Source organism: Lissotriton vulgaris, chromosome 12, assembly GCF_964263255.1.
Source record: "Lissotriton vulgaris chromosome 12, aLisVul1.2, whole genome shotgun sequence".
NCBI classification, from domain to species: domain Eukaryota; kingdom Metazoa; phylum Chordata; class Amphibia; order Caudata; family Salamandridae; genus Lissotriton; species Lissotriton vulgaris.
Window position 1 is genome coordinate 371,705,828 of NC_141700.1, and position 144,179 is coordinate 371,850,006.

Consider the following 144,179-nt stretch of genomic DNA (forward strand, 5'->3'; position numbering starts at 1 on the left):
GTACCTTTGGGTATTACTATTTTCTTTGCACCGCTTTCTTCCCCCTTTTTGTCTGGGACTTTTGGTTGATTTAATAACATGTTAAAACATGTGTTCTCTGAAATAGAATAGTTGTTGACTAGTATTGTTAATATTATAAAGTATTGTTTATATACTTTTATATATTCGATTTCCATTTTGCTTGTAGCCCTGAAGAAGCCATTGGGAGACTGTTCCCGTGACGAAACACGTGTTGGCTTTGTTTTTGGCTACGCTCATTGTACATTACAGTACTTATGAAATATGGAATGATGAATTTCTGATTACTTGAAGAAGAGAAAAAAGAAAAAGAAAATAAAAGAGACTGTTAAATAATTTGAAAGTGAAGATTTGGATTTGGTTTTTCTTCTTTTTTCTTTACAATATACTGTTACTTGTGGAATTGTGCTCGGGGACAATAGCTATTTTCTTGTATTCTCTGTTTACAGAGAAACCGTGGGGACGTTAGTGGCCGTTTTTCCCTTGTTCCCTAGAGCCACTGATTTAAGGCAAGATAAAAGTAAGTGGTGTTGCGCAATATCAACCCAGCCACCAATCTATAACTGTTCTGTTAAAAATTGGGTTAGTGTAGCAGGCCGCTTAGAATTCAATTAGAATTTAAATAATTACATATAAGTACAAACTGTAGAATGAGTTCCAGACAAGATCGAGAGAAGGGTGCTGAGGATCTTTTTAAAAATCTAACTGCGGGATTAACTGTCAATAAAGCGGTTACCCAGGGAGTGCCCAAGCCTAATGAAGGTTTAAAAATGAAATTTGTTCGATTAGAAAGATTGCGAACATTTGAAATCTCTAAAGGGTGGGATGGTGCTACGCTTAAAAAATATATAAAACTCAATAGAGTACCAAGGGGTTTGCGGGCACAAATCTTTCCCACCTATGATGACTTGGAAGAAGATTTGCTTCTAGCCTGGGAAAAGGAATTAAGTGACAACAGCTTCAGATTGATGGGCATCTTAATTGAGAATGCCGATCGCAAAGTGACTAAAACAGCCTTAGAGGTTGACCAATTGGAAAAAGAAATTAGTGATCTAAATTTACCAGAGCCGACTAAAAAGAACTTTACCATCCTTGAAGAAATATTGGGGAGATAGGAGGATGATATAAAACAACGTAAGGCACGAAAATTAAGGCGTGATGAGATAGATTATGCCAATGGCAGAATCTTTACTTTTGCAAAAAGATTTGATGAGATTGTCAAAAAAGTTCAATCCAGGCAAAATTCCCAAAACTCCACATCGAGCTGTGCTAGCTTGGGTTCCTTGAGTAACCTTTCGAGGAGCGGTGACGAGAGTACTAATGGTAATGTTCCTGCTGCACTACCGGATAATGCTTTTTTACAGGACGTGCAGAGAATAAGAATAGGGAACAAGGGTGGCGAAAAAAGAACGAACCCGGTACCTCAGGCAAAACAAGGAGAGGAAAGAGGGGAGGGAGGAAAAACAAGAGAGGGGGTACAAACCCGCTCATACAACAAAACCAAGAATTAAATACTAATGACCCAAGAGAAATACAGGTGGTAAATTTGTCTAGCAAGAGCCTGTCAGATGATCTAACTACTGCCTTGAAAAAGGGAATGAATTTTTGTCCAACTACAATGTATGATGTAACAGATGCTAAAATTGATTTGTATAAATTTGTACGTCATTTAAAATTAAAAAAGTTTTTTGCAAATAACCCAAATTTGTCTGTACCAAAACTACTTGAACCTCCACTTGGGGATATGTCAATTGATGTTTTACACAGTACTGTATTACTAATGTCACTAAATGATGATGACGATACTACAAATAACATGCTTGAAATTGCTGCAGATTTAGATATGTGTACTAACATGAGTGTAGATAGTGGTTTAAAGAGAAAATCATGGTGGACTCCACAGCTTACCAGTGGTAATAATATTGACTTGTTCCATAAAACTGTGGTTATGGAAATAGACAAATGGGATACACGGATGATTGAATGTAACTTTACACCAAAGACATGGAATTTGGCAATGAAAGAACGAAAAGCTCTCACTAATTTGGCCAATGATTGTGACTTAATAGTGAGGAAAGCGGACAAAGGTAGAAATATGGTATTAATGGATAGGGCAAAGTATGATGATGAAATACTATCACAACTTGCAAATCAATCTTGCTATAGAAAACTAAACAATAATCCCATGTTCGCTATTGTCAAATTAATTAATGCTGAATTAACAAGGTGGCAGGACCGTGGTTTGCTAACTAGGGATGAATATATGTTTTTAAAGACAGACAAACCACGTTATCCGTGTTTATACACGTTACCCAAATTATATAAAAATTCTGTTAATCCCCCCGGTAGACCAATTATATCGGGTATTGGGGGCCCGACTGAAAACATTTCTGAATTTGTTGATGGGTTTTTGCAGACATATGTGATAAACCTGCCATCCTACATAAGAGATGGCAAACATGTACTTAACCTATTACATGATCTAACATGGGAACAAGGTATGAAATTTGTGACAATGGACGTCTGTTTGTTATATACTAACATCCTACCTGAACAAGGACTCGAAGCCCTTAAAAAAATTCTATTCAGACGCCCAGTTGAATTTCTCGAACACTCAGAAATGTTGATTGAAATGTCCAATCTCATCCTTAAAAATAATGCCTTTTTGTTTAATGATGATTGGTACTTACAAACTTGTGGAACTGCGATGGGTTCCAGATTTGCTCCGTCTTTTGCCTGTCTCTTTATGGGATTGTTTGAGGCGGGGCATATCTTGGGCCCATCGGGAGCAAAGTGGCAGGAATTTATCTTGTATTATGGTCGTTATATAGACGATTGCCTGCTCATTTGGACAGGTTCAGATGAAGATCTATCTGAATTCTTCTTCAATATGAATAATAATACCCTGTTTAATGCCTACATGGAACCCCTAGACAGGATAGTCCATCCCTTCGGTGTGCGTATCGTCACCTACGCGGACGATACCCAACTGGTGGTCTCTCTAGACCACTCTGAGGGATCGTCCCACACCTTAGGCCCCTGTCTGGAGGCTGTTGCCAGATGGATGCAATCTTCCTGCCTAAAACTTAATGGGGAGAAGACAGACGTCATCCTATTGGGCAATCCTTCTCCCTCTGTTCTTGCATCCATCTGGCCACCATGTTTGGGCCTGCCCCCCGTCCCCAAGTCCCAAATAAAAAGCCTCGGGATCTGGTTCGATAAAGCTTTGGACTTTTCAGTCCAAGCAACAAAGACCGCCACCACCTGCTTTGGGCTTATGAGGATGTTGCGGAAGGTGCTCCCTCTGCTCCCATTCCAGGCAAGGAGGATCCTGGTCCAGGCCCTCATACTCTCCCAACTGGATTACGGGAATGCCCTCTACATGGGAGCTCCGACCTTTGCCACCCAGAAGCTCCAAGTCACACAAAATAGTGCGGCCCGCCTACTCTATAACCTCCCTCGCTGGCAGTCAGCAAGGAATGCCCTAAGGGAGCTTCACTGGCTCCTATAGTGGCAAGAGTACAATTTAAGGCTATGTGTATCCTACACAAAGCCTTTCACCGCACAGGTCCCGCCATTCTGCATCCCTTGGCTACTCCCTACGTTCCGTCCCGTTCCCTCTGCTCCTGCACCCTCCGGCTGGCCACTTCCGCTAGAGTCAGGAAAGCTCGATGGGGAGGCCGCTCTTTCTCCCATACTGGGGCCAAACTCTGGAACACCCTCCCTCTATCCCTTCGAGGCAACAGTAACCACCTGTCCTTCAGGAAAGCCTTGAAAACACACTTGTATGCCAAATTCTGCTGACCTGCCCTGAGCCTGCGTTAAGCAAATTCAGTCACAAGCGCTACGAGGCTTCCGGGTAGTTTAGCGCTATACAAGTGCAATTTTCATTCATTCATTCATAATGTCTGTAATATGACCTTTACAATGACATCTGATGACAATAGCATTGTGTTTCTTGACTTAGAACTCTTTCATCACGAGGGCAGAATACAGAGTAAAATGTATTGCAAAACAACTGCATGCAATGCTATATTGCATGCAGATAGTGCACACCCTAAGAGTCAGAAGAATGCAATCCCCTATGGCGAGATGCTAAGAGCACGGAGAAATTGTAGCTTGGATGAGGATTTTTTAACTAACATGACTGATCTAGAAAAAAGATTTCAGAATAGGGGTTACTCTGAAACAATAATCACTAAATCTAAGTTGAGAGCAACTAAACTGAAGCATGAGGATACCCTGAAAACAAAAAAGAGGTCAGAATCAAAAAACAGTAAGAAAATCCGATTAGTGACAAATTACCATCCATGGTCACATAAGTTATTTATGATCCTTAAAAAGAATTGGCCACTTTTGGTGGCAGATAAGACCCTGTTGGATTATATCTCTAGTTCACCTGGCATCACTTACAGAAGGGGTAAGACCATCCAAAGTATTATTAGCCCTAGCTACCCGAAACAATTGGGAACTCGGAAGAATTGGTTGAGAGAACTGAATATTGGTTCCTTTGCATGTGGTAATTGCAGTATGTGCCGGATGGCACTGAAGGGTGTTAAAGAATTTGCATATAATGACTCTCGTAAGTATAAGATCCGGCAACACATAGACTGTACAACGACATATGTAGTCTATGCAATTGTCTGTAGATGTAAGAAAATCTATGTGGGAAGTACTATTCGCCCACTTAAAGAGAGAATGATAGAACATTTCCGTGCCCTTAAAAATATGGATAAAAGGTATCCGATTGGCTGCCATGCAGCAATATGTGTTGAACAACAAAAAACCCTGGGATTCCAATTTCATGGAATTGAAGCCATATTTAGTAATCCAAGGGGAGGAGATAAGGAGCAGAATCTCAGACAATGCGAAGCAAGATGGATCCTTAAACTTCGGGCTGTGGACTGTGGAATTAATGTCGATCAGGAACTGCATTATTTCTCTTAGGATACAATTGTATGATGAGAAAAATTCAAATGATCTGAATGTAACTTATGTACATATCCTTTGTTGTGGTTTGAAATAGTTGCATTCAATAAGAAATGTTTGTATAACTGTGAATTGAGGCTTTGACTCACATAGCTGGGTGAATTTGTACATGTGCTTACTGTGCCCTTGTGAAAATTCTTGATATGATAATCTCCTTCCCTATGATTCTATTTACTGCTATTATCTTTTTTGTTCTAACTATCACTCTCCTTTCCTTTACCTGTCTAAATTACTTATTCTGTCTGATTTACTATTTCAGTAGTGAACCTCGGGTGATCCATAAGATAAATTACTGTTATATCTGATAATCACTTAGGCAGCTTACCCTGTAATTTGTATTGTTTTTCAGTACCAATTATATATATATGATTAATTGAATTTAGATACCAGAAACTCGCCACTGATACTGTGGATCACTTATGTGAAACAACAATGCGCCTCAAATGCGCCTTTTATTATTACAGACACACTATTACTGATCCGAATTTGAAAAATAATAATAAAAATTTTTTTTAGGGTGCATTAGCGCTTTAATATTGTGAATGAGAAAATAGATTGATATTGTGAATCCCAAAAAAATGAATATCTTCTTTTTCCTTTACCTGTGGGAAACCGGAACGTTAACTGTTTTAAGTGTATTTGACTAGTCTAATATGGCGGCTCTAAATAAGTGCGACACTGATAATGTCCTTCTTTTATGTCTGACTATTGGAACGTTAGTTTCCACGCGTGTATTTAAATGCCGAACCATGGCGTGTAAGACTGTTTACACCGGACAAATTTTGACGTAAAGACGATGGGAGTACTCTCCCGGTAAGTGTGGATAATGGTGGGTTAGCACTTGTGAATCACGCAAGTGGGTCGAGTCTGATGGGCTGATACCGTCTAGAATTATATGTAATTTGTTTAGAAGTGCTAATATATGAGTAAACTATTTGGGGTCATGTGCTTCTAGTTTCGAATTTGGGATATATGCTTTGTAAAGATATATATTAGGCCCGCAATGATGAATGCTTTTTAAAGGGTTGAGCACAAAACTCAGTCCGTAAAGATGGGTGATACTCTGAAGCGGTTTAAGCCACGCTGAAGGTGACTATTCTAGCTAAAATATGCCGGTTTCCTGTAGCGACCTAAGTATGCCAGGTTACTATCATTTTGTGTCAAAATTTATAAATAATAAAGAGGCTTATAAAGCGCTTGGTGACGCCGTCCCGGCGTGTCCCCGCGCTAAGGAGATGGAGACAGAGAGTGGCAGAGACAAATCTACAAAGTGAACAGATGTGTTTTTAACAGCTTCCTGAAAATAGTTTCGGTCCTGGCCAGTCTGATTGCTATGGGAAGGGCATTCCATTGATTGGCTGCTAACACTCGGAAGGAGCGGCCACCCATTCTGGCCCTCTTTATACGAGGTACTTTCAGAAGACCCACGCCCAAGGAGCGGAGTGCTCTATTGGGCATATAAGGGATGGCTAGGTCCTTCAGATAGTCAGGGGCTTTCTGAGAGATTATCCTATAGCAAATAAGCAGAGCTTTGAATAGGATTCTCTTCCTAATAGGAAGCCAGTGAAGGGCCAGTAGAGTGGGTTTAGATGCCGTTCTTTTAGGAAGTCTGAGAACCAATCGTGCTGCCGTGTTCTGCAACACCTGGAGTCGCCTTATGTTTTTCTCAGTTGTTCCTAGTAGCAGTACGTTCGCATAATCTATGTGAGAGGTGACTAGCGCTTGGGTCATAGTACGCCTGGCCTCCAAGGGCAGAAGGTCCAGAGTGCGATTTAAGGTCTTCATTATCCCAAAGCATTTCCCTGCTACTTTGTTGACATGGTTCTCAAAAGAGAGTCTGGGATCCACCCAAACCCCCAGATTTTTTGCTTCCTTGCCCGGGATGGGAGTAGGGCCAAGGCACGAAGGCCACCAGTCCTGAGTCCAACTGGTATCCTTTCCCCCTATCACTATTACCTCTGTTTTTGAGCCATTGAGCTTCAGGCAGTGTTGGTTCATCCAGCCTGAAAGCTCCTGCATACATGCTTTAAAATTGGCCGCTGCTAATGTGGGTGTCTGTGATAGGGAGATGAGCAGCTGAGTATCATCGGCATAGGATACTAGTTCTATGCCGTATGATTGAACCACGTCTGCCAGGGGAGCCATGTACAGGTTGAACAGGGTGGGGCTCAGGGCAGAGCCCTGAGGCACCCCCTGTTCTAAGGCTATGCTGTCAGAAAGACACATGCCCCTCTGCACCTGAAAGCTGCGTTCAGATAGGAAGGCCCTAAGCCAGCCCAAAGCCGCCTTAGTGACCCAAGCACTGCTCAGACACCGTAGCACCGTATCAAGTGGTTCTGTTATTTGTCTTAGCCTCGAATAAATTGGAATGACGACCTTTCATATGTGGCTTAGAACGTGAAGATGTGTTTTACGTTAATATATGGCTTACTCTCTGAGGTGGGCTTTGAATAATTCTGAAGCTGAATGTTACAGCCAAATATGCAGAATTTTGTTGTGACTTACATCTGCTGGATTGCTATCATCTGGTGTTATACATTTATGATTTACTATTTCCTGTGTTTTTCTTAAAAATAGAGGTCGTAATATTTATCCAGATTCTCTAGCTTCGAAATATACTGGAGCGTGACCTTTTAGGTTATGTTTTTAAGCGCTCTTGTAATATTATTAAGATGTCTTAGCTTCGGATAAACTGGAGCGTGCTTTTTAGTACATTAGCTGTTTTTATATTTGGGGTACTGATTTCTTGCCCCCCCTCGTTTATAATGACTACATATAAACTTAGGTAACAATTTGAACTTGTACATGGGGTTTTACGCAATTGTGTTTTTCCCCCTATGGGTGTTATGAACTGGAATATATTTTCTCTTAGATGAATCAGACAGTAGTATATAAATGTTCTTAAACTAAATTTGTTCTTCTTTTCAGATACAATAATAATTTATTTCTTCTGTGAATCCTGTGATTTATGGAGCCTTTCTTGAGGTAAATTAATAGAGGATCATATAGACCTTTTATTTAACTCAGGGGAAATACAGTGCCCTATCATATTTTCTCAGAAGTGATTTACCTCTACATTTACTTAAATTATGACCTAACATGAGGATTGGAAAGTGATATATAGGGTCAATACTTTGGCTCCAGACATAACTAAAATTTATCAAAACTTATTTATTTTTTGATTGCAGTATTTTAAATATCCTATGAAGATTGACAATATACTGGATTGCTATTGATATATTTGTGACAGAATCGTTTCTATTGGTGAGTGTTGGTCGTATGATTAAGTTCCTTTTAATCGTATACTTTAGAAAACTTAATAAAAATCTTAGAAATTAGGCTCCTTTTAAACATTAGTGAAGCTTATTTCTTGATCTGTTTTCTTCTTTGCACTTGGTGGTTGGTACCTTTGGGTATTACTATTTTCTATGCACCGCTTTCTTCCCCCTTTTTGTCTGGGACTTTTGGTTGATTTAATAACATGTTAAAACATGTGTTCTCTGAAATAGAATAGTTGTTGACTAGTATTGTTAAAATTATAAAGTATTGTTTATATATCTATATACTGTTTATATACCTATATACTATTATTTATTCAATTTCCATTTTCCTTGTAGCCCTGAAGAAGTCATTGGGAGACTGTTCCCGTGTCGAAACACGTGTTGGCTTTGTTTTTGGCTACGCTCGTTGTACATTACAGTACTTATGAAATATGGAATGATGAATTTCTGATTACTTGAAGAAGAAGAGAAAAAAGAAAAAGAAAATAAAAAAGACTGTTAAAGAATTTGAAAGTGAAGATTTGGATTTCGGGGACAATAGCTATTTTCTTGTATTCTCTTTTTACAGAGAAACCGTGGGGACGTTAGTGGCCATTTTTCCCTTGTTCCCTAGAGCCACTGATTTGAGGCAAGAAAAAGTAAGTGGTGTTGCGCAAAATCAACCCAGCCACTAATCTATAACTGTTCTGCTTACATAATAATGTATTCTTTTTCAACAAAACCATCTATAAACAACGCTGTGGAACTGCGATGGGAGTTTCCTTCTCTCCAAGCTACGCAAATCTCATGATGGGGTGGTGGGAGAGAAGCGTGGCTTGGAGAGAAGAAAACGACCATCACATGGCCAAAGTGGCCCTTTGGCTACGATTCATTGACATTCCACATCCTGTGGAGAGGCACGGAATCAGAGTTCTATACATTCTTTGCTGTCCTAAATGATAATAAAGTGGGTCTAAAATTTACATGTTCCATCAGCACGAAGGAGATAGAATTCTTGGACACAAAAGTATATATTGCTAATGACAGGATACAAACTACTGTCCAGAGAAAAAAGACAGCCACAAACAGTCTTCTTCATGGTCTGAGCTTTCACCCACAGAAATTAAAACAGAGCATACCATATGGAGAACTATTACGGATGAGAAGAAACTTCTCAGAAGATACGGAAATGGAGAACAAATTCAAAGAAACCAAAGAACGCTTCAAACAGCGAGGATACAAAACATCTGACCTCAATATATGTGAAACAAAAGCAAGAACCAAAACCAGGGCGGAGACTCTCTTGAATAAAGAGGACAATAGAAACCAAGCCAAAGCAGGAACTCAGCAAATAACAGAAGAAAAGGAGGAACAGCCACGAATGATAATGACTTTTAGCAAAGAAAGCTACAAAATACAGAAAGTACTAATGAAATACTGGCATGTGCTGCTCAAAGATCCAGATATAGGAGTTAGCTTGGGTGACCATCCATTGATCGCATATAGAAGAGCGCCAAATCTTTCTGATAATTTGATTAGAAGTCATTTTGAAGTCAAGAAACCGGAATCTTGGCTGGACACGAGGAAACGTGGCTTCACCAAATGCACAACATGCAAGGCATGTAGGATAGGTCGAAATATCAAAAACCTAAAGGACCCAGAAGGTAAGAACGTCATGATAAGAACAAGTATTACATGTGAATCAACATTTGTCGTCTATATGCTGCAATGTTTTTGTGGCAAGTCCTACATTGGCAGCACGACATGCTCCCGCAAAACAAGAATCCTACAACACATTCGTGCTGTTCAAAATGGTGACCAGTCATACGCCATTGCGAAACATATGGCCAGCCATGACACCAAGACTTGGCTGGATATAAAATATTTTGGACTGGCAAACATCCAACAGCATGAAAGAGGAGGGAATCGAACACAAAAACTGAGATGACTAGAATCGAAATTAATCATAAGATTCTGGACTAGACAGCCGGCAGGCCTGAACGGAGATGAAGAACTTTATGTTCATTTATGACACTGGACAATTTGTTAACTAAATATGTTTCAATATTTGCACCATAAGACCGCTGTCACTTTGTATAACAATATGGTGGTCGGTAACTGACTGTTTCAAATGCTAGACCCAATTTGTAAAAAATGTGAACCAACAGCTACGAACTTGGATTGCGCAATGTGGGCTGTGACACACAGTGGGGACATAGGGCACTCAACCCTTAATTGCTGTATGACATGGAGTCTAAAGTTACACACTATGATCAACGATCAGGTACACTGATTCATGATCAATTTCGCTCGTGCATGTCACGATTGCGAATAGAAAGCGGCAGTGTCCTATAACTCAAGGAACGCTTTCAGTGTGGTAACAAATTAACACCCTGCTGACATGCACAGCCCCCAGCGCGCGGTTTAATTTGAGCTATAAAACTTGCGATAACTACAAGTTCCAGCATGCCCCAGGTAATGAAAGCGGTGTGCATCAGTATAAATATAGAAATCGAAATGGGACTATTCACAATTACTACCGTGAACAGGAACTATGGTTCGAAACGCGTAGGAGCGTTGTGGCACGTTTGAATAAAACAACTGCGTGAACATCCAAGAAGTATGCAGCGACTCCATTCTTTTGTATTGAATTTAAAAAAAAAAAAAAAAATATATATATATATATATATATATATATATATATATAATAGTACAGAGTACAGTACAGAGTACAGTATAGAGTACGGTACTTTGTACCCCGCGATCTTTTAAAAAAGAAAAAATAATTGGGACTTGAGGGTCCTTGTGGGACCCCCTGAGCAGGCCTAGGGGGACAGGGTGTTTCTACCCTTTTTTTATTTATTTTATTTCTTTACTGGCTTGTATAGCGCTGGTATCGACTCCCATGGGAGCATCTCCGCGCTTTTGACATCTGCCACAGTGCGATCGGGAGAACGTGAGCTGTCTAGGAGCTGAAAAGGAGGGTCTTTAGCATCTTCCTGAAAGGAAGGTATTCTGTGCAAAGCCTTAGGGAATTGGGAAGGCTATTCCAAAGAGACGGTCCAGCTATTGAGAGAGCTTTACTGCCCTGTCTTGCCTTCCTTGCCCTAGGCACTACTAGAAGGCCTTGTTCGCTCGAGCGAAGAGGGCGGGAGGGCTTGTAGGGGACAAATTTGGTGGCCAGGTATGCCGGACCCATACCATTGAGACTCTTATGTATGGTACAGCATACCTTGAATTTAGCCCTCTGTCTGATAGGTAGCCAATGAAGCTTTTCCAGTAGGGGTTTAGAAGGGGAGCGAGGGGGCGCATTTAGGACTAGACGGGCAGCCGTATTCTGGACTACCTGCAGTCTTGCCATGACTCCCTCATTGGCAGCTAGCAACAGGCCGTTACAATAGTCAAGACGGCTTATGACTAGTGCCTGTACCAATGTTCTTCTGCTGGCATCTGGCAGGAGGGGGAAGATTTTGTGTAGCATACCAATTATGTGGAGGCAGGATCCCACCACCTGGTTGGCGTGTTGCTTGAGGGAAAGTTCCTGGTCCAGCCGGACCCCCAAGTTTTTTACAGATGGTTTCGGCTCTGGTACTGGGCCAAGGTCTTGTGGCCACCAGTCCGGAGTCCAGAGTTGTCTTACCCCCCCAAACAACATGACTTCCGTCTTTCCAACATTGCATTGTAAAAAGTTGGAAGACATCCAGTGTGCTACCGCTTTCATTCCCAAGGAGAAGGAGTTCCTAACTTCGGGTGTTAAGGTTTTAAAGGGAAAGAGGAGTTGAGTGTCGTCAGCATAGGATATAGGAACAAATCCATATGCTCTCAAGATGTTGGCCAGGGGTGCCACATATATGTTGAAAAGAGTTGGGCTCAAGCATGAGCCCTGTGGCACCCCCTTGGTGATCTCAACTTCCTCTGACCGAAAATTGCCCATGATTACCTGTTGGGTCCGATTGGTTAGGAAACTCCTTACCCATTCGAGGGCTTCATCTTTTAGGCCGATGTTCTCCAGCCTGGTCATGAGAATGGGGTGAGATACGGTGTCAAACGCCGCAGACAGATCTAGTAGTACCAGGATGACGGAAAACCCCCCATCCTGGTACATATGCAAATCGTCTGCGACTGACATTAAAGCGGTCTCCGTACTGCCCCCTTTTCGTGTTTTGCACGTTTGTTTCACTCCTTTCTTGTGCCTCGGTTCTACCGAGGCACAAGATGGTTGCCAACACTTCCTGGTTTGGAGTGTTGACAAACAGTTGGCAGCCAATGACCATGCATCTCATGCTCGAGAAGGTACAGAGTACAGTACAGAGTACGGTACTTCGTCTCTAGATATCACTATGATTTTACTTTTTCTTTTCTCAGGAACTACTGAACGGATTTAGACCATTTAACAAAAAGCACAATCTGCGAACCGAACTCTACCTCTCTGCCAAATTTGGTGTAATTCCGTTCAGCCGTTCGTGGTGTAGCCCTGGCTAAAGGTTCCTATGGAAAATTACATGGAGAAAACACGTTTTGGGACTCCCCTTTTTTTTCAGCCCCCACTTAACGAATCACCCCCAAACTTTCAGGGAAGGAGCGGAGCATGCCATTTTCTTGGAGAAATTCACGAAGATTTGTCCACCAGCGCCAAAGTTATTCCAAATAGAATGTTGTGGATTTCCTATGGAAACTAGGTCCTAACTATATCTACCTACTGGCGACCGCCAGTAGGATATATATATATATATATATATATATATATATATATATATATATATATATATATATATATATATATATATATATATATATATATATATATATATTCAATGAAAAAACCATAGGTTATAGACCATATATAGTTAGGGATTTGCATTTACAAAACCTTATTTTACTCGCATAAAACCATTGAAATTCCATATATAGTTAGTTGCGCTAACTATATATCGCGCACCCGCAATCCACTGCTGATGATGTCACATATTACATCATTCATGACATGGTCAGTGACATCACTGATGACATCACTGATGACAACTCAAATGACGTCACTGATGACATCACTGATGACATCTCAAATGACATCACTGATGACATCTCAAATGACATCACTGATGACATCTCATTTGATATTACTGATCACATCACTGATGATATCATTCATATGATAATACGATGAACCTCTTCAGACTCTAATATAACCTTAGATACAATCAGTGTAAACAGACACTCACAGACTGTCACTCATCCATGGAGTTACTCACACACCTAGCCAGTCATGCAAAGAATCAATCACACCTCCATTTCCTCAACTATACAGTTATACAAACGTTGCTTATTCAAACATATACTAACACATATTTACTCTCTTATACAATCCCTGATACAAGTTCACAATGATCCATACAGCCACTCACACATTCACTGGCTCTTATGCACAGTTATTTATATATGTCAACTCTCACATGTACTGTGTTTTACATATGTACTTACTTTGACATGTAGCACTGAGATATCCATTCACTCACCAGTACACTCATGCACACAGTCAACCGCCCATACAGCTGTTTCCACATGCACTTTTGAAACCATACATCTAGTGAATCAACTGCTCACACATCTATGCACAGAGTCATACACCTCCCAGCCACCCACACACACACTCAGTCTCCCATACAAATACCTGGGCTACCAATCAATAACCCATATAGTTACTCATATAGCTACTTATCAACACATGCAGCAGTTTACAGAACAACAGACATAATAATGCACAAATTAAGACAGTTTAGTCACTAACCCATGCACTCAGTGAGACATATTTAATCACTCACTCATACAGTCAGTCATGCACCTACTAAATCCTTCATCCAAACACTTATACATCCACTCATTCTTCAATATGTAAGACATATTTACACTTTACAGAAACATACAGTCACTGGATGTTGTCATCAGTGATGTCATCAGTGATGTCACTGACCATGTCATGAATGATGTAATATGTGACATCATCAGCAGTGGATTGCGGGTGCGCGATATATAGTTAGCGCAACTAACTATATATGGAATTTCAATGGTTTTATGCGAGTAAAATAAGGTTTTGTAAATGCAAATCCCTAACTATATATGGTCTATAACCTATGGTTTTTTCATTGAATTTCAATGGTTTTTTAAATGCAAATTTCTAACTATATATGGTCTATAACCTATGGTTTTTTCTGTGAATTTCATTGGTTTTTTAAAAGCTAACATCTGTAGCTGTAAAATGTATTCTTCTTTAAATCCCAAAATATATTTTAGATGTTTATTGATAATTTTTTTTAAAATATTTTTTTTCTTCGCTTCTAGTTCGCGAACCGGGAAGCTTTCCGTTAGCTCATCTTGATGCCGCGATCTAGTCCGCGAACCGGTCAACGTTACGTTAGCGGAACTGTGACGCGTCGCGGAAGCGCGACGTATCACGTTATCGCGTAATGCGTCTAATGACGCGCCGCGTTAGCGCTCCCGGAAGTGCTCGGGACCGCGAACCGGAAGCGATCTGGGACGCGGCGCGCGCCGCGTAACGTAAGCGGAACAGGTCATGTGACTTGTTTATCAAACTTTTCATTGGTTCATTTCACTTTTGGTTTCCAAATGATGTATGACTAGGTCATGTGACCTAAAAATAACACTTTTCATTGGTTCAGAACTTTTGCTTTCCCCAAATCATGTAAACCCCTCCTTATTTCCTCACTCTGACTTTCATCTTGGTGAGAGAAAGACCATTTAGCTAGAATTGAACAATGGCTTCTGTACTTGCTGCAGCTGGTGGAACCCCACCACCACCTCCACCTCCTCATAAGAAGAGAGGACCACCTAGTCAATTCATCACTAACAGAGAGGAGGAAGAGGAGGAAGAAGAAGAAGAGGACAGAGAGGAACAACAATTTGTCGATGAGTTGCCCCGGGTTTCAAAGCGAAAAACCAGTTTCATCTGGCAGTTTTTCTCCATCCCTCCTGGATCAAAGAAGGTGAATGCTAAATATGCCACCTGCCTCATCTGTGATTACAGATTGTCGAGAGGCACAGATAAGAAATACAGTATGGGCAACTATACGATGCATCGACACATGAGCAGGTGGCATCCCTTAAACTACAGCCGGGCTGAGTTAAGGGATCTTCAAGATAATCCCACGACAACTCCTGTGGCCAGATCGACCTCCACAATGTCATTGACGGGAAGAGAGGCACAAGAAACTGTGCCAAACATTCAACCCAACTTCCAGCATATGAAGTTAAGTTGTATATACTGTGGTGCTATGCTGTCATATGGCAACATGAGCGTCAACCTGATGAACATGGCGTACGAAAATCATAAATGCCCTAATGCACCCAAGAAATAATTTTTTTTTTTGCTCCAGTTGAGCCGTTTTCAATGCCTGTTTTTTGTTGTCTCCCCTCCATAAAAAACACAAAAAAAACATAAAACAGTTCTAAAAATACAAAAAAATCAAAAAATGTTCAAAAAATAAAAAAAAATATAAAACAACAAAAACAAAAAAAAACAGTTCTTTTCAGAACTACCTCCCCTTTCAATCAAAATTGCTAGAATGTTTATCACTCTGGCAAGCTCTATTTCTTTTGGTTCTCTTCAAGTTCGCTGACCGGTTCGCGAACTTTAAGCGAACTAAAAAAATATTTTTTTAAAAAAAAGAAGAGTTACTATAAGGGAAGTAAACAGAGAATAATCTAAAAAGAAAGACAGCTATAGAGAGTAAATGAGAGATACTGTCAATGACATCATCAGCAGTGCATTGCGGGTAAAAAGAGTAGAAAGCATTTACCTTATAATTCTTGTTACCTTTTTTTAAATATTTTTTCATACTTTCAATCTGTAAAAAAAAGAACAAACATTTCCAAAAATATTAAAACATGTATTTAAAAATTAGAAAAGACAAGGGAAAAGGTTCAAAAACAAACAGTTTTTCAACAACTTTGACATTTACAGAAGTCTCTGCTTCTCTACGTCCCCTACACAATCCTAAAGATATATATTCTAAAGAAACTGTATCTTGATGTTGATGAACTGAGCCCTATTTTGGAACATGATGTTTTTCTTGCACTGCTAATGTCTCACAATAGTGATGCAATAGCAGCGCAAAAAAGATGTAAAGCCATCATAAAATTGTGTCTAACATTGTAAATGCTTGATTTAGGATGCAAATAAGATGTGTGCTTTCAAGAGCTTTCTTTGAGGTGAGGCCTCTTTTCTTTTTTTAAAAAAAACACTACCCAGAAGTACAGCACTGAAAGCATTAAAATTGATATTTACAGAACTCAGCTTACCCATATGTACCTCACATTTCTAAATGTATATCATAAGGACAAAAAGCATAACATTAATTATACATGTTAAATGGTTTCTTTTTGCTGTTCTCAGAATGTATCAAATTTCACTTAAATCAGTGACTTGAAGGTATTCATCATGCAACAGCGGGGAAAAAAAAACACAATCAAAATGACTGTGTTTAAAAAACCCATACAACCTTCGAAATCTGATTTCAAAACTCCTTAAAATTAACTTACTTTCAATGACGTCGAACGATCTCCTATGAACAGCATCCACTCTGTTGTGCTACAAATATTTTCAGCCCGCCACTTTCTGAAAGAAAACCTCCATCGATACGTAAAATATGTTACATAGAAAAAAAGACTTCTCTCATTATATCACATGTTTCCACTAGGCCAAATCATGTTGCCGCGATTCGCAAGTCTTGTTATTCTTCCAATCAAATCCCGACATTTTCTATTTTCGCAACTTTCAAAAATAAAATATTTGAGATTATTTTCACAATCCTGGACTACTAATAACTTACTCTTCTTTGTCACTCATGTTCTCCTTTTCCTATGACACTGATACTGCTTACTATGAAGCAGACTTACTTGCATTAAGTTTATATAGTTGGATTTTTAATCTAGACAGCATTGCAGACTTACATTCCCTCTACTTAAAATTTTGGTTTTAAAAACACCAGGTAAGAATTTTTAAGGTCAAACGGCAATTTTTTTTTGAACGTTACAACGGAATCATTACAGAATGACCAGCCGTTTCCAGACTTTAAGTAAGCTGTATAATGTCCTGATGTTGTTGATGGACCATCGTGATAGATAATTGCTACAGTAACAAAAGTCCTCCCTGATATTGACAGCTGAGAAGCCACAAATTTTTTTATTAAAGTTGACAATTTTGATCCATCAGGCCTACAACGTTGGATCATTAAAATGACATACTGGCCATATCTACGTATAAATAATGTTGACATCATATCACATTTACATTGGCTACACTCCATGTTGTGATCCGCTGCATTTACTAGCTTATTAAAGGAGACTGATTTACTGTCTGGCAAAGTTAAATATATAAATCTTTCTGAGTCTACACTAGTAGTACTTGATACCATACAGTTCTCGCAGTCATGCTGCCATTGATAAGAAAGCCCAAACAGGTGATCTACATCTACACCCTCAACTTGCAATATATCAAGCATATACATTAAAAACTCCTGACAATCTTGCTGATTATTTTCAGAGAAGTCTGTTTGACCTGAACATTCATCTAACAGATAACGAACTTCAGACACACTTTCTACTTTTGTTCGATCAGTGCTACATTTCTCGAAAACAGAATTCAACAAACAGCATAAAATTTGTTCAGAATTCAACAGAATCTGTTCTTTTAAACTCTCTAGTGAAAAGAGAACATTAACCACTACATTTGCATAGCAGTTGACACCAGAACTGTTATCAAATTGAAAACCGACAACATCTTCAACAGAATCCACTTTCTTTCTGCTAACAATTTTCGGTTCATTGACTTTTAGTCTTTTTGCAACAACCTCCCTACTATTACTGCTATTTCTACGTTTGCGGCCTACCACACGTTTCTCAAACAAAGGATATTGAGGCAAATGTGGCGCATACTCTCTTCTTAACCTATTGTATTCCTTAACACAATCTAGATCCGCACAAATGTTTGTGACATCACAGTCAATCAAGTACAATCCCGATAAAGTTCTAACTCGTGACAATGCCACATATGCCATACCCTCCTTGAACACAGAACTGCCAATATTCACCAATGCACAGTCTACACTTAAACCTTGCGATTTATGGATTGTCACCGCATATGCCAAGCAAACAGGAAACTGTTTACGGCGAACATATAAATCTTTAACAAGCAAAAACCTAGCAGAACAACGACCAATTTGCTGTACTTCCTCAATGCCATCAAATTTAATTCTTAAAAATTCTATTCCATCTCTATTTCTGTATTTCTCAAAATCAACAACATTACCCATTGATCCATTTACCAGACCTCTTTCTACATGTAAATTCCTTCTCAAAATAATTCGGCAATTTAAACACACATTCAAAGTCTTTTCAAAACCCGCTGTTTTAGATATAGTCTTCTCTAATGAATCCAATTTTGATTTCAAATTGTCTGACAAAATAATTGTTGATCCCATATGCTCTAATTTGTCGATAGCTTCAAGTTTCACAATCTCTTGCTTTTCTAAATTCAACATTTTGTTGTTGAAGATGGCACATTCTGCAAGAGTTGGCATGAGACATATCCCGGATTTCTTCTCAGTAATTTTCTGAAAAATATTCTCAGGCACAATCTCTTGTTTGGGATATAAATTTGACAGTAATCGTGCATTTAAAGCTTCTTTCCCATGCTCGGTCACTTTTCCAATTCTAATATCTTGTAGAATATTCTTGTAATCTTCATCCTTTGCCTGACGCATATTTTGATGCAGTTCTGCATAATTGAAGTTTAACCATATATTGACGTTGCCAATGCTCCCTAGGCACTTCCTGCTATCTTCATGCGTGAGTATTTTGAACACAGGATGACCTTTTACTGGTGTCAGCTGCAGAAGATCTCCGAAAACAATGATGTGTTTCCCACCAAATAACACATCATATTCAGTTTTAAGTACTTCTTGCATTCTCAAATGCACAAAGGCAAGCATGACATTGGAAACCATGCTTACTTCGTCAATGATAAGTAGTTTCATTTTCCTCAAGACTCTTGAAACTTCACAGCAAGCATCTCCAGATAACTTGTTGTATTGTAATTTGTTGTCATGCTCCACCGGCAGCATCAGTAGACGATGCAAAGTAATACCTTTAATGTTATGTGCTGCCAGTCCAGTAGGAGCGGTGACAACACAAGACAGCGATGACTCAGTCCTTTCCTGCAAATAACAAGAGATTGCTTTAATGAGGAAACTTTTTCCAGTTCCCGCTTCTCCACTCACGTACAGTCGGACAGGCTTCAACGATGTACATGAGCACTTGTTCTTCTCATGACTTAATCCGTGCTCAATTTCCGTGGTAACTTCATCATATATTTTCCTCTGCTCAACGTTGAGTTGTTTTTCCAAGTCTTCTAAGTTAACTGAATCCTCCTGAGCATGTGCCATGGCTCTTTCCACTTCATTCATAGCAGTGGCAGCTTCATTTTCGATAATAGGTCCTCCAAGTGGATCTTGACTCAATGAAACAGAACTCTGACTGTCCTGAGAACTGTCTCTGGCAATCTCGGCTGCAATCGTTGCTTCCTGCTCAATTTCCAAAGTTAGCATTTCTTGATATTTAGAAAAAGCAGGACATTCTATGGACTCCTTGGCTGCATTGAAAGAGTCTTCGTAACAGAGGAAATCTCCAAGCAGTTCCTCTTCTGCACGCCAAGGCTTGAAAAGTTGCAAAAGTGCTAAATAAAAAAACTCCTTTTTTTCTGGAGATTCACCACTCAATTTTCGATGGTTTACTAATTGGCATTTTCTTTGCTTGACCAGGCATCCCTCACTTCCAATTACAGCATACACTCCTTTCTCAATATCTTCTTTGATGTTCCTCTTGAATATATAATTTTGGAGAACCTCATATAGACAAACATTCTCAAGGTGACTGCTTCGATTTGGATAATATGTATCCAACATGTTGGTCTTCAAAATGTCGGTACTGTTTGGTTCCTTTTCTGCCAAATACTCAATTTCCCGGACAGGTTTTAGAACTCGATTTCGCGTTGCAGCAAGACCAAGACTCGCTCAAACGAGACTCCTGGATTTGGCATAGAGACTTGCTGAAGACAACCGGTCAGAACATTCGTAAGCTCCGATTTCTCGATGCGACAACATCTTCAAACTGAAACTGTACAACTTCTTGCTGAGGCTCTTTTCATGAGAAATGTCCTCCCACATATCCTTCAGTTCGGTCTTTTCTTTTTTGGTGATGTAAGATGTCACATACCGAGCCACAGCCATACAGTTGTCAGCCACAAACTGTATATCCATGTTAGCATTCCACATGGACAAAATCACTGGGTTGTAGTCATTGATGTACTTGGACTCTTCGTTCCTTTTCAAATTGTATGTATTCTTGGGTGATTTCCTCGTCACATTATGTCGCAGCGAAGACATCAAACTGTTCACTCTTCCTTTAGAAATCACCGGTCGTGGAAAGTTGAAACGACATTTGGTGTAGAACTTGTCCTTGTTTCTGAATTTACGACGACAGTACTTTCCACAACGATGGCTTTGGAAACGTAGAACTTGTTCTCTTAGACTTTTCTTCTCCGTTGCGTTTGGAACAGCACACGTAGAATACTGTTCGATGAAATTCATCACTAAGTCATCCGGATCTGTTCCAAATTTAGGTGCATCCTTGATCCACAACAACATATGTATATGAGGAGCACCTCTTGCTTGGTACTCCTTTCTCCAGAAGAAATCCAACACCTCTCCAAGAGGTGGATTCTTTTTATTTGTGATGAAAGACATCATAGCTTCAAATCTATGATTGAAGTACCTGCATACATTCACTGGATCCAAAGAACACAGTTCTCCAGGTGTCTTGAATTCAATGTTTTCAATATTTCCATTTGCCTCTCGTAGAAATTCAAGTAAGTCTTCCCAGCCATACTCGGCACAGCTCAGAGTGAGGAACCATGTTGGAGTTCCTAAGTTCCTCAGCATACATTTTAAATCACCATGACGACGGTACCAGTACTCATTAGTACCACGCTGACACGCCATGAGATTAATTAAGTGAGAATCCAAAATACTGTCTTGGACATTGACTTTATGCATAAAGTCACTTGCCGAGATGTTTCTGAGGAAATATAAATTTTTGATCAAGTAATGTTCCCCAGCGAGTACCCCACCGTCTCCATGTACTAGCTTGCAGTGCATGTTATTTCCCTCCTGTGCCAGCTACGAAGACGCAAATACATTTGCGTCCATCTTTAACTTGTCCTCTTTCAGATCCGCCATGAACGGATTGAATATTCAGTTCCTATATATGTCATGCCACCGTCTTTTTGTGGTACACTTTACACGTTTTTCAGCTCTGGCGAAGTAGGCCCAGAATATGCCATTGAGCTTTTTTTCGAGTTCTCTCCTGCTTTCTGACTCCGAGGGCCTCAGCCCAGGCCACCTCTGTGCCAGTGGCCCCCACCTTACTTCCTTGCGCGGCTCCGGCGCATAGCCTAACCTCTGCCTGCCAAGACCGTCTTCAACCTTCGAATTATCTGCTCCACTCCTCGAAAACACATTCCTGTCTCGTAGTTCAAGTAAACATCCTCCCAGCTGCAGGAGCAGAGGGCCCGGTTCTTCTGTCTCCGTGCAAGTAATTCATAGACTCCGTTGCCATGGTAGGCCCATGCCCCCTCACCCCGCATGCCAACACGTAGACGCATACATGCAGACAGTATAGAGTAGTCTCTGCCCGAGAGACCTTTTCCCTTCCAGACACTACTGTTCCTTAAACATACGATACCAGATACGATTTGGGATTAGGTTGATCTGACATCCCAGACTTATGTCTACACTTATGTCTACACTTATGTCTACACTTGTAGTGCTAAATGTCAAGTCCTTTCACCTTCTGGTTATACGTCAGACACACGTCAAGCTGCTGCGCGCGCATCTCTGCCTTATATTTCTGCTGACATTGCAAGATTCTCTTATGTATCCACCCATTTTGTGACCTCATGATCAATGACGTTTCTAGTACACGCCTTCATGCACGCCTATTATACCGCCTTTTTAATGACGTTTAATGACGTTTCCATGTTTTATCTCTTCTTTTCCAGCTGTTACGCCTACTACATGCTCATACATTGTAATGCATTGACTATATATATGTATTTCTGTAAACAATATGTTGTCTGTCTTCCCTTCCTGAACCCTGTGTGGTGATGGAATGGTTATGCCACCTTGGCTCGAGCCAATAACCCAATTCCTTTTACAGGAATAAAACCCTTTTGAGTTTACCTCAATATCCCGGATTTTGCCTCTTATTTTTCTGAGTTATTCTTATTGATTATTGATAGCAAATTAAGTATAGGTAATCGATTTTACCACAGTTCTGGCGCCCGAACAGGGACCCCTCCCCCACCCCACGCGCCGGCGGTGCGTTGCAGGCCTAGCCCCCTGCCACAGCCGGACGGACAACTACGCGTATCCGCAGGATTTCCTGTATCTCCCTCAGGCCAACGGAGGTGACTGAGGCTGCGATCGACACCCAGACGAGGCGGTGAGGAGTGCGGAGGATCCCAACCCGAGCCTAGCTGAGAGAGCAAGATCCGTGGTATACCGAGGCCCACCAGATTCCGAAGTTTCCGAAGTATCTGCGTCGAGTCCGAGTCCGAATCCAGTCCGCGTCGAGTCCAGTCCAGAGTTTCCGAGGCCTTCTGTTTCCGTGCTTCCTGGTGAGTACCGTTGCTAGGGACGCATCCTGACGTGCGCATTAGTTTGTGCCGGTCAAGACAGGTTCGGGTGCACGAGCCTGGTCTGCACTGTTTAGCAGTGTATCTGTACTGTATAGCAGTATATCTAGTCTGCACCTGTATAAAGGTGTATCTGTGCCGTTTAGCGGTACATCCTGTTACACGTCATTGTACTCAATTAATGTAGTTCGTTCTTGAAATGTTTTAATGTGTCATTCAAATGTCGTGGTATGAGTGAATGTTCGATTTTCATTGTTGTGCTTAGACGTGTCTTATGTATAGTGTGTTCATATCTGATTAAGAATTTAAGAATCAAGTAGCCAGATTTCAGAATGCCGTTGTTTTCCAAACTAAGACAAATAAAAACCCGCAAAGGGGTTCTAGAAGAAGCCGTTCCCATTCCACCTAGGGACACTCCAGGGTACTTTATGTACCATAAGCACGGCCTAGATGCCGTTTTGTTTCTCGATTTATGGGTGGATTATACTAAAGAACTGTCCGAGAATCAGAGATGGCCCGCTGCTGGGACATGGGATGCAGATTGCATCATGAGAGTAGAAGAAGCATTATGGAAAAAGAAAGCCAGACAGTCACAGAAAGATGCCATCGAGTTATGGCGTAAGGAGTCGCATAGACGCACAGAAAAAGCTCACAGACTAGAAGAAAAGAGTAAGGAAGAACCCGACAAGGTCCGAGAAAACGCATTAGTTGAGGAAGGTATCAGAGTAAAATTAGAACAAGTAGACAGACAGCGTAATACGCTTATGAATGGCATGTTCCCCATCCTGTCAAAAGGCCTGCCTAAGGCCTCTCCAGAAATACCGAAGGACCTACCACCCCCATTGCTCCCGACTAAAACGCACCCGAGGACAGCAAAGGACGTTTTCCTTTCTTCCTACTTAGATGATGCAGCTCCCACCTATGTTAATACCCCATTACCTGCCCCCTTGCCGGCGCCAGTGCCTGCGCCTAACGGTCTGAACCCTTATGCTCTTCCTCCCCCACAAGCTACTCCTCCCCAGAATCCTCCTCCTACTTCCCTTGATACAGATCCGACTAACCCTTTCGGAACCGGTGCCTCAGGAGGCGCGTCCGGGGGGGCTGGTTACCAGACTCCGCCACCAAACCATCGCCTGAGTCTTAGAGAAATAGCGCAACAGCGTACACCTAGAACAGATATTACATTTTATGGAGATCGCCTTGCGGATTGTAGATATGATCCTGTACCTGGTAAAAAGAATGATGTAGACATGTTACTTGCATCAGTACGTTTACGACGAGTCACGAACTTCCTAATGTCACTACCTGAAATGACAGAACATATGGATCGAATATATAAGTTTGTACAGACAGGAGTAGGGCCTGAAAGCATTAAAGAGGCCATGGATCATCAGAAAGTGGATACTAAAGCCAAGCTATTACGGTTTCTTATAAACTGTTTTATTCGAGAAGCAGATAGGCCGGGTGCGAACCCGGAAGATTTGAAAGCACTCCACAAGTGGGGCCGACATATAGCCGATGGTCAGCATGACAAAGAAGCTTGTATAGATAACATGTACCGAAGAATCAGAACTTCAATAATTAAGATGCACGAGAAAAGACAGGCTGCACTAGAAGCAGATGCAGATAAACATGAATCCACAGAGGAGGAGCCAGAGGAAGAACCAGAGACACTAGCACAAGCACAGTTGCCAGTCAGAGAAATGGTCGCGTATGTAGGTAAAGGTAGACCGTTTAATAATTCGATGCGCCCAGTGCGCCCGGAATGTAAAAGAATATATCAGGAAGCCATGTGTAATCCTAAGACACCCGAACACTTATTCCAAGCCACCGACCGAGTACTTCAAGAGCGCATGGGGTATCATGCACTTGACTCTATGGATGAACAAGAATTAGCCAGGTCAGCCGTGCAATGGGCTGACAACTCTGAGAAATATGGTGATGACGTGTTAGCGCATACGTTCCTGAACTTGACACCGAGTGAGCAGCGTTTAGCTGGTATGTACATGATACAGCATCTGCTCTTGTTATATAAAAGCCAGCATTCCGATCCAGGTCCCCTGCGTGATATACTAATAGAACTGGTCACGAACAGATGGAAAGGTCTAAGTACTGACCTGATTAAAGCAATTTTAGAACACCGCCACAAGTATAGTACATTCTTATGTCCACAGATTAACGCAGCACCTGTTATGGAACGAAAGACCATGTATTACATGGATAGACAGAATCCGTTGCGAGAAGTTCACCCCGTACAGAACGCAGACCACACGCTTAGACGCGTGTTTGTGTATACTCCTGTAACTAAAATGGAATTATTGGAAATGAAGAAATTAGTACCCAGTCACGATAAAGACCCTGCAGGTTTTCACCGCGAAATAAAGGATATGTTATTAATGGGCGATTACACTTATCCCGACCTCATGAAAATACTGAAAGTGTTACTACCTCCAGGCATATACGAGAAACTCAGAGAAAAAGAGTGGGAGGTGGGTGAGGCAAAGATTGATTGGGCTGCAATACAAGATGAAGAAAATACTCGAGTGCCAGGCCTAGGGCTTGGAGACAAAGTTAAAGCGTTACCAGGTTTCCAGTACATTAGACCCAGTCGCACAAGCCCTTCCAGCATGTTTGAAATCAGTTGCAGCTACAGCTTTAGCAATCAGACAGAGTGATTCTATTGTGTTAGGACATCCATTGACAGTACAGGTTCCACATTCTGTAGAAGTCCTCTTGAATCGAACTCAGACCCAACACCTAACCATAGCAAGACTGACAGGTTATGAATTGACATTGTTTCAGCCACACATTGAAATCAGACGCTGCAGCACATTAAATCCTGCCACGTTATTGCCAGTGAATGGAGTAGATCCATTGGCACATGATTGTATTGAAGTTATTACTATCACAACAAAACCCAGACAAGACTTGACAGATGTCCCGTTACCAGATCCAGACCTGACACTTTATGTGGATGGTTCATGTATGAGAACAAAGACAGGTGAATTAGTGGCAGCTTACGCCGTCACGACAGACACGGAAGTCATTGAAACCAATTGTATTGACATTTTGTCAGCCCAAGCAGCAGAGCTTATTGCTCTGACACAAGCATGTATACAAGCTAGGAATAAGAGAGTTAACATATATACTGATTCACGTTATGCATTCGGAGTCGTTCACGACTTTGGAGTCCTCTGGCGAGAGAGAGGTTACTTAACTTCTCACGGTGCCAACATCCAGCATGGTCCCCTCATTCAAGCTCTGTTAGATGCAATACATCTACCTACTGCAATCTCTATCATGAAATGCAAGGCACACACTAAGATTACTGATGTCATTTCCCAGGGTAACGACCTGGCAGACCGAACAGCAAAGCATACTGCTCAGAACCGAACTCATGTAACTGATCAGACACAAATAGAGGTACCAGCACACTGCATGACAGTTAGGGATCCCGCACATGATGTGATCGACATACAGTCACATGCAACACCAGATGAAATTAAGGAATGGACTAGACTAGGAGGGGTCCAAACAGACCAGGGATGGATGACGAAGGGAAAATCTACATGGTTTCTCCCCGATTCTATGGTACAAGTCATCATTAATACAATACATAGTCCTGCACACCTTGGTGAGAAAGCAATGCTAGACAGTATTCAACACATATGGTCCAATAAAAACTTACGGGCAGCAGCCAAACAGAAAGTACGTACTTGCATGATTTGTGGTCAGTTCAATCCAGGTAAAAGCATCCCCGTAGAACAAGGTGGATTTCAGCCTCCCGATCACCCTTTTGAAGTCCTCCAGATGGATTATATCCAGATGGAACGGTGTCGAGGATTCAAGTATGTTCTCGTAGTCGTGTGTGCTCTTTCCCGATGGATAGAGGCATACCCAGTTCCCGACTACACTGCTCCGACCACTGCCAAGCAGTTGGTTCGTGAATACTTCCCGCGGTATGGTTTGCCCCGTATCGTGTACTCAGATAATGGTCAGCCATTCTCATCCGAACTTGTGAAACACATTACACTTCTGTTAGGTTACCAGTGGAAGTTCCATTGTGTCCGGCATCCCGAGGCAGCAGGTCTCGTGGAGCGTCATAATCAAACATTGAAAATCCGACTTTCCAAGATCTGTAGAGATAAAGGTATAGACTGGATAGTTGCCTTGCCGGTCGCCCTCTTCTATATGAGGATGGTGGCCCATTCCCGTTCTGGACTATCCCCGTATGAAGTGGTCTTCGGTAGGCCACCGAATATGTGGGGGACGCCCATCCCGCGTAAAATAACTGATGTTGATTGTCTTATGCTGACAGATTACCTTGCCTCCTTGATGTCTGCACTACAATCTTGTCGTTCACAGGTAGCTGCAGCCTTCCCCGACAATACTGAGACGAAGCCCCATGAAGTGGTGCCTGGCGATTTCGTATACGTGAGGAATTTTGATCGGAAGAGTCCACTGGAGCCCCGCTGGCAATCGCCGAAGTTGGTTTTGCTGACAACGAGGACCGCGGTTAAGATAGAGGGCAGGAAGGGATGGCTGCATTCCAGCCATATTAAAAAATACTTTGGACTTCCTTCGGACTTGGACACTAAGCCCTGCCCTCCTCCACAAACTGATACGAAACTCCCTTTGGTTGAGAAAACTGCTTCAGAAATTTACAGACAAAAGTTACGATCTAGCAAGTCAGACAATTTAATTGTTTAAGTCCTCCCCTAGGTGAATCGGTTAAATTAGTTTCTGACATGTATCCCCTAGATCAAGATAGAGAGACAGATAGACAAAGACAACATAAGAAAAAGGCGTATTGCAAATCACTTCGTAGTCGCTGTATAGTGACACTACTTGTTATGTTTTTTCTATGTTTGCTGATTATCGCTGCCGGTATTCTACTGCATATATACTACCCTATATTCAAGCGTGCTACTTATAATGCTACTACTGAACATTCTTTTAGTGACTTACCGCCTCATGAATTATCATATAGACTTGCGCTGCGCAACAACACTTTCATTAGTATGTTACATCACTCCCATCAGGCTACCAATGCTACTAATTGCTGGATATGTGGTCGACTCCCTCCTTACCAAGAAAACAAGGGTGTTTTGCCCCTTTTCCCGTACCCGTTCACTCACAATGGCACATGTGGTGCATGGTTTAAAATGCTCAATTCCCTAGTTTCTACTGCTGCTATTTATGAAGGTAACTGGGTTTGGGGTGACCTGAACTTAGTCCTGCTTAAGGTATGCTACCCTGACAAGGAGGGACTCCCCGTTGATACTGGAACTGATCTAGAAAACGAAGTATATGGGTTAGGAAATTACACAGTCACTTTCATGATTTTATCTGTCGAATCCGAAGCTGCTCCTGTTCTACCTGCTATGGCAGTCTTGCCTGTTACTGGTGAACTATGTGTTCGCAAGAATGGTTCTGTACACGTAGGTCATAGTAAATGTACCACTGTAGTTGAATTTACTGATCATGGTAGATCCACGTTTAGGGCTCTACGTCATTCCTATTTTGTTTGTGGTCATACCGCATATGTCCGTTTGCCTTTAGACTGGGATGGCACTTGTTATATTGCATTCCTTCTGCCACCTGTTTTCCTAGCCCCTCCCGACTATCATAGAAACACCAATTTGGTTAAGCATAGATACAAGAGAGATCTCCCGCTTGTCAATTATAAAGAAACTACATGGGAACAATATACAGATTTTAATAAAGGTTTCTTCCCCTACCTAGGTACTGTTTCAAATAGTAAACTAATCCGTAGATTGACCAGAACCCTCGAAGCAGTGGTACTTGAGACTGCTTCAGCTCTAGGTAACTTAACGGAGGAGCAGTCCGCTATGCGGGTTGTTGTTCTTCAAAATCGTCTTGTTATTGACGTCATCTTGGCAGATAGGGGTGGAGCTTGTAAGGTCATCGGGTCAAGCTGCTGTATTTTCATCCCTAATAACGCGCCAACCGTGTACAAAGCTATTACACGTCTCCATAAGATTGCAAGTTTAATTCATCAGACTCCAGGCACCTGGACTTGGTCCGGTTGGTTCTGGACAACGTTGTCAGCCTGGGGGTGGAAGATCCTATCCCTCCTAGGTATTGGTTTTCTTGTAGTATTCAGTTGTTGCCTGTGTATCCAATGTGGACCGGCAATTTGCGGCCTGTGTGCCACTTCATGTGTTCCACGTTCAAGTTCTCATTCAAAGCGCCTAAAGAAAGAAGAGCAAATGATGTTAAGTGAACAAGTCGATCAATTAATGAGAATCGATGTATCATGAAGGGTCCGTGGGGAACAAGGAGGGAATGAGGAAATATAAATTTTTGATCAAGTAATGTTCCCCAGCGAGTACCCCACCGTCTCCATGTACTAGCTTGCAGTGCATGTTATTTCCCTCCTGTGCCAGCTACGAAGACGCAAATACATTTGCGTCCATCTTTAACTTGTCCTCTTTCAGATCCGCCATGAACGGATTGAATATTCAGTTCCTATATATGTCATGCCACCGTCTTTTTGTGGTACACTTTACACGTTTTTCAGCTCTGGCGAAGTAGGCCCAGAATATGCCATTGAGCTTTTTTTCGAGTTCTCTCCTGCTTTCTGACTCCGAGGGCCTCAGCCCAGGCCACCTCTGTGCCAGTGGCCCCCACCTTACTTCCTTGCGCGGCTCCGGCGCATAGCCTAACCTCTGCCTGCCAAGACCGTCTTCAACCTTCGAATTATCTGCTCCACTCCTCGAAAACACATTCCTGTCTCGTAGTTCAAGTAAACATCCTCCCAGCTGCAGGAGCAGAGGGCCCCGTTCTTCTGTCTCCGTGCAAGTAATTCATAGACTCCGTTGCCATGGTAGGCCCATGCCCCCTCACCCCGCATGCCAACACGTAGACGCATACATGCAGACAGTATAGAGTAGTCTCTGCCCGAGAGACCTTTTCCCTTCCAGACACTACTGTTCCTTAAACATACGATACCAGATACGATTTGGGATTAGGTTGATCTGACATCCCAGACTTATGTCTACACTTATGTCTACACTTATGTCTACACTTGTAGTGCTAAATGTCAAGTCCTTTCACCTTCTGGTTATACGTCAGACACACGTCAAGCTGCTGCGCGCGCATCTCTGCCTTATATTTCTGCTGACATTGCAAGATTCTCTTATGTATCCACCCATTTTGTGACCTCATGATCAATGACGTTTCTAGTACACGCCTTCATGCACGCCTATTATACCGCCTTTTTAATGACGTTTAATGACGTTTCCATGTTTTATCTCTTCTTTTCCAGCTGTTACGCCTACTACATGCTCATACATTGTAATGCATTGACTATATATATGTATTTCTGTAAACAATATGTTGTCTGTCTTCCCTTCCTGAACCCTGTGTGGTGATGGAATGGTTATGCCACCTTGGCTCGAGCCAATAACCCAATTCCTTTTACAGGAATAAAACCCTTTTGAGTTTACCTCAATATCCCGGATTTTGCCTCTTATTTTTCTGAGTTATTCTTATTGATTATTGATAGCAAATTAAGTATAGGTAATCGATTTTACCACATTTCGCATCTGTATACCACTTTTTAAGATGTGGTTCACTGCATATGACAGTCCAGACAGATCGCTTTCAAACAGGAGATGAAACAAATAGGGAATGCATTGCCGAAACCTAGGATCTGCTGCATACAATCGTAAAGTCCGGTATTCAGACGCAGGAATTTGATGAGGTCGCTCATCATATCTTCCTCCTTGACCTGTGGGAAATAGCTGTGGGAAACACAGAGCTTCCAAACTTTCCTCCCAAACACTAATGGGACTCCCTTTGGCTTGTTTCATTTGAAACAACTCAATAGCATTCCCCATGACTTCCTTGGAATGCAAAGGATGAACACTATAATGTTCATATATTTCTTCACTTTTAGAGGCCTCTACTTTCTCAATTTGGCCAGCACACAAATCGCTATCCTCTTCATCACTTACTTCCTCTTCTGCAACATATACATTCTTATAGTACTTATTATTTTTCTTCAAATACACTGTTGCCTTTTTGACTTTCCTAACATCCACTAAATCTTGCCATATTTTCTTATTCTTTGTTGGAACCCCATTAACCAAGATAACCAGAGGTTCCTCTTCCACTTTTTCTATTCCAATTGTGTTAATGTTTTTCTTCAAATCTAGAGGCAAATAAACAACTCTTCCCTTTAATCCTCTCTGTAAATCTGCTGGAGGCAACTTCCCTGTCTTTGGCTCCATTCTTACAATAGCCTGAAAGGGATGGATACTTTGAATCAAAATAGATTCATAAGTATTTAAATCCTTCAATTCAGAAGGAATCTCAACCAATTCCAGATTATTATGAACTGCCCTAGCAGGCATCTGGTTTTGGTTTAATTTATTACAACAATAAGTACACACACGTTGATCCGATCCCAAATCAAAATAATTTTCTACCATCAAGTATGTGGCAAAATCCTTCCATTCACTATTATTTTCCCTTTCACTTTTTGCATATAAATCCACTACCTTAGTCTGATTCTTATAATAAGTGCGTCGACAACATACACAAGTGAAATTAGGCCTCTCACTTGATTTCATCTGAAACGTGGCAATTTCCTTCTGAAAATTATCTGTACTGGAAACCTGTACATTATCTTCCACATTACCCTCTACTTCAGGGTCAATTTGAACATTCTCATCTTTACTACCAAAGTAACAAAACTCAATTTCTTCACAAATATTCTTCACATCTATTTCAGAACCATGCAAAAGAGCAGCACATAATTGTTTAAGCATAATTGCTGGACTCTTAGCATAATACAACATTCTCACTAATTTTCTCACTTTATTATGATGCACTGCTAGCATCCTGAAATGATGAAAAACACTCTGGCATACTCTCCTGGAAAGACAAGCCAGTGAATGACCACGCAAACCTGTCATTTGTCTCACTCTGCAAGGATCTAAATCTTGCAACAACTTCATTTTCTGCTTCAAACTTTTCTTATTAAATGTCCGTATAAAATCACAAAGCAAATTGATGGAAACCTGTCGCACACTGCAAATAGAACTACACTTCCAAATGTACACAGGACCCTTAGGACGTCTTCCTAAAACCTCATCACTTAGCGCCTCTTCTGTCTCTGTTGTCACAAGTTGTTCTTTTTCAACTGGACAACCATCCTTCACTTCATAAGCTCGACCACTGATGTCAACTGCATGCACCAAATCATTATCCTGAAAATAAGTCTCCTCATTAAAAAATGCCTCAGAACTTGAACTATGCATCCATTCTCCGGAAAAAACTTCACAAAAGTTAGTACGATTTACTACTCTCTTCCATCTACTTTTTGTTTTGAAATCAGAAATTACCTTGCTTAGTTTCCTAATTCTATTGATTACCAAAATAAACAACTTTCGCTTAATTTCAAAAGCATGATCAATAATTTTCTCTACATTTTTCTTCTTCTTATAAAATGCCGCTTTCTGTTGGCCTTTCTTTTTAATACTTTTCAATAAATTAACTAATATCCTATTACGGAACATTCGATTTCGAATGTCCCTAAACTGTTGTTTCCTTCTACTATCATGCACAGAGTTATCTCTTCCTCTACCAGTAACATTTGTGATGGGTCTCTCCTTTCCATTTAAATTACTTTTCTTTTTGTGAACTGAAACATTTTTTTGAGCAAAACTTTTTTTACTACAAATATTTCTTAAGAATGATTTCGTGCTCTTACCCGGACCTTTCTTGGTGTTTTGACAAGTATTTGGGGAAGAGGACTGCTGCAATACAACATCATCCTGCTGTCTTTGACGTTTTCTAGCCTTTCGTATTCGACTTTTGGAAGGCATTTTCCAAACTATGAAAGAATCTGCAGTTGAATCTGTAGAAAAATATAATATAAAATGTTATTAACCACTATTACCAAACAGTAAATAAATAACAGTCATCTAAAACTTAATGCCGTACTAATTATTTAACATAGCAAATGTTTTCCACCAGCACTGCATCACAAAAATGACACTCAATGGTACAAAAAAGGCATACAACACTCATAAATCACTCCCTAATATTTTAAATCATTAATTCAGGATGACGATAAGATGTAGCCTATCTAAAGATTTGTTTAGGCCCTGATCTTTAGACTGGGGTAAATGTGTGTCATTGATCCACATTCAGTCCATCACCTGTTTTGTTTATTTGAGGTGAGGCCAACACATGGTTGCAGATAAGATTTTCACTGAAAAATATCAAAATAAAAAAACATGTGAAGGCCTACCAATGAAGTAAATCATTAAATGAAAACCAATACATTTCTGGAAATATGCACTACTAGTGCTTCATAAGATGTTTTGGGTCATATTTATAAGGCATTTGAGTATCTAGTATGCTATTTTACGTTCTTCCTGGTGCAAATTTATTGTAAATATGCTCCCACCTGCGGTTGGCAAATTTAGATTTAGAAAAACGACTAGAGACACTCTCACCAAATATAGATTAGCTCATACTACATAACAATCCCTTCCATTCTCACAAATTTCATTGAAATTCCATTTAGCCATTTAGCCTGTAGACCTCTCCAAATACCGTGAGGTAAATTACTTCACAAAACACATCTGAATTGTTGGAATTGACAACCAATGAAAATGTTACTTTCCTTTTCTACTTTTATTACCTGACATTTGATTGGTTATATACCTGTATATATATAAAGGGAGAGAAGGAAACACAGCCATTTTGACTACTGCTTGTTGTTGTATATATCATTTAGAATATCACTAATAACATCAACTTGTTTCTAAAGGTAAGTTGTTATTTTTAAAACTGAAGTATATTGTGCACTATAAGTAAATATGGTAAACTTTTTCAGATAGTTATATACTATCCCTCTGTAAGAGTTAGACATTGAGAAAGGCTTCTTTATTATAATTATGGACTGATTTAGGTTTCTGTGGTATAATTATGAATTTACTTAGGCTTCTTCACAGGCACTTTTTAATAGTACTACTTCACGCCTGAAACCATACAGTGCCCATAGATTACTTCTCTGTTATAAACTCACAAGTGCCTGTCTGAACTTAAACCCAACAGTGCCCTATCTCTACTGATATATTTATTTTTTATGCAAATTACAGCAATAAAATGGAAGGTGAGCAGAATGTTTCCTTCGAAATTGTTCTGGAGACCAACACAGAAAAAGTTATTGCGGACAATGATGACTCAGATTTCATGGATGAATCACGGGACCATGAATTAGTTCAATGTGTAGAATCAGTGGATCATTTACTTCATTATGATGACGGTCAAATGTTTGAACTTATGTTCACTGAACAAGAACACATATCAGACAGTGAAATGCTAGACGTTGTATTAAATTTCGAAAAACAATCCGAAAAATAAAATTGTATGTAATATTAAAAAATTGTTTGAGTCTTTAATCATTTTTATATGTAATTCATAAACTAGTTAAATGTTAGAAATGTTATTAAATTTTGAAACACAATCACAACAATAAAAAATTGCTTACAAAATAAAAAAATTTAAAAATAATCAACAAAACCAACAAATAATTAACATACAGTATTAGAAAAGTCTTTCATTCTTTTATCCATAAAGTTCGCTGCCCAGAACGCTTTCCGGTTCGCGAACTTGGCGCTTACCACGCAAAAAAAAAATTTTTTTTTTTTTTTTTTGGACCCTCCTAGGCCCTTTTAAAACCTCCACACAAAACCTAGGGGGTCAACGAGGATCTACTATGCCCCCTTATGGTAATTTCCCCCTTTGTTTTGGCCTCCTCTTGTCTCTCGATCCTACCGAGAGACAAGATGGCGGCCGCTCCGGACTGTTTAGAATGTTGACAGACACCGGAGGGCCAATCAGCTTCGCATCGCAAAGTTCCGATACGCGAAAGGTTCGCTAACCGGATCGCTGCCCGGAGCGCTGTTACAGATATATATCTTGATTTAAACGTTAATTTCTCAAAATCCACTGAAGCACATATATTGAGACCTAGCAAAGGCACATCGGGCTAACAGTCCCTACAATTTTGCCAAGTTTCGTGAAAATCCATTCAGCAGTTCGGGCTAAAAGTGAGTCCAACCGCCCTATGGAAAACTCAATGCAAAAAACGCGTTTTGGGACCCCCCTTTTTTCTTATATATATTTACTTATAGTGCACAATATACTTCAGTTTTAAAAATAACAACTTACCTTTAGAAACAAGTTGATGTTATTAGTGATATTCTAAATGATATATACAACAACAAGCAGTAGTCAAAATGGCTGTGTTTCCTTCTCTCCCTTTATATATATACAGGTATATAACCAATCAAATGTCAGGTAATAAAAGTAGAAAAGGAAAGTAACATTTTCATTGGTTGTCAATTCCAACAATTCAGATGTGTTTTGTGAAGTAATTTACCTCACGGTATTTGGAGAGGTCTACAGGCTAAATGGCTAAATGGAATTTCAATGAAATTTGTGAGAATGGAAGGGATTGTTATGTAGTATGAGCTAATCTATATTTGGTGAGAGTGTCTCTAGTCGTTTTTCTGTAAATTACTTTCCCGCCTTTTTTTAGGACCGCTTTCCGGGAAGCGGCCCGGTTAGCGAACCTTAAGCGTCACGGGAGTCCACCATTTTGTGTTTCGGTCGCATTAAGATACAAGATGGAGGGCAAATAATGTTTAGAATGGGTAGAAGGGGTCATGGTAGACTTATCTTGACCCCCTAGGTTTTCTGAGCGTGGCTGAGGAGGCTTATATGTGCGGGAAAAAAAACTTTTTTTTAAAAAATTCCGCGAGGTTAGCTTTCGGTTAGCGAACCGGGTAGCGCTCCGGGGAGCGAATTTTGTGGAAAATTAGTGAAAAAAGTTAGAGAAAAATAATAATTGTGAGTGATCAGATGTAGGGTAGCTCTGAGAAGAGCTTTTGGGTTTATGGTACATTTAGGTACTTATAAGTAGGTACCAATGCACAGTCTTAAATTCAGAATGAAAATTCTGTTGCCCTCATCTGAGAAGTGAACTCCATCTCCTCTGTAGATATCTTGCATGTAGTAACGCAAGTTATTGTTGTACAGAGAGCCCATTCCATGGTCTCTCATGTAAGCTGAAACAGATTTGTTTACATGCTTCCTCGCTTTCTCAATTTGTGGACAAATTTGGTTGGACCACCTCCATTTCTGTCTTTGGCATATATTGGAATATACCAAGGCAGTTTGAGGAAAAAGTGCCATTAATTGCTCAAAGGTGTCCTTTAAAAGCATTTCCAGACCTACCCCTGTCAAAGTGCCCAAATCATTACCTCCACAGTGCACTATTAACAGGTCAGGTTTTGGCAAATGCATAAAGGTTTTCACCAATGGTATCAATTGGTGACATTTTAATCCTCTTTGGCCCAACCACTTAATTTCCACATCTTGTAAATTGAGGTTGTGTAAATTTCTGCTCTCAGCATACCTTTGAGCCCAGTGGATGTAACTATGTCCAACAATCCAGACGTTAAACATGGTGGAAGAAGGTTGTTCTGCAGTCAGATGAAGTGTGGTAATGAAAGGGCAGTTGAAACAGTAGGAGTTTCTAAAGAAAAAAAACTGTGGATTTACAATGCTAATGATTCATTAGCAGTGATTGGTGCATTTCCATTTCTGAAAACAGAAAGTTAGGGTGCATGGATGTGTTCTTTGAAAGATGTAATTTGAATGGTCAAGGAAGAAACATTTAATGAAAGATTGCACTGGATACGCAGGTGCACTGAGAGTTCAGAGTTCAATTGAAACATTGTTGTGTGAATTTGCAAACATGAGAGGTCTTCCAGGAGGTGGTTGCTATGGAAACAAGGCAGACAGGGCAGAGGGGGGAAGGGTTTTGATTTGAAAAAAGTGAGGGAAGAGGTATGATTGGCTAATATGAGAGATATGTGAAAAGAATATCTGTATTTCTGTGCTTTCAATAGCTGCAGCCTTTGGAGTGCATCCTTTTTCTTCTGCTGAAGACAATTTGGTGTATTTCTTAGACTGTTTTCAAAACTCAAAAAATATTTGCTAAGGTGAGAAAAGATTTATTTAATTTAGATAGAGAATAGTATGATTTAAGGAGAAAATGATGAAGAAAGCTGTGTTTTTAAAATGTGGTTTTGTCTCTAGTGATATACTAATAGAATTAGTTTCATAGAGAAATTGTAATTGCATATTTGGTGTAACATTCTGGCATGCAGTAACACAAGTTATTGTGGTACATGGAGCCCATTTTATGGTCTGTTATGTAAGCTGAAACAGAGATGTTGCTTTTAAAAACGATTTAAGAAATCAATTTCATTTCTGGATATGTACTGCTAGAGCTTCATAGGTTGTTTTGAGCCATATTTATAAGGTATTTGAGTGTCTAAGATGTTATGTTTTCCTTTTAAAATGTAAAGTGTTCCTCATGGGGCAAGTGTCTTGTAAATACGCTCCCACTTGTGCTTGGCAAATTTAGATTTTGATTATGGGAGTTACCTAGCCATGTTAATAGTGTCCCAAAAATGGTGCTAGTGAATTGCAGAAAACACTTTCATGTGTCTCAAGGACATTTTTAGTCATTTCTTCATGAATGCAGGTATACAATTGATTTATATGCTGTGTTTAAAAACGAATTTTGAAATCAATTACATTTCAGGATATGTTCTGTTAGAGCTTCATAGGTTGTTTGGGGTCATATTTAGAAGGCATTTTAGTGTCTTTGATGTTATTTTTCCCTTTTTAAATGGAAAGCGTTCCTCATGGGGCCCTGAGCAGTTCTTAGCCATGTTATTTAATAGGAAGTGGATAACATGGCTAAGAGCATTTGCTGGAAAGTGCATGAATATTGCTGACTTTTCTGCGATGTTATTTTTCCCTTTTTAAATGGAAAGTGTTCCTCTTGGGGCAAGTGTCTTGTAAATACGCTCCCACTTGCGCTTGGCAAATTTAGATTTTGATTATGGGAGTTACGTAGCCATGTTAATAGTGTCCCAGAAATGGTGCTAGGGCATTCCAGAAAACACTTTCATGTGTCTCAAGGACATTTTTAGTCATTTCTCCATGAATGCAGGTATACAATTGATTTATATGCTGTGTTTAAAAACGAATTTTGAAATCAATTACATTTCAGGATATGTACTGTTAGAGCTTCATAGGTTGTTTGGGGTCATATTTAGAAGGCATTTTAGTGTCTTTGATGTTATTTTTCCCTTTTTAAATGGAAAGCGTTCCTCATGGGGCCCTGAGCAGTTCTTAGCCATGTTATTTAATAGGAAGTGGATTACATGGCTAAGAGCATGTGCTGGAAAATGCATGAATATCGCTGACTTTTCTGCGATATTCATGCATTGCGGCCGTTTTTTTTCACATTTGCAAGCACTTCTTAGCCATGTTATCCAATGGGAGGTGGATAACATGGCTAAGAGCATTTGCTTCAAAGGTTGTTTGGGGTTATACACCATTTTTGGGAAATTAGTAACATGCCTATCTAACTCCCATAATCAAAATCTAAATTTGCCAACCGCAGGTGGGAGCATATTTACAATAAATTTGCACCAGGAAGAACGTAAAATAGCATACTAGATACTCAAATGCCTTATAAATATGACCCAAAACATCTTATGAAGCACTAGTAGTGCATATTTCCAGAAATGTATTGGTTTTCATTTAATGATTTACTTCATTGGTAGGCCTTCACATGTTTTTTTATTTTGATATTTTTCAGTGAAAATCTTATCTGCAACCATGTGTTGGCCTCACCTCAAATAAACAAAACAGGTGATGGACTGAATGTGGATCAATGACACACATTTACCCCAGTCTAAAGATCAGGGCCTAAACAAATCTTTAGATAGGCTACATCTTATCGTCATCCTGAATTAATGATTTAAAATATTAGGGAGTGATTTATGAGTGTTGTATGCCTTTTTTGTACCATTGAGTGTCATTTTTGTGATGCAGTGCTGGTGGAAAACATTTGCTATGTTAAATAATTAGTACGGCATTAAGTTTTAGATGACTGTTATTTATTTACTGTTTGGTAATAGTGGTTAATAACATTTTATATTATATTTTTCTACAGATTCAACTGCAGATTCTTTCATAGTTTGGAAAATGCCTTCCAAAAGTCGAATACGAAAGGCTAGAAAACGTCAAAGACAGCAGGATGATGTTGTATTGCAGCAGTCCTCTTCCCCAAATACTTGTCAAAACACCAAGAAAGGTCCGGGTAAGAGCACGAAATCATTCTTAAGAAATATTTGTAGTAAAAAAAGTTTTGCTCAAAAAAATGTTTCAGTTCACAAAAAGAAAAGTAATTTAAATGGAAAGGAGAGACCCATCACAAATGTTACTGGTAGAGGAAGAGATAACTCTGTGCATGATAGTAGAAGGAAACAACAGTTTAGGGACATTCGAAATCGAATGTTCCGTAATAGGATATTAGTTAATTTATTGAAAAGTATTAAAAAGAAAGGCCAACAGAAAGCGGCATTTTATAAGAAGAAGAAAAATGTAGAGAAAATTATTGATCATGCTTTTGAAATTAAGCGAAAGTTGTTTATTTTGGTAATCAATAGAATTAGGAAACTAAGCAAGGTAATTTCTGATTTCAAAACAAAAAGTAGATGGAAGAGAGTAGTAAATCGTACTAACTTTTGTGAAGTTTTTTCCGGAGAATGGATGCATAGTTCAAGTTCTGAGGCATTTTTTAATGAGGAGACTTATTTTCAGGATAATGATTTGGTGCATGCAGTTGACATCAGTGGTCGAGATTATGAAGTGAAGGATGGTTGTCTAGTTGAAAAAGAACAACTTGTGACAACAGAGACAGAAGAGGCGCTAAGTGATGAGGTTTTAGGAAGACGTCCTAAGGGTCCTGTGTACATTTGGAAGTGTAGTTCTATTTGCAGTGTGCGACAGGTTTCCATCAATTTGCTTTGTGATTTTATACGGACATTTAATAAGAAAAGTTTGAAGCAGAAAATGAAGTTGTTGCAAGATTTAGATCCTTGCAGAGTGAGACAAATGACAGGTTTGCGTGGTCATTCACTGGCTTGTCTTTCCAGGAGAGTATGCCAGAGTGTTTTTCATCATTTCAGGATGCTAGCAGTGCATCATAATAAAGTGAGAAAATTAGTGAGAATGTTGTATTATGCTAAGAGTCCAGCAATTATGCTTAAACAATTATGTGCTGCTCTTTTGCATGGTTCTGAAATAGATGTGAAGAATATTTGTGAAGAAATTGAGTTTTGTTACTTTGGTAGTAAAGATGAGAATGTTCAAATTGACCCTGAAGTAGAGGGTAATGTGGAAGATAATGTACAGGTTTCCAGTACAGATAATTTTCAGAAGGAAATTGCCACGTTTCAGATGAAATCAAGTGAGAGGCCTAATTTCACTTGTGTATGTTGTCGACGCACTTATTATAAGAATCAGACTAAGGTAGTGGATTTATATGCAAAAAGTGAAAGGGAAAATAATAGTGAATGGAAGGATTTTGCCACATACTTGATGGTAGAAAATTATTTTGATTTGGGATCGGATCAACGTGTGTGTACTTATTGTTGTAATAAATTAAACCAAAACCAGATGCCTGCTAGGGCAGTTCATAATAATCTGGAATTTGTTGAGATTCCTTCTGAATTGAAGGATTTAAATACTTATGAATCTATTTTGATTCAAAGTATCCATCCCTTTTAGGCTATTGTAAGAATGGAGCCAAAGACAGGGAAGTTGCCTCCAGCAGATTTACAGAGAGGATTAAAGGGAAGAGTTGTTTATTTGCCTCTAGATTTGAAGAAAAACATTAACACAATTGGAATAGAAAAAGTGGAAGAGGAACCTCTGGTTATCTTGGTTAATGGGGTTCCGACAAAGAATAAGAAAATATGGCAAGATTTAGTGGATGTTAGGAAAGTCAAAAAGGCAACAGTGTATTTGAAGAAAAATAATAAGTACTATAAGAATGTATATGTTGCAGAAGAGGAAGTAAGTGATGAAGAGGATAGCGATTTGTGTGCTGGCCAAATTGAGAAAGTAGAGGCCTCTAAAAGTGAAGAAATATATGAACATTATAGTGTTCATCCTTTGCATTCCAAGGAAGTCATGGGGAATGCTATTGAGTTGTTTCAAATGAAACAAGCCAAAGGGAGTCCCATTAGTGTTTGGGAGGAAAGTTTGGAAGCTCTGTGTTTCCCACAGCTATTTCCCACAGGTCAAGGAGGAAGATATGATGAGCGACCTCATCAAATTCCTGCGTCTGAATACCGGACTTTACGATTGTATGCAGCAGATCCTAGGTTTCGGCAATGCATTCCCTATTTGTTTCATCTCCTGTTTGAAAGCGATCTGTCTGGACTGTCATATGCAGTGAACCACATCTTAAAAAGTGGTATACAGATGCGAAACATCTCGGCAAGTGACTTTATGCATAAAGTCAATGTCCAAGACAGTATTTTGGATTCTCACTTAATTAATCTCATGGCGTGTCAGCGTGGTACTAATGAGTACTGGTACCGTCGTCATGGTGATTTAAAATGTATGCTGAGGAACTTAGGAACTCCAACATGGTTCCTCACTCTGAGCTGTGCCGAGTATGGCTGGGAAGACTTACTTGAATTTCTACGAGAGGCAAATGGAAATATTGAAAACATTGAATTCAAGACACCTGGAGAACTGTGTTCTTTGGATCCAGTGAATGTATGCAGGTACTTCAATCATAGATTTGAAGCTATGATGTCTTTCATCACAAATAAAAAGAATCCACCTCTTGGAGAGGTGTTGGATTTCTTCTGGAGAAAGGAGTACCAAGCAAGAGGTGCTCCTCATATACATATGTTGTTGTGGATCAAGGATGCACCTAAATTTGGAACAGATCCGGATGACTTAGTGATGAATTTCATCGAACAGTATTCTACGTGTGCTGTTCCAAACGCAACGGAGAAGAAAAGTCTAAGAGAACAAGTTCTACGTTTCCAAAGCCATCGTTGTGGAAAGTACTGTCGTCGTAAATTCAGAAACAAGGACAAGTTCTACACCAAATGTCGTTTCAACTTTCCACGACCGGTGATTTCTAAAGGAAGAGTGAACAGTTTGATGTCTTCGCTGCGACATAATGTGACGAGGAAATCACCCAAGAATACATACAATTTGAAAAGGAACGAAGAGTCCAAGTACATCAATGACTACAACCCAGTGATTTTGTCCATGTGGAATGCTAACATGGATATACAGTTTGTGGCTGACAACTGTATGGCTGTGGCTCGGTATGTGACATCTTACATCACCAAAAAAGAAAAGACCGAACTGAAGGATATGTGGGAGGACATTTCTCATGAAAAGAGCCTCAGCAAGAAGTTGTACAGTTTCAGTCTGAAGATGTTGTCGCATCGAGAAATCGGAGCTTACGAATGTTCTGACCGGTTGTCTTCAGCAAGTCTCTATGCCAAATCCAGGAGTCTCGTTTGGGCGAGTCTTGGTCTTGCTGCAACGCGAAATCGAGTTCTAAAACCTGTCCGGGAAATTGAGTATTTGGCAGAAAAGGAACCAAACAGTACCGACATTTTGAAGACCAACATGTTGGATACATATTATCCAAATCGAAGCAGTCACCTTGAGAATGTTTGTCTATATGAGGTTCTCCAAAATTATATATTCAAGAGGAACATCAAAGAAGATATTGAGAAAGGAGTGTATGCTGTAATTGGAAGTGAGGGATGCCTGGTCAAGCAAAGAAAATGCCAATTAGTAAACCATCGAAAATTGAGTGGTGAATCTCCAGAAAAAAAGGAGTTTTTTTATTTAGCACTTTTGCAACTTTTCAAGCCTTGGCGTGCAGAAGAGGAACTGCTTGGAGATTTCCTCTGTTACGAAGACTCTTTCAATGCAGCCAAGGAGTCCATAGAATGTCCTGCTTTTTCTAAATATCAAGAAATGCTAACTTTGGAAATTGAGCAGGAAGCAACGATTGCAGCCGAGATTGCCAGAGACAGTTCTCAGGACAGTCAGAGTTCTGTTTCATTGAGTCAAGATCCACTTGGAGGACCTATTATCGAAAATGAAGCTGCCACTGCTATGAATGAAGTGGAAAGAGCCATGGCACATGCTCAGGAGGATTCAGTTAACTTAGAAGACTTGGAAAAACAACTCAACGTTGAGCAGAGGAAAATATATGATGAAGTTACCACGGAAATTGAGCACGGATTAAGTCATGAGAAGAACAAGTGCTCATGTACATCGTTGAAGCCTGTCCGACTGTACGTGAGTGGAGAAGCGGGAACTGGAAAAAGTTTCCTCATTAAAGCAATCTCTTGTTATTTGCAGGAAAGGACTGAGTCATCGCTGTCTTGTGTTGTCACCGCTCCTACTGGACTGGCAGCACATAACATTAAAGGTATTACTTTGCATCGTCTACTGATGCTGCCGGTGGAGCATGACAACAAATTACAATACAACAAGTTATCTGGAGATGCTTGCTGTGAAGTTTCAAGAGTCTTGAGGAAAATGAAACTACTTATCATTGACGAAGTAAGCATGGTTTCCAATGTCATGCTTGCCTTTGTGCATTTGAGAATGCAAGAAGTACTTAAAACTGAATATGATGTGTTATTTGGTGGGAAACACATCATTGTTTTCGGAGATCTTCTGCAGCTGACACCAGTAAAAGGTCAACCTGTGTTCAAAATACTCACGCATGAAGATAGCAGGAAGTGCCTAGGGAGCATTGGCAACGTCAATATATGGTTAAACTTCAATTATGCAGAACTGCATCAAAATATGCGTCAGGCAAAGGATGAAGATTACAAGAATATTCTACAAGATATTAGAATTGGAAAAGTGACCGAGCATGGGAAAGAAGCTTTAAATGCACGATTACTGTCAAATTTATATCCCAAACAAGAGATTGTGCCTGAGAATATTTTTCAGAAAATTACTGAGAAGAAATCCGGGATATGTCTCATGCCAACCCTTGCAGAATGTGCCATCTTCAACAACAAAATGTTGAATTTAGAAAAGCAAGAGATTGTGAAACTTGAAGCTATCGACAAATTAGAGCATATGGGATCAACAATTATTTTGTCAGACAATTTGAAATCAAAATTGGATTCATTAGAGAAGACTATATCTAAAACAGCGGGTTTTGAAAAGACTTTGAATGTGTGTTTAAATTGCCGAATTATTTTGAGAAGGAATTTACATGTAGAAAGAGGTCTGGTAAATGGATCAATGGGTAATGTTGTTGATTTTGAGAAATACAGAAATAGAGATGGAATAGAATTTTTAAGAATTAAATTTGATGGCATTGAGGAAGTACAGCAAATTGGTCGTTGTTCTGCTAGGTTTTTGCTTGTTAAAGATTTATATGTTCGCCGTAAACAGTTTCCTGTTTGCTTGGCATATGCGGTGACAATCCATAAATCGCAAGGTTTAAGTGTAGACTGTGCATTGGTGAATATTGGCAGTTCTGTGTTCAAGGAGGGTATGGCATATGTGGCATTGTCACGAGTTAGAACTTTATCGGGATTGTACTTGATTGACTGTGATGTCACAAACATTTGTGCGGATCTAGATTGTGTTAAGGAATACAATAGGTTAAGAAGAGAGTATGCGCCACATTTGCCTCAATATCCTTTGTTTGAGAAACGTGTGGTAGGCCGCAAACGTAGAAATAGCAGTAATAGTAGGGAGGTTGTTGCAAAAAGACTAAAAGTCAATGAACCGAAAATTGTTAGCAGAAAGAAAGTGGATTCTGTTGAAGATGTTGTCGGTTTTCAATTTGATAACAGTTCTGGTGTCAACTGCTATGCAAATGTAGTGGTTAATGTTCTCTTTTCACTAGAGAGTTTAAAAGAACAGATTCTGTTGAATTCTGAACAAATTTTATGCTGTTTGTTGAATTCTGTTTTCGAGAAATGTAGCACTGATCGAACAAAAGTAGAAAGTGTGTCTGAAGTTCGTTATCTGTTAGATGAATGTTCAGGTCAAACAGACTTCTCTGAAAATAATCAGCAAGATTGTCAGGAGTTTTTAATGTATATGCTTGATATATTGCAAGTTGAGGGTGTAGATGTAGATCACCTGTTTGGGCTTTCTTATCAATGGCAGCATGACTGCGAGAACTGTATGGTATCAAGTACTACTAGTGTAGACTCAGAAAGATTTATATATTTAACTTTGCCAGACAGTAAATCAGTCTCCTTTAATAAGCTAGTAAATGCAGCGGATCACAACATGGAGTGTAGCCAATGTAAATGTGATATGATGTCAACATTATTTATACGTAGATATGGCCAGTATGTCATTTTAATGATCCAACGTTGTAGGCCTGATGGATCAAAATTGTCAACTTTAATAAAAAATTTTGTGGCTTCTCATCTGTCAATATCAGGGAGGACTTTTGTTACTGTAGCAATTATCTATCACGATGGTCCATCAACAACATCAGGACATTATACAGCTTACTTAAAGTCTGGAAACGGCTGGTCATTCTGTAATGATTCCGTTGTAACGTTCAAAAAAAAATTGCCGTTTGACCTTAAAAATTCTTACCTGGTGTTTTTAAAACCAAAATTTTAAGTAGAGGGAATGTAAGTCTGCAATGCTGTCTAGATTAAAAATCCAACTATATAAACTTAATGCAAGTAAGTCTGCTTCATAGTAAGCAGTATCAGTGTCATAGGAAAAGGAGAACATGAGTGACAAAGAAGAGTAAGTTATTAGTAGTCCAGGATTGTGAAAATAATCTCAAATATTTTATTTTTGAAAGTTGCGAAAATAGAAAATGTCGGGATTTGATTGGAAGAATAACAAGACTTGCGAATCGCGGCAACATGATTTGGCCTAGTGGAAACATGTGATATAATGAGAGAAGTCTTTTTTTCTATGTAACATATTTTACGTATCGATGGAGGTTTTCTTTCAGAAAGTGGCGGGCTGAAAATATTTGTAGCACAACAGAGTGGATGCTGTTCATAGGAGATCGTTCGACGTCATTGAAAGTAAGTTAATTTTAAGGAGTTTTGAAATCAGATTTCGAAGGTTGTATGGGTTTTTTAAACACAGTCATTTTGATTGTGTTTTTTTTTCCCCGCTGTTGCATGATGAATACCTTCAAGTCACTGATTTAAGTGAAATTTGATACATTCTGAGAACAGCAAAAAGAAACCATTTAACATGTATAATTAATGTTATGCTTTTTGTCCTTATGATATACATTTAGAAATGTGAGGTACATATGGGTAAGCTGAGTTCTGTAAATATCAATTTTAATGCTTTCAGTGCTGTACTTCTGGGTAGTGTTTTTTTTAAAAAAAGAAAAGAGGCCTCACCTCAAAGAAAGCTCTTGAAAGCACACATCTTATTTGCATCCTAAATCAAGCATTTACAATGTTAGACACAATTTTATGATGGCTTTACATCTTTTTTGCGCTGCTATTGCATCATTATTGTGAGACATTAGCAGTGCAAGAAAAACATCATGTTCCAAAATAGGGCTCAGTTCATCAACATCAAGATACAGTTTCTTTAGAATATATATCTTTAGGATTGTGTAGGGGACGTAGAGAAGCAGAGACTTCTGTAAATGTCAAAGTTGTTGAAAAACTGTTTGTTTTTGAACCTTTTCCCTTGTCTTTTCTAATTTTTAAATACATGTTTTAATATTTTTGGAAATGTTTGTTCTTTTTTTTACAGATTGAAAGTATGAAAAAATATTTAAAAAAAGGTAACAAGAATTATAAGGTAAATGCTTTCTACTCTTTTTACCCGCAATGCACTGCTGATGATGTCATTGACAGTATCTCTCATTTACTCTCTATAGCTGTCTTTCTTTTTACATTATTCTCTGTTTACTTCCCTTATAGTAACTCTTCTTTTTTTAAAAAAAATATTTTTTTAGTTCGCTTAAAGTTCGCGAACCGGTCAGCGAACTTGAAGCGAACCAAAAGAAATAGAGCTTGCCAGAGTGATAAACATTCTAGCAATTTTGATTGAAAGGGGAGGTAGTTCTGAAAAGAACTGTTTTTTTTTGTTTTTGTTGTTTTATTTTATTTTTATTTTTTTTTGAACATTTTTTTATTTTTTTGTATTTTTAGAACTGTTTTATGTTTTTTTTGTGTTTTTTATGGAGGGGAGACAACAAAAAACAGGCATTGAAAACGGCTCAACTGGAGCAAAAAAAAAATTATTTCTTGGGTGCATTAGGGCATTTATGATTTTCGTACGCCATGTTCATCAGGTTGACGCTCATGTTGCCATATGACAGCATAGCACCACAGTATATACAACTTAACTTCATATGCTGGAAGTTGGGTTGAATGTTTGGCACAGTTTCTTGTGCCTCTCTTCCCGTCAATGACATTGTGGAGGTCGATCTGGCCACAGGAGTTGTCGTGGGATTGTCTTGAAGATCCCTTAACTCAGCCCGGCTGTAGTTTAAGGGATGCCACCTGCTCATGTGTCGATGCATCGTATAGTTGCCCATACTGTATTTCTTATCTGTGCCTCTCGACAATCTGTAATCACAGATGAGGCAGGTGGCATATTTAGCATTCACCTTCTTTGATCCAGGAGGGATGGAGAAAAACTGCCAGATGAAACTGGTTTTTCGCTTTGAAACCCGGGGCAACTCATCGACAAATTGTTGTTCCTCTCTGTCCTCTTCTTCTTCTTCCTCCTCTTCCTCCTCTCTGTTAGTGATGAATTGACTAGGTGGTCCTCTCTTCTTATGAGGAGGTGGAGGTGGTGGTGGGGTTCCACCAGCTGCAGCAAGTACAGAAGCCATTGTTCAATTCTAGCTAAATGGTCTTTCTCTCACCAAGATGAAAGTCAGAGTGAGGAAATAAGGAGGGGTTTACATGATTTGGGGAAAGCAAAAGTTCTGAACCAATGAAAAGTGTTATTTTTAGGTCACATGACCTAGTCATACATCATTTGGAAACCAAAAGTGAAATGAACCAATGAAAAGTTTGATAAACAAGTCACATGACCTGTTCCGCTTACGATACGCGGCGCGCGCCGCGTCCCAGATCGCTTCCGGTTCGCGGTCCCGAGCACTTCCGGGAGCGCTAACGCGGCGCGTCATTAGACGCATTACGCGATAACGTGATACGTCGCGCTTCCGCGACGCGTCACAGTTCCGCTAACGTAACGTTGACCGGTTTGCGGACTAGATCGCGGCATCAAGATGAGCTAACGGAAAGCTTCCCGGTTCGCGAACTAGAAGCGAAGAAAAAAAATATTTTAAAAAAAATTATCAATAAACATCTAAAATATATTTTGGGATTTAAAGAAGAATACATTTTACAGCTACAGATGTTAGCTTTTAAAAAACCAATGAAATTCACAGAAAAAACCATAGGTTATAGACCATATATAGTTAGAAATTTGCATTTAAAAAACCATTGAAATTCAATGAAAAAACCATAGGTTATAGACCATATATAGTTAGGGATTTGCATTTACAAAACCTTATTTTACTCGCATAAAACCATTGAAATTCCATATATAGTTAGTTGCGCTAACTATATATCGCGCACCCGCAATCCACTGCTGATGATGTCACATATTACATCATTCATGACATGGTCAGTGACATCACTGATGACATCACTGATGACAACATCCAGTGACTGTATGTTTCTGTAAAGTGTAAATATGTCTTACATATTGAAGAATGAGTGGATGTATAAGTGTTTGGATGAAGGATTTAGTAGGTGCATGACTGACTGTATGAGTGAGTGATTAAATATGTCTTACTGAGTGCATGGGTTAGTGACTAAACTGTCTTAATTTGTGCATTATTATGTCTGTTGTTCTGTAAACTGCTGCATGTGTTGATAAGTAGCTATATGAGTAACTATATGGGTTATTGATTGGTAGCCCAGGTATTTGTATGGGAGACTGAGTGTGTGTGTGGGTGGCTGGGAGGTGTATGACTCTGTGCATAGATGTGTGAGCAGTTGATTCACTAGATGTATGGTTTCAAAAGTGCATGTGGAAACAGCTGTATGGGCGGTTGACTGTGTGCATGAGTGTACTGGTGAGTGAATGGATATCTCAGTGCTACATGTCAAAGTAAGTACATATGTAAAACACAGTACATGTGAGAGTTGACATATATAAATAACTGTGCATAAGAGCCAGTGAATGTGTGAGTGGCTGTATGGATCATTGTGAACTTGTATCAGGGATTGTATAAGAGAGTAAATATGTGTTAGTATATGTTTGAATAAGCAACGTTTGTATAACTGTATAGTTGAGGAAATGGAGGTGTGATTGATTCTTTGCATGACTGGCTAGGTGTGTGAGTAACTCCATGGATGAGTGACAGTCTGTGAGTGTCTGTTTACACTGATTGTATCTAAGGTTATATTAGAGTCTGAAGAGGTTCATCGTATTATCACATGAATGATATCATCAGTGATGTGATCAGTAATATCAAATGAGATGTCATCAGTGATGTCATTTGAGATGTCATCAGTGATGTCATTTGAGATGTCATCAGTGATGTCATCAGTGACGTCATTTGAGTTGTCATCAGTGATGTCATCAGTGATGTCACTGACCATGTCATGAATGATGTAATATGTGACATCATCAGCAGTGGATTGCGGGTGCGCGATATATAGTTAGCGCAACTAACTATATATGGAATTTCAATGGTTTTATGCGAGTAAAATAAGGTTTTGTAAATGCAAATCCCTAACTATATATGGTCTATAACCTATGGTTTTTTCATTGAATATATATATATATATTACCTACTGGCGGTCGCCAGTAGGTATATATAGTTAGGATTTTTTCCCTATGGGATTTCTGAAAATTCTATGTCTAATAACTTTGGCGTTTGTGGACGGAATCGGCTGAAATTTTCAGGAAAATGGCACATTTTGTTTCTGAGCAGCTCCTGGAAATTTGGGGGGGGTTCGTCAAGGGGGGGCCGAGAAAAAAGGGGGTCCCAAAACGCGTTTTTCCCATGTTAATTTCCATAGGGCGGTTGGACTCACTTTTAGCCCGAACGGCTGAATGGATTTCCACGAAACTTGGCAAAATTGTAGGGACTGTTAGCCCGATGTGCCTTTGCTAGGTCTCAATATATGTGCTTTAGTGGATTTTGAGAAATTAACGTTTAAATCAAGATATATATCTGTAACAGCGCTCCGGGCAGCGATCCGGTTAGCGAACTTTTCGCGTTCGGAACTTTGCGAAGCGAAGCTGATTGGCTCTCCGGTGTCTGTCAACATTCTAAACAGTCCGGAGCGGCCGCCATCTTGTCTCTCGGTAGGATCGAGAGACAAGAGGAGACCAAAACAAAGGAGGAAATAAAGGAAAGGGGGCAAGGTAGACCCCTTCTGACCCCCTAGGATTGATGAGGGGGATATTACAGAGCCACGCGGGCCCCCCAAAAAAAAAAAAAAATATCCGAATTTTTTCGCCGTAGAGACGCGTCTTGGTAAGCGAACCGGGCAGCTAACCGGGAAGCTAACCGGCAGTGTAACGGGAGTCTGAGGAGTAGCTGATTGGCTGTCAACATTGTAAACAGTCCGGAGCGGCCGCCATCTTTTCTCTCGGTAGGATCGAGAGACAAGAGGAGACCAAAACAAAGGGGGAAATGAAGGAAAGAGGGCAAGGTAGACCCCTTCTGACCCCATAGGATTGATGAGGGGGATATTATAAAGCCACGCGGGGCCAAAAAAAAATTAAAAAAAAATCCGATTTTTTCGCCGTAGAGACGCGTCTTGGTACGCGAACCGGGCAGCTAACCGGACAGCTAACCGGGAAGCTAAGCGGCAGTGTAACGGGAGTCTGAGGAGTAGCTGATTGGCTGTCAACATTGTAAACAGTCCGGAGCGGCCGCCATCTTGTCTCTCTGTAGGATCGAGAGACAAGAGGTGGAAAAAAAAAGGTGTAAATGAATGAAAGGGGTAAGGCAGACCCCTCCTGAACCCCTAGGATTGATGAGGGGGCTATTAAAGTTCCCTGCGGGGCAAAAGAAAAAAAAAATTGCGAATTTTCGCGGTAAAAGTGCTTCCTGGTACGTTAACCGGGCAGCTAACCGGCAGCGTAACGGGAGTCCGACATATTGTGTTTTTTGAACGTTTGTGATATGTGCACGTGTGGATTTTGTCTAATTAAGGTTAAAAAAAAATATATATATCTTTAAGCGTGTTCTGGCGCGCTTACGTTTTGGGTTTGGTTTGCGCTGCAGAGACGATACGTCACGGTTATGCGATGCATCATGAGGCGTCTCACGGGCTACGTGATACGTCACTTAATAAAGAATATATTTTACAGCTATAGATATTAGCTTTTAAAAAACCAATGAAATTCACAGAAAAAACCATAGGTTATAGACCATATATAGTTAGGAATTTGCATTTACAAAACCTGGAAAATTCACTGAAAAAACCATAGGTTATAGACCATATATAGTTAGGGATTAGCATTTAAAAAACCTTATTTTATTTGCACAAAACCATTGAAATTCCATATATAGTTAGTTGCACTAACTATATATCGCGGACCCGCAATCCACTGCTAATGATGTCACATATTACATCATTCATGACATGGTCAGTGACATCACTGATGACATCACTGATGACATCTCAAATGACATCACTGATGACATCACTGATGACATCTCAAATGACATCACTGATGACATCACTGACATCTCATTTGACATTACTGATTACATCACTGATGATATCATTTATGTGATAATACATCTTCAGACTCTAATATAACCTTAGGTACACTCAGTGTAAACAGGCACTCACAGACTGTCACACATCCATGGAGTTACTCACACACCTAGTCAGTCATGCAAAGAATCAATCACATCTCCATTTCCTCAACTATACAGTTATACACACCTTACTTATTCAAACATATAGTAAAACATATTTACTCTCTTATACAATCCTTGATACAAGTTCACAATGATTCATACAGCCACTCACACATTCACTGGCTCTTATGTTCAGTTATTTATATATGTCAACTCTCACATGGAGTGTGTTTTACATGTGTACTTACTTTGACATGTAGCACTGAGATATCCATTCACTCACCAATATACTCATGCACACAGTCAACTGTCCATACAGCTGTTTCTACATGCACTTTTGAACCCATACACCTAGGGAATCAACTGCTCACACATCTATGCACAGAGTTATACACCCCCCAGCCACCCACACACATACTCAGTCTCCCATACAAATACTTGGGCAACCATTCAATAACCCATATAGTTACTGATATAGCTACTGATTTAAACATGCAGCAGTTTACAGAACAACATAAATAATGATTGCCAAATTAAGACACATTAATCACTAACCCATACACTCAGTGAGACACATTTAATCATTCTCTCATACAGTCAGTCATGCACCTACTAAATCCTTCATCCAGACACTTATACATCCACTCATTCTTCAATATGTAAGACATATTTTAACTTTACAGAAACATACAGTCACTGGGTGTTGTCATCAGTGATGTCATCAGTGATGTCATTTGAGATGTCATCAGTGATGTCATCAGTGATGTCACTGACCATGTCATGAATGATGTAATATGTGACATCATTAGCAGTGGATTGCGGGTCCGCGATATATAGTTAGTGCAACTAACTATATATGGAATTTCAATGGTTTTGTGCAAATAAAATAAGGTTTTTTAAATGCTAATCCCTAACTATATATGGTCTATAACCTATGGTTTTTTCAGTGAATTTTCCAGGTTTTGTAAATGCAAATTCCTAACTATATATGGTCTATAACCTATGGTTTTTTCTGTGAATATATATATATACATATATATATATATATCTATATTTATTTATTTATAGGTATGTTGACGCCCCAGATTCAGCAAGATAGCCAAAATAGACGAGGCGAGACCCAAATATTGGTGCAAATTATTTATTCAAAAGCCCAACACCAATCTGCCATGACGCGTTTCAGCTTAACGAAGCCTTGATCACATGACACCGTCATGGGGGCTGGCATACCTTTTTTAAAGTGCAAGTGAGCCGTTACACAATAGACATAGTAAAGTTACTTGACACAATTGGCACATAATGTGTGAACAAACTTTCAATAGAGATAGAGTGTACTTAATAACTTCATGTATATAAATATATAAATATAACAATCTCTAAATACTATTGCAAAGTCAGGTTAAAAGGCATTGGCAATTTAAGAATGATAATAAAACATATAAATATATAAAATGTTTTAAAATATAAATATCCACGTTTCATTGCCAGAGCTCAACCTTAAACATTCTATCACTTTTTAAATAATGTACTAGATCAGGGGTCTCCAAACCGGTCCTGGAGGGCCGGATCCATGCCAGATTTTTTGGATATCCCCATTGAGATACATGTAGTAATTTAAAAAATCTGGCATGGATCTGGCCCTCCAGGACTGGTTTGGAGACCCCAATACTAGATACTCAACCGTATGCAAGTTGCAACAGGGGCATTAGTGCATATCTTATACACCCATTACCTGGAAATGTTTGCTTTCATAGATAATGGAAATAACTATAAATGAAGCCCAAGCGGGCTGGGGATGTTATTTGTGCAAAGTTTATCATTGTGCAAAATTACAATAAAGTGCATAATTCATAACGGTTCAAAAAATCGTGCTACCAGTGAATTTTAAAATAATGTACTAATGACAATTTATCATGTTTGTAAATTCATGTGGGGGACAGAGGTGTTAGTTCATAGATGTTAAAGTTCTTAGCTTCAAGTTAATAATGGCAACATAATGCGGGAACAGATACAGAAATCCCAGTTACAAGTAAGTGTGACAGTCTTCACTAGTGTTCAATCCATTGGGCATTTTAGTGTCGAGCAGTATAATATGTCTAGTCTCTAGCTTCCTCAAAAGGGATTCTCTGTCTCCACCCCTTCTCTGTGGAGGAACAGTATCGTTTACAAAATACAGTAACCCGGAGGCATTCTTTCCATGTACCTTCTCAAAGTGCCTAGCTACGGGATAAGATGAGTCTGCATTTGTGATGGCCCTTAAGTGCTGCAAGATACATTTATATACCTGTGGTCTGGTGCTCCATACATATCTAAGACCACAGGGACATTCTAGAACGTATACAGCATATTCTGACCTGCAATTGAGTTTTCCTCTAATCTTGATGGGATTAGGAGATCGAGGAGTCATATACTCAGATCTACTTACACCATTTTTGCAGGCTTTGCAGGTGGAACATCTCAAGAAGCCCTTACTTGCATCAAGCCACGAGCCCGTGACTACTTCAGGACTACTCGAGACAAGACTATCCTGCATAGACCTTGCTTTTCTATGGGTAATGCAGGGAGATTTAGTAAACATATTGCCTACGACTGGATCACTGGTGATCAAAGACCAGTTATTCTTTATGATTTTGTGTATAGCCTGATGTTGGTTGCTGAAACCGATTATCAGATGTGTTTCACTGGCAACTTTTTTTTTGGAAACGCTGGGACTGTCATTAAGGGGGGCCAATAGATGCGATCTTTAAATGTATTAGCTTTATTGATTGCATTGTTGATGGTCTCTATCGAATAGTCTCTATTAAAAAATCTGGTTTTGCATTCCCTTTGAGCCTCAAGGCTGCAGATTCTCCTGATGCGAAGCATCTCCCCATAGGGGATGCTTCTTATCAGGTGAGCCGGATGGTGGCTTGCAGCATGCAACACTGTATTACCTGCCGTAGGTTTTCGATAGAGCTTTGTTTCCAATTGACCATTTTCCACATAAATTTCTACATCCAAGGAAGACAATGGAATTTGCACTCATGCTGCTAGTGAATTTTAAATTTAGATTGTTAATATTCAATTGGCTGATGAATTCGGCAGCTTCATTTGCAGACCCATCCCAGACAAAGAAGAGGTCATCAATATACCTCAACCAGGTTTTTACCTTGGTGTTCATAATTAAGTGGAAGTTAGGTAGGTGGACCTGCTCCTCCCAGTAGCCCATGTGAAGGCAGGCATAACTGGGGGAGAAGCAGGCCCCCATAGCCACTCCCCTGGTCTGCAAAAATAGCTGATTAGAAAATAAGAACACATTATTCTCTAGGCACATGTTAACCATTGCAATAATCATTTTGGAATGTTCTTGCAAGTACATAGGTCTCTTGTTCAAGAAATGTTGGACTGCTCTGGTTCCGTCCATATTAAAGATACTCGTGTACAAGGACGTAACGTCGAGTGACACCAGTATATAACCTGATTCCCATTTGAATTTGGAAATTTTCTTAAGCAAGTCACCCGTGTCGAAAATGAACGAGGGCAGTGATCTAACATGTTCCTGCAAAAAATAGTCACTGTACCTGCGTACATTTTCCAAGATTCTATTCCGGGCGGAAATGATTGGTCGGCCAGGGGATTGTTGGCAGTTTTTGTGGATTTTGGGGATAAAGTATATAACCGGGATCGTTGGACAGTCAATTTTCAGATACTTATATTCGTCCATCATCAGTAAACCTTTATTCCTCCATGCAACAATTTGGAATTGATTGTGTTACTGGCCAGTTGTACTTCCTTGGTGCTAGTTCTTTTATAACACTCACGATCATTTAGCTAGTTCAAGGCCACCTCCATATACATTTTGCGAGGCCATTAAACCACGTTTCCTCCCTTATCGGATTGGCGAATGACCAGGTTTTTGTTGGATCGTAATTTTTTTATCAGATTGTGGTATTCCATATCGCGGTAGTTACGTCTTGTGGTGGCATTAGAAATTTTAATTTGCAAGCTCTTTAATTCTGAGGATACTCTGTCATGAACAGGTCCAAATTGTCCTTTAGCATCAGAGGACAGAATTGAGATTTAGGTCTAAAAGGAGTTTTTTCTATTGCTGAAGTTGGACCCCTGCCGGGGACCAATTGAGCAGACCCTTCTTCATTTTGAAGTTCCATGAGTTCTTGAGTCAATGCTTGTCCCATGACTGGGGGACTGTGAGGTGCAGTAGTTGGTTGAGTCGATGGACCCATTTCATTGGTCCTGTGCGTGCTGTGATATTTTTCAGCTTCAATTTTCGGACATATTTAAATAAATCAATTTTTGTGATTGCATAATCAAAATCCCCACGGGCGCTGTAAGTTAAACCCAGCGATAGAATAGCTGTTTCGCCTGGAGTAAGCACTACATCCGACAGGTTGACCACTGTTTTTGCATCTACTATTTTTGCACCTGCTTTTGTTGCCACTTCACCCGTTGTTTCTTTTGCCTCCCTCCTTCGTTTCCTCCTCTTGTTGCACTTTCTCCTTTCGGTGCGTTTCCTGTTGAGGATTTGTTTGCGGCGGCTCCCTGGGTGCCTGAGCGAAGGGTCAACTTTCGGTCCTGTCGAACCACCTCTAACTCCTGTGCCAGGGTAAACTTGCGAAACCCCGACCTTTGACAGCGCTTTAACTCATTATCCGATTCACTGTCCACCTGTTCACTTTTGATGATGCCTCCACCTGTTCACTACTTGTAGATGGTACTGAGGAATTTGTCCTAATAGTCTTTGTTTGCTGTTGTCGTGCCTTTATGTTATCAAATTTTTTTGAGAAAGTGAATATCTGGCCATGCTCATAATCAAGATGATCAAGTTGAAACGCCTTGCGTTTTTTAATAATGTCTTCTTCTCATTTGAGTCTCGTGGCAATATCTTCCCTATATTTGGTTATAGCAGGGGAGGTTGGTAGTTTATCAATTTCACCATTAATTCTGTCTATCTCACCCAAAAGTTTGATTCTGTCACTCTCCGCATATTGGACAAGAATTTCAATTAGGCGTCGCAATGAGTCAAGGTTGCATTGGGCCCAGGCAGCGAGCATTAATGGCCAGGGTTTTCATAAGAGGGGGCCAACATTGTCCTTAGGCCTCAAGGCACCCTGCTCACCTCTAAGTACCCCGACAGGGAGCTGTGCTCCCACCATTTCGCTTGTTCTCTTTTACAGCATTTTTCCAAAGCCTTGAACAAATCCTTAGCACTGTTGTTCGGTTCCGGTGGCGCACTTGAAGCTGTATTGAATGGGGACTCCCCGACCGGGGAGTCCGAGAACATACCCCTCGATGCCTCCACACGCCCCCTTACCGTCTCTGAAGACATGGTGTATGTCATTTAGGCAAGTCAGTTACAGGAAGCCAAACTCCTTACCGAACAGTGCAGGGGAGTAGGCACCTTGATATATATATATATATATTCACAGAAAAAACCATAGGTTATACTCCATATATAGTTAGGAATTTGCATTTACAAAACCTTGAAAATTCAATGAAAAAACCATTGGTTTTAGGCCATATATAGTTAAGGATTTGCATTTAGAAAACCTTATTTTACTCGCATAAAACCATTGAAATTCCATATATAGTTATAAGCGCTAACTATATATCGCGCACCCGCAATCCACTGCTGATGATGTCACATATTACATCATTCATGACATGGTTAGTGACATCACTGATGACATCACTGATGACATCTCAAATGACATCACTGATGACATCACTGATTACAACATCCAGTGACTGTATGTTTCTGTAAAGTTAAAATATGTTTTACATATTGATGAATGTGTGGATATATAAGTGTCTGGATGAAGGATTTACTAGGTGCATGACTGACTGATTGAGTGAGTGATTAAATGTGTCTCACTGAGTGCATGGGTTAGTGACTAAACTGTTTTAATTTGTGCATCATTATATCTGTTGTTCTACAAACTGCTGCATATGTTGATCAGTAGCTATATGAGTAACTGTATGGGTTGATTGGTTGTCCAAGTATTTGTATGGGAAACTGAGTGTGTGTGTATGGGTGGCTGGAAGGTGTGTGACTCTGTACATAGATGTGTGAGTAGTTGATTCACTATATGTATAGATTCAAAACTGCATGTGGAAACAGCTGTATGGGCGGTTGACTGTGCATGAGTGTATTAGTGAGTGAATGGATATCTCAGTGCTACATGTCAAATTAAGTACATATGTAAAACACAGTACATGTGAGAGTTGACATCTATAAATAACTGTGCATAAGAGCTAGTGAATGTGTGAGTGGCTGTATGGATCATTGTGAACATGTATCAGAGATTGTATAAGAGAGTAAAGTAAATATGTGTTAGTATATGTTTGAATAAGTAAGGTGTGTATAACTGTATAGTTGAGAAAATGGAGGTGTGATTGATTTTTGGCATAACTGACTAGGTGTGTGAGTAACTCCATGGATGAGTGACTGTCTGTTTACACTGATTGTATCTAAGGTTATATTAGAGTCTGAAGAGGTTCATGGTATTATCACATGAATGATATCATCAGTGATGTGATCAGTCATGTCAAATGAGATGTTATCAGTGATGTCATCAGTGATGTCATTTGAGATGTCATCAGTGATGTCATCAGTGATGTCACTAACCATGTCATGAATGATGTAATATGTGACATCATCAGCAGTGGATTGCGGGTGCGCGATATATAGTTAGCGCTTATAACTATATATGGAATTTCAATGGTTTTATGCGAGTAAAATAAGGTTTTCTAAATGCAAATCCTTAACTATATATGGCCTAAAACCAATGGTTTTTTCATTGAATTTTCAAGGTTTTGTAAATGCAAATTCCTAACTATATATGGAGTATAACCTATGGTTTTTTCTGTGAATTTCAATGGTTTTTTAATAGCAAACATCAAAAGCTGTCAAATGTCAAGTACGTGATAGGTAAAAACGTTTTCGTGTTTATGCACGCTGATGTGCTTTGAACGCTGCCCCCCCCCCACTCCCCTCTTTTCTCTTAGTAGTACTCTCTCTTTGCAGATAGTGAACGGTAGTTAACGCAGACCTTTACCCCTGTTGTAATCCGTCGTACCTGCTTGTCTCTCCATTTGATTGATTATTATCCAAGCATTTACTGTTTTACAATTGGTTCTCTTTGGATCATTCTCTATTTACAAACAAGCACAAAGTCGCAATACTCTGTTTAGTCTTTGCAGATAGTGAAAAATCGTGTAAAAAAATAAAAGTAATCGATCAAAATCAGTAGACCACTAATTCGATCTCTTTTTAACCTCGGTAAAATACAAACATTAGGAATAACCCTTCATGAGAAATACGAAAATAGTGAAATGAATTGAGCTCCACACCATGAGGGCTGCAAAACAGCTCGACTCCGCCACCCACACCGCCAAAAATAACGGCAAACCCTATGCAAATATTATAAATATACACAACACACCACCAAAGAAACAGAATAAAACATTTTATTAAATAACTATTTACATAACTATTTTATACTTTTTATTGCCCGATCCGGCTAGCTCAATCGATCGAGCATGAAAGTCATGCACTGATAACAAGCGTTGAGAGTTTGTAGAATGATGTCTTCAGATTTTCCACATACAGTGTAGTGGCGCGAACTGGCAGGGGGCGTTTGGATTCTACCCCTTCTCCAAATAAGATTTTCATACGTGAATGTTCGTTCATGCTTTTTGTCCCTGAGTTGCTTCCATGTCACTGCCTTACATAAATGGCATAAGTCCTGGTTATTGAGTGCCATACTTCAGAGTTCTAAGCAGTTCTTGTAACACTGTTTAAACCTTATTTGCACCTGCTGCAGCTTCACTATTCAAAGTAGTGGGGTCCATTTGTGGACCTGACTGCATTGGAAAACAATGTGATACGGTGCCTCCCTAAACCGCTTGACGGAGGCTCCCGAGGGGCGGTGAGATGGCGCGGACTGAGAGGGGGCGCTTGGCTCCTGCCCCCTCCCCAAGTCGTGTTGCCCTGGTGAGGCCTGAGATCGCCCCCGGCATAGGTGGCCGGCTCCCGGGGTCCGGCGGAATTTTTTCCCTTTTGAAGAATCTTTCATTCTGGACCTTGTCCCACAATCCGTTTCACCTGAAGACACGCTGTCGTAGGGCGCCCCTTTACCGTTTTAGTTGCCATTCCGCCCGCTTTTGGTACTCTGTGCCTCTTCCGCCATTCAGCTGTTTACCGCTCGCTCTTGCGACTACAACGTCTCGCTCACCATGTAGTTGAGTTGCTCCCGCTCTTAAGATTTGACCGAACTTTTTGGACTGCTGAAAGCGGTGGAATTCCGACCGCTGGTTGGTGGAGACATTTTGACTATATTCTGCACCTGCATTGTCGCGTAATGCGTCATATGACGCGACGCGTTAGCGCACCCGGATGTGCTCCGGTGCGCAAGGCGCAGCTTCCCGGAAACGATCCAGAGCGCGCCGCACAGCGCGTAACGTAAGCATAACAGGTCATGTGACTTGTTAATAAAACTTTTCATTGGTTCATTTTACTTTTCTTTTCCTAATTATGTAAGACTAGGTCATGTGACCTAAAAATAACACTTTTCATTGGATTAAAACATTTTTTTTCCCCAAACGATGAAAGCCCCACCTTGTTTCTGGATGTTTCAGACTGAAGCTGGCGTCACCATGAGAGCACCACCATCTCGTAGCTCCGTCGTGGCCATTCCGCAAGCAATCATGGCAGCCGCTCCCCACCGGAAGCCTGCGGGAGTCGAGGGCCCCCAAGACTTTTGTACAATCTTCAAGGCTGAGGGGACGCTTTCGAGAATGGAACCCAAGCCCTGGCAGACAAGCGTCCGAGTTCCAAGGTGTCCCAGGGCCATTTTACTGGACCAGGCCCAAATCCGAAGAGCCGGCCGCCATTTTAAGAGTCCTGTGGAAGCCGCCTACCGCTGCACCGCAAGAGTGGGAGCAACTCAACTACATGGTGAGCGAGACGCTGTAGCCGTAAGAGCGGGCGGTAAACAGCTGAATGGCGGATGAGGCACAGTGTAGCAAAAGCGGGCGGAATGGCGACTGAAACTATAAAGGGGCGCCCCACTACAGCAGACAAGCCTCCGCCATGTGCTTCAAAACTGCATATGTATCTCGTGATATCAAGGTTGGGCAACCAGTACAGAACAAGCAGTTACGAGTCCCATTTACACCGGCGCCATTTTGGGCGCGGCCGGGCAGGTCCAGGATCTACTGAAACATAAAAAATGAGGCTGACGTCTCTGAAGCAGTTCACGAACAGCAGGACATAGCAAATAAACATGAACTCTCTAAAGCTGTTAACTCACTGCAGAACAAAACAAGTGAACCTGAAACCTCTGGAATAATTGTCGCTCAGAAGAACAACACACAAAACTCTGTAGTGTCTGTGGAAAGTAAAACAGAAGGGCACTGTAGTTTCAGACACACTTAACACTAATGACTTAACAAAGATATCGTCTGTCTATGAAGCAGCTGTCACAAGGAAATCCCTAACGCATCAGCATTCTCGGAAGAGGTTGACACAGATAACATCTTAAGGAACAAAGAAAGACCTGTTCACTCTTGACACCCCAGGTGCTGTGTATATTGCACTATAGTGCTGCATCGACAAAACGGGCAACCCTATTGATGTGGATTTTTCATTATTGATTATTGTAAAGAAATGGCGACTCCCCCCTTTAGCAGATTAGCTAAATGTTTGCGTAATTTAGGCATAAAAGTTATATTATTGTTGTTGTTGTTGTTATCGTTATAGTTCTGGTTAATTTCAAAAAATGGTTAAATATATTTACAGTTTTTGTTGCTTTCTTTACATTTAAATATTAATAAAGTTTTAAAATGTAACTGTCTTGGAGTACTATATTTTTTTAAAAAATCGGGTGAATGGGGCCTTGAATCGGGTTATTGTCATGTGTGGGCTTTGCAAGTGTACTGCTACAAGATCGGACATTTCAAACTCAAATGCACGTTCATTTTCTTACCTTTCCGAAACATGGAGCGCAATAGCAGGCAGAGAAAGGGTGATGCACGTGTTGAACACTGCCTGGCCTGCAAATTGCTGCCAGTGCCCCCCCCGCCCCGAGTACTTCACAAATCTTTAAAAGACCATGCGCTTGTTCAATGGGAAGTGGATAACATGGCTAAGAGCATTTGCTGACTAATGCATGAATATCGCTGACTTTTCAGCGATATTCATGCATTGCGGCCGTTTTTTATCGCATTTGCGATAAACCTTGCTAATAGCAAGGTTTATGTGCGATAAAATTCGCCGAAGTGCGGCGATAATTATTGTCTCTAAACAAGTTAGAGACAAAAATTACCGCTAGTTGTTGGAAATATGCCCCCGGGTTTTTCCTTGCAGGAATCGGGAAACGAAAGACTAGCACTGAAATCAGTAGTCTCACACCTGAATCGGGAGGGTTGGCATGTCTGGATACTCTACAGCTGGAGCCATACACTACATCCGCAGGGCTAGGTGATAGCCTAGGTCCGGCCTGGACAATCGGACACAGAGGAAGAGAAGTGTCAGAGGGTGCGGTAGTGAATAGGGTGAAAGGGAGGTGTCGAACGGGCACAGGGTGTGATTCTCAGAGAAGAGCAGCGCAGATGGGGGAAGTATATGGCCCATGCATGAGAGAGAGAGCGGGGGTGACCATTGCGTGGGGGAGATGCGTGCGAGGGTGGGGAGCCATGCTGAGAATCGACGGCGTGCAGAGAGTGGCCCTGGTCAAGGCATCTAAAATGGCTGCCGTGCACGACAAAATTGTGGCATTGGACAAAAACGCAAGATGGCGCAGACAATGTTTATCAATAAGGATTCATTTATAACAAAATATTTACTCGCAGTGACAAAATGGTGTTCAACACTTCCTGATTTCCATCGAATCGAACGTTAACAAACGTCACGCAGCAAAAAAAAAAAAAAAAAAAAAAAGCTCACGCACAGAGCGGTTTTTAGCCATGTTATCCAATGGAAGGTGGATAACATGGCTAAGAGCATTTGCTGGATAATGCATGAATATCGCTGACTTTTCAGCGATATTCATGCATTGTGGCCGATGTGCGGCGATAATTTTTGTCTCTAAACAATTAAAACGAAGCACAAAATGGCGAATTCCCGTTTCGCTACCAGTTTGCGGCCCAGTTCGCGGCCCGTGAAGCGCTTCTACCGTGAAAAATAATTTTTTTTTTATTTTCCCCACGGGACCCTTTAATAACCCCAACAACATTCCTAGGGGGTCAAGAGGGGTATACCTTGCCCCCTTTCAATAAATTCCCCCTTCGTTTTTCACCTCTTCTTCTCTCTCGATCCTACCGAGAGATAAGATGGCGGCCGCTCCGGACTATTTAGAATGTTGACAGACACCGGAGAGCCAATCAGCTTTCTGTTATCCAATGGAAGGTGGATAACATGGCTAAGAGCATTTGCTGGATAATGCATGAATATCGCTGACTTTTCAACGATATTCATGCATTGTGGCCGATGTGCGGCGATAATTTTTGTCTCTAAACAATTAAAACGAAGCACAAAATGGCGAATTCCCGTTTCGCTACCAGTTTGCGGCCCAGTTTGCGGCCCGGGAAACGCTTCTACCGTGAAAAATCATTTTTTTTTATTTTCCCCACGGGACCCTTTAATAACCCCTACAACAATCCTAGGGGGTCAAGAGGGGTATACCTTGCACCCTTTCAATAAATTCCCCCTTCGTTTTTCACCTCTTCTCTCTCGATCCTACCGAGAGATAAGATGGCGGCCGCTCCGGACTGTTTAGAATGTTGACAGACACCGGAGAGCCAATCAGCTTTCTGAGCGCAAAGTTCCGTTTCGCGAAAAGTAAGCGGACCGGATCGCTGCCCAGAGCGCTGTTACAGATATATATCTTGGTTTGAACGTTAATTTCTCAAAAACTACTGGAGCACATATATTGAGACCTAGCAAAGGCACATCGGGCTAACAGTCCCTACAATTTTGCCAAGTTTCGTGCAAATCCATTCAGCCGTTCGAGCTAAAAGTGAGTCCAACCGCCCTATGGAAAAATGAATGGAAAAAACGCGTTTTGGGACCCCCCTTTTTTCTCAGCCCCCCCTTGACGAAACTCCACCAAATTTTCAGGGGCTGCTCAGAAACAAAATGTGCCATTTTCCTGAAAATTTCAGCCGATTCCGTCTTCAAACGCCAAAGTTATTAGGCATAGAATTTTCAGAAATCCCATAGGGAATTAATCCTAACTATATATACCTACTGGCGAGACGCCAGTAGGTAATATATATATATATATATATATTTATATATATATATATATATATATATATATATATATATATATATATATATATATATATATATATATATATATATATATATATATATATATATATATATATATATATATATATTACCTACTGGCGATAGCCAGTAGGTATATATAGTTAGGATTTTTTCCCTATGGGATTTCTGAAAATTCTATGTCTAATAACTTTGGCGTTTGTGGACGGAATTGGCTGAAATTTTCAGGAAAATGGCACATTTTGTTTCTGAGCAGCCCCTGAAAATTTGGGGGGGGTTCTTCAAGGGGGGGCCGAGAAAAAAGGGGGGTCCCAAAACACGTTTTTCCCATTCATTTTTCCATAGGGCGGTTGGACTCACTTTTAGCCCGAACGGCTGAATGGATTTGCACGAAACTTGGCAAAATTGTAGGGACTGTTAGCCTGATGTGCCTTTGCTAGGTCTCAGTATATGTGCTTCAGTGAATTTTGAGAAATTAACGTTTTAAACAAGATATATATCTGTAACAGCGCTCCGGGCAGCGCTCCGGTTCGCGTACTTTTCGCGTATCGGAACTTTGCGATGCAAAGCTGATTGGCTCTCTGGTGTCTGTCAACATTCTAAACAGTCCGGAGCGGCCGCCATCTTGTCTCTCGGTAGGATCGAGAGACAAGAGGAGGCCAAAACATAGGGGGAAATAAAGGAAAGGGGGCAAGGTAGACCCCTTCTGACCCCCTAGGATTGATGAGGGGGATATTATAGAGCCACGCGGGGCAAAAATTTTTTTTTTTAAAAATTCCGATTTTTTCGCCGTAGAGACGCGTCCCGGTACGCGAACCGGGCAGCTAACCGGGCAGCTAACCGGGCAGCTAACCGGCAGCGTAACGGGAGTCTGAGGAGTAGCTGATTGGCTGTCAACATTGTAAACAGTCCGGAGCGGCCGCCATCTTGTCTCTCGGTAGGATCGAGAGACAAGAGGAGGCCAAAACAAAGGGGGAAATGAAGGAAAGGGGGCAAGGTAGACCCCTTCTGACCCCCTAGGATTGATGAGGGGGATATTATAGAGCCACGCGGGGCAAAACATTTTTTTTTTAAAAATTCAGATTTTTTTCGCCGTAGAGACGCGTCCCGGTACGCGAACCGGGCAGCTAACCGGGCAGCTAACCGGGCAGCTAACCGGCAGCGTAACGGGAGTCTGAGGAGTAGCTGATTGGCTGTTAACATTGTAAACAGTCTGGAGATCGAGAGACAAGAGGTGGAAAAAAAAAAGGTGTAAATGAAGGAAAGGGGTAAGGTGAACCCCTAGGATTGATGAGGGGGCTATTAAAGTTGCCCGCGGGGCAAAAGAAAAAAATATTGCGATTTTTCGCGGTAGAGGTGCTTTCCGGTTCGTTAACCGGGCAGCTAACTGGCAGCGTAATGGGAGTCCGACATATTGTGTTTTTGGAACGTTTGTGATATGTGCACGTGTGGATTTTGTCTAATTAAGGTAAAAAAATATATATATATCTTTAAGCGTGCTCTGGCGCGCTTACGTTACGGGTTTGGTTTGCGCTGCAGAGACGATACGTCACGGTTATGCGATGCATAATGAGGCGTCTCATGGGCTACGTGATACGTCACGTAATAAAGAATATATTTTACAGCTATAGATATTAGCTTTTAAAAAACCAATGAAATTCACTGAAAAAACCATAGGTTATAGACCATATATAGTTAGGAATTTGCATTTACAAAACCTTGAAAATTCACTGAAAAAACCATAGGTTATAGACCATATATAGTTAGGGATTAGCATTTACAAAACCTTATTTTACTCGCACAAAACCATTGAAATTCCATATATAGTTAGTTGCACTAACTATATATCGCGCACCCGCAATCCATTACTAATGATGTCACATATTACATCATTCATGACATGGTCAGTGACATCACTGATGACATCACTGATGACATCTCAAATGACATCACTGATGACATCACTGATGACATCTCAAATGACTTCACTGATGACATCACTGATGACAACACCCAGTGACTGTATGTTTCTGTAAAGTTAAAATATGTCTTACATATTGAAGAATGAGTGGATGTATAAGTGTCTGGATGAAGGATTTAGTAGGTGCATGACTGACTGTATGAGTGAGTGATTAAATGTGTCTCACTGAGTGCATGGGTTAGTGACTAAACTGTCTTAATTTGGCAATCATTATATATGTTGTTCTGTAAACTGCTGCATGTTTAAATCAGTAGCTATATGAGTAACTATATGGGTTATTGAATGGTTGCCCAAGTGTTTGTATGGGAGACTGAGTATGTGTGTGGGTGGCTGGGAGGTGTATGACTCTGTGCATAGATGTGTGAGCAGTTGATTAACTAAATGTATGGGTTCAAAAGTGCATGTGGAAACAGCTGTATGGGCGGTCGACTGACTGCATGAGTGTATTGGTGAGTGAATGGATATCTCAGTGCTACATGTCAAAGTAAGTACATATGTAAAACACAGTCCATGTGAGAGTTGACATATATAAATAACTGAACATAAGAGCTAGTGAATGTGCGAGTGGCTGTATCGATCATTGTGAACTTGTATCAGGGATTGTATAAGAGAGTAAATATGTGTTAGTATATGTTTGAATAAGTAAGGTGTGTATAACTGTATAGTTGAGGAAATGGAGGTGTGATTAATCTTTTGCATGACTGAGTAGGTGTGTGAGTAACTCCATGGATAAGTGACAGTCTGTGAGTGTCTGTTTATACTGATTGTATCTAAGGTTATATTAGAGTCTGAAGATGTTCATTGTATTATCACATAAATGATATCATCAGTGATGTGATCAGTAATGTCAAATGAGATGTCAGTGATGTCATCAGTGATGTCATTTGAGATGTCATCAGTGATGTCATCAGTGATGTCACTGACCATGTCATGAATGATGTAATATGTGACATCATTAGCAATGGATTGCGGGTGCGCGATATATAGTTAGTGCAACTAACTATATATGGAATTTCAATGGTTTTGTGCGAGTAAAATAAGGTTTTGTAAATGCTAATCCCTAACTATATATGGTCTATAACCTATGGTTTTTTCAGTGAATATATATATATATATATATATATATATATTTATATTTACCCAGAGTGAGAAGGCCCTCCCGAAGCCTCTTAAAGTGAAGACTGCAGCATTCATGACATCCCGCTGCACAATAGCTGGCTTGACGCGTTTCGGAGTGACCCTTGCTCACAAGCCATCAGCTAAGGACAACACGGCAAACAAGAGTGTGAATCACCTGCATTTATTTAAATGAACCGTATGCAACAAAGCATTGTGGTCTTTGCAGTCTCAACACCCGATACTTCCCAAGTGGGTGTTGTCAAGTGTCCCAATGTTCAAGCATTAAAATCCCCAGTGGGTCAGCGAAGATCATCAAGACACAGCTGTAGTAAGTCACTCACTTTTAGGCATATACCGGCCTGCTTCGTGTGCCAGATGCTCCTGGCGACCCAGGTCCACAACTCAGCGGCGGTTCCTCCTCGCGGCTTAGGTATAGCTGCTAAAATTTAGACAAAAGGTTACCCAGAGTGCGAAGGCCCTCCCGGAGCCTCTTAAAGTGAAGACTGCAGCATTCATGACATCCCGCTGCTCAATAGCTGGCTTGACGCGTTTCGGAATGACCCTTGTTCACAAGCCATCAGCTAAGGACAACACAGCAACAAGAGTGTGAATCACCAGCATTTATTTAAATGAACCCAGACCAGATGGGCGTGTCCTTTGTCTCTCTGGGCGTATGCAACAAAGCTTTTAGGCATATACCGTCCTGCTTCGTGAGCCATTTGGGGTAACCTGTTGTCCGAATATATGTATGTATGTATGTATATATATTCACTGAAAAAACCATAGGTTTCAGCCACGTTATAGTTAGCATTTAAAAAACCTTACAAATTCACTGAAAAAAACATAGGTTTCACACATGTTATAGTTAGCTGGACATTTTACTCATACAAAACTATTGAAATTCCCCCGTTCTAGTTAGTTCAGCTAACTATAACTTGCGCGCCCGCAATGCACTGGTGATGACGTCACATATTACATCACTCATGACATGGTCAGTGACATCTCTCATGACATCACTGATGACATCTCAAATGACATCACTGATGACATCATCCAGTGAATATGTGTCTTTCTGAAAAATAAATATTTTTTATATATGTATATCTAAAGGTCGACAGAAAAATAAATGTATAAATGTGTCTCTAAGTAGATGCTTTTTTTGTAAAATTGATTGTATAACTGACTTATTAATTGTATCTTAGTGAATACATGTATTAGCGAGTAATGTTTAAATATTTAAATATCTCTATCAGTGTCTCACTTTGTGTATAAGTGGCTGCATGGGTTGGTGAGTAGGTACATGAGTGTCTATAAGGGTTATTAGTTGTTTTTTTTAGTATAAGAATGAGTGTCTGTATGGTTTGGTGAGGGGTATTACTTGACTCACAGATGCATGAATGAGTGACTCACTGTTTATATGTGTTTTGAACACAGCATGTGTGCAGGACTGTATGGGTGGATGAGTGTGTGTATGGGTGTGTTAGTGAGTGAATGAATGTCTCAATAGTATCTTTATGAGTAACTATATATGTTTTAATCTAGTATATGTGAGTATTGATGTAAATAAGTAGGTATATGTGAGAGTGAGATATTGGAAGAGTTCCTGTATAAATAAGTATGTGTTGCTATAAGTGATTGTTTAAGAGAGAAATTATGTGTACGTTTATGTAAAAGTAAGTATAGTGGTGTGTGTATAGCTGTATATGCAAGTAAATGGATGTTTGATAGTTTATTTGCATGTGTGAGTATGTGTGTGAGTAAATCTATGGATGAGTATCATTGTGTAACAGGATGTATAGGTGAATGAGTACATATGACGGCTCAGTTAAACTCCTAGATGTAATGAAATGCAGCAACCTTGAGAAGCTGGTAATTGAGGCGACTCATCAAGCAGGACATACGCTTGATGGCATCTTTTCCAATAACTCGCAACTACTAGTCACCAAGATTGCGGCACTTCCGTGGTCGGACCACAAAGCAGTGTTGTGTTCTAATCTAGGACCCCGATCAATACTGTGACCTTATGCCCCTATATGGCTATAATCCATTTATACCCCTATAATGGCATAAACGATCAAGAGCGATATTTCAGAAACTCGTCTCTGGCCTAACACTATCAGAGCCACATTTCAGAATCTCTTCCTCTGCAGCTCATTAGAGCAGATGACACAGCAGAAGCCACTATCTAAGATTCCTAGATTACACTCCGAGTTCTTCAACAAGATAAAACTCAGCAACCTGGGAAAGCCCCGCTTGCTATGTTTTGATTAGTAATAGAACTCTAATGAGCACTGAGAGACGATAACTTCCTAGTCACATTTTATTGACGTCTTATGTCCAAAAACTTACGTCAAACAAGGCACCTTTCAGGTATAAATATTACCAACGTTGCCTTAAGCAAACGCTGCCTCAACAACATCGATGATAGCGATGGTGTGGTGAACACAGGAGCAGAACAGCTGTCCCTTACAGAGCCCAGCAGATGCAAGCTGCCCACGGACGCTGCCCCTCCTCCTCCTCGACGCGCTGAGAGAGACGCGGTCTTTTCTCTTGCCGAGAAAATCCAGCTCCGGCGTTTCCAGCCTACTCTTGCGAGTGACTGGGATATCGAGTCCTGGAAAGAGATAGAAGACCTCCAACATTCTATTTCAGAGGTATGGTGTTGACTAAACCCTTAGAGAGAATTCTTGAAGCAAACCTTGGCAAAACCAACTTAACTAAAACTGCTACTTACTTACTCCCTTCCAAGTATTAGGCTTAAGTCAGGTACACTGGGGTAGGCGTAGTTAGAAGCACCAGTTGAGTATGTTAGTCAAATGTATATATGAATGTATATATTTTATTCATTTTAACCATTGTATGGCTAAGAAACCATATCAATGCTTTTACAGTATTATTTCGCAATCCTCATTTTACTGTACGCACTTTTTATAACAACTAGTCTTGCAATTGAGCCAATTCATTTCTCTTGCATGAGAAGAAAGACTGTTCAATAAATAATACCTTTTTATTGAAAACGCCCGTCTCTCTATTCTCTGCATCTTGGTGAAAGTAATCTGCACAACTGACTGAGTAAAATAACTGTCTATTGTTTCAAACAACTCTAGAGATTGACTCTTATTCTAAGGAGCAAAGTTGTCATGTTTATGAGGTTGTTGGAAAACTGAATCACTTCTTGTCTGTACCAGGGAAGCTGATCACTTCCTATTCAGTCAAGAAAGTTTCCAGTGACCTCTGAGCTAGTTGGTAACAAACCCAATTAAGTTTAGCATAGTCAGTAGATACCTGGAAGACCGCACTTCTACGTCAAAACTGCTGTTTATGTTATTCCAATGCGCAGGGCCTATAGGGAAAATAGGAACTACACTACATGGCGCCCAACATTTGGTAAGGCGATAAAACTAACGCAAGACGTTAGAGTAACTCAGTCGTGCATTTTTCACACAGACCCCTTTCTACCGTAAATACTCCAATAGACGTCTGGAGTGGGTGAAAGGTTAAAATCCGCCCGAACTTAGTAGGAAGAGATTCCTATGTAAAGCTCAGGTTTATTCAACGTTGAAGGATACAGTGTTCCAAAATATTGTGCACCTAATCTTTGTCTCCTTGGAGACCTGCTCTGCAAAAACCTTTCTGACAATAAAATGTCAGACACTGAAATTGGAACCGCTGCAGCCGCAGTAAATGCAACTGAGCAGGGTCCCGATGGTGTTAATGAACTGGGTGCGATAATCATCCTGGTCAACATAAGAAAATCTATAACGTCAAAACATATAGAAAATAGACTGACCACACAAGGTGGCACAGTCGGCTTCGTGATAGAGGCACACGAATATCGGCAGACAGCGGTATTCTATTCTTGGATAAAATTTCCAACGGCAAACACCGCAACACACGAGTTCCACTATTACAAAATAGGGGATCCACTGGAAGAGTATGCTCCTTTCGAGGAAATTGAAATCCCAATAAAATTCCAAGAGCATCTGCTCTGGTTTAAAGGCGCCCTAAAACACAATGATCATATTACCAGGCTCGGTCCACTAGGTGGACCAGGAGCAACGTGGCCGGTTCTAGACAGCTACACACCACATCCGGACATTGCAAAAATGTCAAAAGAAGAGCTGTTAGTACAGCTAAAAACATTAATTAAAATACATAGACAATTATTCCAATATGTAATGCGGACTGCTGCAGTCCAAACAGCTGTTAATGTACCACAGCTGACCCCTCATCAGGGGAACACCAATAAAATTACACCACAGAACATACAATCATGCCTTGGTAAAACACCGATAAAACAGGAACAAATTCCTTTCTGGTTAGCGCAGAAAATTACTCAAATAGAGGCAGTATTTCCAAATACTACCCCTATTGAGAAACACAGAATTCTGACCATCTGCCTTCCAATGGGGGTCGCACCACATGTGGAGGACTGTGACACTTGGGGTACAGTTTTTGCTTCCATTTACACAAAAACACATGGTGTTCCGTCAATGGCGGTAATACCAGAAGTGCTAAAACAGATTCAGAATGAATACGGTCCAGAACCTGCTTTAACTCTTGGTATGAAATTACTGAAAGACTTCAAGCAGGTCTCGGCTATATTACTAGCCAATATAAAAGGAGAAGCAGCATCTGTGGCGATCCACCAGAAGTTGAAGGAAACAGATAAAACACATCAACCAATTGAGCTTGCCAGAATTATAGAAAAATGTTATGAAGAACTAGGTAGAGAAAGCTTGGGTGGAAAACCAGTAAAGCCCCAACTGCTCGAAAATCCTGAAAAATTATTTATTAAAAATAATTCAAACACTCCTAAAAAGAGCTGGGATGGAAATCAACAATCCACTCCCAAAGAAAAAGTTTTCCAGTCCAGAGGAAAATCTCCTCGACGGAGGGAAAGAACTCCGACTCAAGAACACCAGTCTCCCCAGAGGGAGCCCTCTGAGAAAAGATATAACCTTAGAAATAGGGATAATTTGAAGAAGCCTGATAGATATCAAAGTATTGATACAGGTTCCTCTCGAACTTTTTCGCAGAAATCGGAAAGAAGAGGACGGTCAGACCCAGGAGAGCACACCAAGTCCAAAGACAAGGAACCTGCTCAAAGTAATAAATCTCAATTTTCAAGAAAGAAGGTAGCCAGTATTAGAGTAATCAAACATGCCGAGAATACTGAGGACACAGTTGAAAAACAGGAAGTGGGCACAGACAATGCTAGACAGTGCAGCAGAAATCACCATAGCTCGCAAGATCCTGATGAGTCATCTGGAGACAGTGGACACGAATGAATACATTCAAGTAGAAACTGCCGACACCAGAGTTAGCGAGCCCCATAAGATATTCGAAATAACACTGCGCATAGAAGGTGATAAGACTAGGAAAATAAAGGGTCTATTTTGGAATAAACTCTCAAAAGGCTATGACATTCTGTTAGCTGAAAAAGATTGGCCCCCGGAGTTTGTCAGGGAGTGCCCTCGTGGCGAAGAAATGATTATGCCTGCCTTCTCGAATCACATTCCGATTCACACTAAATATATATATGCGAGGAAATGGGCAGTAGCCCTGGCACCAGCATTATATAAAAATCATGTAGGATGGGATGAGGACTCTCCTCCTCACAAAATCCAGTTAAAAAGTCAACCGACTACACAAAGGCAGTATCCCATTAAGCAAGAAGCTAAAAAACAAGTCAGGGAGATTTTAGATCAACTTGAATACCAGGGGGTGATTGAAACATGCACCTCTCAAATGAACAATCCTTTGTTTCCTGTCTCCAAACCGGACGATTCATATCGTTTAGTTTTGGATTACAGACACCTTAACGCATGTTGCAAAACATTTGCAGTACAGAATTCGCATAGTGCTGCACTAATGAATAACATAGTTAGGAAAAAATATAAAACGACATTAGACATATCAAATAGTTTCTTTTGTCAAAACATTGCACCAGAAAGCAGATACTTGACCGCTTTCTCAGTAATGGGGTCTCAGAAAAAATTCTTTAGACTCCCACAGGGATTCAAGAACAGGCCAGGACCATTTTCAGCCAGAGTAACAGAGTTACTACAAATGTATGACGATGAGGCATTATCTTATGTCGATGACATCTATCTAACAGACGACGACTTGGAGACTCACTTGAAAAGAGTGAACACCATAATACTTGGGTTCGCAGCAGAGGGTTACAAATTCAACTTTAAAAAGTCTCGAATTGCCCATCTGACAGTATTATTTTTAGGATACGAATTATCAAGTGAAGGAAAAAGCCTAGCGGACAACTTCTTAGAGAAGTGCGCTGTGCTCCAAGCACCAAAAACGCTGAAGAACTTACAATTGATTCTAGGTTTTCTGAATTTCAGAAGAACTTACATCCTAAATTAGGCAGAGCGGGTTAAACCTCTCTACGAACTAATTAAACCTGATTTTTATCCAATCACTTGGACTCAAAAACACACAGAAATTTTGAGATCACTGCAAACAGACATGTTAGCAAAAACAAAATTAGATACACGTGACAACACACGCAATCTTGTAATCCGAGTCATCCCAGGAAGATGCGGATTCACGTACCTGACCTCTAATGAGGGAGAAAAGGTACCAATAGCTTACAAATCTCACTTGTACACACAAGCAGAAAAAACATTCAGTCTCACAGAAAATACTAAAAAAGCAGTATAAACTGCAATAGCAAATGAACGAGAATTAGCACATGGCAAAAGGATCAATGTCCTCACAGCGGAATCCGCCTTCGAGGCGCTATTCAGCCCAGTAAATCTGCCTACAGTGTCACTGGATCCGAAATGGATACAGTGGGAAAATTCTCTTGCTGCGGACGACGTGAAATACTAATTCACCCCACAATACGAAAAACTGAATGATTTGACTTATGAAGAAGAATATCCTCTGCCAATCGAACTTCTGCCTCTCCCACAGTACACCTGTATAATCTATACAGACAGATTTGTACAGCATTTCAACGTAGGGAACAAATCCTACGATGCAGCCTGCGCGATTGTTAAAGGTCGCTGGCTGTGCGGTAAATTCAGACCGAAAATAACAAAATCTGAATCAGTGAGGAACTGTTCGGCTCAGCGAGCTGAAATCAGATCTTTAAAGATGGCGCATGAAAATGCAGAACGTGAATTCCCGACACTAATATTAAGTTGCAGAGCTGGAATAAAAATGATTACAAAGATGACACAGGTGCCACAATAAAGCATAACATGCTTTGGAAACAGGTAGTTCTTTTACAGAAGGAACTACAAAAGACTCACGTGATATACACTCTGAGTCATCAATGTGATGGCGTTCACGTTGCAGGCAATTCATTGGCTAACACAGCCACAGCGGAAGCAACTAAACCGGCTTCCGTAGCCACAAAAAAGCGTTCAGAAAAATACATAGACGGGGAAACCATGCTGGCAGTAAAAATGTCCTTAAAAGGCAACTGTGCAGCACTACCCGTGAACTATCCACTCAATTATGCATACGTAATTGATGCAAACTTCGTTCCTTTTGCTCGAATCCCTGGAGTGGGGGATAGGGTAATTCCAAACATGTACCGGAGAAAGTTATTAATAGCAGACGCACACATGGGTGAAGGTCCGAGGCACAAAAAGATCAAGGAATCTCTAACTGAATTACAATCAGTATACTGGTGGCCGGGGATGAGCGTGCAACACCAAATATATGTGAAGAACTGTCCCAACTGTGACAGGGATCGCAGTAGTGAACCGGTCCAGTCTGCTGCCCAGCTACCATTTAGAGACAGGGTAATGCTGTCTACATGCCATCCAGCGTCCTATTAATCATTAAGACTAAAATTCACTTAAAAAATGTGGCCCCAGCGCTCGGCTGACGCCAGAACGGTTATAAAAGATCTGCGAGTCTTTATCGGCACATACGCAATTGCCATGTTCCATTCTGACCAGGGTCCCGCTTTCAGCTCTCGAGCTTATAAGGAGGCCATGGCCAATATGGGCGTTGGGTTGCGATACTCATGTCCATCACACCCCGAAGGGAACAGTGTAGTGGAAAGAAAAAAACGGGACATAAAGCAATCTATAACTGCGAAGGTATTAGGTTCGGGTGATGGGTAGGTCAAACATTTAATAAGTGTCCAGCTCAGTTTTAACAATTTGCCAAGAAATTCTCTAAAAGGTTTCAGCCCATATGAACTATTGTTCGGAACTAGAATGTACATTCAGGACTTAGATAGTCAGGTATCAGTGGTAAAAGATAAGAATAAAGACTTTGACATCAAAGACCGTTTGACTGTTTTACAGGACTTGAATGAAACAAGAAAATCCTTAAGCAACATAAAGTTAAAGCAACAGCCAGCTACCACTGACGAGGCACCACCAGCCCCAGCAAGGCCTGTCTGGATTCCAAAAATTGGGGATCTAGTCAGAGAAAAAATAGCGGTGAAGAAGGAATTTGGGCCTTCTTACAGAAAAGCAGTACCTGTCTTAGCAATCAACGGAACAAGATCAGTAGTACTACCGCCCCTTGCTGGTAAAAAGGACGACAGTGTTGTATCAATCGACCTGGTAAAACCACAAGCATGTGGCCTATAATCAACAGTAGGCCCAGTGGACTCCCGAGGAACAACAGAATACCCAAACTTGCAACAATTCAAGAGGTTCAAACTGAAAGACTAATCACATTTGATAAACTTGCAGTGCACAGAGAGGGACTACGCAATAATGCCATGGAACTCGTGCCTCTTGAAACACAGATTGAAACAGTTCGTCATGAAACACCAGTCTACAATGACGTGGCATCAGAATGTGCTACCGAAAGACAAATTGAAAGAACAATCCCAACAATTGACAGAACTGCCTCTGGCTACTTCATCAATTTCGATACCTTTTCTGAAGATCAAAACGACGCCGAAGAGATGCCAGAAACAAAAACTTTTAAAGAAAAAGCAAAAGAACTCTTTCAACAAATCAAAGAAGTATATCTGGATGAACCATTGATTGAGCAATGGATTATTTCAGGGGTATTTATACTCCTACTATGCCTAATTTTAGATTTAACTTTAGGAAAGTTTATTACAGTTCAATGGACACAGCAAGTCAGAACATCAACTTAGTCCTCAAACCACACAGATCATCCCACGTGAAGAAAAGAGAACTGTCAACAGTAAATGTCACAGCAATTCCAATACCCAGCGGGGTAGTATGGGACAAAACTGACTATGAAATATATGGTCCGGTTGAAATCCTTAAATATCCTCACCAGTTCAAGGTTTCCTTAAGTGACTTTGTAAAACCAAGTACATTTTCTGATGATTGGGATTTTGAAAGTATTAATAATATGATGTCTGATTTAGTGTTGTCAGCAAGATTTACAGAACATGATTATTTACAAGGTTCGTCTAGTTATGAACAGATGTACTGCTTCTCACATTATGGAGATCATTACTTACATAAATCTGCACAACCTAGAAATGTTTTTAAATATAACCAATGGGAACATTGTGCTACTCCACCTAAAAGCGGTTCTAAAACATTCTATGAGAAATTTCAGTACTTCTCAGAGTTTAACAGCAGTGATGCAGAAACGTTTTATTATAAGCTGTTAGATAAAAAGGGTTGAAAACTATGCTGACTAATACTAAATTGATATATTCAGAAGCATTTTATGAAAAAATGATGACATTTGGTTTTGATTATTGGTGAAATTACATTAAAACAAAAACAATCTGGGGTACAAAAGATTGGCAGGTACAAGGCCTAGAAGCATTACTTCGAGCCTGCATGATCCCAGAGCAAATATTATTCTTAAATTACACAATTCACCAAACAACCTGTCTTGGCCTAGCTAAGATTAAAGACCTTAGCAAACCGTCTATTCCAAAGCCAATACCTGATAATGCAACAACAGATATTGAAATAGACGTATCTAAAGTTTTACATCTAAACAGAACACATCCTGATTGGAAAAAGTGGTTAATCTGGCCTACTGACACAAACAACTGTCAAGATAGATACCTGAATAAAACACAGGGGTTAACAATGACCAGACCAGACCCTAGATACTCACAGAGACAACATCCAGGGATAGTAACAACATACAGTGTAGGGAAGCTGTGCCTTGAATGGCTTGAATCATCCACACTGGCAGAAATTAAGCAACACTTATCTTTACTTAAAGATGGTGCTGATTTGCGCGATTTCATTCTGGGACCTCGCAAACAGCGTCAAAAACGTTTCATAGCAACCAGTATATATGCGGCTTACAACGAGGCTTGGAAAGTAACACAAATTGAAACAGCTGAAAAAATACGAGAAATTGCTCGTATTAATTTGGAAAAATCACTTTCTGTTGTGGACAATAGGTTAATGACTCTGTCCTCCAGAATATATTCACTGGACAGTATTGTATCATCTGCCATAGATATAATAGACAAAGACTTGCTAATGTTACAGCATGGCCAGTCGCAATTGCGTTCTATTGTACAGTTAGGCTGGACGCTGCAAAATCTTCGTTCAGGCTATGTGCCATGACGTTTAATCAACACAACGTCATTGTTTTCCATCTTTAACCTTACTGAAAACAAATCAGCTTGGCACAGAAAGGGGCAGACTATACAATCCTGAGCATCGAAAAACTTGAGAGATTACCTTTGATAATGTCAGAAAGTCCTGTCATTGAATGGATAATACACGGGATTATCACTATTCCGATAACAACTTTCCGATTTAAAAATTGCCTTGAATACATACCGACTGGCCAGTATGAACGTTTGGATAAAGGATACATTAAGTCAGCATGGAAATTACCATATACACACACATGCTATAGTGACAGAAACAAAAATGTATTTCTTAGTGGTGAAAAATGCAAACATTCACTAAGCGGTATACTTTTGTGCCAGGGTATTAATTTACACGGGGCCTGTGAAGGAAATTCTAACAACTTTTCATGCCACCAACATGTCACACCTGCAACACAGATAGAGCCTTTCTTTAAGCAACTCTCGAACTGGAGTTACATTCTAATAACGGATCACAGCTGTTGTGGCCTTTTGCCAGGGAAAGCATATCTCGTTCAAGTAACTTCCATGGTCAAATGCTGTATGCAAGCATTGTTTCCAAACGGCCCTGGAGACTCCGAGACTCCCATATGGCCTTGTTTGAATGTCTCTTCTATACAAATTGATACTTTAAGCAGAATTAAGTCTGTGCTTTTGCAGACAACAGTGCCCATCATGTCATCAAAAGAGACGTATGATCTCCAAGTTGCAAGGACAACATCAGAGATTCATGACCTTTTATCAACAAATTGCCCCGTGCATTTCACAGAAATGCTTAGCCAAATTCTTAACATGTCAAGTGCCATTGGCATCCCAGGCGTATTTAAGACCATTTTTACGGGACTGTTAACACCATTCAAAGCAATTCTAGGAATCATTCCTAATTTTGTCCATTCAGTCTTTGGCAGCATACCCCTGATTTTGGGACTTGTAGCAGGCATTTTATTTTTGACCCTCCTGCTCCGATATGGCAAGCCAAAACTCAGACATGACTCCGGCAGGAATGGAAGAAACGATCCTAGCAATACACTACCGGGACCGAATAACTAGAGTCCTTGGATTGGCCAGGCTGAGAGATCTGAACATGACCTGGTTTCTTTCATTCAGACCTATATGGCAGACCTGCATCTTACCTGTGCTTCGATGTATGCTATGCGGAGATGAGTGCGTGTTGGACATCTGTCTTGCACTTCCATCAGCAGTACCAATGAATATCGATACTTTGCTAAGTCCTGTACCGGCTCACGCATTGTGTTGTCCCCAGCGGCTACCAATCCTGATGACGGCATTCGTTGAGACTCCTGTGCTACGACTAGATGGTGACAGTGGAGCAAGAAATAAAAGCAACATCACCCAGGTACGACCTTCTGTGAGCATTGCTGATCCTGACTTTGATGATAGCAATCATTCTCACACCTGCCAAGTTACAGCACTATCGAACTTGGTCGAACTGTCACCTGATTTTGTAGACCAATTCTTTGAGAGCCTGTCTAATATGATGTTCTCCCCCGAACAGAAACAATAATTTTAGGAAAGCATTCCGACACACAGCGTTCCCATGAACTCTGAATTCGGCCTTCAGTTTTGATCAACAAAAACTACTGAAAAGCGTTGGAACTCTATTCCCCCGTTCACCAAGAATTTTTTTTTTTTAATTGAACTATTTTTCAAAATATTTACCTTTTTCTGGCACAAAAATTCTTTGCTTAAAGTAGACCTATTCATAAAGAACAGAACTTCAATTTTTAGGTACTTCTAGAGACATAATAACTTTACATCAGCCTCTAGCACATGTTACAGCAATTGCATTTCTATGTGATGAAATTATCTCGCCCTTCTTTTCTGTATAAAGAGATATTTCATGTGTAATATTTTCGCAAAATCGTTCACTGATTACATATGCTGTAATTTTGAATGATTTCTATGCTTAAAGACGTACAGTACCAATATTTCCATGTATTTCAAATACGCCATTTCAAATGCAGATATGTATTTTGGGGTGGGTAATGTTACACATGCATCTTATTGCTATAGTTTTTAGTAATTTGATGGACATAAATTTGTGGAGTGGGTGTCGTGTTCTAATCTAGGCCCCCGATCAATACTGTGACCTTATGCCCCTATACGGCTATAATCCATTTATACCCCTATAATGGCATAAAGGATCAAGAGCGATATTTCAGAAACTCGTCTCTGGCCTAACACGATCAGAGCCACATTTCAGAATCTCTTCCTCTGCAGCTCATTAGAGCAGATGACACAGCAGAAGCCACTATCTAAGATTCCTAGATTACACTCAGAGTTCTTCAACAAGATAAAACTCAGCAACCTGGGAAAGCCCCACTTGCTATGTTTTGATTAGTAATAGAACTCTAATGAGCACTGAGAGACGATCACTTCCTAGTGACATCTTTATTGACGTCTTATGTCCAAAAACTTACGTCAAACAAGGCACCTTTCAGGTATAAATATTACCAACGTTGCCTTAAGCAAACGCTGCCTCAACGACATCGATGATAGCGATGGTGTGGTGAACACAGGAGCAGAACAGCTGTCCCTTACAGAGCCCAGCAGATGCATGCTGCCCACGGACGCTGCCCCTACTCCTCCTCGACGCGCTGAGAGAGACGCTGTCTTTTCTCTTGCCGAGAAAATCCAGCTCCGGCGTTTCAAGCCTACTCTTGCGAGTGACTGGGATATCGAGTCCTGGAAAGAGATAAAAGACCTCCAACATTCTATTTCAGAGGTATGGTGTTGACTAAACCCTTAGAGAGAATTCTTGAAGCAAACCTTGGCAAAACCAACTTAACTAAAACTGCTACTTACTTACTCCCTTCCAAGTATTAGGCTTAGGTCAGGTACACTGGGGTAGGCGTAGTTAGAAGCACCAGTTGAGTACGTTAGTCAAATGTATATATGAATGTATATATTTTATTCATTTTAACCATTGTATGGCTAAGAAACCATATCAATGCTTTTACAGTATTATTTCGCAATCCTCATTTTACTGTACGCACTTTTTATAATAACTAGTCTTGCAATTGTGGCAATTCATTTCTCTTGCATGAGAAGAAAGACTGTTCAATAAATAATACCTTTTTATTGAAAACGCCCGTCTCTCTATTCTCTGCATCTTGGTGAAAGTAATCTGCACAACTGCCTGAGTAAAATAACTGTCTATTGTTTCACATGACTCTAGAGATTGACTCTTATTCTAAGGAGCAAAGTTGTCATGTTTATGAGGTTGTTGGAAAACTGAATCCCTTCTTGTCTGTACCAGGGAAGCTGATCACTTCCTATTCAGTCAAGAAAGTTTCCAGTGATCTCTTAGCTAGTTGGTAACAAGCCCAATTAAGTTTAGCATAGTCAGTAGAAACCTGGAAGACCGCACTTCTACGTCAAAACTGCTGTTTATGTTATTCCAATGCGCAGGGCCTATAGGGAAAATAGGAACTACACTACAGCGGTCTTATTTAATCTCTCTGTTCCAGAGCATCTTTAGCAGAAACCAGCTGTAAAAAAGAGCGTGGAACAAATTGGAGGCAAAGGATCTGTGCAAAACCTTAAATAAGACCATGGGGTTGCCTCCCCATAATTTAGAAGATGCCACTCGCCACTTCTCCAGTTGGTTTGAAACAGCAGGGAATGTATTGGCCCCAATAAAAATGATTTATCCCACCAGACCGCGGACATCCACACCTTGGTACTCACAAGCACTCAGGGAACAAAAATTGATATGTAAACACCTGGAAAAAAATGGAGAACAGAATATAAGGATTCCGACAAGAAAAAGTATAAAAGCGCTCTTTTTACATATAAACAGCAGATTAACCAGGCCAAAATTCAATTCTTTGCTATGAAGATTAATAAAGCAAAAAACTCCGCGAGGGAACTGTTTAACACTGTTACCAGCCTGGCTAATCCAATGACGATCACAGTTATGCCTAGTCAGGAGTTATGTGATAAACTGGCTACATTCTTTTTTGATATGGTGGATGCTATTTTTTCCACTTTTTCTAACGCTACTGTTAAGAACATTACAAATCAAACTGTTGATCGATGAACAGAGTTGAAGGGATATTAGAAAAGTTTGTTCCTCCAACGGCCAAAGAAACTCGCAACCTTCTTAGTCTGGTGAAATCCGGTTCCCCCTCGGATCCTTGCCTGTTTGCTTTATTAAAGTTAGCGGCTGAGCCAGTAGCTCAAGTCCTTATATCTATTTTCAATTCAATGTATTCAGAGGGACATTTCCCGTTAGATTGGAAAAAAGCTTCCATTCTACCCCTCCTGAAGAAACCAAATCTGGACTCTAAAGACCCTAACAATTACAGACCTATATCCAGACTCTCGGTCCCTGCTAAAATGATTAAAAAAAAACTTAAACACGCAGTTGAGCCAATTTCTCGAGTCCTCTCAAGCATTGGACCACACACAATACGGCTTTCGAGGGGGCCATAGCACGGAAGTTGCGCTCTTGAAATCAACAGAAGAAATAAGGACTATTCTGGATCTAGGTGGGAAAGCGGCCCTGATCCTGCTAGATCTTTCTGCAGCATTCGACACGGTCCATCACGTATTGTTGATGGATCGGTTGCAGGAGATCGGGGTTCAGGGCGCGGCGGGGAGACTTTTACAATCATTTCTGTCTAACCGGACCAAGCAGGTGGCGATGGGAGAATTTGTATCTAAACCTTTTTCATTACCATTTGGGTCCCTCAAGGGATCCTCACTGAGTCCGACACTTTTCAATATTTATGTGTCCTCCCTCACACCCTTAATTCAGTCCTTTGGGTTTAGCCTTACTAGCTATGCTGACGATACCCAAATAGTGGTGTCTCTCCTTCCGGCGGAGTCTAAAAGCACAGCAATCCGCTTTAACGACTGCATGAATGCAGTAGGGACTTGGATTGCCCAGAACTGCCTGAAGATAAATTCTAACAAGACGGAGGTGGTATGTTTTGGGAATGATGCCAACTTCTGGAACCAAGATTGGTGACCTGATACTCTGGGTCCTCTTCCCGTACCTATCAAGAAGGTAAAAAATCTTTGGGGTTTGGATAGATCAGAAGCTCAGTTTTAAAGACCAGGTTAATTCTGTGGCTTCTGCCACATCCTATGCCCTAAGGTCCTGTAAGAAAATTCTGCCTCTGCTCCCGTCCGAATGTCGTAAAACAGTGATTACTGCTCTCACCATGTCGAGGCTGGATTACTGTAACAGTCTGTACTTTACCATTCAGAAAGCTTCATTGCAGAAGTTACAACTATTACAGAATGCAGCTGCCAAACTGCTTTTGGGCATTCCTATATATGCTCCAACAGCGGATGAGATTCGAAAATTACACTGGCTTCCACTCAGGAAGCGTACCATGTTCAAGGCGATGTGTTTAGTACACAAGGCCCTTTACGGAGCAGGCTCGGCTTATCTAAAAGAACACCTTTATTGGTATACGCCAAGCAGATTACTACGCTGATCAGATGGCCTCTTTACACTCTCTGCAAGGCAGACCCCTGGCGCGTTTGCAGAAGGGGAACTAATTCCCCTTGCATACTGGAGGTCCCTGGGGGCCAACTAGCCCAACAGAAATCTCCAGTGTGCGCCAGGGTGCTGCATTGCAGAGAGGTGTAATGAGGCAATGCCCCTTTTTACACCTCTCTGCAACGCAGCCCCCTGGCGTGTTTGCAGAGGGGGAACTAATTCCCCATGCATACTGGGGGTCCCTGGGGGCCAACTAGCCCACCAGGAACCTCCAGTATGCGCCAGGGGGCTGCGTTGCAGAGAGGTGTAAAACAGAACGTGGCCTCTTTACACGTCTCTGCAAGGGAGCCCCCTGGCACATACTGGAGGTTCCTGGTGGGCTACTTGGCCCCCAGGGCCCCCAATATTCAAGGGGAATTGTTTCCCCCTCTGCAATCGTGCCAGGGGGCGTGTTCGCAGAGTGGTGCAGGGAGGGGGCGGGGCTTGAGGTGACAGATTGCACCACTCTGCAAACACACCCCCTGGCGCGTTTGCAGAGGGGGAACTAATTCCCCTTGCATACTTGGGGGTCCCCAGGTACCAACTAGCACACCAGAAACCTCCAGTATGCGCCAGGGGGCTGCATTGCAGAGAGGTGTATAAAGGGGCGTGACCTCTTTACATGTCTCTGCAAGGCAGCCCCCTGGTACGTTTGCAGAGGGGAAACTAATTCCCCGTGAATACTGGGGGTCCCTGGGGCCAACTGGCCCACCAGAAACCTCCAGTATGCGCCAGGGGGCTGTGTTGCAGCGAGGTGTAAAAAGGGGCATGGCCTCTTTACACGTCTCTGCAAGGCAGCCCCCTGGCGCATACTGGATGTTCCTGGTGGGCTAATTGGCCCCCAGGGTCCTTGTGGGACCCCCTGAGCAGGCCTAGGGGGTCAGGAACCTCCAGTATGCACCAGGGGGGCTGCCTTGCAGAGAGATGTAAAAAGGGGAGTGGCCTCTTTACACTCTCTGCAAGGCAGACCCCTGGCACGTTTGCAGGGGGGTAACTAATTCCCCTTGCATACTCAGGGTACCTAGGGGCCAACTAGCCCACCAGGAACCTCCAATATGTGCCAGGGGGCTACATTGCAGAGAGGTGGAATTAGGCCATTCCCCTTTTTAAAACACTGCAATGCAGCTCCTTGGCCCTTACTGGAGGTACCTGTTGGGCTAGTTGGCCCCTAGGGACCCCGAGTATTCAAGGGGAATCGCTTCCCCCTCTGCAAACATGCAAGGGGGTGCGTTTGCAGAGTGGTGCAGGGAGGGGGTGGGGCTTGATGTGACAGATTGCACCACTCTGCAAACACGCACCCTGGCGCGTTTGCAGAGGGGGAACTAATTCCCCTTGAATACTGGGGGTCCCCGGGGGCCAACTAGCCCACCAGGAACCTCCAGTATGTGCCAGGGGGTTGCGTTGCAGAGAGGTGTAAAAAGGGGCATGGCCTCTTTACATGTCTCTGCAAGGCAGCACCCTGGCGCATACTGGATGCTCCTGGTGGGCTACTTGGCTCCCAGGGACCCCCAGTATTCAAGGGGAATTATTTCCCCCTCAGCAAATGCACCAGGGGGCGTGTTTGCAGAGTGGTGTCTTAATTTTTTTGGGGGGGGAACGGCAGGGTGCACGTACCCTACGCGTATCCCAGGATTTTTCAAGAACACATTTTTGGGGTGGCCTTGGGGGTCCTTGTGGGACCCCCTGAGCAGGCCTAGGGGGTCAGGAACATCCAGTATGCACCAGGGGGATGAGTTTCAGCGAGGTGTAAAAAGGGGCGTGGCCTCTTTACACGTCTTTGCAAGGCAGCGCTCTGACGCATACTGGAGGTTCCTGGTGGGCTACTTGGCCCCCAGGGACCCAGTATTCAAGGGGAATTATTTCCCCCTCTGCAAATGCGCCATGGGGCGTGTTTGCAGAGTAGTGCCTTAATTTTTTGGGGGGGAATCAGCAGGGTGCACGTACCCCATGTCGTATCCCAGGATTTAAAAAAAATAAATACATTTGGGGGGCCTTGGGGGTCCTTGTGGGACCCCCTGAGCAGGCCTAGGGGGTCAGGAACCTTCAGTATGCACCAGGGGGGCTGCCTTGCAGAGAGGTGTAAAAAGGGGCATGGCCTCTTTACACACTCTGCAAGGCAGACCCCTGGCGCGTTTGCAGAGGGGGAACTAATTCCCCTTGCATGCTGAGGGTCCCTGGGGGCCAACTAGCCCACCAGGAACCTCCAGTATGTGACAGGGGGCTGCATTGCAGAGAGGTGTAATGATACCACGCCCCTTTTTACAACACTCTGCAACGCAGCTCCGTGGTGCTTACTGGAGGTACCTGGTGGACTAGTTGGCCCCCAGAGACCCCCATTATTCAAGGGGAATTACTTCCCCCTCTGCAAACGTGCCAGGGGGCGCCTTTGCAGAGTGGGCAGGGAGGGGGCGGGGCTTGAGGTGATGGATTGCACCACTCTGCAAACACGCCGCCCCTTGGCACGTGATCAAAGTCCGTTGAGGACCAAAACGCGTAATGGAGGCGGTGCTGGGATACAATAAAATACAATAATAAGCACTGAAATAATGGGTACGCTTTGTCTATTTTCCTAACTTTATCAGTCTTGGAGAGAATACTGATGCAGACAGTCACTGGAACGGGGGTGAGGGGGTAATGTCCTGGTTTCCTCTCCCTTGACTCAGTTGCTGTGGGTGGCAATGCGACTTAAAAAATGCTGCAGCTTCAAACATTATAGTACTGCACCGCTGAAATAATTCATGCTGCAAAACATACAGCACAAGACACATGACAATATCAGAAAAGGACTAAATACATAATTCCTCAAACACCAAATATAAAAAATAAAAGAACGACTTTTAACACATCTACTCATCACGATTCAACTGCCGGAAGTAATGTACACACTTTTGAAATGCTGTGAGGTGGGCCATAACATACGCTGTTGAGTGAATGCCTGAAGGTAGCACCCCTGAACAAGCCGGTAGGTAAAAAGGATGACTCAAAGCCCCATTCTAAATGCTATGTGTGTTGAATGTTTGTGTGTGTTGTCTGCTGACATGAAGTCCTGCTAAGCTGAAGCTGTCTGCCGCAAGACCTAATTAATACAGCAGGTTTTCAAAATGAAGTTACTGTTCGACCTCAGCATCTGTATTTTTGAATGCCACCTTCACAAACATCACTTTACAAATGATTCTTATCGTTGAATAATTAAAAACAATTTAGGGCCAGATGTAGGTAGCCCTTTACCGATCGGAATCGGCCGAAAATACCGATTTTCGGCCGTTTCCGATCGGTAAAGGGCTATGGAGATGTAGGGGCACATATTCGGTAATTTTACCGAATCGTTATTATTACCGAATCAGTAAATTTACCGATTCGGTAATATTTACCGATTCGGTAAAATGACCGAAAATGCAATGTGGGTAGCAAATTTTCCATTGGCACATGGCTTTCAGAATCGGTATTTTACCATGGAATACAAATCCATGGTAAAATACCGATTTCTGTGTACATGCACATCTGTGCATGTACACATGTGCCATGTGACAGACAGACGTGCCCTTAGGGCATGTCTGTGTGCCACATTGCACACATGCCCGTTTTGGGGGTGCTAGAGGGTGTCAAAGTGACACCCTCTGCACCCTTGACTAATTCGGTATTTACCGATTCGGTAAATACCGAATCGGTATTTGAATTGAATCCTATGGGCTTCAAGGCCCATAGGATTCAATAGCAAATACCGATTCAGTATTTACCGAATCGTTAAATACCGAATTTCAAGGTATCAGTAAAAAATCCAGATGTTGGTACCTACATCCCATTTACCGATTTTGAAATACCGAATGGGTAAAATTCGGTATTTCAAAATCAGTAAATGGGATTTACCTACATCTGGCCCTTAATGTGCTCGACATTGCTACATATGGCGTGGCCTACCGGTCCTTTAGTAAAATGAAAAAAGAGATTGAGCAGCGGACTTTACTTTCCTGGAGTGAAGGGCATTTAGGCCCACATGCATCATTGTTTCATTTTGCACTTCCTAATTTGCGATTTTTAGGGAATCGCAAATTAGGAAATGCAAAATGGGATGCATGTACATTTTCGCAAAATATTTGAGAATCGGTAAAAAATCGCAATTTTTACCGATTCTCAAATATTATGCGATTAGCAAAGTGCGAATTCGCAATTCCTATTCATTCCTATGGGCTAAAATGCCCATAGGAATGAATGGGAATTGCGAATTCGCAATTTGAAATCGCAATTCAGCAATACATTACAAGGGTGGAGAGGGGGGTCCAAATGACCCCCCCCTTCACCCATGAAATGTACTTTTGAGTATAAGTTACATACACACATGTCCTAAGGACATGTGTGTCTGTAACTTTACAGTTTAAAAAATGCATGTTTGTGCTTTTTTAAACAATTTTGCAAATTACCACGAGGTTCAACTTCGTGGTAATTTGCACTTGCAATTTCAAATTTCGCAATTTGAAATCAAATGATGCATAGCATTTTAGAAATCGCAAAATTGCGATATCTGAAATGCTATCGCAATTTTAGAAATCGCAAAAAAGTTGCGATTTCTTAAAAAGCATGATGCATCTCAAAAAGCATTTTTGGAATCGCAAACGGCCGATTTTAAGGAATCGCACCGTTTGCGACTCCAAAAATGCTTGATGCATGTGGGCCATTTTTCCGTCGCAATGTTGAATTAAGCCATGCTTCAGTAACAGGCGAATTTACATTGTGAATGAACCATGCGAACGTGGGATTTTATTTAAAACAATAAAGCCAACAATGCCATGCGTTGCTGCTTAGGGTCTGGAATGGATGATATGCACCTTCTGAAGAGTGCCGGTTACTCTGAGGCGATGGTTGTACACAAAACCTCCAGGTCCACCTTACCTTGCCCAGTAGACTTTATCTGCAAAATGTGATCGTATGACGATGGAAATACAACCTTTCATTAAATAAAACAAATTGAATTCATTTTTGGCTCCATTAACCATAGTTTCCTTTTAAAGGCAAATTAGCCAACACTCTCATTTCCATTATCTTATCAGAAAGAAGGCTAGCGAGCACTCAGAAGGCTGAATGAAAGGTGCTCCACTCACTCATGGTCCTGTACAATGAGGGCAGACTGGAGACTCCGCCCTGCAAACATTTAATTGATTCTGACCTTTTGACACGTTGTTCTAAAAATAGCCATAGTCACCTGTACTCTGTGTACTCAGCGAACGTCATTTCTTCAGTGAGTCACGCCGCCATATTAAAAGGCTTCAATATTCCTTTTCCCTCGTATGCTTTACGTGATAAGCTTATTTAATCAGAGAAAAGTATAATGAAGCCAGATGCATATTAAACAGCATTGCATTCCCCATCTCAAACGATGCTCTTTAGCAGACACCTCCATTTTCTACAGTGCGTTGTATTTTATACGTATTTTAGGCTGAGCTATAATGTTTTTTAAGTTATTACTGCAGAGTACAATTAGTGTTACAAATTGGCTGCTGAAGCATTGCGGATATGTTCCCTAATTTTAAATATGCTTGGCTACTCACATTCCTTATGTTTCCCTTCTATGTAACTCTGGTAATTGATCTTACCAAAAAATAATGGGTTCTGGTTATTGGTTCAAGCAGTCTACTTCCAATACCAATTTATGGAAAATGGCCCAACCACAGAAGAGCACCCTGAGGACTGGATGAGGTATAGGGCCTAATACATAAAGTTATGTTTTGTTGTAAATATACATTTTTCGCAGAAAATGATTGGATTTACACCTTGAAGTAAGCTGCGGAAGAAGAATACAACTCATGCAGTCAAAACACCGTGAGGTTAAAATGCTCCTATGTTGGACAGACACAAAACAAGGAGAAAAGGCATTGAAACAAGAGTAGACAACTGGTAGTCAACAAAGTCACCCACCCAGGAGCAAGTTGCTGATGCAAAGCAAACTTAAGTATATGTTATGTATTGGAAACAATCAATGAGACCTAAAAATGTCACATCCCCAGTAGCACGCCGAGAAGATGCGACTGGTGGAGTTTTCCAGAATTACTACAGGAAAAAGTTGAGAAATTACAAAAGCCACCTGTATGGTGGATTCTGTTTACAGCTGCAGATGTGTGTCTGTGTTTTGTGAATCAGGCTGATAGTTTTTTGTCTTTGGAATGTAGTAATAACAAAAGCCAATGTGTGACACAGATTCAAATCTTCATTTGTGAGCTCTTTGCTTGAGCTTGATATCATGCTCAGATGGGAATATATGTATACATTTAGTGAAAGTCTTGCAAATGAGGGCATCTTTCTTCAACCTGTGGTTCCGTAAAAATGGGCCTCGTTACGAAAGGTCATTATTCTTTTACGATGTTGGTGATGTCGGACCGTATTTAGCGAATGCGGCTAATATGGAGTGAATTCGTCACATTAGCTAGCGAGTTCGCTATGTATTTGGAGATTTCGTTTCAAACATGGGTTCCATTTTGTTTAAGGCCTCCATTTTGTCTTGCCATCACACAGGCCGACAAATGTGGTCGAACGAACGAAGCAACCTGGCCTTCACGTTTTCCTACACATTAACAGGGTTTTTCCTGACTTCGAGATGAATTGCAAGAATCTGATTCCTTCGCCTGAAACTGACCCTGCCGAGTCAATTTCCCTGGTTTGATCGTTGTCTGAGATTACCAATCATTGTTCAGGATATCGTTAACTTTTAGTCTCCTTCTCTTGCTCACTATCAGACATTGTTTCCTTTCCTATGTTCTTTATTACATGCATTGTGCCTTTCAATTATGGGTTTGTCCTGCTTGTGGAAATTGGATTTGGGGACATTCCCAATGATTAACTTTGGATTGGGACATTGCAAACTGAGCTTTTCGTCATGTGATACTTTGTTTGAGAATGTTTTTCCTTGGATAACTTTTGGCGCAGTGGGAGTATATCGTCATAAAATGTGATTATTGTGTATAAAAAGGGATGTCTTGCTCTATGAATTTGAGCAGTCTCCTGAAATACCACCATGCTGTGTTTCTAGGATCACTGTTACTAGCTGCAGCTAATAAACCTGGTCTCTGACGCCACCCAGAAGTATTCCGTGTCTCTGTAAACCAAGACAGGTGAATCCGAAGACTTTGGGCGTGCCCCTGGTGCCGCTGGGTTTTAAAAGCCCGGTTCTTCAGTTAGCGCCCAATGTTGGGCGACTCCAATGGTACCGGTCCAAGCCCGAGGATCGTGAGGAGCTTCGTGAGGAAATTCTGGAAGAGGGCGCCCACTTCATCGACCCCAGCATGTTGAATGTGGACTGAAGGTTTTTGCTGCGAGGCTTCCCCTTTCGGACGGCTACGAAGGACTGCTGCCCTGACTGTTGCCCTGTCTTGGACCCTTTTGTGAAGTTTTGTAGAGCGAGACGATAGGCGGTCTTCTGGTGGCGTGACAAGACATTTTGGTTAAGTATAAGTGGGTTGCTACCACGACTTGGTTTTGTTTCCTGGGTTCTTTGATTTGGATTTTCCAAATACCAAAGCCGAGGGGCTCATACATTTGAGAGTGTATCGTGTTAGATAACCCCTTGAAGTTTGAAGCGAGATTAGTGAGCGAAGATGCCTGGTATTAGCAAACTTAGGAATTTGTTTTGTTGTAGTTGTAACAGGGATTCCCGATTGGAGGACTCGTTTCCAATACCTCCGGTTGGAACTCCGACTTATGAGCTCTATTCAAAGCATGGAGTGGGTCCCATTACGTATAATGAAGTATGGGTCCGCTATACACGGAAAGATGGTGTCTTAAAATGGCCACATCATGGTAGTTTCGAATCAGATATCCTAGATAATTTGGAAGTTAAGCTATTTAGGAAGAGAGCCCGGCCGGAAATGTTTGACTCTTTCCGCCTCTGGCGTAAGGAAGCCAAACAGAGAGAAATTAAGCAAGCTAAAAGAGATAGGAAAGATAGGAATATGTTGATAATGCAAGCTGCTAGGCAGTTCAAAGAAGATGAAAAAGATAGTGAGATTGAGGTGTCAGATAGACAGCGTTGCATGGCCATTGATAAGTGTTATCCAGCCTTGCCACCTCTCGTCTCGAATGTGACAAAGGACTCTGAAAAGGATCCTTTGATGTTGCATTTGTTGAGTTCACCACCCCCTTATATGCAGATTGCTACGGCACCTCCGCAACCCCCAGTTGTGCAACATCCAGTTGCTGTGCCTCCTGCTGTTGTTCAGCCACCGGTTCTTCCACAGTTGGTTCACCCACCTCCGGCGCAGCCTTCTCTAGGGCCGCCGGCTTTGCTAACTCCTTTGCCTCAAACTCCTTTGCCTTCTACTCCTTTGCCTTTAACTTCTTTTTCTACTGACCCTATGTCTTTGCCGTCTCAAAATACTTTGTCTCCTGTTCTTGTGTCGACTACTTCTCCTTCTACTCGGCAAGGAATAGTTGAAACTTTCACTAGCCTTTTGTCTCCTCTTTTTGGGTCACTTAATATGACCCCAGTTTCGGTGAGGACACAAACGCGTAGTCAGCTCCCGAGTTTCGAGGAGCGGGCAGTGTTAGATCTCCTTGCTCGTAGATGGATTTTTTGAATACTTCCAGGTATGATCCGCAAGCGGTTATGGATGTTTTCCTACAGTGGGAAGCGCCAAAGCAAAGGTATATTTTTGATGTTATGTGTAATTTTCTTCGTGAAGAGTGGGACGATACTGAAATGGGTCCGATTCCGTAAAAAGTTATTGAATGTTCAGTCTGATTTTGCTAAAGGGACGATAGTGGGTCCCGATGTTGAAGAAGCGGTAGAGACGCTTCTTATGTTTAGGTGTAGACTTCCTTCTCAGCCGTTGTTTGAACCTGATCCTTTGGTTAGGAGAAAAGTGAAGCAGTATTCCATTAGAGAAGTTCCTACGGTATGGAAAGAGGAAGTTGTGGCTAATCTTAATCAGGGTATTCAGGGTGTACCGGCTCATTTTCAGAGTGTCTGGGTGCATGTTCCATGGAAGAGAGCTGAAGTTCTGGCTCTTAAACAGACTCTACCTGACCCCCGTAAGAATCCTGCAGGATATTATACGGAGTTGTCCCAGACAGTTGATTCATGTGTGATGAATTTGGCTGACAGATATGTTGTTGGGGAATGTTGTCCCTCAACCTTTGTGGGCGAAGATCCATCACGAGGATCATGCAGTTGAGTTAGGAGAAACGTGGGCTAATATTACTGCTGCAGATGGTCATCAAGGTGGACGGGCTAAACCTGAGCCTTTAGTTGCGGAACTCCCTGGTAGGATTATTAATTTTATGAAGACTTTGATGCCTGCTATGCGAGTGAATTGGGATAAGATAGCAGCGTGTAAGCAGAAGACGAAAGTGTGTCTGATTTCTTCACTAGGTTTGAAGAGACCTTCATCGATCACAGTGGTCAAGATATGAGTACGGAAGGTGGGCAAAAGTTGTTTGTGGATAAGTTTGTCCATAATTTGCTCCCCGAGTTGTGTAATAAGTTGAAGGACTCTGAGAGTTCATGGGCTGTTTCTTCTTCGGCCCAGATATTGGCTTCTGCACAATATTACGAGAATAGAGATAAAGATGAGAAAGATAAAGTAGAGAAAAAGACTAAAGAATTGAAGACGAAGGTTCTTTTGCAACAGGCGTATCCGCCTCGCTTTAATCAGCGTGAGTTTCAGCAACCTCAACAGTTTCACAGAGTGTTTCAGAAGCCAGAGTCTTTTCAGCAGCGAATTCCAGTAGGCCCTAATCAGTGCGCGTATTGTAAGGAAGAAGGCCACTTCAAGAGTAGTTGTCCGATTCTGCTACAGCGTGTGAATGGTGCGTCTGGTGTGAGAGGTCGAGGTGTTCAGCAAGTCCCTAGAGGTAGAGGACGTGGTGTGTTCCCCCAGAATGGACGTTCCTTTCCCCCACAGAATTCTATGAATTGCTTTGATCAACAGACTGTTGCGTCTGGTCAATCGACTCAATACTACGCTGATGATTACTATGTTGAGAGTGAGAATGCTGACTGTAATGATTGTTAGGATAGCCATAGACAAAGAGAGGGAGTAGTATCAGCTCCAGTAGACCAGAGTGGACCTTATGTTGAAGTGATTACATCAGGTGTGTCAGAACCTTTTCTGTTGGATACTGGTACGGCGAAGAGTTCTATCATGCACTCTAAACTCCCTGGGGCACCTTTGTCTGGCTTGACGAATGTTTCGGTAGGCTTTTCTGGCACCCCAGTTCGTAACACGGTTTCTTGTCCTTTGTCTCTTTCTTTTGGATCTTGTGAATTGGAAGCACCTCTGATTCTAACGACAGGATGTGGTGAGAATCTGTTGGCTTTGGACTTGTTGAAAAGATTGAATGCAACATTGTACTGTTCTCCTGCGGGAGTACATCTTACATTAGGTAAGAGAGTGATTTCTCAGATGTATTTGTCTAAAGATCGGCTTCCACTGGAATTGCGTTCTCTCCCTGATACTCTTTGGGCTACAGGGTCCAAATGATGTTGGCCTTTTGCAGATTCCGCCATACTTTGTTATCCTTAAGGCGAATGCTAAGTTGCCTCGCATTCCACAATATCGAATAACGAGTGATGGCGAGAGAGCTCTTTTAGCGATCATCTATGATTTGGTTGAAAAAGATGTATTCATTATGGCAGTACATCCTATGATTCAAACTTGAATATTCTGCCGGGTTTGCGACCTGTCGACTCCTTCGTTCATACTCCAATACCGCTCATGGGCTGGCCTTTTTTGTAGGTTTACAGAAGGTTTTGGCATTTCCTAATGTATTTGTAACATTTTCTCCACAACTGGACATGGTACGGGCTACTTTCCAGTGACATATCTTAGGGTGGCTGAAAGAATCCCAAGTGGAAACATAACCTTACGCATTTCTGCAGCGTTCATATTTTTTACTTCTCATCCGTAGTTCATGTTGACCTGAAATCCCAAGATTTTGCACATTCTTATAATGTTTTTATGCACTTATTTATTTTGTCCTTGGCATTTTGTTTAATAAATGCTTTCCCTGTTAAAAAAATAAATAAAAAAATAAAAATTTGATTGAAGAAACGAGAGGTAATGTGTGTAACAGTCCGGTTTTGCCTGTCCTTAAACGTACTGACTCTTCTCAGCCACCTGTGTATCGGTTTGTGATCGACCTTCGAGAAGTGAATAAGATTGTTGTTCCGTAGTTTCCTGTTGTCCCGGACATTACTGCTTTATTGACTATGATTCCGTCTTCGGCTGCTTGGATTTCTGTGATAGATCTATGGAATGCTTTCTTTAGTATACCTATTGCTGAAGAGAGTAGAGATATTTTTGGCTTCTCTTTAGGAGGCCGAAGCATCTGGTTTAAGTGTGCTCCTCAAGGTTATTGTAAGAGTCCATCAATCTATAGTAAACCTTTAAAGACTCAGCTTGATTCTTTTTTTTGCCTTCTGGTGCGACTCTTATCCAATACGTAGATGATCTGTTGGTTGCTGCTGATGATGAGGAGATTTGTAAAGAAGTTACGCTTTCTTTGTTACGGCATTTGTCTGACCTCCATCATAAAGTGTTGCTTTCGAAGTTGCAATATTGTCACCAAGAAGTGACCTGCTTAGGTCATCTCTTGTCGAAGGAGGGAAGACGGTTGACCCCAGAATGTATACAAGCGATTGCGCAAATGACTGTACCATCCACACAGAGAGAAGTGCGTGCTTTCTTGGGTATCACCTCGTACTGTAGACAGTGGATTCCGAACTTTTTACTATTGGCGAAACCTCTATTGGCACTTACTCTTAAGGATACTCTGAATCCTCTTCCTTGGTCTGACGAATGTCAGAAGAGTTTTTCTGAATTGCGTGATGCGTTGTGTTCGGCTCCAGTGTTGGGTACCCCTGACTACAGTAAGCCTTTCACGTAGTATGTCCACGAGAGGGAAGGATGTGCGTTGTCAGTTTTGACACAACAGTTTGGAGACAAGCAACGCCCATGTGCATATTTTTCGGCTACGTTAGATCCATTAGCTGAGGCGTTGCCGAGTTGTTTGAGAGCTACAGCAGCAGCGGCTGTTTCTATCCGACAGTCTGCTGGTCTGGTATTGGATAATACATTGATTGTGATGGTCCCACATGCAGTGGATACCTTATTGAATAAGACTAAGACTCAGCATTTGACTAGTGCACGTTTGTCAGGTTATGAGTTGACGCTTTTGGCGAGTCATGTGCACATAAAGCGATCCAACACGTTGAATCCAGCTACGTTGTTGCCAATTTCTGTAGAGACAGATGTTCATGAACAGCATGATTGCTTTCTCAGGACAGAGGAAGAAACGAAGGGTAGACTTGATCTGAAAGATACTTCTCTTTTGAATTCTGATTGTACCTTATGGGTAGATGGTTCATGCTTTAAGCTTCTGAATGGAGATACGACTGCAGCATATGCGGTTACGACTTTGCACACGATTGTTGAAGCTGCATGTATTCCACAGAATTCGGCTCAAGCAGCAGAGTTGATTGCATTGACGAGAGCATGTGTGTTGTCGAAAGAAAAGAGAGTGACTGTGTATACTGATAGCCAATATGCGTTTGGTGTTGCCCGTAGCTTTGGACGTTTGTGGAAGGAACGTGGATTCCTTACTTCCCATGGTACGAAGATTCAGCATGGACAATTGGTGAATGAACTTCTTGAGTCACTTACGATGCCGATGCAAGTTGCGATTGTGAAATGCAGTGCACATAAGAAGATTACGGATGACGTTGGTCGTGGTAATGCGTTTGCGGATGAAGTAGCGAGAGAAACGGCGAAAGATATGACGAGTCGAATGTATGTTGCAGGTCCAGCAAGATGGGTTCCGGATTGAGGAATGTGTGAAGATACAATAGAGAGTGTGAAATCGATTCAGGCAGAAGCTACTGAGAAAGAATTGAGTGTGTGGAGAGAGAGTACGGGAATGTTGGACTCGACTGGTTGTTGGATTGAGTTGTCAGAACACCAGCGATGGTTGTTGCCTGATGCGTATGTGCTTCCAGTGGTTACGATGGCACATGGATTGGCTCACATCAGTGTGAAGGGGATATGTAAGTTGTTGAATGCTGGACTTCCGAAATGTGCTGAGAATCTGGTGAAAAATTGTATGGTTTGCTTGATGCACATTCCAGGTAAGGGAACTCAAACTCCAGCAGGCCATTTTGCTCCTCCGACATATCCGTTTGAGGTTCTACAGTTGGACTTTATTCATATGGATGGATGCAACAACCTAAAGTCCTTGTGGTTGTTTGTGCCTTTTCAAGATGGGTAGAGGCTTACCCTCTAAAGGATAATACTGCCTTATCTACAGCTAAGGTTCTACTGAAGGAGTTTTTTCCCTAGGTATGGATTGCCGAGAATGGTATGGAGTGGCAATGGAAGTGAATTTGTGGGCCAGATTATGAAGAAAGTGTGTGCAGGTTTGGGAATAAGGCAGAAGTTTCATGCCGCAAATCACCCCCAGTCAGCTGGTTTGGTTGAATGTTACAATGGCACCCTTAAGTTGAAGTTGGCTAAGATACAAGCGAGCTCTGGACTAGCATGGCCCGATGCTTTGCCGTTGGCACTTTTGTCAACGAGGACAACGGTGCATTCTCGTATGGGACTTAGTCCGTATGAAGTGGTGTTTGGATGTCCGGCGAATGTTTTGGGTGTGCCGCGGGCAAAAAAGTACAGCGACATTGAGTACCCCATGTTGGTTGATTACTTACATGATTTGACTGCTAAATTGCGTGTTTTTCACCAACAGGTGTACGATACCTTGCCTTCAGCTTCTGTGGATGTAGGACACTCCATCCAACCTGGCGATTGGATTTTTGTTAGGAATTTTCAGAGGACGAAGAACCTTGAGCCGAGGTGGACTGGACCTTATCAAACTCTTCTGGTTACTCGGACAGCTGTCAAAGTTTCCGGAAAGAAAAATTGGGTTCATGCCACCCACACCAAGAAGCTTCCACTTCCTTTGCCGGATGATCAATTCATTGCTGATGGTATTCCCGATTCAGAAAGCGAGAGGATTGTGAACTTTGTCCCTTTTAGTGATGCACATTTGACATGGACTCAGTCTGAACGTGAGGATGATGAGGTTTTGCAAGAAGCTGTGCCTCCATCGATGAGACTTGATACTACGAATCCAGAGACATTATTTCGGGATCAGACTGTTTCTGGCAAAGAGCGCTATAATCTGCGAAGCAGATCGAACTAATAAAAGTTCTGAGTGTTTTTGATATTTTTGAATGGACTATACTCTATCATACAAGAGACTTTTTTTGTGTTTTTCTTTTTTGAACCACCATCCTGGTTCAGCTGTAAGGTCGCGGTATAAAGACTCGAGGTTGTGAGCCGTGTGGACGTAAGGTCAGCGGTTCTGTTTTGCTCTAGGGTGTTCCTTGGACTTACAGACGCACACTTGAGTGAAGAGAAACAACTGCCGCGAACAGCACGTTAGAGGATGGAGTCTTTTGTAAAAGATAGAGTTGTTGAGAAAATGAATTTTAAGATGAGATTATGTACATTGGTCTGTAACAAATGTTTTATTATACTGTGTTCTTTTATGTTTTTGAGTATCACATTGACTTGTGTGGGTTGGGGTATATATGCTACATCATTGATTTCTGCACCCAACATCCAACCTATGCTTTCTTCTACTACTGTTTCTTTGCATAAATTCTATACGTTGCCTGAACATGAACAGACACGAAGATTGGAATTCGTAAACAACTCAATCATACAGCTTTTGCACCAGCTTCAGTTGGTAGTCAATACTACAAATTGTTGGGTATGTGGTCTTATGCCCCATACGACGGATAGAGGTATGCCATATCTGGTTTTGCCTTTTTCTTCTAATGGGTCTGTATGAGCTTTGCAGACTATGTTCATTTATGCGAATGAGGTGTACCCTATTCGTTCCATGAGAGACAACCCGAGCAATAGTGCTTTGATAAAGGGAATAGTAGATATGATCAGAGATAGCGATGCATACAATGCTATCCCTAAGGATGAGAATGAACAAACTGAATGCCAGTACTAAAATTGTATTTTGTATATGCTTTATCACAATCATTTTTACATGAAGAAAGAAAATAAAAAAATAAACAGATTTGATCAAAGAAACTCTTGACTGAAAAAGTGGTTTTTGGAAGTGAGTGATTCTGACCTCAATTCCTTTGCTATGTGTTAAATTGGTTGCACAGTACTGGCATTCAGTTTGTTCATTCTAATCTTGGCGCAGCCTTACTGTGCTTTTGCCAAAACCCTTGTTGTTTCCTTATCCCTAAGGATGAAGCACAGGCATATATTGGTTGGAATGTCACTGGGTATAGAACTAGCCTGACAGAGAAGGGGAGACGGAAGAGGTCTCCCCCGATTTGGATCGTACCTCGTCGAGGCCACTTTTGTTTGCAAGGTAATGATCGAAATCCGAAAGCTCAGCTAGGTGAGAGTGTACGTGCTCAAACCTACGTTTATGCATCCCGGACTTCTCCTCCGTTTGTGCCAGCTAAAGGTACATATTTTGTATGTCATGACAGAGCCTACACATGGTTGCCACCTGATTTTTCAGGCACATGTTATGTGGCGTTTTTACTTCCACCTACGTACACGGCTACCATGGATTACCACAGGACGAGATATGTTAGAGGTGTCTTTGTTGAGGAAGATACCACAGCACAGGAAGTAGGAGATTTCTTCAAGGGTTTCCCACCCTTTTGGGGTCCTATGGCCAATAGCAGACACATACGACAGCTTGCGAGAGTGGTTGAGGCCACAATAAATGAAACTGCAGGTGCTCTTAGTAATATTACAGTGGAGCTACAGGCTGATCAAGTTATGACATTACAGAATTGTGTTGCTCTGAATGTTATATTGGCAGATAGAGGAGGGGTATGCAAATTGATTCAATCTAGTTGTTGTGTTTATATACCAGATAATGCCCTGACAGTGTTCCAAGCCATTTCCAGATTGCATAAAGTTTCTGAGTCTATTCATGTAGACGAAGGAAACTGGTCGTTGATTGGATGGTTTTGGGAATTGTTGTCTAAATGGGGATGGAAAGTTCTGATTTTCCTTGGTATGGCTCTAGCTATTCTCTTCTCTTGTTGTGCTTGTATCCAGTGTGCTCCCACCGTTTGTGGTCTTTGTGCTACGATGTGTGTGCGGAGACCTGTCCCGAGGAGAGAAGTAGAGAGTAATAGGATGATGCTCCAGCAACACCTAGATGGTCTGATGATGATAGACCTGGATTCAGATTAACGTGAGTTTAGGTTATTGCCTACGTAATGGCAAAAGGAGGGTCTGTGGTCCCGTAAAAATGGGCCTCGTTACGAAAGGTCATGGTTCTGTTACAATTTTAGTGATGTCGGACCGTATTTAATGAATGCGGCTAATATGGAGTGAATTCGTCACGTTAGCTAGCGAGTTCGCTATGTATTTGGAGATTTCGTTTCAAACATGGGTTCCATTTTGTTTAAGGCCTCCATTTTGTCCTTCCATCATGCCTGCCGACAAATGTCGTCGAACGAACAAAGCAACCTGGCCTTCACGTATTCCTACACATTAACAGGGTCTTTCTTGACTTTTAGGTGAATTGCAAGAATCTGATTCCTTCGCCTGAAACTGACCCTGCCGAGTCAATTTCACTGGTTTGATCGTTGTCTGAGATTACCAATCATTGTTCAGGATATCGTTAACTTTTAGTCTCCTTACACATGCCTTATCTTGCTCACTATCAGACATTGTTTCCTTTCCTATGTTCTTTATTACATGCATTGTGCCTTTCAATGATGGGTTTGTCCTGCTTGTGGAAATTGGATTTGGGGACATTCCCAATGATTAACTTTGGGTTGGGATATTGCAAACTGAGCTTTTCGTCATGTGATACTTTGTTTGAGAATGTATTTCATTGGTTAACTTTTGGCACAGTGGGATTGTATCGTCATAAAATGTGATTATTGTGTATAAAAAGGGATGTCTTGCTCTATGATTTTGAGAAGTCTCCTGAAATACCACCATGCTGTGTTTCTAGGATCACTGTTACTAGCTGCAGCTAATAAACTTGGTCTCTGACGCCACCCAGAAGTATTCCGTGTCTCTGTAAACCAAGACAGGTGAATCCGAAGACTTCGGGCGTGCCCCTGGCGCCGCTGGGTTTTAAAAGCCCGGTTCTTCAAACCTGGTTGGCATTGGTGGTTAAGTATCCATTTAGTACAGGATAAAATGACTTTCTGAGCCGTCAGTTCCGAAAACATTATACAGAACATCACCTAAAGATTTTTCAGATGCATTTCTCACAACCCGTTTGACATTTCTAAGCTCTATAAACAACATGTGCTAATGTAACTCAATATAATGATTCTACATTTACAGAGACAGAGTTTACCTTGACAGGATCCATTCCTTACTCATGATCTACAGATCAAATTAGATATCAGAGGCAAGCTTTAAGACACTTAGCTTCATAATGGCATACATTTATTTTAATTCTCTAAGGTTCTTTGGTAGCTTCTACAGATTAACGGGCTCATTACAGCATTTTCAAACAGGCCAGCTCTAGGGCGGTACGATCGGTTCCAGGCGCACCAGACGCGGTTGGGAGGGGGGCTGTTTTTAAGTATATTATGGTTTTAAAAGCACCTGCTGCCCAGTTCCTTGCCTCCTGCAATTTACAGGCAAGCATAAAATGTCACAATAACTCTGGTGATTGATAGACCTGCTGCAGATAGTTTGGAGTTTTGTCTAGTCGAAGTTTTGACTCATCCTAAAATATCACAGGAGGTTCAAATACCTGCAGAATAGCAGGTTTACCATGCAGATCACAAAGTGCATACAAGGTAAATAGGTCAGTGTATTACTGCTTTTGTCAGAGAGACTCTTTCGTTACTTGCAGTTTATAATTTGAAATCCTAATATAGAACAGTGAGCTATTAACTATCACCGAGAGTTGCATGCAAACTGCAAGGTAAAGATTAGAGCATATGATTTTATTCCCCCCAGTCTTTCATTATCCTAATGTTGCATAAAGGGTACCCTTGGGTAGAAGTCAATTCTTATTAGTAAAGTCAACACCCAACCATGGTGTTAATGATTTAAATTCTGAGTTTGTACTTCTTCAGGCCAAGTACTCATATACTATATTGTCTACCAGTACGGATGACTTATGACTCCTACACCTTGATGTCCTCTGTCTGATGTAACATTTCCTATACACTGATGTACAAAACTTATGATTCATTTGTGTAATGTGTATGTGATGTAAAGTGCTCTGACACCTTACACTGGTATGAGTGGCACTATAAAACTAAAGAAATACATGAGAGACAGTGGGTATGGAGACTTGAGGGACACTGTTAAAAGTTGGTAGCGAGGGAATCCATCTGAAAGGAGGCCACTGGGGGGAGGTTCCAACAAACTCCTGTCACACCGGGTGCCACCAGCGCTAAATTCAGCCCTGATTTTGAATAAAGATAATATTTTTGTCTACATTATCTCCTTAATTATAAATGTGACAAATTACTCATCATCATCAAGCATTGTTATCTGGAAAGTTTAGTTTAGAAACTAAGTAGCGTTATAGGATATGACATTTTTTAAAGTTAAATTTGTATTCTTAGTGTAGCACTCCATCTTCTTTGGGTTTAATTGGTCCTGCTTCATATGCAACAGAAGAGTATAGCATTTTTAAACTATTATGCAATATATTTACTTTTGTTTGTGGCACATTTTATTAAGCGCGCTTACATAGGACATTGTACATATAACGCTTTCTTTCACCGAAATATTTATGTCTTAGTCGTCTGTGCAAATACATTTTCCTGTTTCTTGCTAACATAGTCAATTTTTCTCTTTTATCAGCAAGCTGTGATGCACAGTAATGCCCACCCACTATGGATTTCTAGTTAAGTTTGTATTTGTCATGCAGTTGTGAGAAACATTGCCTGTATAGTTATGTGTTCTTCAATTTTTGCAGTAACAAAACAAGAATAAAAAGTAAACAAGTCTCCTAGATGGCAGGGTGTTTGTTCAGCACTGGGTTGCAAATGCGGATCAATTTGCTGCGGGCTAGGGCTCGAAGGGGTGCAACAGCCATTTCAGTAGCCATATTATTGATCTAGTCAATAAATCAATCAATCAATTAATACATTTGTAGAGCGCGCTACTCACCCGTGAGGGTTTCAAGGTGCTGGAGGGAGAGGGGGGGTGCCGCTATTGCTCTAATAGCCAGGTCTTGATGTGTTTTCTGAAGGTGAGATGGTCCTGGGTCAGTCGTAGGTGTGCGGGGAGGGAGTTCCATGTTTTGGCTGCCAGGTAGGAGAATGATCTTCCTCCGGTGGTGGTTCTGCGAATCCGTGGGACGGTGGCGAGGGCGAGGCTGGTGGAGCGGAGTTGGCGGGTGGGGTGTAGAAAGAGAGGCGGTTGTTGAGGTATTCAGGCCCATGTTTTGGAGCGCTTTGTGTGCATGGGTGAGCAGCCTGAACGTGATCCTCTTGTTGATGGGGAGCCAGTGCAGGTTACTCAGGTGGGCGGATATGTGGTTGTGGCAAGGGATGTCGAGGATGAGTCGTGCGTTGAAGGCGTTTCTGAAGTTTGGCTGTGGTTCCTGCGAAAAGGGCGCTCTCGTAGTCCAAACGACTGGTGACGAGGGCCTGGGTGACGGTCTTTCTGGTTTCGGTGGGGTTCCACCGGAAGATCTTTCGGAGCATGCGCAGGGTGTTGAGACATGAGGAAGAGACTGGGTTGACTTGCTTGGTCATTGTGAGGGAGGAGTCCAGGATGAATCCCAGGTTGCGTGCATGGTCCGTAGGTGTCAGTGCGGTGCCCAGTGTCGTGGGCCACCAGGAGTCGTCCCAGGTGGATGGGGATTGTCCGAGGATGTGGACCTCCGTCTTGTCCGAGTTGAGCTTCAGACGGCTGTGCTTCATCCATTCTGTGACCTCTTTCATTACGTCCTGGAAGTTGGCTTTGGCGGTGAGAGGGTCTTTGGTGAGGGAGGGTATCAGTTGGGTGCCGTCGGCGTAGGAGATGATGTTGATGTTGTGTTTGCGTGCGATGGTGGTGAGGTGGCTCATGTAGATATTGAAGAGGGTTGGGCTGAGTGAGGAGCCCTGGGGTACGCCGTGGATGATTTTATGGGCCGCTGAGCAGAAAGGAGGGAGGCTGACTCTCTGAGTTCTGTCGAAGAGGAACAATGTGATCCAGTCCAGGGCCTTTCCTTGGATCCCAGTGTTTTAGAGGCGGGTTATTAGGGTGCGGTGGCAGACGTTGTCAAAGGCTGCCGAGAGGTCCAGGAGGATGAGAGCGGCTGTCTCTCCGTTGTCCATCAGGGTCCTGATGTCATCGGTGGCTGCAATGAGGGCGGTCTCGGTGCTGTGGTTGGCTCGGAATCTGGATTGGGATGGGTCGAGCAAGTTGTTTTCTTGGAGGAATGCAGTCAGCTTTTTATTGACAGTCTTTTCGATTACTTTGGCCGGGAAGAGGAGCTGAGAGATGGGGTGGAAGTTCTTTAGGTCTTTGGGGTCCGCTGTTGGTTTCTTCAGAAGGGCGTTAATTTCTGCGTGTTTCCAGCTTCCAGGGAAGGTGGCTGACGTAAAGGAGCTGTTAATGACATTCCGGAGGTGGGGTGCGATGATGGAGTCGGCTTTGTTGAAGATATGATGAGGGCATAGGTCGGAGGGGGAGCCGGAGTGGATGGTGTTCATGACGCGGGTGGTGTCTTCAGTGCTGATGGGTGTCCATGCGCTGAGGCTGGTGGTGGGGGTCATTGGTTTGGTGGCTGGAGGCAGAGTCTGGGGTCCGAAGCTGTCGTGTATGTCTGCGATCTTGCGGTGGAAGAATGTGGCTAGGGAGTTGCAGAGGTCTTGCGACAATGTGATGTCGTTGTTGCTGGCGCTGGGGTTGGAGAGCTCTTTGACGATGCTGAAGAGTTCCTTGCTGTTGTGGGTGTTGTTGTCCAGCCGATCTTTGAATGATGTCCTTTTGGTGGTGCGGATCATCTGGTGGTATTTGCGGGTGGCGCTTTTGAGGGCTGTCATGTTTTCTGATGTCCGTTTGTGGCGCCAAGCTTTTTCGAGGGTTCGGCATGATTTCTTTGCGATTTTGAGGGCGTCTGTGAACCATGAGGTTTTTCTGTTGCTAGTCTTGCCTGGGGGTTTCTTCAGCGGAGCGAGGTCGTCGGCACAGTTGGTGATCCACTGTGCGAGATTGTGTGCTGCGTCGTTGGTGTCCAGGGTGTCGACAGGTGGGTTCTGGCTCAGCGCTGTGGTTAGCTGGTCTGTGGTGACTTTGCTCCAGCATCTGCTGGGGATCTGTAGCGTCTGGTGGTGGGAGGTGGTTTTCTTGAAGGTGAAGCGGATGCAGCTGTGGTCGGTCCAGTGTAGTCCGGAGGAGTGGCTGAAGGAGACGTAGTTGCTGGCGGAGAAGATGGGGTTGAGCGTGTGGCCAGTGAGGTGGGTGGGCGTATCCACCAGTTGCTTGAGTCCGAGGTTGGCGAGGTTGTCGAGCAGGGTGGTGGTGTTGTTGTCGTTTTTCTCCAGGTGGAAGTTCAAGTCCCGTAGGAGAATGTACTCTGGTGAGGTTAAGGCGTGCGGGCTAATGAAGTCGGCGATGGTTTTGCTGAATTGTGTGCGTTGGCCTGGGGGTCTGTAGATGAGTGTTCCTCTGAGGGTGGTTTGGGGGTCGGTGTGGATCTGGAAATGTAGGTGTTCGGCGGCGGTGTGTGTGTCTTCGGCGTTGGTCGTGACGCTAATGGTGTTCCTGTAGATGATGGCAATTCCTCCTTCAGTTTTGTTGATGCGATCCTTCCGGGTGATTTTGTAGCCATCCGTGATGGCTATGGCGATGTCGGGGGCCGAGGAGGCGTTCATCCAGGTTTCCATGAGGAAGGCGACGCTGGTGCTGTATCAAGGAGTTCCCAGAGTTCGAGGGCGTGTTTGTGGACTGAGCGGGTGTTGAGGAGGATGCACTTGAGGTGGTTGTTGTTGTTGCAGAGTTCGGTGGGCGGGGTGCAGGTTCGGAGGCAGGTGAATTTGCATGCTTGGCAGGTAAAGGGTCCATGGGTGCTCCTCAGGGTGGCATGGTGGCAGGCGGCAGGTCGTCCTGTGTTGAGTGCGATGAGGGTGGCGGTGTCGTATCGCAGTCGGATGTCCTGGCATTGGGTGGGGTTCTGGCACTGGGTGCGGTCCAGGCACGAACGGTGGACCTTTGCGGGGCCCACTGCGTGCGTCCGTAAGAGGGAAACCGAGAGGGAGGAGCAGCTGGGTGTCGGGAGCGGGCGGCGAATGGGCTTGGTGGGGGCGGGGCCGCAGGGAGGCAGCGGCGGGAAAGTGCAGCGAAGGGTGGATGGCTTAGCGGTGGCTGGGACAGTCCCGGGTCAGGTAGTGAGGCAGGGAACCAGGACTGGCAAGCAGCAGCAGCATCGGGGCGACCTAGCCTGAGAGCAGGGTCAGAGGTCGCTCCCTGCGCTGCCGTGCGGCCCCCTTAAGAGGGAAACCGGGAGGGAGGAGCAGCTGGGTGGCGGGAGCGGGCGGCGAATGGGCTTGGTGGGGGAGGTACCGCAGGGAGGCAGCGAGGGGAAAGTGCGGCGAGGTATGGATGGGTCAGCGGCGGCTGGGACCGTCCCGGGTCAGGTAGGCAGGCAGGGAATCAGGACTGGCAGGCAGCAGCGGCGTGGGGCGACCTAGCCTGAGAGCAGGGTCAGAGGTCGCTCTCTAATGACATTGGGGTGGTGCCTACATTGCCATTTGCGAGGCTATTGCGAGTCTTGCTTTCAGATGTTATAACTGCATGTTTTCACCAACAGGGGGCAATGTTTGACACTTTGCATCCTCCTTTAGCAGATCTGTTAACACAGCACTCAGAGGGTGAGTAACCTTGATTTGTCAGATGACTTTCCCAGTCTTCTTCTTAACTGTTAATTCTTCACATTCCGCCCACTTTTTAAGTTTTCTACACCATTTGAATAAGTCAGGGTCTTTTGGATTTTTCCAACTCATGACGATCTAGCCTCTCGCCAATATCAATGCCAGACCTAACAATCTGCTAGTCATTTTGTTGGCCTCATTCCAGGGAAACAGGCCCCATAAATATACCCCTGGGGTGTTCCAGACGTGCATTTGTGTAGGGGAGCTGGAAATGCTGTTCAAAGCAGCACCGTCTTCAAAACATATGAAATGAAATTGGGTTTTGTAAAGCGCATTGCTACCTGGAGGCCTCGTAGCGCTGTGGATAAGTAGGGTCGAGGAGTCTGCTGACTAATTTTTAATGGAAGAGAAATGTTTTCAGTTCTTTCCGAAATTTTTGTAAGTTGGGCTTGCTACGCAGGATGGGAGGCAAGGAGTTCCATACAGAAGCAGCGTTCCATGAGAAGGAGCATCCGCCCCACCTAGCGCGTTTGATTTTTTTCTTTGATACAAGAAAGGCTGTGCTAGAGCGCAGTGATCTCTCCAGATGGTAGGGAGTAACTAGGGAGCAGATCATTGCGGGTGCTTTATTCCACATGGCCTTGTGCATTATGCACATCGCCTTGAATTTTATCCTAGCCTGGATAGGCAGCCAGTGTAGCTTCTTCAAGGCGGCAGCGCCTGAATATCTTCGGGAGAGTACAAGAAGAAGGCGTGCAGCCGCATTCTGGGTTACTTGAAGCTTCTTGGTGGTGCTGATTGGTGCACCTAAGTAAAGGGCGTTTCCATAATCAAGGCGGGACAGGACGATGGCCTGGACCATTATCCTGCGTGCTTGAAAAGGGAGGAGGGGCAATGCTTTCCTCAACATTCTCATCAGCTAGAAACATGTGGAGGAGAGTATTGTGGCTTTCTGGTTAAAACTTAAGGTGTCATCTAGCCATACACCTAGACTTTTGATATGGTCTTTTGGCTCTGGAGGAGTGCCCATGCAGGTCGGCCAGTTGATAGTAGGTCTTGGTACAGCTGTGTTCCCCAGAAACATGAGTTCTGTTTTGTCCCCGTTCAGCTTTAGGTGGGACATGGCCATCCATTTTGATACTGCTTCAAGGCAGCTGCTCAGGTTGTGGGAAGTGCTGCCTGCCTGATTAAGGGCTACCACTAGTTGGGTGTTGTCGGCATAGGTTATAATTTCAAAACTGAATGGGAGCACAATCCCTGCCAGCATCTCCATGTACACGTTAAAAAGCATGGGGCTCAGGAAGGAGCCCTGAGGTACACCCTGGTTGAGGGGCCAGACTTTAGAATGTGTGGCCCCCTCTACCACCTGAAACGTGCAGTCCTCCAAGAAGGATCATAGCCACGTAATGGCATTTCCTGCCACTCCTAGCTGTATCAGGCGGGAGATTAGGATGTTACTGTTTACGGTATCGAAGTCGGCACTTAGATCTAACAGCATAATTGCTGTGGTGCCGCCTTGATCCATATGCTTCTGGGCTAGCTCTGTTACAGACAACAGGGCAGCCTCTGTCCCCAGTTTTGGGCGGAAGCCGGCTTGCAAGTCATGGAGTAGATGGTTGGTTTCCAAATAATGCATCAAGATGGTGTTGATGTGTTTCTCCAGCAGCTTGCTTATCCAGTGGAGGAACGAGATCGGGCGGTAGTTGGCCATTTTTCCAGGGTCGAGGTTGGGCTTCTTCAAAAGGGCCCTGACTTGTGCACATTTCCAGGCTTTAGGCACTTTCCCTGTGGTGATTGACGTATTCATGATGTTTAGGATGGTTAGTCTGATGGTATCCGAAACCTTTAGTAGATGTCGCGGAGGGGCCGGGTCGGTAGGGGATCCTGATGTTACTTTCAACATTAGGGTTTTAAGGGAGTCTTCCTTAAGCGGCGGGAAGTCCGCTAACTGGCAGGCAGAGGTTGAGGGAGTGTTGTCTATTTCCGATAGATGTTGTTTAATGGAATTAAAGGATGAGGAGATGGATTGGATCTTTTGATGGAAATACTCTGCTTGACTATCACAGCGGTTCTGAGCTTCGCTGGGGTTGGGTGGGATGGGAGGGGTACTAATCAGGGATTTTGCTATCCGGAATATTTCCTTCGGGGTGTTGGCTGATGTTCTAATAATTTTCTCGTAGAACATTGCCTGTGCCAACGTAATTTTGGTATTAGATTTCTTGATAGACTCTTGATAACTGCTTTTGTCTTGCGCCCTGAGTGTGTGTCTCCAGGTCCTCTCTAGTTTCCTACAGTTTTGTTTTAACTCTTTTAGTTTGGGGGTGAACCAAGGTGACTCTTTCGACTTGGTTTTCTCCTTAAGTGGTTTCAGAGGAGCTATCGTGTCCAGGGCGGACTGTACCCATTCATTATAGTGTTTGTAGAGTGTGTCTGGATCTTCTCCTGTTGGTAATGGGATTGCGGAGAGGGAGTCAGCCCATTGATCGGTGGATACCTTCGACCAGTTCCTCCCCCTTAACATAGCCCGCGCGGGACCGAGGGGGGGATCAGGGTTTTCCAGAGTAGTGGCACCAGGGAGTGGTCGGACCATGGGAGGGGGACTGGGGTCCCTACATCAAGCCTATGGTGGTTGCTTAGGACTGAGTCTAGCAAGTGGCCCTTATTGTGTGTGGGTTCGAAGCCCTTCTGGAAAATTTGGAGGGCAGCAAGGTTGTTTATAAAGGATTTTGCTAGGGGATCTGTGGGGTGGTCTAAATGGATATTTATGTCTCCCAATACTGAAAGGTGTGGTGAGGATATGGCTAGCTCAGCGTCCTTAGAAGGAAGGGAGTTCATGAATTCTCCTATGTGACTCGGGGGCGGTAGAGGAGTAGTCCTGAGAAGGTCGAAGTAGCAGATATGTCTTAGGCGAAGCTCATGCTTTCACAGTCCGGTATTGTGGCTGGGTAGGCTCTGCATTGGTAGCAGGTTCTTAAATAATATCCCTATTCCTCCTCCTCTTCCCCCCTTCCTGTCAACCCTCTGTAGTCCATACCCACGCTGTAGTTTGGTGCTGATATCCAGGTCAGTCTCGTCTTTTAGCCAGGTTTCTGTCAGGAATATGGCATCCGGGTCGAGGTTATCAAGGAGAATTGACATTTCTACAGCGTGTTTGGTCAGGGACCGACAGTTTAGGAGAAACATTTTAAAAGGGGGAATGAGAATCTCTGTTGGTATCAGCGGAGGCCTAAGTTCGAAGTGGCAGTTAGGGCACTTCCTAATGGGTTTATTAGGGCACAGGGAATGAAGGCAGGAAGCCTCTGTTTTGGGCATTAGCTTCATAAGGGTCTCTGAATGATACCCTATGTTGTCGGGTGATATCTGCGCGATTTGGGCAGGGGTTCTGGTCTCTGGTCGCAGCAGGGCGCAGACGGGCTTGCTTTTGGCGCGCCTTCGGCATGCCAAAGGCGCTCCCGCTGCGCGTGCGCTTGCCTTGCCGTTATTGTAGGGTAGGGTGCTCCAGGACTAAAGCGCTACCCTCCCGGAAGTGCCAGGCGGAGCCGGCGGAAGTGAAACTTTCTTCCCTTCTAGCCCTCCGCTACTAACGGCACAAGACGCGGCAGAACGGGGCTTGGGAGAGTCTGAGGCAAGGCCTGATGCAAGAGTAAACAGGTAGGGACAATAGATTTTTAAAAATAGTGAATCATTTTTAAAATCAGTTTAAAGTGCAAAGTGCAAGTGGTCAGCCAAGTGTCTGAGGCTTAGAGCAGTGCCTAGTACAGGAGTGCAGACTGGTATGGGTCAAGCAAATAGATTTTTAAAATAGCATTTCATTTTTAAAACCTTTCAAAATACAAGTGGTCAGGTAGAGTCTCCGACCGAGACCCGCCGCATCCACTGCGCGAGCTCCCGCCATGCCGCTTTTGTAGGGTAGGGTGCTCTAGGACTAGAGCGCTACCCTCCTGGAAGTGGCAGGCGGAGCTGGTGGAAGTGAAACTTTCCTCCCTTGTAGCCCTCCGCTACTAACGGCACAAGCCGCGGTGGAACGGGGCTCGGGAGAGTCTGAGGCAATGCCTGATGCAAGAGTAAACAGGTAGAGACAATAGATTTTTAAATCTAGTGAATCATTTTTAAAATCAGTTTAAAGTGCAAAGTGCAAGCGGTCAGCCAAGCGTCTGAGGCTTAGAGCAGTGCCTAGTACAGGGGAGCAGACTGGTATGGGTCAAGCAAATAGATTTTTAAAATAGCAATCTGATATTCTGACTAGGATATTGTCTTTGGGCATCTGGGATTTCAGTGACAGGTTAATCAATAAGTGCATAAATGTTGACTGTCATAAAAGTGTAAATATCTGGGCAATAAAACCATCTTAGATTGCACAATCCTTCCTATTACTGATGTAGGTAAGGTTTACCAGAATAATATGGGCTGACTAACGGATGCTATTGCAGTCCTAAGTGACATTCAGTAGTTGTTCCTCTGTGCGAAAGATCACGCCAACCCTTAAATATAATTGGTGTTCTTTTGCTCACAATTTGTTGTTGACACACCATGCATCAATGACATACGGCTTCTGCTACTGTTCTGAATCTGAAGTCAGTCAGTCAAAATAGTTTATTGCTTGATTGAATAAAATAATTTGCAATTAATATACAGAAACATAAATGTAGTTCAAATACATTATATACGAGAACTTAAAATTCTGATCAATTTCATTATTGACTCCATACAATTGGCAATTCATTAGCAAGATAAATACTAAAACTATATCAGTAATGTGCAAAAGTGCTAGGACTGTACAAATTATGCATAAAGTACATGATGTGTTCAATACAGAATGAATAACATTAAATAGCCTCCCAAGGGGACTAAAAGTAGCAGATGATATCTAGGGTTAACTGTTTACTCAGAGCCATATGGACTAATTATACATAACTGTGCTTACAAGACATGCACATCTGACATGTTGTATCCCAATTTTACAAGAAACACAGAGTTAAAGTCTGTGGTGCTTCACGGTAATGGTTATGATGTAAATCCAAATTATCAGAGTCTTCAAGAACTGCTTGCAAAAGAGAAATATACTTGCCAAATTTTGCCAGGTCTCATGACTCCACTATATTAAAAACCAGGTTTGTGCCTCATTGCTAGTTCGTATCCCATTTTTAAGGAACAAAGGTTCAAGCAAGACTCGACGACATTCAAAAGGACAGGACAACAGCGCAGCAAGTGGAAAGAGGTTTCTGTTTGATATCCACATAGTCTGTGCTTAGTAATCAAGGAAAGTGAGTGCCATTTTGGATTCAGCTCTTTGGTTTGTAGCCACATCAACTTCGTAGCCATAATGTGTTGTAAACATGTCCTTCTAATTGCGAGGCGGAGATGTGGCTGTGGTCCCAGTTGTGACTGGTGGACCGTGTCGTATGAGGTGCCACTGTAGCGTATGCCACGATCTCCTGGATTTTAGTTTTGCCAGACCAGTGAGTATTGTCTGTACTTTTATTTGACGTTTGAAAGTTTTTTAAGAGCCAAATGTGACAAAAGTGTGTTGTTTAGCACAGACAGATCTATTTCAAGTGTATCCACTGCGTTAGTTAAATAGTTCAACCATAGGTTTGGCTTTATGTTAAAATCCTTTGAAAGAATGGATTTCAGGGTATTCAGCGCAGCCTTAATGATCCTTTAGTAGTATTTTAAGAATGCTCCCATGCTAGACCACATTTGTGCCTCAAGGCCAAATTATAATCTTATCAAGTCGCCTCTTGTGTAAGTCGGGAGTCTAAAAATTCTCTTGTAAGCTTGGAGTTGGAAATTTGTCAAGTAATTTCGTGAAGTTTTCCGGAAATGCTTCTTGGTCATAGTTGAGTGGTGGCAAGAGAGAGGCCCGAAGGACCAATTTAATGGGCGTGGTAGAGGGGCTCTCTATGGTTGTGTAAGCTGGCTTAATCTTATAATGATCAGCGCTGACTTAATTTTCAGGTGACTGAGATGGATTTTAAATTCACCCTTTGCTGACAGCCACACGTTCAGATAATTATAGACATTTGACCTTTGGATGGTCAGGGGACCCAGGCTGCTGGTGGCACTTCCCTTCTTATTGCTTTGTATTAAAACAACCCTTTTTTCTTTGACTTGTTAACTGTCAGTTTATTTACTTCATAATATTTGTGAAGATCATACAGGACTTTTTGAATCCCGGTTTGCAAGTGGTCCATTAGCACAAGGTCATCTGCATATTGTAATAAAGTTATCTCTGAAGATGCAATTTTAAGAGGAATCAATTTTACATCTTTTAGGGATAAAAACAAGTTTGCTGCATACAAGTTGAATAAAAGGGGCCCAGGACACACCCCTGCTTTAATGTGCTGATTGTCATTATCGTCTTTGTTGTCTGTATGACAGACAGCTTAATCTTGACCCAAGTAAACGTATGTAAAGACATTATTGCCATAGCAGATGATTTGGAATGTCCCAGGCCTGTATTTCTACCACAGAATGTTCCTGTCCACTGAATCAAAAGTGGTGCAGTAATCGATAAAACGTGTAAAAAGTCTGAGAATTACGATTAAAGGCCCGAATTAGATCTTGCACGGAAAGTCCTACTGCTGACTCGGTCCCGTAGAGCTTTCCGACCGACTCGTGCTCCTGGGTTCCAAGTGCCCGAGTGCAATGCAAGCATGAGCTGACGGACTCGGGTCATTCGGAGCCCCATTGAAGTCAATGGGAGCCTGTTGAACGTTGAGTACATAGGCTTCCATTATGAAAAAGGGACATTGCGGAAAAGGGCGTCCCTGTCGTGGGGAAGTGTCTGTGCCCTCCGCACTGTACCAGCATGTGTAGGGTGGACCCTTGAGTCCCACCTGTGACCGAGACGTAGGGCTACGGGTGAAGGGGGACCTGCTAAGACCCCCTGAAGTCTGCTTCCTGGAGCTTTTTTGAGTCAGGTTCTGAGCCGATCCGGCTTCTCGATGCGTGCATTGTACTTGGTCGCTGGAAAATCGGACCCATTGCGCTGCACGAGTCGGCCATGTTGTAGTCGTCTGAGGGCTTCGCAGATGGGTACAAGTCACTAAGAGCACGCGCCGATATTCCTGTCATACTCGCTCGCTCATACGGCGGGATGAGTCGTTCAGAATTCGCACTCGCGACTCAGACTCGCTCATGACGGATGTCTTTAGGAGCCATTCTGAGCGACATTGAAATAGGGCCCTAAGTATTTGTTGGATTAAAAATGTTATGGCCGCAATATTTTCTGTCGTTGACACATTCGCCCTGAAACCAGTTTGACAGAATGGGATCAGCTTATTTTCTTCCACCCTCTCCTCTTGGTCTTTCAGCAGTAGTGAAGCGTAGACCTTGACTTCAATGTCAAACAGCACAATTAAGGGGCAGTTGCTTGGGACCAATTTGTCCCCCTTCCTAAAGATTGGATGAAGTATCAAGCCTTTCCAGCTTTCTGGTATGTGTCCATACATTGAGCAGTGATGGTATAATGGAGACAGTATTGCAGTCCATAAGTCTATGTCACATTTATTTAAAAAGTTGGGCAGGGATGTAATTTGATCCTGGTGCTCCCATAGAGTGAATTCTCTTCAAGGTACTTGAAATAAGTTTTGTAGTAAAATTCCGTCCATTGTTGGGCACTGTGGGTCTGAGCCGCAGTCAATGTTTGGTGGGAGGCTAGAAGTATTGTCTACGTACAGTTTGTTAATGTGCTGTATCCACTGTGCCTGGTCGATTACATTGGAGTTTGGGCTATCATACAATGTTTTACTTTTAATGTAGGTTCACAGCTCAGTGTGTCTAATGTTTGCCTAGAAGGAAATAGACATGTAGCCATTCATTTCTCCATTTGTGCTTGTTTTTTGACCAGACTGGCCATTTGTGCCATTTGAATTGTTCCTTCAGTTTATGGTGTAAGTTGATTTTGGAATATTGGTTATGTGTCTTTCTCAGTAGTTTCCACAGCCTGGAGATCTTTTGCTTACTAGCTGTTATTGGGCTCTTGTATTGAGAAGATTTTGCTCTGGGACTGCAAGGGAACAATTTAGGACCTATTGCAATGTAAATGTCATTAATAATGGTATCCCAAAGCTTTGTCCATTTTGCATCTGGAGAGTTGAAGCACAGATGGCTTTCCACAATTAAAATGCTTCCTGGGGATTAGACCCCATTTTATTCGACAAATTAGTTGGCTTGCTTTGTCCCCTCTTGATGACCCAATTAGCTTCAGGTGGTTGTGCCTCTTAGTGTTTAATTGTAGCTCCATGCAGAGTGGAAGATGGTTGCTCGTGGAAGATGGAAGGAATTTGAAGCACACCGGCTGCTCCATGGTAGAAGCTATCGTAAACATGTTGTCTGCAGTAATGACTCCTCTGAAGGTTTTCGGGGATTGAAGATTTGAATGAGTCCGTTCTAGTGTATTTTGGATGAATTTAAGGTTATATCTGTTGAGCATATTACATAGTTGACAGGATGGCGTTTCTGCAGAGTTGCAATTAGAGGTTGGTGCCCCTTCTAAGGAATCCCTTAGGTGTGTCATATTTCTGGCCTGGTCGGAGTCAAAACTCTTAAAGTATAGGTTGATCACTGTCATCCTTGTTTTACGATCCATGATTTCTGTGCCTTCAATTAGCTTGTATCATGCTATTTTCAGGTGTGAGTTTTTAAAATGTTAAGTTTAACCCTTTGGCCGCGGCGGTAATTGTGCCGCGGAGCTGGGGGGGTTGCGCGGCGCCGCCATGTTCATGACGGAACCACTCCATCACGAGCCACGGGCGCGCTGTGCTCTTGACGGAGTGGTTCCGTCACGGCCCCGCCCGGTCAATAATTCCACCGCGCAGGTGCGGAATTGCTGTAGCGTGGGCGGGGCGGGTGCGCCATGTCGGAATCACTCCGTCATTAGCACAGCACGCCTGTGGCTCGTGACGGAATGGTTCCGTCACGAGCACGGAACGGGTTAATCCAATGTTGAGATATAATGAGACCACCAGAAGGCCTTCCAAATATATTGCTTTTGTTTGCAGGGTGGTAGATTTCATAGAAGCCTGGGAATGTATGATGTTACAACGCATACATTCACAACATGGTATTTTACATTGTGTTTGTTACAACGCAAGTCGTTACAACGACTTGCGCTGGAGGGCGCTGGACTTAGGAATAGTATGATTTACTGTTCCAACTCCAGCCTACGTAACAGTAGGGAAGGTGTTGGAATAGTAAATCATACTATTCGTTAGCTTAGAGTGCCATCAAGGGCAACTCTTTTTAACGACTTGTGTTGTAACGCCTGCGATTTAAACATACCAAGGTGTAACAACAGCATTGTACACGTTGTTCTCCAAGCCTGGTATGGTTATTGGGCCTAATGACTTGAAAACAGAGAATGTCATTGAATGTAATCAGGGATCTTACGAGGGGCAGGTTGAATACTCTAGACAGTCCTGCTATGTTCCATGAGAGGATCTTCAATTATGTATTGCAGTTAATTGAATGTTTACTAGTGCTAGGAATGATACCGTCCATTACTGGTCAAAGAAGGGGCTTCCAGTTCCAGTCTTGATTGTTCTTGTCCACCATGCGCCCCATGATGACTTTTCTGAAATGCCCCATTGTACATGTAAACTAATGTGATATGCTCATTGTACACTGTGCCAAGGTGGACTGTGGATGCCCAACTCCCATTAGAACACTATAAGTCGGAATACAAGAGCTTTGAGTTGTGGTGTGGATTCGTGGCCTCGTGGTTAGGGTATCTGTCTCTCACTGTGAAGGTTGGGTGTTCAGATTCAGGTGTTTCCATGGTTTATATAAGCTGCAATAATTTTGTGGAGGGCCCTTTAAGGGCTGAACGTGGCCCAGGGACAGCGACAATTAGCAGGTTATGTGGTGAAGTCCAGGTGTTTCCATGGTTTACACAAACCACAATAACTGTTGTGGGCCCTTTGGGGACTGAAGGTGGCCGGGGGACAGCTACATTGAACCCCATGAAGCTAGGGAATTAGGCATCTCGGCAATGACATTCAACACATGGGATGCTGAGCAAAGTATTTTAATCTCCTTAGCGAATATGAAGGGGTCCTCCTGTAATGCAACTGGTTCTATTCTAAGTGCTAACATTTGACAAGCTGAAGTGTAATGTTCCCCAGGTAATGCAACTGGTGCTATGCTAGGCGCTCTCAATTTAAAGTCTGATTTCAATGTTCTAGAGGGAATGCAACTGGTGCTATGCTTAAGCGCTCTCATTTGAAAGTCTGAGTTCAATTTTTCTGAGGTAATGCACTTGGTGCTATGCTAAGCGCTCTCAATTGAAAGTCTGATTTCAATGTTCCCTGAGGTAATGCAACTGGTTCTATGCTAAGCGCTCTCATTTGAAAAGTTTAAGTTTAATGTTCCTCAAGTGATGCAACTAGTGCTGTGTTAAGCGCTCTCATTTGAAAAGTTGAAGTTTGATGCTCCTGAGGTAATGCAATTGGTGCTATGCTAGGCGCTCTCATTTGAATGTCAGATTTCAATGTTCCTCAGGAAATGCAACTGGTGCTATAATAGGTGCTCTCAATTGAATGTCTGATTTCAATGTAAGTTGGAAAAAAGCCCTTCTTAGGGTCTGCCAGCCATTGCAGGCTGAAGTACACTCATGCTTAAAGTAAGCTGAGGCCGGTGCACAAGAAACGCACAGTATATATTTGGTATGTTACCAGTTACCCATAATGTTGTTCCACGAACATATCGTTGCTAAAGCGAACATATCCTTGCTGGCTACAGATTTATAACACCCTGGCCCGACTTTTTTGAGGATTTACTTACTCGGGGAGTTACGATTAGCGTGAGAGTGTGTCTGGTGAATCAGAGTGCGAAGAGCTCAATGTTACGCAGCCCTGGCAGTTTTTTAACGTTTTAACACAGCTACAGTGTGTCAGCCGCATGTCTTTAGTTCAACATTTCTGGCTGTGACAATTTGCTACCACCCGAATGGACAATCAATTAATGTTTTTTTTTAGGTTGAAACATGACCGACCTACTGTGGGCTGCTGTAAAAAGTAAGCGATGATAGTGTTGAGGATCTTCCTTTTTTGCAGCATTATTTATAGTGCTGCACACTGCTGAGGTGCCAGTGCAGAGCACTGCTCATGTCAGGGCACTCTCTTAAATTGTTTGCGACTAATTCCTGGAAAAGGCCAGGCAGTGACAAGCTCGGGGGGCCTTGGGTTAAGCTTATATGAAGACGCGTGCACAAGTGATTGACCACAGGCCTTCCAAATTTGATTTCAAGTTAACATCCAGCGAGCGTAGAGTGAAAAGCAAGCTAACACATTGCCTTTTTGGGCTCTCAAAAGGCTGGAAATAAGTATAGGGGCCTACTGCTGTGACTAGCATGAGTAAAAGGCATGTATCGCAAAGCCACAATTTAATGTGAGATCCTCAGAACAAACTTCAGTGGAAATACTAGTTTCCTTGTGTCCTTGCACCTCCCTTCACCTCTAGGTAATGAACGCAACATGGCACATGAACTGCAGGGTATTGTCCCAGCCTCCAGTATTGTGGAACATCGGCTTCTCATACTGTAGCTAGCTCTTGGGGCTACACCACCGGATATGAGTACCCCCCGCTTTTCACTGTTATTAGCCTTCTTTTGTAAGAATAGGACTGGAATTGCTGTGGGTGTGGGTTGTAAGGGGGTACAGTCTCATGACGTAGTCGAAGGGGCTTGAATGTAAACTGTATCTCTTATACAAAGGCTAAGAAGTCTAGGCCTGAAAATTGATGCAGATCTTTCTATGGCCCCCCAAGTCTCGGCGGTGGTAGGTTCCTGTGTGGGAGTGCTCAGGCAACTCCGGAAGCTGGTACCCATCTGTTGTGACCGTATTTTTGGCCCTATTTCGGAGTGATGGTGACTTTAAGCTTGCTACCATCCTGAATCTCTATTCTTGCCTTGTGTAGGTCCTTTTCAGGCCTTTTTCAGAACCTAGAAGCATAAACTAGAGGATAGCTGCTTAATATGATGATAGATCCCTTATTCTTGACTCTAATCCATCTATTGCCTATTGGCTTTGACATAATTATGTGTCCTTTCATCATCCTACCTATAGTAGAGGGTGGATCCTGTAGTTCTGACTTTATATTATGGTTTGTGTAGGTACTCTGGCAGAGCTAAGTGTTATTTCATCCTTCTCAGGCCTACAAGGCTCGGAACTAGAGAGACTCCATTTTGCTTTCTGTCCCTGCAGACTGAGATGCTTGCAGGGTAAAAGTGATGTTTTAGTTAGGAGGTGTTGTTCACTTGGAGAGAACCGGTCTGGGCCAGCCCTTATCGTTAGGCTGTATTATTCTTTGTGTCGAAGACACCACAAAAGGCCGGCCGGCTGTGTGTGTGTCCTTGACGCGGAGTGGTGCAGAGATCTGATGGGCGGCAGGCTGATGGCTGGAACTTTCCATGAGGAGAGAGCATTCCATATTAGTGAAGTGCAGAGGCGGAGTCAGTCAGAAAGAGTTGAGTTCAGAAGGAGAAAGAGTTGAGTTCAGAAGGAGAAGGAGTGGAGTTGGAAGCAGAAGGAGTTGGAGCAGAGGAGAAGAGACAGTTGATGCTTGGAACAGAGAGAAGTCAGTTAGAAAGTTTGTCAGTGAGACAGTTGGAACCAGAGAAAGAAGAAGATGCTTGGAACTGAGAGAAGACAGACAGACAGTCAGTGAGCTGGAACCAGAGAGATAAGTCAGAAGCAGTTGTGAGCAGATGATGTTTTGAACAGAGAGAAGTGAGATGATGTTTGGAACTGAAGAAAGCAGTCAGAAGCAGTTACTTGTCAGAAGGAGTTGTGATCAGCTGGAGTCTGAAGTAATGCCTTTTGGAAGAGACCGAAGTTATATTGTGGATTAGTCTGTGGGAGCAGCTGGAGTGAATTGGACATTGGAGCTGAGATAATCAGACAGAGTGAAAAAGCTAGTGGAGCGAACGGTTATCAGAGCGGCAGAAACTATCAGGCTGAAGCTGGAAGGTGGAGAGAGTTTGTGGGGGAGAGGAATCCAGTGCAGAGTGATCAGCGCAGATACGTGTATCTGAGACGAGCTAAGGCACAGACGAGAGAGGAACTCAGATGACAGCTAGAGCAAGACTTCATACTAATCAGGTGATATTTGTCCTTTACATTTAAACATTAACCGTGTCCCTATTGTGTTGCTAATCCTTTTCCTTTCAGTGGTGTGGAGTCTATTTACAGTCCCTGTTAGTTACATGTGGATGTGGTATAGTAATAAAGCTTTACAGAGACCCCGCAGATCGGTGTATGTGTCTATTCCCATTTTACTTTTCAGGCTATGTGTTATAGTATGGTGTTATATTGTTATTGTTATTGTAATAAAGATACCCCAGCTCTTAGTGAACCAGCGTATGCCTTGTTCTTATATAGTGCAGGTAACCTTTTCTTCTAGTCAGGTGTCAGTACACGAACGGAAGCGACCCCCGATCAGGTAAGTGACCACTGAATAATTAGGGAGAGAGGAGCCCTTGAGCTAAGAGAATACGTTATACACTATGTAATTCGGCCATTCCATAATATTATTGTGCCTCTTATTTTTACATGAAAAGGTAACCTGTTTTTCTAGTCAGGTGTTACTGTTTTTAACAGACGCTACCCCTTATCAGGTAAGTAATAACTGAATAATTAGGGAGAGAGGAGCCCTTGAACTGAAGAATAAGTTGTACACCGTGTAATTCGGCAATTCCATAATATTATTGTACCTCTAGTGAATAGTGAGAGAAACTTCCCAACATAGAGAGAGAGAGCTGAAGGTATTCATAGGAAAGTGATCGTTGTTGTGTAGCGGCGTTAATGAGAGCACAGATTGTTGTCAGTGTGTATACCCACAAGATTGTGGCTTGGAGATTATAGAAAGCATCAGGGGGGAACCTGATGTGTATACCCACAGGATTGTGGCTTGGAGATTATAGAGAGCATCAGGGGGGAAACTGATGTGTATACCCACAGGATTATGGCTTGAGTGAGCACTGGTTGCGGCCAGTGTGTAATGGTATATGATCAGAACTGCCCCAGGGTAGAACAGTCTGGGTCTGAGTTGCCGTGAGACTATATTGTATGAGTGTGGTGTAGGGCATGGACGTCCTTAGTAATCAGTGAGTATTCCTAGTAATCCCTATAGATTTAGTGGTGTTTCTGATGATATGAGCTTGTATATTGCTAATTCCCCATCCTCAGGTAGGTACCCAGGTGCCTGGATAGATTGGTCCTGAGGAGGGAGGTGGTTGCGTTTCGGCTGGGTTGGTGGTGCTCTGATGAGCTGATTCTATCTTGTCCGAAAATCCGGTCGTTATATTTGGCGTAGTCGACAGCTTCGCACAAGTTGCGTGGGAGGGAGCCCTTGGCATGTATTTGGACTTAAAACCCTTTAAATTTGACATCTGGGAACAGTCTGTGACTTGCATGGTGAGGTATAGTGCCTGACCTATGGGCTTGAACGGTTGCACTGTAAGGAGATTGCAGTACATCATGGCATTTGACTTATGCAGGGTGGAAGAAATGCTTTTCATCTTGGTGTTTGAACTGTCAGGCTTTAAGGGTAACTGTATGTGAGGGAGCCAATTACATCTTGGTGTTGATGCAGTTGTACATATGTGTGTGAAAAATGCTTGTAAATTGCCCATTAAATGGCCTGCTGCATTTGCTTATGCTGTGCAAAGGGAAATGTATTCATTGTAATATGACTTGTGGAGTTCCTTGTAAATAGCTCCTTGTAAAAATGGCTTGTGAGGAGCATGTTCTCATTTTGACTTGCTGAGTTCCTTGTGAATTGCGCCTTGTAAATATGCCTTGTGAAGAGCATGTGATTATTATGACTTGTTGAATTTCTTGTAAATATGGCTTGTGAATAGCGCCATGGGAATATGGCTTGTACAGAGCATGCTATTGTTACGTTAGGCAGCAGAGAGCTGGATCTCTTTCAAGTGCTTGGAGAAAATGTTTTGAAGATGTGCGCACGTGTTATATGAAAACGTGGAGAGATGAGTTCATGACTTTCCCATGTATCTGCAGACATTGGGGAATGATTGTGTTTGAGCTGCCAAAGGGTTAATATCTTAGATTGAGACGGCAGTATTTATTTCAACATGCTTTTTAACTTGCATGGTTACAAGAGCTGACGCTAAAAGTCAGTGACTGTTTGGATTAATGATGATTTGATTTGACTTTTTAATTAGTTGCAGGGTTCGCCTATGTGCTTTGACAGCTAGCTGACAGAATGGTAACATCTTGCACGGAGAGAAAAAAGCAGTGTTCATTTAACATTCTGTTTGAAATGCGTCCGTGAGTTTGTGTGGGTTTGCCTTTAAACACATGATTTAATGTGTCTGACTCGGAGGTCGGAAAGTTGTAAATCAACCAGTTGGATTGTGAAACGGGTTTTCAGCTCAGCTGTGGATGGTACAGACAGATACACGAACCAGCATTTTAGAATTAGTGTTTATCGGAAAAAATAAAACAGTCCCATCATAGAATGTGCTTTAATCAGTGAAATGCAACCGTGTGCTTTTTAATAAAAAATGTTTTGTAGTGTATTTTGCACATCTAGAAAATATAAATGATTATTTTCCTAATGCAAGCTGCCCTTTTGTTTAAAGTTCTAATGCACATGTTTCTGTATTTTGCACTGATATGCAGCAGACCATCGTGTGAGTAAACCCACTCAGTTAGAAAAATGGCTATCTGCAAAAAAAAATAATAATAAATCTGGCCCTTTTAATAATTAGAATAGAAAAGCTTGCGCACCAAATTATGAATTCTTGGTTATGCCCCTTGTTTAAATTGATGGTGTTTCACATGTTATTTTAAAAAATGTGTCTGCATGAAATGTTATTTTAATATTTTCCTTTTCAGTAAGTAGCAGTACATTATGACATAATTATTTTGATAAAAAGTGTCTTTATTAATTCCTGTTTTTAGGATGCTTTTTACCATGTCTAAATCTGCTTAAATTATTTAGAAGTAATGGTGCAGTGTTTCGTTTTGAAGAGTGTTTCTAGCCTGGGAACAGCGTATGTTTTAAGTTAGAAAGAATTTGCTTTGACCTTGGTTGATATGAGCCAGGCAGCTGTTCTCGGCTCAGAGTTTTGAAGGATGGAGGCCCCGTGGGTGACTTATGAGAGCAGAGACACCCAGTTTGTTATTCTTGGCTATGATTCAGTTCTTTCCGCGGAGAAATGTTTATATAAGGGGCAGTCAAGTTGCTCTTCCTTACAGTCGGCCCAGAAAGCTTCATTGACTTCAGATAAAGGATGTTTGCAAATGCAGAATAATTGGCAGACGCTTGGCCTTTGGAGTTAGATAAATACAGTAGGCACAGAAAGCTTCTCTGACTAGAGATATGAGATGCTTGAACAGAATAATTGGCAGGAGCTTTGCTCCTGCAATGAGATCAGCATTTGGCAGTGATTCAATATTACATCGCAGTGTAGCCCGGCTCCTGCTTATTATGGTTGGAGCTGATTCAAAACTCTGAGCGCTGACATCTTTCTGTAGGGAGGGTCTGTTTCTCAAAGGAGTGAGGATTAGCTAGGCCCCAGCCCTTCTGGCTGTGTATGACAAAATTAGATTTTGCCCAAACAAATTTAAAGAATATGGTATAGGTAGAATGTTTAAATCATTCCTTGGATTTAGAAGAGTTCTTTTCATGAATTAGGAGGTTTCTTATGGAAATAAAAAGCACTTGGGGTGCTTTTTGAATGGAAAATGTGTTTTTGCAAGATTGATGATGCATGTTTCTCGTTTCAGATGGCTTGCTGACGTGTGGGGGCCATGGATGAGTGTGACTTTCTTATTTTGGAGTGATGAGTTTTTTTTTTCGGAGTGAGTGCCCCTACCACCATAAACCCCCAAGCCTGGACCCAGACCAGAAGCGGACATACCAGGAGGACCAGACTGGAGGGTGTGCTTCCTTGGCACAGGATACAGATGAAGATGGAGGATCATGGCCTATAAGAATTAACTGTTTTCCTAAGAAGAAACCAACTACAGAAGAGAACTTTTTATAGTGACAATTTACATTACAATCTGCAGTTGGCTGCCTCAGCAGTCAGGTTAAAATTCTTGAGTCCTTAAAGAAACATTTTTTTCTTGATAAAGCCAATAGTTCTATTTTTGAAAAAAAATTTCATTGACCTGAAATGTAATTCCTTGGCCTGCATTCTTGAGTCTTGCATTTTTCCCATGTTTCTATTTCAGATGGACATTATGCCACTTTTGCAGTTACCATACACAGGCCCAACTTGAAAAAAAAATTCTCAGTCCTGTTCATGGTTTTGATTTTCCAGTTTAAAAGATGCAGTGCCACGTTAATGCATTGATGCAAATGATAGTATTTGAATATCATAGGGTGATTACTAAGCTGCTTTAATAATCTGATGCCCTGTGATACATGATATTTTGATTTTAGTATGCTACGCTATTTCATTATTGATACAGATTGACTTTACACTTGTTTATCTTTCACCTATTTCATAGTTTTCCTGTTTTCTCTATAACAGTCCTACTAATGGAAAGAAAGCAATGTTTTAAATGATGGTGCACACTTGTGTTCCACAGATTGATACAGAGGGATTAGGTGCAAACTGTTTCCTGAGTTAGATGACTTGTGACCTTTACCTATTGCCTTTGGCATGGTCTACTATTACTTAATTTCCCAAGTTTAAGTCTATGATCTTTTAGTAGAATATATACACCACACTTAGATAACTTTCTTTGATTTATTGCTTGATATGCATAGTGCTACACCAGCTATTTTGTAGGAATGGGGTTGTCCTTGTTTTCCTGTTATTACACTATCACTTTGATCCATCATCTCTTAATTAGAACAGTGGGATTAGTTCCAAGGGTGGTCACCCTAGACTTTAAGTTGTCCTGGGAGGTGTGTCTTTTAGTCAGGTTATGTCCTACATCTGTTAGTAATAGTTGCCCAAACCTTGAGGACCCTTTGTCATGCTTATTTGTCAGATTTTACCAAATCCTTTCTTAAGTTGACCGAAGTAGGTAGGCCTCATTTAGGCCCTTTGTTGTTTTTACTCCACAAACATGTCCCTACATCAATAGATTTCATGAATTATCACTAGAAGTTGAGGCACATTTAGTTCAAGGGTGCTTTGGTTAGTTTATCAAATCAATCTTAGTTACATTTCAACATTCAGGTCAAGGGTGCTTTGACTTGTTTTCAATTGGTTGTCTGATTTACATTCCCTACACCAAGTTTTAGGTGGTATTTCCTTAAGTTGTCGTTTATTTTAGGGAGTCTTTTGGTTTTTGGTTTTGTTGATAGATTATGTTGATGTTTGTTTATTTGTTTGTTGTTGTTTACGGATGTTAGCAAGTTAAATTCAAGGGTGGAGTGTTGTGACCGTATTTTTGGCTCTATTTCTGAGTGATGGTGACTTTAAGCTTGCTACCATCCTGAATCTCTATTCTTGCCTTGTGTTGGTCCTTTTCAGGCCTTTTTCAGAACCTAGAAGCATAAACTAGAGGATAGCTGCTTAATATGTTGATAGATCCCTTATTCTTGACTCTAATCCATCTATTGCCTATTGGCTTTGACATAATTATGTGTCCTTTCATCATCCTACCTATAGTAGAGGGTGGATCCTGTAGGTCTGACTTTATATTATGGTTTGTGTAGGTACTCTGGCAGAGCTAAGTGTTATTTCATCCTTCTCAGGCCTACAAGGCTCGGAACTAGAGAGACTCCATTTTGCTTTCTGTCCCTGCAGACTGAGATGCTTGCAGGGTAAAAGTGATGTTTTAGTTATGAGGTGTTGTTCACTTGGAGAGAACCGGTCTGGGCCAGCCCTTATCGTTAGGCTGTATTATTCTTTGTGTCGAAGACACCACAAAAGGCCGGCCGGCTGTGTGTGTGTCCTTGACGCGGAGTGGTGCAGAGATCTGATGGGCGGCAGGCTGATGGCTGGAACTTTCCATGAGGAGAGAGCATTCCATATTAGTGAAGTGCAGAGGCGGAGTCAGTCAGAAAGAGTTGAGTTCAGAAGGAGAAAGAGTTGAGTTCAGAAGGAGAAAGAGTTGAGTTCAGAAGGAGAAGGAGTGGAGTTGGAAGCAGAAGGAGTTGGAGCAGAGGAGAAGAGACAGTCGATGCTTGGAACAGAGAGAAGTCAGTTAGAAAGTTTGTCAGTGAGACAGTTGGAACCAGAGAAAGAAGAAGATGCTTGGAACTGAGAGAAGACAGACAGACAGTCAGTGAGCTGGAACCAGAGAGATAAGTCAGAAGCAGTTGTGAGCAGATGATGTTTTGAACAGAGAGAAGTGAGATGATGTTTGGAACTGAAGAAAGCAGTCAGAAGCAGTTACTTGTCAGAAGGAGTTGTGATCAGCTGGAGTCTGAAGTAATGCCTTTTGGAAGAGACCGAAGTTATATTGTGGATTAGTCTGTGGGAGCAGCTGGAGTGAATTGGACATTGGAGCTGAGATAATCAGACAGAGTGAAAAAGCTAGTGGAGCGAACGGTTATCAGAGCGGCAGAAACTATTAGGCAGAAGCTGGAAGTTGGAGAGAGTTCGTGGGGGAGAGGAATCCAGTGCAGAGTGATCAGCGCAGATACGTGTATCTGAGACGAGCTAAGGCACAGACGAGAGAGGAACTCAGATGACAGCTAGAGCAAGACTTCATACTAATCAGGTGATATTTGTCCTTTACATTTAAACATTAACCGTGTCCCTATTGTGTTGCTAATCCCTTTCCTTTCAGTGGTGTGCAGTCTATTTACAGTCCCTGTTAGTTACATGTGGATGTGGTATAGTAATAAAGCTTTACAGAGACCCCGCAGATCTGTGTATGTGTCTATTCCCATTTTACTTTTCAGGCTATGTGTTATAGTATGGTGTTATATTGTTATTGTTATTGTAATAAAGATACCCCAGCTCTTAGTGAACCAGCGTATGCATTGTTCTTACATAGTGCAGGAAACCTTTTCTTCTAGTCAGGTGTCAGTGCACGAACGGAAGCGACCCCCGATCAGGTAAGTGACCACTGAATAATTAGGGAGAGAGGAGCCCTTGAGCTAAGAGAATACGTTATACACTATGTAATTCGGCCATTCCATAATATTATTGTGCCTCTTATTTTTATATGAAAAGGTAACCTGTTTTTCTAGTCAGGTGTTACTGTTTGAACAGATGCTACCCCTTATCAGGTAAGTAATAACTGAATAATTAGGGAGAGAGGAGCCCTTGAACTGAAGAATAAGTTGTACACCGTGTAATTCGGCCATTCCATAATATTATTGTACCTCTAGTGAATAGTGAGAGAAAAATCCCAACATAGAGAGAGAGAGCTGAAGGTATTCATAGGAAAGTGATCGTTGTTGTGTAGCGGCGTTAATGAGAGCACTGATTGTAGTCAGTGTGTATACCCACAAGATTGTGGCTTGGAGATTATAGAGAGCATCAGGGGGAACCTGATGTGTATACCCACAGGATTGTGGCTTGGAGATTATAGAGAGCATCAGGGGGGAAACTGATGTGTATACCCACAGGATTATGGCTTGAGTGAGCACTGGTTGCGGCCAGTGTGTAATGGTATATGATCAGAACTGCCCCAGGGTAGAACAGTCTGGGTCTGAGTTGCCGTGAGACTATATTGTATGAGTGTGGTGTAGGGCATGGACGTCCTTAGTAATCAGTGAGTATTCCTAGTAATCCCTATAGATTTAGTGGTGTTTCTGATGATATGAGCTTGTATATTGCTAATTCCCCATCCTCAGGTAGGTACCCAGGTGCCTGGATAGATTGGTCCTGAGGAGGGAGGTGGTTGCGTTTCGGCTGGGTTGGTGGTGCTCTGATGAGCTGATTCTATCTGGTCCGAAAATCCGGTCGTTATATTTGCCGTAGTCGACAGCTTCGCACAAGTTGCGTGGGAGGGAGCCCTTGGCATGTATTTGGACTTAAAACCCTTTAAATTTGACATCTGGGAACAGTCCGTGACTTGCATGGTGAGGTATAGTGCCTGACCTATGGGCTTGAACGGTTGCACTGTAAGGAGATTGCAGTACATCATGGCATTTGACTTATGCAGGGTGGAAGAAATGCTTTTCATCTTGGTGTTTGAACTGTCAGGCTTTAAGGGTAACTGTATGTGAGGGAGCCAATTACATCTTGGTGTTGATGCAGTTGTACATATGTGTGTGAAAAATGCTTGTAAATTGCCCATTAAATGGCTTGCTGCATTTGCTTATGCTGTGCAATGTGAAATGTATTCATTGTAATATGACTTGTGGAGTTCCTTGTAAATAGCTCCTTGTAAAAATGGCTTGTGAGGAGCATGTTCTCATTTTGACTTGCTGAGTTCCTTGTGAATTGCGCCTTGTAAATATGCCTTGTGAAGAGCATGTGATTATTATGACTTGTTGAATTTCTTGTAAATATGGCTTGTGAATAGCGCCATGGGAATATGGCTTGTACAGAGCATGCTATTGTTACGTTAGGCAGGAGAGAGCTGGATCTCTTTCAAGTGCTTGGAGAAAATGTTTTGAAGATGTGCGCACGTGTTATATGAAAACGTGGAGAGATGAGTTCATGACTTTCCCATGTATCTGCAGACATTGGGGAATGATTGTGTTTGAGCTGCCAAAGGGTTAATATCTTAGATTGAGACGGCAGTATTTATTTCAACATGCTTTTTAACTTGCATGGTTACAAGAGCTGACGCTAAAAGTCAGTGACTGTTTGGATTAATGATGATTTGAATTGACTTTTTAATTAGTTGCAGGGTTCGCCTATGTGCTTTGACAGCTAGCTGACAGAATGGTAACATCTTGCACGGAGAGAAAAAAGCAGTGTTCATTTAACATTCTGTTTGAAATGCGTCCGTGAGTTTGTGTGGGTTTGCCTTTAAACACATGATTTAATGTGTCTGACTCAGAGGTCGGAAAGTTGTAAATCAACCAGTTGGATTGTGAAAAGGGTTTTCAGCTCAGCTGTGGATGGTACAGACAGATACACGAACCAGCATTTTAGAATTAGTGTTTATCGGAAAAAATAAAACAGTCCCATCATAGAATGTGCTTTAATCAGTGAAATGCAACCGTGTGCTTTTTAAAAAAAAATGTTTTGTAGTGTATTTTGCACATCTAGAAAATATAAATGATTATTTTCCTAATGCAAGCTGCCCTTTTGTTTAAAGTTCTAATGCACATGTTTCTGTATTTTGCACTGATATGCAGCAGACCATCGTGTGAGTAAACCCACTCAGTTAGAAAAATGGCTATCTGCAAAAAAAATAATAATAAATCTGGCCCTTTTAATAATTAGAATAGAAAAGCTTGCTCACCAAATTATGAATTCTTGGTTATGCCCCTTGTTTAAATTGATGGTGTTTCACATGTTATTTTAAAAAATGTGTCTGCATGAAATGTTATTTTAATATTTTCCTTTTCAGTAAGTAGCAGTACATTATGACATAATTATTTTGATAAAAAGTGTCTTTATTAATTCCTGTTTTTAGGATGCTTTTTACCATGTCTAAATCTGCTTAAATTAGTTAGAAGTAATGGTGCAGTGTTTCGTTTTGAAGAGTGTTTCTAGCCTGGGAACAGCGTATGTTTTAAGTTAGAAAGAATTTGCTTTGACCTTGGTTGATATGAGCCAGGCAGCTGTTCTCGGCTCAGAGTTTTGAAGGATGGAGGCCCCGTGGGTGACTTATGAGAGCAGAGACACCCAGTTTGTTATTCTTGGCTATGATTCAGTTCTTTCCGCGGAGAAATGTTTATATAAGGGGCGGTCAAGTTGCTCTTCCTTACAGTCGGCCCAGAAAGCTTCATTGACTTCAGATAAAGGATGTTTGCAAATGCAGAATAATTGGCAGACGCTTGGCCCTTGGAGTTAGATAAATACAGTAGGCACAGAAAGCTTCTCTGACTAGAGATATGAGATGCTTGAACAGAATAATTGGCAGGAGCTTTGCTCCTGCAATGAGATCAGCATTTGGCAGTGATTCAATATTACATCGCAGTGTAGCCCGGCTCCTGCTTATTATGGTTGGAGCTGATTCAAAACTCTGAGCGCTGACATCTTTCTGCAGGGAGGGTCTGTTTCTCAAAGGAGTGAGGATTAGCTAGGCCCCAGCCCTTCTGGCTGTGTATGACAAAATTAGATTTTGCCCAAACAAATTTAAAGAATATGGTATAGGTAGAATGTTTAAATCATTCCTTGGATTTAGAAGAGTTCTTTTCATGAATTAGGAGATTTCTTATGGAAATAAAAAGCACTTGGGGTGCTTTTTGAATGGAAAATGTGTTTTTGCAAGATTGATGATGCATGTTTCTCGTTTCAGATGGCTTGCTGACGTGTGGGGGCCCTGGATGAGTGTGACTTTCTTATTTTGGAGTGATGAGTTTTTTTTTTTTCGGAGTGAGTGCCCCTACCACCATAAACCCCCAAGCCTGGACCCAGACCAGAAGCGGAGATACCAGGAGGACCAGACTGGAGGGTGTGCTTCCTTGGCACAGGATACAGATGAAGATGGAGGATCATGGCCTATAAGAATTAACTGTTTTCCTAAGAAGAAACCAACTACAGAAGAGAACTTTTTATAGTGACAATTTACATTACAATCTGCAGTTGGCTGCCTCAGCAGTCAGGTTAAAATTCTTGAGTCCTTAAAGAAACATTTTTTTCTTGATAAAGCCAATAGTTCTATTTTTGAAAAAAAATTTCATTGACCTGAAATGTAATTCCTTGGCCTGCATTCTTGAGTCTTGCATTTTTCCCATGTTTCTATTTCAGATGGACATTATGCCACTTTTGCAGTTACCATACACAGGCCCCACTTGAAAAAAAAATTCTCAGTCCTGTTTCATGGTTTTGATTTTCCAGTTTAAAAGATGCAGTGCCACATTAATGCAATGATGCAAATGATAGTATTTGAATATCATAGGGTGATTACTAAGCTGCTTTAATAATCTGATGCCCTGTGATACATGATATTTTGATTTTAGTATGCTACGCTATTTCATTATTGATACAGATTGACTTTACACTTGTTTATCTTTCACCTATTTCATAGTTTTCCTGTTTTCTCTATAACAGTCCTACTAATGGAAAGAAAGCAATGTTTTAAATGATGGTGCACACATGTGTTCCACAGATTGATACAGAGGGATTAGGTGCAAACTGTTTCCTGAGTTAGATGACTTGTGACCTTTACCTATTGCCTTTGGCATGGTCTACTATTACTTAATTTCCCAAGTTTAAGTCTATGATCTTTTAGTAGAATACATACACCACACTTAGATAACTTTCTTTGATTTATTGCTTGATATGCATAGTGCTACACCAGCTATTTTGTAGGAATGGGGTTGTCCTTGTTTTCCTGTTATTACACTATCACTTTGATCCATCATCTCTTAATTAGAACAGTGGGATTAGTTCCAAGGGTGGTCACCCTAGACTTTAAGTTGTCCTGGGAGGTGTGTCTTTTAGTCAGGTTATGTCCTACATCTGTTAGTAATAGTTGCCCAAACCTTGAGGACCCTTTGTCATGCTTATTTGTCAGATTTTACCAAATCCTTTCTTAAGTTGACCGAAGTAGGTAGGCCTCATTTAGGCCCTTTGTTGTTTTTATTCCACAAACATGTCCCTACATCAATAGATTTCATGAATTATCACTAGAAGTTGAGGCACATTTAGTTCAAGGGTGCTTTGGTTAGTTTATCAAATCAATCTTAGTTACATTTCAACATTCAGGTCAAGGGTGCTTTGACTTGTTTTCAATTGGTTGTCGGATTTACATTCCCTACACCAAGTTTTAGGTGGTATTTCCTTAAGTTGTCGTTTATTTTAGGGAGTCTTTTGGTTTTTGGTTTTGTTGATAGATTATGTTGATGTTTGTTTATTTGTTTGTTGTTCTTTACGGATGTTAGCAAGTTAAATTCAAGGGTGGAGTGTTGTGACCGTATTTTTGGCTCTATTTCTGAGTGATGGTGACTTTAAGCTTGCTACCATCCTGAATCTCTATTCTTGCCTTGTGTTGGTCCTTTTCAGGCCTTTTTCAGAACCTAGAAGCATAAACTAGAGGATAGCTGCTTAATATGTTGATAGATCCCTTATACTTGACTCTAATCCATCTATTGCCTATTGGCTTTGACATAATTATGTGTCCTTTCATCATCCTACCTATAGTAGAGGGTGGATCCTGTAGTTCTGACTTTATATTATGGTTTGTGTAGGTACTCTGACAGAGCTAAGTGTTATTTCATCCTTCTCAGGCCTACAAGGCCCAGAACTAGAGAGACTCCATTTTGCTTTCTGTCCCTGCAGACAGAGATGCTTGCAGGGTAAAGGTGATGTTTTAGTTATGAGGTGTTGTTCACTTGGAGCGAACCAGTCTGGGCCAGCCCTTATCGGTAGGCTGTATTATTCTTTGTGTCGAAGACACCACAAAAGGCCGGCCGGCTGGGTGTGTGTCCTTGACGCGGAGTGGTGCAGAGATCTGATGGGCGGCAGGCTGATGGCTGGAACTTTCCATGAGGAGAGAGCATTCCATATTAGTGAAGTGCAGAGGTGGAGTCAGGCAGAAAGAGTTGAGTTCAGAAGGAGAAAGAGTTGAGTTCAGAAGGAGAAGGAGTGGAGTTGGAAGCAGAAGGAGTTGGAACAGAGGAGAAGAGACAGTTGATGCTTGGAACAGAGAGAAGTCAGTTAGTCAGTTTGTCAGTGAGACAGTTGGAACCAGAGAAAGAAGAAGATGCTTGGAACAGAGAGAAGACAGACAGAGAGTCAGTGAGCTGGAACCAGAGAGAGAAGTCAGAAGCAGTTGTGAGCAGATGGTGTTTTGAACAGAGAGAAGTGAGATGATGTTTGGAACTGAAGGAAGCAGTCAGAAGCAGTTACTTGTCAGAAGGAGCTGGATCGGCTGGAGTCTGAAGTGATGCCTTTTGGAAGAGACTGAAGTTATATCGTGGATTAGTCTGTGGGAGCAGCTGGAGTGAATTGGACATTGGAGCTGAGATAATCAGACAGAGTGAAAAAGCTAGTGGAGCGAACGGTTATCAGAGCGGCAGAAACTATTAGGCTGAAGCTGGAAGGTGGAAGGAGTTCATGGGGGAGAGGAATCCAGTGCAGAGTGATCAGCGCAGATACGTGTATCTGAGACGAGCTAAGGCACAGATGAGAGAGGAACCCAGATGACAGCTAGAGCAAGACTTCATACTAATCAGGTGATATTTGTCCTTTACATTTAAACATTAACCTTGTCCCTATTGTGTTGCTAATCCTTTTCCTTTCAGCGGTGTGCAGTCCATTTACAGTCCCTGTTAGTTACATGTGGATGTGGTATAGTAATAAAGCTTTACAGAGACCCCGCAGATCTGTGTATGTGTCTATTCCCATTTTACTTTTCAGGCTATGTGTTATAGTATGGTGTTATATTGTTATTGTTATTGTAATAAAGATACCCCAGTTCTTAGTGAACCAGCGTATGCCTTGTTCTTATATAGTGCAGGTAACCTTTTCTTCTAGTCAGGTGTCAGTGCACGAACGGAAGTGACCCCCGATCAGGTAAGTGACCACTGAATAATTAGGGAGAGAGGAGCCCTTGAGCTAAGAGAATAAGTTATACACTATGTAATTCGGCCATTCCATAATATTATTGTGCCTCTTATTCTTATATGAAAAAGTAACCTGTTCTTCTAGTCAGGTGTTACTATTTGAACAGACGCTACCCCTGATCAGGTAAGTAATAACTGAATAATTAGGGAGAGAGGAGCCCTTGAACTGAAGGATAAGTTGCACACCGTGTAATTCGGCCATTCCATAATATTATTGTACCTCTAGTGAATAGTGAGAGAAACTTCCCAACATAGAGAGAGAGAGCTGAAGGTATTCATAGGAAAGTGATCGTCGTTGTGTAGCGGCGTTAATGAGAGCACTGATTGTAGTCAGTGTGTATACCCACAAGATTGTGGCTTGGAGATTATAGAGAGCATCAGGGGGGAACCTGATGTGTATACCCACAGGATTGTGGCTTGGAGATTATAGAGAGCATCAGGGGGAAACTGATGTGTATACCCACAGGATTGTGGCTTGAGTGAGCACTGGTTGCGGCCAGTGTGTAATGTTATATGATCAGAACTGCCCCAGGGTAGAACAGTCTGGGTCTGAGTTGCCGCGAGACTATATTGTATGAGTGTGGTGTAGGGCATGGACGTCCTTAGTAATCAGTGAGTATTCCTAGTAATCCCTATAGATTTAGTGGTGTTTCTGATGATATAAGCTTGTATATTGCTAATTCCCCATCCTCAGGTAGGTACCCAGGTGCCTGGATAGATGGGTCCTGAGGAAGGAGGTGGTTGCGTTTCGGCTGGGTTGGTGGTGCTCTGATGAGCTGATTCTATCTGGTCCGAAAATCCGGTTGTTACACCATCTTGTCCACCTCTACCCTGCAATCCATAATTTCCGCCACTGTCATATCTCGGCTGGACTATGGTAATGCTCTGTACCTGGGCCTCATGCAGAAACTCCTGAGGAAACTGCAGGTGGTGCAGAACGATGCAGCTAGGCTGATCTTTTCTCTGCCAAGGAGCTCTCATGCGACCCCCCTTCTCTTGAAGCTGCACTGGCTGCCCATTAAGTGCAGTGAGTGCAGTTCAAATGTCTTTGTATGGCCCATAAAGCCATTTTTGGAAAGGCTCCTAATTATATCAAAGAGCGCTGGAGGAAGTACACCCCGGGTAGAGCTCTGCGCTCTGGTAAAGCCTGTAAACTAATTCAACCTAGATTTAAGCTGAAATCTAAAGGTGGCAGAGCCCTATCAGTACTCCTTCCGCAACTCTGGAATGAGCTACCTGCAACTTTGCAGGGGGACCCTACTTTACTCTCCTTTAGAAAGAAATTAAAGACCTACCTGTTTAAAAAGGTAACATCAATTCCCTAATGGGGTTTGATGGCGAAATGGCGTCCTGGGTTGCAGTAGGTTATGTACTTTTTCTGTGAAAGCGCTTAGAGACCAGTGGTGATTAGTGCTATACAAAAACATTGTAACATAACATAACATAAGAGCACTAATCATCTGTGTTTTGTTTTCCTTTATTTATGGCTGGAACCCTCACTCTGATACCTGGGAGTTGATCCACACTGCAATGACGGCAAGATGCCTGGGAGGTGATCCACACCTCAATGTTGGCAAGATGTTGACAGGAAGTGGGACCGGAAGATCCGGAAAGTATATGGCAAGCGGAAGCATCAAGTGTGATGAGTGATCATGAGAAGGGCTCGGAGGTGCCAGCATGCATGGGTGAGATCCTGCAGCCCATGTACTGTCTTGGTTGCGTATAGTTATAGACAACCAGAATTTGCCGCCAACAGGGATATTTAGTAGTCCGCTGCGTTACAAGTTACTTGTGAGCTTGACCAAAACCAGGGGTAATGGACAGATGCAACACCTCAACACCTTATGTTTTGTAATAGCATTCGGCTAATAAGCAACATCTTACTGCACTTGTACACGCAGGTGCCATCTTAGCGGGTACTGCACAGCATTGGAATGCTCTGTAGTAGGGGATTTTTACACTGAAGGGTCAAGGTAGCAAGCAGATAGTTAGTAGGGGGAGAGGTTCTTTCGGAGCCTATCCCAGAACCTAGTGGCCAGGCGTGTGTGTTTGCACATTTCTTGGCCATGCTTATGGGAGATATTGGTACCTGCGGGGCACTCCTTGTGTAGTCTTCCAATTTTTTTTTGATTTCATGGATCAGCCAACTATTCTGACAGGACACCACCCCGTTGGGATGGGGGCAGTTACATTAGCAATGAGTCCCATGTCTGGAAGTGAGGTTGTTTCCTAATGGTCAATGCTGCCAACTGTAGAACTGCAGAGCCGGGTTTGAATCCTTGTGTCGCTCAACATTCTAAACAATGCAACATGTCTGTAGGGCGCATTGTGCTTCTATCAATTTGAGGCCATTTATTGGCTCCCAGATGGTATGTTAATCTCCTCTTAGTTAAGCCCAAGTTTAAGGGGACTGGTGCACAGCGTGTACCGAAGGCCCTTACTGTAGCCAGCACAGCTAAGAACCAGGCAGTATGCGTGTCCCTAGTATTCAATAGAGGCACCCTGAGCAAGTCTGGGACCATTTTGGTTACGGGAGCATCAGCCACCATGGATAGGGGGCGAGATGGCATCTCTAACCGGGTCATGGTACCTATAAGTATCTACAGACCTTGCTGTGATTTTTGTGCAAGGCAATCTGTTTCCTAGAAGCATCTGGAGTTACGTGTGCTATACAGCACCCGGAACAGTGGTTGGGTCAGGTTTTTTATACCACGGTCATTTGGGCAAGTCCTCCTGCCAGTGACGAGGAGGACTGTTAACGCGCAAAGCAAGTCGGCACAGAGGGTGCCTAGCTAAGGGTCACTGGGGCTGGGCGTCGTAGGCAAGAATAAGGTCTAATATCCTACGGGGGATGCCTAGGAATGCCTTTTTGTCTTTGGCATGATTGGATACATACACCACTCCAGACTGGGTAGGGACGTAGTTCTAAAAAAACCTATGGATACGGTTCAATAGGGCAAGGAGCGCAACATGACCTTTCTAGAAGGAGGAAGGGGGAGGCCAGATAGTTGGTCAACTATAATGGCCTGTGGCGGTAAGTTCATGATTGGTGAGCATTGTTTAGGCTCCTTAACAGGCATAACCATAGTCAAAATGGGGACGCCCGAGGGGGAGACAGAGGGTCTCTCATGGAACTTCAGGGGCAGTTACAGCTGGTAGGCTGGAAGGGTGCGGGGGTAGGGAGGTCACGCTTCCAGTAGGCTGGTTGGCCACTCACGCATGTGCATGTGCTCAAGGGCGCAAGGACGCATAACTGCAGTGGCCCCCTTAAATGGAGTTGAATCTTTAAGGGCGTAGGGGGACCCCGTGAGGTATCCATCCGGTAAACTGGACCTCCTGTGCAAGTTCACTCCGGTTGGAGGTGGGGACCTAGTTTGAACTTGACCTTGACCCAGGGCCACCAGTCATTCACCTTGCCGTAGACTCTAACAGGGATACACAGAAAGAGAATATCTTCATTGCTTAGCTTATGATAGAAACCAATATGTATTAGGAACATGTTAAGGTTAGCCAATCAACAGCTTGTGCTTATCAATGTATTGGACTTTCTGTGTATTGTGTGCATAATAAAAAATAATATTAGCATTTTAATGTTTGTTTATATTATGTAATAAAATACATCCGGGGTTTACTACACCTAATCCAAAGCAGTGTGGTGCTTGAATTGTTTGCCTTGGGGGTAAAAGGGTGGAGGAGCCCTTGATGGGAGCCAGGAGACTGCCCACCCCAAGGTTTATGGGTGAAGAGGAGGGGGACTTTAGCAAGTACCAGGCCATATTGATACCAGTGACGGTGGCCAATTGCGGGCTAGGAGTGAACAGAGACTCCACGGGTCACTTGGTACCAGTGGCATTCTCTAAATTGAGCCAGTAATCCTTCAGGTATGTGTAAGCAACAACAAAGACTTGCACTGCAGAGCCCAGTGATCCCAGTGGAACTCACGGGTCTCTGTTCTATGATAGAGTAACTTTGGTGAGTTTCTCAGCCAGTAGGGTGAGCCCCTGGTGTCGGGCTTCGGGCTGTTGTAGAACATTTTAGGATCCTAGTATAATTTTCCCGATACATGCTTATATAGGTATAAATCACCATGTCCATATATAGGTATAGAAATCATAACCATATTTAGACTTAGCTCATGCAGTCCAAATACAGCATGGCTACTTCCACTAGTTCCGAAAATGCACAACGATTTCTTGGAAAACTCGGCATCAGCAGCTAGAGACTTCCACTTGCTTGAATATTAATTTATCCAAGAACTCATGGAGTTTTCAAAGAACTGAGACTGTTTGATGACGTTATTATGTCCACCTTTATGTCAATCTCGGCACCTTCAAGGCATAAATATACCCACACTTGCCTTAGCAAACACACAGTGGTTTGGAGCAGTTCGACTATCTACATGCCCAACGCATCCTGCTACAGCAAATGCCGAAGGAAGCCGACCCTACAGCAGACGCACTGAGAGAGACGCTGTCTTTCCTCTTGCCGAGAAATCCAGTTCCAGTGTTTCCAAGCTACCCTTGCGGGTTGTTGGGAAATCGAGTCCTGAGACTGACCGTCTTCATTCTATAACCAAGGTACGGAGCAGATTAGACCTTAAGAGAAATCTTGGATGGATTCTTGCCAAAAAGAATACTACATTTATGCTACACCTTACTTACTTCTTCCTTCGTACTAGACTTAGGTTAGGTACATCGGGGCAGGCGTATTTTAGAAGCACCAGTTGAGTTCTTTTTAGCCTTTGTTATTTATTTATCTATGGTCTAGGAACCATACAATGCTTTTACAGTATTATTTTATCCTACTCTTACTGTACGCATTATACTTTGCAACAAGTCTTACGATTGTAGCAGTTCTTTTCTATTGCATGAGAAAGAAGACTGCTCAATAAACACTTTTATTGAAAACGCCTGTCTCTCTAGTTCTCTGCACCTCTGGTGAAATGAAGCATGCACAAACTAGGGTAAAATATCTATCTATTGTTTCCACAACTCTGAAGATCAGTTTTTTCTTGGGGAAACAAAGTTGTCATGCTTATGCGGTTGTCAGAAGCTAAATCCCTTCTTGTGAATTTGAGAAAGTTTCTAGTGACCTCTGAGCTAGCTGGCATTCAATTTAATTCAATTCAATTCAATTCAATTCAAAAGTCTTTCTTTCCATAAAAATCATAAAAGACACATTAACAGGACAATTTACATTTATGGCTGATTAAAACAAATCTAGCAGCAAATAGCATTCAAAAAGCAGTAAGACGTTACATAAAGTCAATCTCCATCGTTAAAAATATAAATAATTAATTAATAAAATAGTGGTGGATTTTATGACCAGTTTAAATAGAATCCAACTTTTCAATTTATTAAAAAATTCAAATGATTTAAAAACACAGAAATAATTCCAACTCTGTATTGCTCTACGACAGTAAAGTGACAAGTGCAATTTTATGTGATTAGATAAATACACACAACACATCAATATGTGCAAAGACCTAGGGCTCGTGTGATCCACATCCAGTGGAGAAATTTTGCAACAGCTATAACCACAGGCTGTGAGTTATTTGTTTTTAAAATCCTCAGTTCCTCACAACCTGTTTGTATACCTAGCTGGAGGCAAATGGGTCTCAACCATGTCCTTCTTGGTACCTTATATTCGGGGCAAACGAGTAGTATGTGGCCAATACTTTCCCTTTCGGAGTGACAAAAGGGACAAGTGGCAATTTGCAGTGTAGCTGTTAATGGGTAAAGTACCAATCCTAAACTGATGGTATCTTTTCCTATCTCCGGGAACAGTTATATAGTCCCAATAGCCCTCTAAGGCTGCTGTATGCTTGATGTCTAAAAAAGCAGCGTTCAGGCAAGGGCCACTACAGCGACCAAACCTTTTCTGGGCTACCAGACTCCAATAAAGTTCTCTAAACCGATTCCTCGGTGGGAAGAAATTGGCCTCAGGATCTTGCCAGAGAGTTAATAACCCCATTGCTTTATATGTTACCCCAACCTCCCTCATCCATGAAATCTTATGAGCACTGTCTGCATTCCGTACATCCATAAATGCCCGAGCATACTGGGAGAGTTCTGGGGTAACCCAAAGTCTTCTCCAGTAGGCTATCGTTCTGTAGCGAGCCATGTCCTCCAAATGCAGACAGCCTAATTCATAAAAAAGAGGTGTCAGGGGGGTTGACGCCGGGAGACCTGTAATTCCCCGTAGGAATTTATTTTGTGCTATCGTTAGACAACTGAGGTTACTAAACCCCACAATTCTGCCCCATAGAGAACAGCTGAGCCAATCTTCGCATCATAAATATTAAGAACTGGACTAGCCGGCCTAGTAAGGGAAAGATAGAATTCCTTTGTTAAGGCCCCTGTCAATTGTGCGTGTTTTATGGCCAATTGATTAATATGGTGTTTCCAATCCATTTTGGAAGCCAGGGTGATACCCAAGTATGAGAAAACATATGTCTGCTCGAGCTGTACCCCACTCACGAGTGCCCTGCCTCTAACTTGATTAGATTTATTTCGGACCATAAACTTAGTTTTATTAATGTTTATAACAAGTCCATGGTCTTTGCAAAATAATTCAAAAGCATCTATGGCCTTCTGTAAGCCCTGCTGGGATTTTGAAATTAAAAGGGTGTCGTCGGCGAACATCAACAGCAGGATCAGCTTGGGCATCAGTTGGTTGGTTTTCAAAATAGCTGATCACCCTGTTGATGTACAACGAAAAGAGGGTTGGTGCCAAAACGCACCCTTGGCGCACACCCCTGGCGAATGGGAATTTTTCTGTAACGTTCCCATGTTGATTCCAGCAGACTTGGACATAATTACCCTTGTGTAACTTAATTAAAAAGGAGAGAATGTTCAAGGGCATACCCTGTTCTAAAAAGACAGTCCACATTTTATGACGGGGCACCAAGTTGAACTCTGATTTCAAATCCATAAAAGCAGCGTAAAGTGTGCCACTCCCCAGTACCACCACCCGCCAATAAATTAAAACAAATCTAAATACTTGATCGATCGTACTAGTGTGAGTACGAAACCCAGCCTGGAGTGGAGAGAGTACCTCTTCCTCCTCAATCCATGCTTGTATCCTCTGAAGGACAAGCCTAGCTACTGCCTTTTCAATACAGCTGGCATTCACAATTAAGTCTAATATATTCAATAGCGACCTAATAGACATAAGTCCTACCTCACATCTATAGGATATATTATTCCAATGCGCAGATCCTATTGGGAATATAGCAACTACACTACATGGCGCCTAACGTTTGGTAAGGCACTCATTTAACGCTAGATACTAGAGTAACTCAGTCGTGCTTTTCACAGAGACCCCTTTTTCCCATAAAATACTCCAATAGATGTCTGGAGTGGGTTAAAGGATAAAATATCCGCCATAACTGAGTAGGACGAAAAATCCTATGTATTCGTTTTCGTTTTTTTGTTCAACGTTGAAGTATGCAGTGTTCCGAAAATATTGTGCACCTTATCTTTGTTTCCTTGAAACTCGCTGTGCAAGACTTTCAACAAAATGTCGGATAGCGTCTCCGAGACTGGTTGACCCACAAGAACCAGTGGAACTGCAGTAAATGCAGACCAACCGGGTTTAGACATTACAGGTTTCCACCAAGACGACCCGGATGCTATAATCATGATGGAAAATGTAAGGAAAACAATAGCTATAAAGCTTATAGAAAATGGCCTATCACCGAGAGGTGGTAGGGTTATATTTGTCATAGAGGCACATAAATATCGGCAGACAGAGGTATTCTATTCATGGATTATCTTTCCATAAGCAAATCCAACAACACATGTGTTCCACTTCTATAAGATAGAGGAACATCCAGTGGAATACGTTCCTTTCGAGGACTTTGAAATTCCACTAACTTACCAAGAGCATCAGCTCTGGTTTAAAGGCGCCCTACAACATCAAAATCACATTACCAGGCTCGGTCCACTAGGAGCAACATGGCCGGTACTAGTTAGCTATATACCACATCCTGCCATAGAACAAATGACAGGTCCAGAACTGTTAGCTCAGTCAAATCAATTAATCAAAATACATAGACAATTGGTACAATATGTCATGCGGACTCTAGCAGTCCAACCTGCTATTAGAATTCCACAGCACACCCCTCATCAGGGGAACACAAACAAAATTACACCACAGAGTATACAATCAGTCATTGGTAAATTACCCACAAAAAGGGAACACATTCCATTCTGGTTAAATTACTCAGATCGAGGAAGTATTTCCCGATAAAATACCTCACGAGAAACACAGGATTCTTACAATCTGTTTACCAATGGGGATCGGACCACACCTGGAGGACTGTGACACTTGGGGTACAGTCTTTGCTGCAATCTACACAAAAGCACATGGTGTTCCGTCCATGGTGGTGATACCAGACGTCTTGAAACAAATTCAAAATTAATACGGGGCAGAGCCTGCTTTAAATCTCAGTATGAAGTTACTGAAAGATTTCAAACATGTCTCAGCTATAATATTAGCACATATTAAAGGTGAAGCAGCATCTGTGGCAATCTACCAAAAAATAAAAGAACTTGATGTAACAGAGCAACCATATGAACTGGCCAGAACAATAGAAACATTGTATGAAGAACTGGGAAGAGATAGCTTGGGAGGGAAACCAGTAAAACCCGAACTAATGGAAAACCCTGAAAAAGTTTTTATTAAAAACAATCTCACTACTCCTAAAAAGAAGTGGGAAAATACTAGACAGACACTTCCTAAGGAGAAGCATTCTCAATCAGGAGGAAGGTCTCCTCAAAAGGAGCCCTCCGAAAAGAGGTATAACCTCAGAAAGTGGGAAAATTTGAGAAAATCTGCTGGATATCAAGATACTAATACACATTCCTCTCTTACCTTTCAGACTTCCTCGCAGAAATCCAAAAGAAGAGGACAATCAGAACACAAGGAAGAATGCATGAAGTCCAAAGACGATCAACACGTTCCGTAAAATAAGAAAACTCAATATACCAAAAAGAAGGTAGCAAGTAGGTAGCAAGTATTAAAATTAGACATGCCGAGGATCTTGAGGACACAACTCAAGAACGGGGAGTGGGCCCAGACAATGCTGGACAGCGCAGCAGAGGTTACCATAGCTCGCAAGATCCTGAAGGATCATCTGGAGACAGCGGACCTGAATGAATGCATTCAGGTTGAAACTGCAGATACCAGGGTTAGTGTACCACATAGGTTATATGAAGTAACCCTCCGGATAGAGGGGGACATAACTAGAAAAATAAAAGCACTCTTTTGGGAGAAGCTATCAAAGGGTTATGACATTCTTCTAGCTGAAAAAGACTGACCACCTGAATTTGTCAGGGAGTGCCCACATGGCGAAGAGATCATTATGCCAGCCTTCTCAAATCATATTCCGATTCATAAAAAATATACCTATGCCAGAAAATGCAAAAACAACAATTGATGGAAAGAATGCAGAACAATGTCATACATTCACGCTAGTACAGAGATCTGGGCCTAAATCCATCGTTTTTTTGCACTCCACACCACCCCAGTTCAGACATGTAAATCAGCCTTGACCCTGTGCCTCATGGGAACAGTCCAGTCCGTACTGCCAAGCCATGTCTTTCCTGGACCGGAATCAAGCATCCTAGGACTGGTTTCTGGCTATCAGCCGTCTTCAGCCAGGATAGCTTGACTCCAGTGGGGTGAAGAGCATGGGACTCACGCCTGAGCGTACCCATCCTACTCGGGGTGACAAATGCCAAAACAACAATTGATGGACAGAATGCAGAACAATGTCATGCATTGACCCCAGTACAGAGATCTGCGCCTAAATCCATCGTTTTTTTGCACTCCACACCACCACAGTTCAGAGATGGCCATATGCAAATCAGCCTTGACCCTGAGCCTCATAGGAACAGTCCAGCCCGAACTGCCAAACCATGGCTTTCCTGGAGAGGAATCAAGCATCTTAGGACCGGTTTCTGGCTATCAGCCGTCTTCAGCCAGGATAGCTTGACTCCAGTGGTGTGGAGAGCATGGGACTCACGTCTGACATTACCCATCCCACTCGGGGTGACAAATGCAAAAACAACAATTGATGGACAAAATGCAGAGCAATGTCATACATTCACCCCAGTACAGAGATCTGGGCCTAAATCCATCGTTTTTTTGGACTCCACAACATTCCAGTACAGACAAGGCCATATGCAAATCAGCCTTGACCCTGAGCCTCATAGGAACAGTCCAGCCTGAACTGCCAAACCCTGGCTTTCCTGGGTAGGAATCAAGCATCCTAGGACCGGTTTCTAGCTATCATCTGTCTACAGCCAGGATAGCTTGACTCCAGTGGTGCGGAGAGCATGGGACTCACGTCTGAGCAAACCCATCCCACTCGGAGTGACAAATGCAAAAACAAGAATTGATGGACAGAATGCAGAACAATGTCATACATTCACCCCAGTAGAGAGATAGGGGCCTAAATCCATCGTTTTTTTGCACTCCACACCACCCCAGTTCAGACATGGCCATATGCAAATGAGCCTTGACCCCGTGCCTCATGGGAACAGTCCAGCCCAAACTGCCAAGCCATGTTTTTCCTAGACCGGAATCAAGCCTCCTAGGACCGGTTTCTGGCTATCAGCCGTCTTCAGCCAGGATAGCTTGACTCCAGTGGTGTGGAGAGCATGGGACACACGTCTGAGCATACCCATCCTACTGGGGGTGACAAATGCAAAAACAACAATTGATGGACAGAATGCAGAACAATGTCCCAGATGTGAGTCCCATGCTCTCCACACCACTGGAGTCAAGCTATCCTGGCTGAACACGGCTGATAACCAGAAACGGGTCCTAGGGTGCTTGATTCCGGTCCAGGAAAGACATTGCTTGGCTGTTCAGGCTGGACTGTTCCCATGAGGCACAGGGTCAAGGCTGATTTGCATATGGCCATATTGACAAAAAAGGGGGAACCATGTGCGGACACTATTTATTGGGGTCCAGTGTACAAGTCCAGACGACTAGTAACACAAGAGGGGTACAAAGTTCCCCGAAGAAAGTGTGAGAAACAAGAGTGCGTGCAGCATAAAGGAAAAACAAAGGGAAAAGGGCATTTCCCTTTTTGGAACTAAAACCCTTACACACCTAGCAAGCTAGATGTCATGCTTTATCATATAGGTTCTGCTCCTCGTCAGACTGGCGCTGCAATGTCTGACGGGCGCCCATGAAGGGGCTCTTTATCGGAGATCTTTTGTTCCGGCCATATGGTGCATATGGGTGGGAGGGCAAGTGAAAGTGTAGTCGTGAAGTAGTGGTGAATAAAAAAGGTGGGTCAGTCCACAGGGAATTTTATTAGTGTGGCTGACACCCTTGGTTAAAAATAGTGGGAGGGGAGAGATGTGCTAAGGAAGTACTCAGCAGGACATCTACGACCCTCTGGTCAGGTTAACAGGTTTCTTGCTCAAGTGGCAATTCTTCAGGACCTAAGTGCTCAGTACTACACAGTGAAT